Source organism: Miscanthus floridulus, chromosome 7 (genome assembly GCF_019320115.1).
Source record: "Miscanthus floridulus cultivar M001 chromosome 7, ASM1932011v1, whole genome shotgun sequence".
NCBI lineage: Eukaryota > Viridiplantae > Streptophyta > Magnoliopsida > Poales > Poaceae > Miscanthus > Miscanthus floridulus.
The window spans coordinates 125,880,124-126,003,063 of NC_089586.1; the positions used below are offsets into that span (position 1 = coordinate 125,880,124).

At 46.5% G+C, this 122,940-nt stretch overlaps 5 protein-coding genes and 3 pseudogenes across 6 annotated transcripts; 5 read left to right on the top strand and 3 right to left on the bottom strand.

Annotated features, from left to right (window-relative positions):
• Nucleotides 1-8,979: 8,979 nt before the first annotated feature.
• LOC136464648 (probable lysophospholipase BODYGUARD 4) lies at nt 8,980-10,581 on the top strand (annotated as a pseudogene).
• A 14,445-nt stretch (nt 10,582-25,026) lies between these two features.
• LOC136466216 (uncharacterized) lies at nt 25,027-28,412 on the bottom strand. The gene is made up of 4 exons (XM_066464640.1): nt 28,045-28,412; nt 27,044-27,149; nt 25,952-26,032; nt 25,027-25,611 (listed from the first exon to the last, which is right to left on the bottom strand). Exons 1-4 carry the CDS (start codon nt 28,410-28,412, stop codon nt 25,027-25,029), a joined length of 1,140 nt encoding a protein of 379 aa, XP_066320737.1.
• An 11,673-nt stretch (nt 28,413-40,085) lies between these two features.
• Nucleotides 40,086-41,859, top strand: LOC136466217 (probable lysophospholipase BODYGUARD 4; annotated as a pseudogene).
• Nucleotides 41,860-44,341: 2,482 nt separating this feature from the next.
• On the bottom strand, nt 44,342-60,323 carry LOC136466218 (uncharacterized). The gene is given in 7 exon segments (XM_066464641.1): nt 44,342-44,557; nt 52,376-52,467; nt 57,633-57,887; nt 57,990-58,315; nt 58,317-58,519; nt 58,826-59,343; nt 60,308-60,323. Coding segments are annotated over 7 exon segments (1,626 nt in total).
• Nucleotides 53,633-54,638, top strand: LOC136464649 (uncharacterized). Its single transcript, XM_066463609.1, has 2 exons — nt 53,633-54,343; nt 54,595-54,638. The coding sequence occupies exons 1-2, from the start codon at nt 53,650-53,652 to the stop codon at nt 54,636-54,638; spliced, it is 738 nt and encodes a 245-aa protein (XP_066319706.1). The 5' UTR covers nt 53,633-53,649.
• On the top strand, nt 60,313-62,855 carry LOC136464650 (probable serine/threonine-protein kinase At1g54610; annotated as a pseudogene).
• A 9,114-nt stretch (nt 62,856-71,969) lies between these two features.
• LOC136464651 (uncharacterized) lies at nt 71,970-77,785 on the bottom strand. Of its 2 annotated transcripts, none has more exons than XM_066463611.1 (4): nt 76,907-77,785; nt 72,770-74,117; nt 72,473-72,556; nt 71,970-72,366 (listed from the first exon to the last, which is right to left on the bottom strand). In XM_066463611.1, exons 1-4 carry the CDS (start codon nt 77,345-77,347, stop codon nt 72,317-72,319), a joined length of 1,923 nt encoding a protein of 640 aa, XP_066319708.1. In that variant the 5' UTR covers nt 77,348-77,785; the 3' UTR covers nt 71,970-72,316. The 2 variants fall into 2 exon arrangements, with proteins under 2 accessions (XP_066319708.1, XP_066319707.1); XM_066463610.1 differs by having other exon boundaries at nt 72,473-72,559.
• Nucleotides 77,786-106,655: 28,870 nt separating this feature from the next.
• LOC136464652 (uncharacterized) lies at nt 106,656-110,863 on the top strand. The gene is made up of 8 exons (XM_066463612.1): nt 106,656-107,100; nt 108,548-108,695; nt 108,777-108,927; nt 109,230-109,355; nt 109,425-109,505; nt 109,590-109,782; nt 110,060-110,342; nt 110,425-110,863. Exons 1-8 carry the CDS (start codon nt 106,855-106,857, stop codon nt 110,664-110,666), a joined length of 1,470 nt encoding a protein of 489 aa, XP_066319709.1. The 5' UTR covers nt 106,656-106,854; the 3' UTR covers nt 110,667-110,863.
• Nucleotides 110,864-122,940: the final 12,077 nt, after the last annotated feature.

The following is a 122,940-nucleotide window of genomic DNA, read 5'->3' on the forward strand; positions in this document are numbered from 1 at the left end:
TAAAAAAAGCCCACTAGCCGGCCCGCCGTGGCCTTATCCTAAACCTAACCGGCCACCACCCCCACCCGCGCCCCACACCACGCGTGCCCCTGCTGCCTCCCCACGCCTGCACCCGCGCCGCCAGGAGGCTCTTCGCCGCCACACCCGACCAGCTGCCGCTGCGCACCCCCCACCGCCGGCATGAACAGGCCACAGCGCGCCCCCGCCCCTGCCTCCCGACCACGCGCGCCCCCGACCCCGGGCCCCGCGGCGGCCTCTGCCCCCTGCTCCCCCGGACCCGCCGCCGCCGCAGCAATCCCCCCCATGCCGGAGCCGCCGACGGCCCGCGCCACGCCGCGGCCTCCGCGTCTCCCACGCCTCCCCTCCTTCTGCGGCTGCGGCCTCCCCCTCCTCCGCGGCAACGCTCCCCGCAAGCAGCACGACGACGCGACGAGCCACGTCCCCGAGCCGTCCAGCCCCGATCTGTCGCAGCGAGCCACGTCCCCTAGCCGTCCCGCCCCGACTCCGACTCCGGCGAGCCCCGACGCCGTCCGCCCCCCAGTTCGCCTCCAGCAGCCCCGCGGCGTTGTCCTCGTTCGTTCGTGTGCTACGAAGGTTTTTTCCTATGTAACTGTACTAGAACGCTTCAGATTTTCTAAAATTTCATTGCCTTGTCAATTTTAGTTTACTTATATTGCCTGGAGGTGTGCTAGATGTCAATCTTACTTATATTCTGAATACTACAATCGCTGTTTGATAGATGCCCCTCTGGACATTAACATGTTCCCCAATTTAAACCTTTCACCATCATTTTGTACCAAATATATTTTCTGAAATAGTTTCATGACAAATAGGAAAATAGTTTCTACAACCAGTCTTAATATGTTGTCTATATTATCAGCAGAAGCTAAATGTTTATTGCAGTTACATAGAACTTTGAAAAGGAGGTAGTATACTTCCAGCCACATATTAAACAATTTCTTTCATTGCGAAAAGTTGGAATTCATATCTGAACTCAGTGACAACATGTACACGGCTATGGTAAAACACTGTTACGTGTCTTTTGGGAATAAAACACTGTTAAACTAATTTTCCTAACAGCCTATGTTTTCTTTTCAGGATTGTGCATCAAGAATACTTTTTGTCAAGGAGTTCACTTGTTGTCATTCTTGCATTAGCAGAGATCTGGTAAACGGTCCATCGGATTCAGCAAAAACAGCATTGCTAGTGAGGTTTTATTCGAGATAATTGTTTATTTGATTGTACCTCGCATTGATGAGGATTCCTGCAATAACCAGTACCACTCAGAAAATTGAGTAACCCATAGCTTCTGGTTATTCATATGCGTGTTCACGTGCCGGTTAAATTCTACTATTATTATTTAGATTGATCGGGTTACAACATTCATTTGTCCTTTTCAAATATACAATGCTTGATTATGATAATGAATAAGGCATCATAGCTTATTGACTTTTCTGATAACAATTGTTTCCTTCTTTGCCAAAGTAACTGTTGTTTTTCAAGTGATATGTATGACATAAATAGTATGGTAAAGGCATCAATAATTGTTGTTCTTCGAGTGAGATGGCATATATAGTATGGTAAATGCATTCAAAATTTGTTTTTGCTCTTTGCAGCAGCTAAATCCTTAATTGTATCCTCCTATGATTGTGTCTGATGGATGCTTGTTATTTGAGATTTAAGATATTGGTTGGTTAGGTAAATTTGTTAGCGCTCTTTATTGCAATATATACTTACTGCTTCAGTACACAGGTTTTTGCGAGCTTTGACTTGGATATGTTACTGTGATGCAAAGAACATGAATTGGCTCATTTATCTGCAAAACTGTGACTTTTCCATGCTATAATTTGAGTGTTTTTTAAACAAGTATTTTTCTAACAGTGTTGATCGATTTGGTTTCAATAAAAATGACAGGTTAATTTTAATTCTAACTTTCTGGAGTATGTACTGCAATCTATTTATCTTCTTTTACAGCTTGCCTTTATCTTTTGCCTGTGAAGTTTTCCCACTTTATGGAAAGCTTGTCCTGCAAAATTATATGTGTATGCTTGTTTCACATATAGCATCATTCAGATAACATGGAATGTCAGTTAACTAACATACTAACATGAAGTGTAGTATGATCTCAAGAAGTTAATCAGTTTTTTACGTGGTTTTTCCAGAGCAATAGGACTTGTTTGGATTAAATAAATTACTATGCATTGGAACAAGTTTTTGTATATGAACATGTAACTGCTGTCACACATACAGTGTGGGCTGCTCTAACTTATAAAGTAGTATTTTTTTAAAAAAGGAAAGAACATCAAGTTCTGGCTTGCTAGTTGGGAACTGGACATGGTTGAGTATTGGCGTGGCTTCACTCCGTGAAGATTTGAGGCCAAACTAATGCTTTAGAAAATTAAGCACTTGGCCTGCTTGGAGACAATTGTATTTTTCTTTTATATTTCTGAATTTTCATGTATTAGGAAAATCCTTTATGCTATCTCTTGGTACCTGCTGCACATAGGGCTACATAGATGTATGTACTAGTGACCATTTACAATGATTTGTATATGTACCTGTGACCATTTTCTTTCAAAATTGCACTAAATTTCCTAAGTCTGGCAACGTGAACATGTTATGCAATGCATATTGTGAATTTATCATAATTGGCCCATTGAGTAATTTTATAGTTTGGGTACCTTGCTCTTCTGCTATTGTAATCTTTTTCAAGTTATCTTAGATCCAAAAATTGTGGCTGTACTAAGAAACGATTTTGTATTGTATATTGTGTTCATTTTGGTATTATAGCACTTCAGTGCAATAATACCCATTGGTGTGACCTACAGAGCATGTACTGTTACTACAATCAATAATATGCCATAATAGACATCTTTTTTTTAAAAAATAAGAAAACAGGCTTCCACGAGTGCCTGGGCTGCGGCACTCGGGGAAGAGGGTTTTTTTAAAAAAAAACAAATTTCTTTGCCGAGTGCCACAGCCCAGGCACTCGGGGAAGAGTTTTTTTTTTAAAAAACAAAATTTCTTTGCCGAGTGTCTGAGCTGCAGCACTCGGCAAAGAGTATTTAAAAAAAAATCAAAAATCTTTCCCGAGTGTTGCACTCGGGGAAGAAAATAGAAAAAAAAGAAAAAGAAAACGGCGTCGGCCGTCGGCCAACAGCGTGAAATCTTCCCCGAGTGCCAGCACGGCACTCGGCAAAGCCTTTCCCGAGTGCACGATTTTCGGCACTCGGGGAAGGCGCCTTTCCCGTGAGAGGATTAGCCGGAGGCTCTTCCCCGAGTGTTGCACTCGGGGAAGGCTTCCCCGAGTGCAACTGGGCCTTCCCCGAGTGCAGCTGGCACTCGGGGAAGCCAGCAGTTCCTGTAGTGATCAAAGTTATTTTTTAACCGTACAATGAGATATTAGCCTTTTTTCTATATATAACTGTGAAGGTGGATAATTTTTTAAAAACCAAAATAGATCTAACGTTTAAGGATAGTTGGAGTCTTTCGACTAATGATTAGATGTTTCTGATTGATGTGGGAATTTCTAATATTTATCTTTTTTTCTAGCGTTTCTGGTGAGGATTAACGTGGAGGCTCTGTTGGTACCTCTAAAGTCTGAACTGGCCGCGGCCTGCTGGGCTGTCCATGCTACGCACAGACCCACCGTATGGCACGGGGATGGCGAGCAGATGCCAAATCTACACAACACACTGAATTACCAGACTGACATTGCAGTAGACACATAACACATTAAAACAAGATTTTGAATAATGAGAAAAAAAATTGATAACAATTTGGTTCCAAAAGGAATAGTTTCTAACAATCAGCGCACAGAAATTAGAGTTTCACTGTCGAATTTCAAGTGACGTCGTTGAGGTATGAGGATATGATGAAATTGTGAGGGGCTATAATCAACATCCCTACCAAAGAAAATATGCTCTTTAACATACCAACTCAAGAAGCCAAAACAAATAGTTCCCAGAAAAATATAGAAGCTTAAAGTGTCTTTAGCTAGGAAAATGTTTCTCTCGAGTCTCGATGACTCAACCACAGCACTGTGATCAGAAATTATTTTCAAAGAAGAATTTAGATAATGTACCTGCAATAATCCAATAGCATCATTCGAACACATCAAGAATATAGAACAAAGTACTTCCAGAAGCTTCGAAGAGAAAGCACGTATCGCTTTCAAGTTTTTCTCTGCCAGATTTTGAGTATAATGTCCCTTTGCTCTTCTTTCAGATTTGCTTATTTCATCATCAGCGAGAATGTCCTCTTCCCTAGAAACCGACAGAGCTTCTTTGTTTTGTTTGATTAAAACCTACAAAGAACACAAGATAAATATAGAAGACATTCAGAAGGGCAAACAATTTGTGGAACAGAAATGAGACCGTGAGAAACACCTGAATACTGGAGCAAACAATGCCACGCAAGTCAGGTTGGTTCTGGAGAGTGTCACATAACACATCTTGTAAAGCTCTAAAATTGCTTGACGTGTCACATGAGTAGTTGCAACAAGATGGTAACAAAGACCACAGAGAATACACATAACCTCCAGCTCTCTTGGCAGAGAAAAGTTTGTCATTCTTCAAAAGCTGCTCAGTTGATATATTCAAAACATAGTGAGAGTGCACACAGTAAGAGCTCAGTCCAAAATCAAGTCATTCTTGTAAAGCAGAGAATTTTCAATGAATACCAAATACCTTAGGAATGCTTTTCTCGATGGCTCTAACCATACCCAGAGTATCTCTTAAGAAAAATTGTAAACTGGCACCAACAATGTGCTTCTCCATAATAGGGAGAATCCATACATTTTCATCACATATTGACTGAATCTGGAGAATTTCAAGAACATTCTTTGGCCCCATTGCTGCAATCGCTGAACCAAGACATGCATCAAACTGCAGAATGGAAGGAAGAGATTCACTAATCAAAGACCAAATAAATTATTGCAGTATGAAGGCCATGAAAGTGCACACTGCACAGCATTATCTGCCATCCATTCCCTTACGAATATATTTTAACCACAACAAGATAGCACTAGTGCACAACAGCCATGATTCATTGATTCCCCTAAGCAACATTTAGACAAACCCCATATCCTTTATCGGCCATCGGTGAGCCGACAAGTGACCTTACGAGCCACGGTGGTACTGTGCGGTCCTGTCGGCCATCGGTAGGCCGATAGGACCTGTCGGCCAGCGGTGAGCCGACAAGTGCCTGCTGCACGCCGCACATCATCTGTGCTACTGTACGTTGCCGGTGTACGTATTTTATGCTGCATGTGTGTCCGTCCACTGGCCGCTATCTATCTACTGTGTAGACTTTTCATGTGCCCGTACGTTATCTGCTATGTATCGTATATATTGCCTTGTGCCCGTACGCTATCTTACTGTACATACTACCGTATGCCCGTATAGCATCCCGCCCCACGCCGAATGTGTCCAAACTGTTCGTCGCTTATATACCTACTTCTATATATATATATATATATTTAATTCTCATTAGCATTCTATCTTGTCATACAGGTTGTTTACATCAGCAACCACTGACACATACACCTTCGTTCAAGCTATTTGCATTAGCAAACCACATTATTCACTAACATATATTTAGTTGTCCACGTTAGAGTGCTAAAATCATCCACTAACATATACTACGATAGTTATTCATTCATATTTAAGTAAATATACAAGTAGTATAATTTTATCTACAATTCTCACAACAACGCGATGTATTCTTTTAGTATTATATATTGGTGAATCTTACTTCCTTCCTTCTATATATATGCATAGGCATACCGCATAGGCGGCATAGCCAGTCGAGAGGGCCAAAGGTCGAGCAAACATGGCCGTCTTCATCAGCTCCTCCGGCATGTACGGCTCGCCAAGGCGCGCTACGGCGACGACCACGACGACGCTCCTGCATGCACTAGCCGCCGGCGGCGGCCTCCTCCAGGCGCCGGTCGCGGCACGCGGGTCACCCGAGCACGAGAAGCAGCATCATGAGGACGACCGCATCTTGGGGCTGCCGGGCCAGCCCAACGGCGTGGCGTTCGGCGGCTACGTGACCATCGACGACCACAACGGCCGCGCGCTCTACTACTGGTTCCAAGAGGCCGACGTCGCCGAGCCGGCGGGCGCGCCGCTCGTCCTCTGGCTCAACGGCGGGCCCGGGTGCTCCTCCATCGGCCTAGGCGCCATGCAGGAGCTCGGCGCGTTCCGCGTCCACATCAGCAAGTACGCATGGAACAAAGGTAGCTAGCTAGCTAGCATGCATGGAACAAAGGCTGCATGCACTAATAGATGCCGCGTGCATGCGTGCATGTGGCGGTGAACCTCGGTCGTATCACACGTAGTATATGTCACCGTACGTTGGTTCACGCATGCAGCCGTGAACATACTCTTCGTAGAGTCGCCGCCCGGTGTGGGATTCTCTTACAGCAACACCAGCTCTGACCTATCTATGGGCGACGACAGAATGGGTAGGTGAAAACCATATGACAAATATTAATTACCCATTTATTTGTACACTCCGTCTCAAAATGAACATCATTCTTACTTGTCAAGAAATCAAACGTTATCAAATTTTGACAAAAAAAAAAACATCATGTTTGCCGGCAGTGAATCGTCAAGAAATCAAACATTGTCAAATTTCGTCAAGAAATCAAACATCATTCTTACTTGTCAAGAAATCAAACATCATCCAAATGTAAGTCCCTGATCGCCAGCAGTGAATTGACATGTTTGCGACATTTTATCTTCCAAATCTGTATAGCAGCTCAATTTGATACCTTACTACGAGTTTGACTACTCTCTGAGGAGATGACGACAGAACAAGTCTCGTCAAGTTTGGACTTAGCCACGGTAGAAAACCAGACTTAGCCATGGTCGTAAATTCTAGACTTTTAGTCATATTTCCACGTGCTCACAGGTCATGACGTGCTTACATGTCATGAGGTGTGTTGCATCCGTGCTTGGATGCCTGCACATGCACGTCATGAGCCCCATTCGAGAGCACTGGCGACGTGCGGTCAAAGCCCCATTGGAGACTGCCTGCCCCGTTGTATTGTTATGAAAAAAATTGCTGCCCACATCCAATCGCCCCCTCCTTCAGCCAGACACGCGCCAATAAATACCACGGCCATGCAGGCAACATAATGGCTCATACATGGGGACAAGGAGAGAGAGCGAGCGAGACTGCGACAAGGGATCAATCAATGAAACATGTTTATCACCACGGGCTGGCCAGCAGGCTAGTATAGATTTTCTAGAGGTCGACGCCGTAGCAATTGACGTCGAGCTCATGTCACGTCCACGCCACGTAGACAGCCACATCAACGACATGCAGAAAATGACCCTGGACCTCGGCGCCAAAGCAATTGGCGCCGAGACGTGTAAGCTCGTCGGTTGCGGAAGAGGAGCTCGTCGGTCGTAACTCAAAGTGGCTACAGAATAAGTTATTTTGTAGCCGGCTACAAGGTAGTAGTTCTATATAATTGCTACGTTAATTTACGAGATTATAGTAACTCCTTACTAAGTGGTTTACTATAATGTTATGGTAAATATCCTCATGAGTTATAGTAACCCAACTATCGTAAATATGTGTTGACATTATCGTAAATTAGTATATAAAATTATCGTAAATGGAGGTGGCTACAAAATAACTTATTTTGTAGCTGGCTACTGAATATACTCTCCCTATATATATATATATATATATATTTTAATTCTCATTAGCATTCTATCTTGTCATACAGTGCTTTTTCCTAACGCCAACCGTAGTTTTTATCGTTATCTGCTGGCGCTATTATAAAGAGAGTCGATTCCAGTACTGCATTCGAATCAGCTGATACCGACCTTTATGCAATCGATTGCTTGATGACACGATCTTGGGAGCTTTCGAATAAATTCAAAGGGTAGAATAGTACTTTCACGTGGCTGCTAAACCCAGCTCTCAATTACCCATTCTTCACCGTCCCCAATTTAATCCAAAGCCACACGTATCCAAATCCAAGGGATAATAGTAACCCAGTGGATAATCGAAACAGACAAGGATGAACACACGGACATTACTGGGAGCAAAATCTCGTCGCCATTTGGGTGCCAAACTGCCGACCTGAAAGATTGACGAGCTGGAAACGAAGCGACTGCAGCAGCCAGCGCAGCGTCTGTCCGTCCCTGCTCGACCGCCGTCATCACAGATTGTGCAGCAGGTTGGACCCCATGGGCGTCAGCTTATTGTCCTCCTCAAACCAGCCACGGGTCTATCGGAGCTCCTCGTGCTCGTGCCGTCAGAGGCGGCGGCCCGCCGCCGATGCCTCGCGTGGTTATATGGTCTGTCATGGTCGCGCACTGGCCCTGCTAAGACGACGCTCGCGGCTGCGGCGATTCTGCTGCTCCGCCCATGCCAGGCCCAGGAGTGGCGACAAGACGATGCCCACGAAATAGATCTTGCGAACCACGGAGCAGGTCGTGGAATCGGGGTTAGGGAGTTGAGAATCTGTATATATTAGGAAAAGCACTGAACTACCCTTAATTATAATTGAGTAAAATACACCGGAGGTCCATTAACTTTCGGTGAAGTGTCATCTAGGTCCATCAACTTTGAAACTGCATTTTTTGGTCCATTAACTTTCGTTTTGTGTCATCTAGGTCCATCAGCTTTGACTCTTGCATTTTTTGTCCATGAACTTTTAAAATGGTTCACTGCAGGTCCACGCATGCATGCACGCACGTCGGCTTTTTGCGTCGGTGGAGCCATGCCTGCACTCGCCGCCGTCGCTCGTCTACCGGGCATGCATGTGTGTTTTCCTGCTCGAATCATGACAGGGTTAGTGCATTTCGGCCTGGCTAACTGGCTAAGCGGCCCTGTGGTGTCGCGCCACCCTGCTGCTGCTCCTGTCGCTGGCTCTCCGCGGCGCGGCGTACCTGCAGCAGCGGAAGAACTTCATGGCCACGGAGGTCCCTCCCGTCCCTTCTGGCACCACCTACCATGCGAACGTTCCCGAGCTCCGGCCGGTGGTCCACCTCCACCACATGGCCACGGAGGGCCACCGGCGCGGCGTCCACGGCGCTGGCCAGCGCCGTTTTCGCGGTCCTGGACGTCGCCGACGTGATCCTCTGCTTCGTGTACGCCCTCCTCGACGGCGTCCTCGAGGACAGCCTCGTGCGCTGCTACTGCCATAGGAGCTACGACGACGGCGACGACGGCATCAGCGAGGCAACCGCTGCAGCAGTGGACGGCGGTGACCACGAGGAGGTCTCAGACACGCTGTACGCGCACGGTCGGAGGAGCGCCGTCAGGGACGCGCTTTTGAAGCTCCAGGGACTCGTCGTCGGGAGGAGGGGAGCGGCGCCGCTGGATGAGCCGATGCCCCCTGCAAGTGGCGCAGCCCCAGGTGGTCTGACTGCGCGTGCAAGTCGTGCGTCGCATGGCGAGGCGCCGGCGAGGGCGAAGCCGGCGGCCGGCTGCACGTCGTCGTCAAAGAGCCGGATCGGAAAGCCGCCGGCGGCGGCCGGTTTGCAGATGAAGCAGCAGGAGCACGCACGCCCGACCGCGAGAACGCCATCTTTGTGCACGGTTTCACGTCGTCGTCGTCCTTCTGGGCGGAGACGGCCGGTGTTCCGGGAGTCCTCCTTCATCCTCGATGACTGCCGGCTGTTCGCGGTGGATCTCCTCGGCTTCGGCCGGAGCCCCAAGCCTGCAAACTGCATGTACAGAGTGAGAGACCACGTGGAGGCGATCGAGAGGTGCCTCATCGAGCCGCATGGCCTGATGAGCGGCAGCGCTTCCTTCCACCTGGTCAACCACTCCATGGGCTGCATCATTGCCCTCGCCTTGGCTGCCAAGCACCCGACCCGCGTGAAATCCATCACGCTGGTTGCACCGGTGAGTAGAGTACACGCACACACCAGTAGGCAGGCAGCTCCTTTGGCGCTCACCATCAGTCAGTGACGACTGACCGTGTTCGTTGGTTGCACTTGCAACATGCAGCCGTACTTCCTGCCGTGCGAGCAGAGGGCGAGCCAGGTGGCGCTAAACAGGCTGGCCGAGAAGAAGCTGTGGCCGCCGCTGCTGTTCGGCTCCGCGGTGATGTCGTGGTACGAGCAGGACCGTCTGCTTCCTCGTCTGCAAGAACCACCTGCTCTGGGAGTGGCTCTTCAGCCTCTTCACAGGAAACACGTACGTACATACACTTCGTAGGCACGGTTCAGAGTCTCAGACACGCTGAACAGTGCTGAAACTATCTCTTTTCTCTAGAAAAAACAGTTGCATGCAATGCAATGCAGGGACGTGGATTCAGGGTGAGGGATCTGACGAAGCACACCCACCACTCGGTGTGGCACACCATGCACAACGTCATCTGCGGCGGGGCGAGGCTACAGGACGCGAACCTGGAGGCCGTCGTGGCGGCCGGCATCCCTGGTGCAGGTGGTCCACGGCGCCGACGACCAGGTGGTTCCGGTCGAGTGCAGCCGCCATCTCAAGGTTAAGCTCCCGCGCGCCAAGCTCAGTGTCATGGACAGGCGTGACCACTCGACGGTGGTTCTGGGCAGGGAGAGGGACTTCGCCGAGGAGCTCAAGGCGTTCTGATGGTCAGCTGCTTCAAGGTCCCGGTTCACGTCCAGGATGCGGACGTTCAGCGACGATACTGATGTGCCTGAGGGTGGTAACGTGTACACGTTTGTACTTGCGAACAGAGCCAGCGACAGGAGCAGCAGCAGGGTGGCGCGACACCACAGGGCCGCTTAGCCGGTTAGCCGGGCCGAAATGCACTAACCATGTCATGATTCAAGCAGGAAAACACACATGCATGCACCGACGCAAAAAGCCGATGTGCGTGCATGCATGCGTGGACCTGCAGTGAACCATTTTAAAAGTTCATGGACCAAAAATGCAAGAGTCAAAGCTGATGGACCTAGATGACACAAAACGAAAGTTAATGGACCCAAAAATACAGTTTCAAAGTTGATGAACCTAGATGACACTTCACCGAAATTAATGGACCTCCGGTGTATTTTACTCATTATAATTCGTAATTAACACCTGTTGCAAATGATTTTAACGAGAGGAACCACCGATTCCTCCCAAAAACCGTAACAAAGCTCTTAATTAATAGATTAACCTTCCATTTGATTTTTGGTTTTTGATTTTTAATTAATAGATTATCTAACGTGGATGTGGTGGGCATTGTTGGCCTGATATTTTATTAATATCTAATCAATCATATATTGGTTTTTTAATCAACCGTAGTACATGAGATTTATTCCCATATGTTTTTAATTTCTTGAAGAATATTTTTCTGTACATATATTTGACCTAAGATATTAGTTTTTCAATCAACTTTAAACGTGAGTACAGGAGATTTGTTCCCGTACGTTTTTAGTTTCTTGATGAATATTTTTTTTACGTTGAAGATGTGGAGATTTTTTCCAGTACATTTTTCTTGAAGGATTTTTTCTGGTACATCAAAGTTGTCTTTAGCCGTACAATGAGATATTGGCCTCACTGGTACATAAAACGTTTTCACAGGCGGTGGTAGAGGCATTTATACAGGCGGCTAAGTCCACCGCCTGTACTAGGGGTCAGTACTAATCGGCCCACAGGCGAGCTGTGAGCCGCCTGTGAAAAAAGGGTTTTCACAGGCGGCTCACTTTGTCAGCCGCCTGTGTAAATAGTTATTTACACAGGCGGCTCACTTTGTCAGCCGCCTATGAAAACCTATTTTTCACAGGCGGCTCACTCTATGTGCCGCCTGTGTAATTATGTTTTTTTTATTTCAAATTTTAATATTTGCCTCCACACTGTACTATATTTGTCACATATATATATATATATATATATATATATATATATATATATATATATATATATATATATAAAAGATATGCAAACATGAACCATAAAATTGCATCATACATACAACACATAAATATTACAGATGTGTACACATGAAATCAAACATCAAGCATAAAATTACATATAATACACGTCATTTCATGTTATGAGTTCAACCATTTGGTGTTTACATGTCATTCGTTTCAAGTTTAGACTTGCTAGGTCTGTCAGCGCTCTAAATCTTTCACTTGCTAAATCACCGGCTTCATAAAAATATGATCCGGTACTTGGAATTATTTCTCTCATAATAAAACCGCACAAGTCTGCTACTATATCTTCCATAGTTTTTGGAGTGAATGGCACGTCCTTTCCTTTGCTTCTCGGCTGGAAACAAAGTTTAAAAGCATCATTGACACATGTCCAATATTAATATTTCCAACTTTAATGAGAAAACTTCATACATAGATATTTTTTACCATATTTTTGTCCCTGACGTATCGTCCCCGCTGCCTTATGAACTCACACACATAGTATCCACACTAGACCGATCCAGGTGGTTGCTTGTGGCACTATGTAATTAATGAGCAAAAGATTAAACTAAAATTGTCATGCCTTGTGTATTATTTATATGATGATATGTGTTCGGACAACTTACCGGATAATGGTGTTGTATCGTCAATGGCACACTAGGATCTGAGCGGGCGGCGTCGACCGGTCCTTTTTGCTTCTTATAAAACCGCCATGCCCTGTAGATATCGAATATAAAACACTATAGTTATTTAGAAACTCTAATTCATATAAGTACGGATGTGGTTGCATGTTGGCTCACCTTTCTAAATGAATCAGGAATGTTTGATTCGACTGAGGAGGATAATGTAAGGAGTCTAGGACAAGCACCTTCCCTTCGAATGGATAAATATAAAAAACAATCCAATGGTCACTGCATGAATAAACGAGTGAGCGACACATGTACTTAGGGTTAACACGATAATTTGAAGTACGTATACGAGGTCACGCTTACCCAAAGTTGTAGGGTGCCAATATAAAATCCCTGTACTTATATCTCAGCATTGCTCTACCGAGATAGAGGGCATATTTGTCCTCGTATTTTCGTTGCAATTCCTTTACAGCTTCTGCAACTTGTTCTGGTGTTTTGTCCTTCTCTATCTTTGCTCTATCTTCATTTGTAAGTACAAATTTGTGCATATTTTCTTGTAACCTGATTGGACTCAGGTAACCGACCATCGATCCTGTAGTTAACGATCTCTGCTCGTGGTCTTGCAAACTACATACAACATCCACATATTAGAGTTTATCACATTCCAAATTTAATAATAACAATGTGTGTGCATGAGTGATACTTACAGGCACCAGATTATAATGAGTTGGACATCAAGTTTCCTATAGTTCAACAGCAGGTGCATGTCCTCGAAGGTAACAAATGCCCCGCTTTTATCCTTGCCAGTAGCAAACACGTCTGCTGGTATGTCAACACTAACTGCATGCAGGCCAGCATTCACTGCTCTCATGTACCAGTCATGAAACCTTTTTATCGTCCATGGACCCTTTTCAAGCACCGTCCATTGCAGCATAGGCCTTCCGGGCACATAGTTACTGGGGACATTGACATAATCATCAACCGTTGGCTTTCTTATATCCTTAAGGGTCAATGGTGTATTTGATGGCGGTTCGACATGTACATCGCCACTTGGGGCTTCCTTTGTTGGTGGCACGGCTTCAGTTGCTTGGCCGGCGGCTTCCTTATTCTGTGACGGTTCGAGCTCAACGACTCGTGCCGTCCGCTGCTTTCCAAGCCCTTTTAGAAATAGAACTGTGCCTGCTGCTTTCCCCTTTTTTGGCTCATAGGGAGAAACCAATTTTGGAATTGGAAATTTATAGTGTATTAAAAAATGAGTATAGAGAGTAGATGGCAACTGCTTCCGGGTCCTCGGCCTCTCATGGGTTTCCAAAGCGACTTAGGCCGGGCCTCCCTCTCATTTCATGCGGCAAGTGTCGTGATGAGACAAAGATTGTGATGGAGTACCAAGTGAAGAAGGAGGGTCCCAACAAGGATCGTATCTTCTACAAGTGTCCGGATCGCAATGTGAGTTATTTTATCGTATTTAATGATTATGGTTAGTTTATACCTATTTTCATGATGGTTGTGATTAAAGTTCTAATTTTTTGTTTTAATTTCAGTGGGATGGCAGTGGACGATGTTCAGGCTTCTACTGGGAGGAAGAGTATGTTGGACTCGTGCAAAAATATCTTGCACAACAGGCAGATACGACGGCTAATGAGGCAGTGATCCAGCCGAAGAAGCCCAAAGATGTTGCACAATCGGGGGATCTGTCTATTTTAGTTGAGATTGGTCGTGAAATCCTACTGCTACTGAAATGTATTTTAGCTTTAGTTCTTTTAGTGGTAGTTGGGATTGTCTACATTGTAGCGATGCTTTCATAAATTTGTATCTTTTGTGGTGGCACGCATGTTGTATAAATAATTAATTATGATCTAGGTTTTAATATGGTATTTATGTCATGTAATGTAGATGAGCCGTCATTGGATGTATAATGTTGATCGCCGCTCCCAAGAGTTCATTGACGGCGTGCATTCTTTGTTACGTGGGGCCGAGGCAAACAAACGCGATGGTTTCATGTGCTGCCCATGTGCCATATGTAAGAATACGGTGGAATATCCTTGCTCAAGGACTCTTCATTCACACTTGTTCAAGTCGGGTTTCATGCCAAACTATATTTGTTGGACAAAGCACGGAGAAACCGGTGTTGTAATGGAAGAAGGTGAAGAAGAACAATGGGACGACAATGATATTATTCCCGATGGTGCGTGCTTCAATGATACTGCAATGGGAGAAGCTGAAGAAGAGGTAGCCGCAGAAGATGAGCCGGCTGATGATCTTTCTCAGGTCATTCGTGACGCACAAAGAGAATGTGAAAGTGAAAAGAGAATGTCAAAGTCGTCTTTGGAAAAGGACATGGAAGCCAACCTATTCCAAAAGACGCTAACGGTCACGCACCCATGTGGAAGAAGAAGTCCATATTTTGGGACCTACCCTATTGGCAAGTCCTGGAGGTCCGTAGCTCGATCGACGTGATGCACCTGACGAAGAATCTTTGTGTGAACCTGCTAGGCTTTATGGGTGTGTATGGAAAGCCTAAGGACACATTTGAAGCACGACAGGACCTGCGTTGTTTGAGAGAAAGAGACAACCTGCATCCAGAGAAGACAGATGATGGACGCCATTACTTATGTCCTGCTAGCTACACTCTAAGCAAAGAGGAGAAGGAAATCATGTTTGAATGCTTAAACAACATCAAGGTACCATCTGGATTCTCCTCGAATATAAAGGGTATTATAAATGTGCCAGAGAAGAAATTCTGTAACTTAAAGTCCCATGACTGTCACGTTCTCATGACGCAATTACTTCCAGTTACATTAAGAGGAATTCTACCTCCAAATATACGTCTAGCCACCGTGAAGCTATGTGCATTCCTCAATGCAATTTCTCAAAAGGCAATTGATTCAACTGATCTAGCTAAACTACAGAATGATGTGGTTCAATGTCTTGTCAGCTTTGAGTTGGTGTTCCCTCCTTCCTTCTTTGATATTATGACACACCTCCTAGTTCACCTAGTCAAGGAGATTTTCACTCTCGGTCCTGTGTTCCTACACAACATGTTCCCTTTAGAGAGATTCATGGGAATCCTGAAGAAATATGTTCACAACCGTGCTCACCCAGAAGGAAGCATCGCCAAGGGCTATGGAACAGAAGAGGTCATTGAGTTCTGTGTTGACTTTATTCCTGACCTTGACTCGATTGGTGTTCCTGAATCGAGACATGAGGGGAGACTAAGCGGAAAGGGGACACTAGGGAGGAAAACATATATTGGTACGGATGATGATTATTTCAATAAAGCGCACTACACAGTTCTACAGAACTCCTCTTTGGTAGATCCGTATATTGAGACACACAAGGATCTCTTACGATTCGAGTTTCTAGGGAAGACTGAAGCTTGGATTACGCATAAGCACATGGAAACTTTCGGCGGTTGGTTGCGAAAAAAATGTCAAGGTGATGAGAGCATCCATGAGCAACTATATTTATTGGCTATGCAACCATCATGGCATATCGTCACATACAAAGGGTACGAGATAAATGGGAACATATTCTACACAGTAGCCCAAGATAAAAGGAGTACCAACCAAAACAGTGGTGTCCGCATAGATGCCACAGACCCGAATGGGAATAAGCAGACATATTATGGACGCATAGATGAAATATGGGAACTAGAATATGCACCTACTTTGAAGATCCCATTGTTCAAGTGCCAATGGGTCAAGGTGACCAGAGGCGGGGTAACAGTAGACAACGAGTATGGAATGACAACAGTAGACCTTAGTAATATTGGGTACAAAGACGAACCATTCGTCCTTGCCAAGGATGTGAATCAGGTGTTCTATGTCAATGATATGTCTACCAAACCAAAAAGAGGGAAAAACGATAATGACTCAACCAAAGAGCCAAAGCGCCATATAGTTCTTTCAGGGAAAAGAGTCATCGTGGGAATTGAGGACAAGTCGGACATGTCAGAAGAATATGAAAAGGATGACCGAATTCCGCCCTTCAAAGTGAACAAAGACCCTAGCATCTTTGTAAATAATGAGGACACTCCATGGTTACGAAGCGATCATAACCAAGGGACATACGTAAAGAAGAAGTTCACTGCTGTGCCCACTTGATGATATAGTGATTTAATATAGTGTGTGTTTGAGATATTATGTAATAATTGTGAATTCAGATGTTTATTATGTCATGTTTCAAATTAAATCAATGTTTGATTTGGTGGGATTTCTCTCTCAAAAAGGTAAATTAGGATACCGAGTGATGAAAAATTAAAATATTAACGTTAAAATGACGTGAAAACAAATTTTCTGTCCAAAATCAATAGTTTTAATAATTTTAATTAAACACTACATTTTTGCATTAATGACATAATAAATATTAGTCATATTATGTTTTATAATTCTAACAAAAAATAAAAAAAGTTAGGTTATAGATTTTTCCTATGTGCAATAAACAAAAAGAAAATTCATATTTTTAACAAAATAATTTTATGCCTTTTATTTAATTTACTATGTATTTAACAAAAACTATTGCATTTCTATTGTATTTAACAAGACTATTGCTTAAAACAGGCGGGAAACGAAACTGCAGCCCACCTTTACTCCCGGGTGGGAATCCCACCCGGGAGTAAAGGTGGGCTGCAGTTTCGTGGCCCACCAAAAAAAACCCTTTACTCCCAGTGCGTGTTACCAACCGGGAGTAAAGGTACCTTTACTCCCGGTTGGTAACACGCACCGGGAGTAAAGAGACCTTTACTCCCGGTTGGTAATACGCACCGGGAGTAAAGGGTTTTTACTCCCGGTTGGTGGCTGGCACCGGGAGTAATTCTCTCTGATATATAACCTCCAGCGCCTGGCGCAGATTGATCCACTCGTCTTCTTCCTCGTCGAACACCGCCGCCCTTCTTCCTCGCGCCGCCTCCACCGCGTCCGTTCGCCTTCCGTGACACCGGCGCCGCCCTCTTCTTCCTTGTGCGGCCTCCACTGCGCACGCCCGTGCCCCTCCTCCGCGCGACCCATGGCCCTCCACCGCGCCCTCCTCCGCGCCCGAGGCCCCTCCACCGCGCCCGTGGCCCCACCGTGCCTTCCGTGACACCGGCGCCGCCCTCTTCTTCCTCGTGCGGGCTCCACTGCGCCCTCCTCCGCGACCCGTGGCCCTCCACCGCGCCCTCCTCCGCGACCCGTGGCCCTCCACCGCGCCCTCCTCCGCGCCCGAGGCCCCTCCACCGCGCTCGAGGCCCTCCACTACCGAGCTCGAGGTGATATGTTCGTCGATGTCTTTGTACATTCGCCCGAGCCCTCCACTGCCGAATCATAGATCACGTCGAAAACTACGTAAAACTTTGGTGGAAGTCATGTCAACGCTCGAGGTCGATTGAAAATTCCAAATTTTGAATCACAAAATCCAGGAACTGAAAATGAATATTTGGAACTGTATATATATGCAGCGAGCGAGGAACTCTATATATTTGGAACTCTATATATGCAGCGAGCGAGGAACTGAAAATGAATATTTGAATCACAAAATCATGACAAGTTTAATTAAGGACCACCAATATGAAATTACTTTAGAAATTAATTAGATCGATGTAAATCCATGGCTTGTATAATAAACACGCTATATATTATTTGGTTTATAAAAATTAAGCGTTTTTTAGTTTATAAAAAATATCACATGTGATGATGTAAGCAGTTTTGGTTGGACTTGCATGCATGGCTACAGACAAATGAAGGAAAACTTCAACGTTTCTTCATTTGTGAACTTTGAATATACAGATATAATATATTAATGTTGCTAAAGTAATATGATGAATGACACATATACTTACATTTCATAATGACTTATACGTTTCTCATATGATGAATGACTACATGGTTCACATGGTACATAGGATCACAACATCACGCACCGACACCGCCCCGGCTCGCCTCACGTCGTCGTCGTCGTCAGCACGCCGGCCCACCTCACGTCGTCGTCGTCAGCACACCGGCCACCGCGCCGACACGTATATATACGTCATTTGTATTCATATGCATGTATATATACGTCGCGGAGCACCGCCACCCTCGTTCGTCCATGCGTTTCTATGTATATGGCGGAGCACCGCCGCCCTCGTTCACCCATGTGTACAGACATATATACGGCAGAGTGGAGCACCACCACTCTTGTCACACCGCCCTTTCTCGTGGCCTAGTTGATCAACATTCGTATTATCGTTATCGTTAATGCTAAACAATCACACCAGGGCGAACCGCGCTGTTGATGTACTATATATTGGTTTTGTTTTTTGAAGCTAGATGGCCGACCCGAGAAACATGGATGAGGAGGAGTTGATGATGAATTTGATCAACACTGGCACTCAAGTTGCCGGCGATGATGGTGCTAAAAATAACGTGCAAGAGGATGTAGATGATGGGAGTCAGTACTTAGCTCTTGAACAAAATGAGCAACAACAGATTGGCCAAGTATATATTTTTTATTATTAGCTATATATATTATCATATGTCTTTATGTGTGCTCATGACATTAAAAATAATGTTTATGTTTTGTAGCCCTCTGGATCGACATCAACAACTACAACAAAGAGTAAAAATGTTCGAGGTCCCAAAAAGCCATTGGAGGGCCGCTTCATCATCTCGGAGTTCAATGTGGATACAGGAGAACTAGGGGGGCCGAATAAAATGAAATTTGTGCACCACTGTGGTTACCTTGTATGGGACCGGCTCCCGATTAGTACCCGTGAATGGAAGAAGAAGACCAATGATCCTCATATCAGTTTTGTCTCCGATCGTGACAAGGCGTTAATTTGGAATGATGTCTTGGTACATTTCACGCTCCAAACAGATGGTTATGATGATATAATAGATGGTGATGAATTGAAGGAGCGAGTTAGGGATTGGGCAATGAAGAAGATGGCCACCCAGTTTCAGACTTGGAAGAAACACCTATACATGACGTATGTCAAGAAGAACATAGCACCAGATTTTACTGTCCCAGGCCCGATCTCAAAGCAGAGGCCCTATTGGGATGAGTTTGTACAGTACAAGACTTCGGAAGAGGGTGTGAGTCGGGTGATAAAGAACCAACGTAATGCCCAACAGAAGACATACCACCATACCTTGGGATCAGGTGGCTACCCAACTGCCATTAAGAAGTGGAACAAAATGGAAGCAGACCTTCTTGCCAAGGGTATCAGACCAGAATCACTCGAGTGGGGAGAACATGCAAAGAATTGATTTTTCGGTCATGGGGGAACACTAGACCAGAAGACAGGGAAGTGCGTTTATGGCGCAAGACTGCAAGAAGCAGCAGAAAGATTGTTTTATGCTCAGAGAGCTACTGCTAGTGGTGCGTTCAGGCCCAACAGAGAGAAGGATGAGCTAACATACGCCATCGGGACTGTTGAACATGGTGGCCGAACTAGAGGCAAAGGAAGTGTCTCGTGGGAGCATGGATTCCCTCAGGACAGACCTTCTTACAGAAGTCGCCAGAGAAAGAAGGAAGAAGAGGCAGAGCGGCTCCAGAGATTGGAGGAAGCGGTGCGTGAAGCACAGGAGCGGGAAAAAAACCTTGAAGCGAGAATGCAGGAGGAAATCAGAAGGCAAGTGCAAATAGCAGTGAGTGCAAGTAAGCAGGCATCAGAGCCAGAAATCAACATTAGCCAATCTGTTCAGTTGAAAAGCAGCTGCGCTTCCACGGAGATACCAAATCAAGGGGACACAGGACTACGCTTCCCTGTGGATGACGTCACTGAACCTTGTACAACGTGTGAGCTACACATTCCGAAGGAGAATTCTACAATCAAGGTGGCTATCGGTCTTGTTAATCCTATCGACCGAACCAAGACACCAAGGATTCATGGGAATATAATCCAAGAAGGATATGCTACCATCTCGGTAGATAAAGCTGAAAAAGGTTTTAGTGATTTGCCTCTTGACATTCCTGGAGGTGATGGCGAGAAGACTCTAGGAGAAGCGGAGAAGACATTCATTCTATGGCGCAAGCGCTACATCATCATTCCAGGGATGTCGGCTCCACCTCCTCCTGAACTACCTCACCATAGGTACGTGCGGATGAAAACACTACATCATTAATTTGTATTGGCTTAAATAATTAACAATCTGCTCATAATAATATGTCATTCCTTTTTTTTAGCAGATCCTCCCCCAACCTAAATCCAATTGTTCAATCGCCAGATCATCATAGTGCTCAGTACGATGACATTATGTTGGAAGACGAGGCTGCATCTACACCATCTCCAAGGAGGTCTCCAACGCCGCAGCCGCCACCTCCAAGGAGGTCTCCAACGCCGCTGCCAACACCTCCAAGGAGGTCTCCAACGCCTCCCCCGCCCCCGCCTACCAAGAAGCCTAGCAAGAGGCCAACCCCTCAAACGAAGAACCAGTCCTCGCCTGCAAAGAAAGCCACCGTGCAACCAAGGGCTATTCCCAAAATAATATCTGAAGAGAAGGAAGAAGGAACTGATGCATATAAAAAAGACATGTCTAGATTCTATGACAAACTTAAAATGAATCAAGAAGCAAGGAGAAACCCGGAGAAACCGTACTTCTTCGTAGCTCCAGATATTCTAAGAAAAAAGGTGACTTCTTACCAGCAACAACAGCGGGAATCTCGTAAGCCGTCCAAATCAACGTTATCAGACTATGATCGCACTCTCACCAAGTCAATTGAGGCGGCACAGAAAAAGAAGCGGGCAGGAAAAGGCATTGCCCAACTCGGACAACAAGCGCACCAATCAATCCCCCCGCTAGTTGTTGGTAATGAATATGGTTCGAATTTAGGATTAATGCATCAGGCAAACATACCTCCGGATGTCGATTTAGATCACCTTGGTAAATTTCTTGATGAGACTGGTCTCGACCTTTACCAGATGTTTGGTGATGGAAACATTGAGAGTGCGGCGGAGGTTGATATTTGGAAGAAAAAAATTTGTACTAGGCCAGAGTCTATACAACCCTCAAGCCTTATCTGATCTGGGGACGCAAATGTACCTGCTAAACAAGTGGTACATGCAGGCGTCTACCAGTGGAGACTTCTGCGTTGGTGTCAGAATTAGAGACGAACATTGGTTCCGTGGCGATGATGTTATGTATGTTGACTTTGCAGAATTTCATCAACTATGCCACCTGACCTCTCTGGACAAAGTTATCATTAGCTGCTATTGCCTGTAAGTAATAATTCTTTCGATCTATTATTAAACTCATCATATGTGTGTATATGCATATAAATTATCCTAACAAGTACTATATATATGCAGATTTACAATGACAGAGCTCAGAAAGGAAGGCTGCAATGAAATTGGTTTTGTTGATCCCCATATAGTATTCGAAGACCCAATTACTCCAAAGACTAATTGGAAGTCTGAGTCAGAGAGTAACCTCATGAACTAGTGAACCAACGCCACAAGAAGGATATACTCTTTCCCTATAACTTCAAGTGAGTGTTAATCATGTCGATCATATCCTTAATGGCTCATATGTTGATTCTAGTTAATTAATGAGTGTTATGCGTTATATCCTATAAACACATGCAGCAATCACTGGATATTGATGGACATCGATCTGGTGAAAAGTCACTTGATAATCTATGACTCGATGAGAAAACCACAACAAGACTACCAAGATATGATAGATATTATCCAGAGGTAATTTCGGGATCTCTAGCAACTATATATACACACAAACATGATGGTTAACTATATCTGATGACGTGGCAAATTTTTTATTGGGCAGTGTTTGGAAAACCTTTATTGAGAAGCAACACATGGAAAAATGCAAAGCGCCACTGAATGTAATCCCTTTGAAAGTAAGTCCCCTGAATCGCATCATCTTTATTAATTAAACATATAGCTTTCACCGGATCACCAGATTGGAATTTCAAATTTTTTTCTCGTAAAGTGGTGTCTAAGGCAGGAACAGGGGAACAACTACTGTGGTTACTATGTTTGCAAGTTTATCAAGGTGCTCTCCCAAAGAACTCCTACAGAGAGACTCAAAGTACGTTAAAAATACACTATATATTCATTTAATTATTATTATTGATTGTGTTACTATGTCTTTATATATATATATGTACATATATTAATTTATTTTCCTTTAATTCAAACCTGTAGACTCGATGGTTGGAGGAAAAGGTCATACGGCAAGACCAAATCAAAGCAATTCAAGAGTCTATAGCTGGATTTTTTAATGAGCAAGTCATCGATTCCAAGGGCGAGTTCTACTTCGACCCAACACTGCCATTGAAGCCAAGCTAGAGGATGAGAGGAAACTTGTTATGTCACAACAACTGTAATGCAATCTTTTGTAATATATGCACATGAAATAATATAATGTAAAATACACATATGCATGCATGCATGTAAATATATATATGATGCATGCATTCATATATATATATATATATATATATATATATATATATATATATATATATATATATATATATATTTCTATGCTTGAATTGTGTGATTTAATACGTTCATTGTGCTTGAACCGAAACATACTATATGCGCGTATAAATGTATAATTAGCAGCGTACAATACGATTTCGAAAACCTATTTTGAAAAGAAAACAAAAAATGAAAAGAAAAGAAAAAAGAAAAAAACCTTTAGTCCCGGTTCGTATTATCAACCGGGACTAAAGGTGCCGGCCATCGTGGCATGTCAGGAGGCACCTTTAGTCCCGGTTGGTGTTACCCACCGGGACTAAAGGTCCTCCTTTAGTCCCGGTTCCTGACCCGGGACTAAAGGACCCCCCCTTTAGTCCTGGATGCTTGCTCCCGGGTGGGGAACCGGGACTAGAGGGGGTTCCCCACCGGGAGTAAAGCTCGGTTCTCTACTAGTGTTCGTTTCAAGTTTAGACCTGCTAGGTCTGTCAGCGCTCTAAATCTTTCACTTGCTAAATCACCGGCTTCATAAAAATATGATCCGGTACATGGAATTATTTCTCTCATAATAAAACCGCACAAGTCTACTACTATATCTTCCATAGTTTTTGGAGTGAATGGCACGTCCTTTCCTTTGCTTCTCAGCTGGAAACAAAGTTTAAAAGCATCATTGACACATGTCCAATATTAATATTTCCAACTTTAATGAGAAAACTTCATACATAGATATTTTTTACCATATTTTTGTCCCTGACGTATCGTCCCCGCTGCCTTATGAACTCACACACATAGTATCCACAGTAGACCGATCCAGGTGGTTGCTTGTGGCACTATGTAATTAATGAGCAAAAGATTAAACTAAAATTGTCATGCCTTGTGTATTATTTATATGATGATATGTGTTCGGACAACTTACCGGATAATGGTGTTGTATCGTCAATGGCACACTAGGATCTGAGCGGGCGGCGTCGACCGGTCCTTTTTGCTTCTTATAAAACCGCCATGCCCTGTAGATATCGAATATAAAACACTATAGTTATTTAGAAACTCTAATTCATATAAGTACGGATGTGGTTGCATGTTGGCTCACCTTTCTAAATGAATCAGGAATGTTTGATACGACTGAGGAGGATAATGTAAGGAGTCTAGGACAAGCACCTTCCCTTCGAATGGATAAATATAAAAAACAATCCAATGGTCACTGCATGAATAAACGAGTGAGCGACACATGTACTTAGGGTTAACATGATAATTTGAAGTACGTATACGAGGTCACGCTTACCCAAAGTTGTAGGGTGCCAATATAAAATCCCTGTACTTATATCTCAGCATTGCTCTACCAAGATAGAGGGCATATTTGTCCTCGTATTTTCGTTGCAATTCCTTTACAGCTTCTGCAACTTGTTCTGGTGTTTTGTCCTTCTCTATCTTTGCTCTATCTTCATTTGTAAGTACAAATTTGTGCATATTTTCTTATAACCTGATTGGACTCAGGTAACCGACCATCGATCCTGTAGTTAACGATCTCTGCTCGTGGTCTTGCAAACTACATACAACATCCACATATTAGAGTTTATCACATTCCAAATTTAATAATAACAATGTGTGTGCATGAGTGATACTTACAGGCACCAGATTGTAATGAGTTGGACGTCAAGTTTCCTATAGTTCAACAGCAGGTGCATGTCCTCGAAGGTAACAAATGCCCCGCTTTTATCCTTGCCAGTAGCAAACACGTCTGCTGGTATGTCAACACTAACTGCATGCAGGCCAGCATTCACTGCTCTCATGTACCAGTCATGAAACCTTTTTATCGTCCATGGACCCTTTTCAAGCACCGTCCATTGCAGCATAGGCCTTCCGGGCACATAGTTACTAGGGACATTGACATAATCATCAACCGTTGGCTTTCTTATATCCTTAAGGGTCAATGGTGTATTTGATGGCGGTTCGACATGTACATCGCCACTTGGGGCTTCCTTTGTTGGTGGCACGGCTTCAGTTGCTTGGCCGGCGGCTTCCTTATTCTGTGACGGTTCGAGCTCAACGACTCGTGCCGTCCACTGCTTTCCAAGCCCTTTCAGAAATAGAACTGTGCCTGCTGCTTTCCCCTTTTTTGGCTCATAGGGAGAAACCAATTTTGGAATTAGAAATTTCTTTGCCTTCTTGGAGGCCGGTGCTTGTGGGGGAGTTGCTCTGCTTCCTTATGCTTTGGTGGTGGCGGGGGAGTTTGCTCATCTTCATTCTGCTTTGGTGGTGGCGGGGGAGTTTGCTCTACCTCCTTCTCTGGTGTTGTGTCCTTCTTGGCTGGCGGAGTCTGCTGCTCAGGCATGTTCTTGGCTGGCCCCTCGAGCTCATCCAGCGAGAATGACATATCATGTATTGGGGATGACGACGGTGGCTCATAAATATACGGGGATGCTGGGGCATGCATTGACGATGCTGGCTGTTGACTTGTTTCGGCCTCTTGGGATGCTTGATGCACTGGTGGAGAGGGTGTCATTGGTGGATCAATCAACCTTACGTACCGTCTCGGCCATTGTATGAAGTTCTTGATTGCTTGTCCAAGCTTCTCTATACCCTCAGAGGTCGGGATGTCGATGAAGTCGTCTTCATATCCACTCTCGACCGTCAACACTTCCACCCTGCAGTATGCATCTTGCATCTCGACACCATGGAACCTACGTCCAGGGTGGCATTGCCTGTGGCCACTTGCTTTGTATGCTGATTCCTAAGGCCATATCCAATTAACAATGAGCAAGGCCAAGGTTTATCAATATCGTCAACTGGATAATGGTCCTGATTTGATGTTGACGCTATACTGCTTGGAAAGGGCATAGATTGTGTGGCCATCTCCTGGCTACCCAAGGGTTGAGCTGGGACATGCTGCATATATGAAGGAGCTTGTGATGATATCTGTTGAGCAGACACTGCTCCCGCCAACCGCTTCATCACTTCAGGATCAGGGTTTTTAACGAAGTCTTCCATCAAATCCCTAAATTTTTTGGCAGTCTGCTGCTCAAAAAAATCCTTCATGTGCTCCTTATGTCGTTCTCTTTTCTTATACATGCCTTTCCACTCTTCACCAAACCCTTCTTTCCAGGTGGTTCTGGATGAGACGCCCCGTACACGACCTGGATGCTCGGGGTTACCTACAACATGATATTTAATGTCAGTGTCGATTTCTATTTTACTCGAACAAAATGGAAAATATAATTTTGTTACCTAGAGCATGGGAAAGGCTGTCCCTCTCCCTCTGTGACTTGAAGGCACCTGTCTTTTCTAGGTTTGTTGCTTCCAAAACCTTCTCGGCAACTGGCTTGATCTCATCGGGACAGGAGATCTCATCGCTCTTAGTGTTTGCCTTCCGAGCGCGAAGCCAATTCGCACTTCATTCTGGCACTATATCTGTCAATGCCAACTTGCCCTCTCTCCTCTTTGCTTCGTCTTCTGCCCTCCATTTAGGAATCTTGGTCTTGTAACCGCCAGTGCCGAGGTGGTCGTGGTACTTGTTCTTCTTCGCAAGTCTTGAGGTGGCTTGGCTCTTAGCCTTGGAGTCGTCGGAGTTTTTTATGACACTAAAACATGCCCACTGTTCTGCTGTGATAGGGTACCGCTTCGTTGGGTCCCGCCCCTTCTGCAGCCACTTTTTATTCATATCGTGCCTATAGCCCCGGAATGATATTGCTAACTGCTTCATGACATGACCCTTGACCAAACCTTCTGTTCCCTCTGGGAAAATAAACTTAGTGCACAATCGAGTCCAACAATTCTTCCTCTTTTCTTTCTGGCACCATACTCCAATCACTCTAGGTGATATCAAATTCTTCCTTTACTAACCATCCAATGGCGGCCCTAAATTTGGGTAGCGCCTCTAGAGGTGCTAAGGGCTCTCCGCTCGGGCTAATCTCTGTAATCCTATAAACTTCTTCTGGAAATCTATTCCTTCCTCTATCTCCTCGTGCCCGATCACTCTTTTTCTTTGTACTTCTTCGCTCGGATGATGTCCCGGTCGTTTGAGGTGCCGTGTCCTTATGAACATCTTGTGACTCTACCTCCATTTCGGCAACAACTTGAGAGAACACCTCCTGTCAATTCAATTGTTAGGTACATACATACACATGCATTATTCTCTCGTATAGACAATCTACGAGCATATATACCTCATCATCATTTGGCTCATCTTCAGGCTCGTAATTAGGGTCACGTTCCAACTCAAGACGGGCCTTCTTAGCTCTAGGAGATTCACGTGGTGATACGCTCGGGCTCCTATAAGGTTCGGATCCAGAGGAGTCAGATCCCGGTGTACCTATCTGGGCATCGGCCTGCTCAGCATTTGATGGAGTACTCATCTGCATGAAATATAAGTATAACCACGGAATATAAGTATAAACATGGAATACAAGTATTAACATGGATTACATAGCCTAATCAATTAGCGAACCTATTATTAACAAACCTAATTAACTAACACTAATTTGCAAACCCTAAATAATGAATATTAAATAGGAAACCCTATTTAACAAACTAATTATTATTTCACAAACCCTAATTATGCATGAAATATAAGTATTAACATGGAAAAAACATAGCTAAATTATGGAAAAAACCCTAACAAAAAACATAGTACATACCATTAATTACTAACTAAACTAATTCACAAACCCTAAATAAAGGAAATAAATAACCGTTAATTACTTACTAAATTAACTAACAAACCTATTATTAATAAACACTAACTAAATTAACTAACTAAATTAACTAATTACTAAATAAACCCTAACAAAAAATATTACTAACTATTAATAAAAAACCATAACAAAAAACATTCCTAAATTTTGCAAACAAACCCTAACTAAATTAACTAACTAAATTAACTAATTACTAACTAACTAAATTACTAACTAACTAAAGTACTAACTAAATTAGCTAATTACTAACAAAATTACCTAACAAACACTAATAAAACATTACTAATTAATTAAAAAAAAGGCAAGGCGGCCTGCCAGGCCCAGCAGGCCCAGCAAGGGCCTGCCAGGCCCAGCAGGCAACGCCGCAGGCGCTCGGAGGGGCGCGCGCGCGGCGGCGCACATGGCAGCCGCCGCCGCACCGATCGGAGCCGCCTCGGAGCGGAGCTTGGCGGTGGCGGGTGTGCACGGCCTACCTCTCGGCGTTCCAGCGAGGTCGCGGCGGCGGCGCATAGGCGGATTCCCGGCGCGGCGCGGCAGCAGCTGGCGGCGGTGGCTCGCTGCGGCGGAGCGGAGGTCCCTCGGCGGTGGCGTGGAGGCGTGCCGGTGGAGTGGAGGTCCCTCGGCGGCGTGGCGGCGGCAGCTCACGACGGTGGCAGTCCGGCGAGCGGTGGAGGAGCGGCGACGGATTTCGGCAGCCTGACGGCGTCCAATTTCTGAACTCGCGCCTCCGGGACTTAGAAATTTTCGCGGGCCACGCGCGGGAACTTATATTGGAGCACATTAGTACAGGCGGGCCATATTGACCACCGCCTGTAAAAATCTTTTCACAGGCGGGCGTCATTGACCGCCGCCTGTACTAATATATTAGTACAGGCGGTTGTTAATGAGGGCCGCCTGTACTAATACATTAGTACAGGCGGCCCTCATCAATAGTCGTCTGTACTAATGTTTTTTTTTCATTTTCCACAGGAATTCAGGTTATTTATTCCCTTTATTTAGGGCCAGCGTTGCCTGCTGGGCCCGCCTTGCCTGCTGGGCCTGCTAGGCCAGCGTTGCCTGCTGGGCCCGTTGGTAGTAATTTAGTTAGTTAGTAATTAGTTAATTTAGTTAGTTAATTTAGTTAGTGTTTATTAATAATAGGTTTGTTAGTTAATTTAGTAAGTAATTAAAGGTTATTTATTCCCTTTATTTAGGGTTTGTGAATTAGTTTAGTTAGTAATTAATGGTATGTTAATTAGGGTTAGTTATTATTTCATGTACTTAATTAGGGTTTGTGGATTAATTTAGTTAGTAAATAATGGTTTGTTAATTAGGGTTATTTATTATTTCATGTACTTAGTGGATTAATTTAGTTAGTAATTAAAGGCTAGTTTAATAGGGTTAGTTATTATTTCATGTACCTAGGGTTCGTGAATTAATTAAGTTTTTAATCAAAGGTTTGTTAATTAGGGTTAGTTAATATTTCATGTACCTAGGGTTAGTAAATAATATAGAATCCAAAGGTATACAAGAAGGGGAAAGAGGTTTTAATTAAGATTTGTTTAATTAAGTTAGAAAATAATATCATAGTCCAAAGGTATACAACAAGGGGAAATGTAAACATCTTGCTTAATAAGAAAGAGTAGCATTAGGTACAAATGATAAGTGATACATTAGTTACATGATAAACAATCTAGCGTGCTACAGTCCTTCCTTGTCCATCATGGCGCACCTAGGGCAAAGAGGTTTGCGGGATACTTTTCTCCACATTTTTTATCTTTTCTTCAAAGTTTGTAAAAAGAGACATCTCGCTGAACTGGTTAACATCCTCTAAATCCATTACACCATCAACTCCTACAATTTGTTGCTTTCCAGGGATTGCTACGTGCTTTGGCTTTTGGGTACTTTTCTTTTCATTCGTAGATAGAATTTGTTCCACATAGAACACCTGTGCAGCACGGTTAGCAAGGATCCACAGATCATCTTTGTAACCTACTTTACTTAGATCAAGAACTCTTTGGCCATAGTTATCCACAGTGACATGTTTATCTTGAACCCATCGACATCGGAACACTGGAATCTGCAGGCGTGGACCATATTCAACCTCCCATATGTCATCAATGAATCCAAAGTATGTAGTTTCTTCACCAGTTGTATCATCTACAGCCTCACATCGAACGCCACTATTCTGTGCCATGCGCTTGGTGTCCCTAAAACTGGTGGAAAATGAGAAGCCACTAATGTCATAGCTCTACCATGATATGACCTGGCTTGATGGTCCAGATGCTAAAATCTTGATGGTTTCTGATTCATCTATCATGTCCAAATTCTTTAGCCATGCGGTGAACCGACGCTTGTGTTCCTTGTGTACCCAATCATTTGTGCATCCTGGATTCTCCTCACGAAGCTCTTTCATGTGCTGCTTGGTGAATGGGTCCATTATTGTGAGTTGTTGTAGTATGCTGTAATGTACCTCTAGGACTATGTTGTAATCTGGCGGGATGAATGATTTCTGTCCCATCCTCCCTCGTCCACCAAGCCTTCCCTCATGTCGCAACGGAGGCAAACCAATTGATACCTGGTCTTTTAGGAGATTATTACATAATGGTCCTCCAGACTCAATGGCCTCTTCTGTAGTGTATGCCTCTATCATGGAACCCTCCGGATGAGCACGATTTGACATATAGCCATTCAATATTGACATGAAACGCTCATACGTCCACATTTCATGGAAATACATGGGGCCCAATGCCTCAATTTGAGGCACCAAATGAACAATAAGGTGTACCATGATATCAAAGAATGATGGGGGAAAGCACATCTCCAACTGGCTCAATGTCTCTGCAGCAAATTTCTGTAGGGACTCTAACTCATCACGGATAATTACCTTCTCAGATATCTTATTGAAGAAGTAGCACAACCGTGTGATTGCCATCTTTAAGAACACTAGATTTATAGCCCTGATGGCAATAGGAAGAAAAGTGGTCAGCATTACATGACAATCATGTGAGTTGTAGTTGGTGAGTGTAAGGTCTTTCATCGAAACAAGACTCCTTATGTTGGAGCAGAAACCAGATGGAACTTTTAAATTCTTCAACCACACACACATTGCATGTTTCTCCTCTCTGTTCAGGTTATAGCTTGCTGCCGGTAGATGGTACTTCCCATTCTCTAGGAGTACAGGGTGAAGTTCTTTTCTGATCTTTAAATGTTGCATGTCCAAACGTGAATTGAGACCTTCCTTTGTCTTGCTCTTTATGTCTAGCAAAGTTCCAACTACGTTGTCAAACACATTCTTCTGAACATGCATACCATCGATCGCATGTCGTACGTCTAAGTCTTTCCAGTACGATAAGTACTTAAAGAAAATAGACTTCTTCTTGAATGTGTCCCACTCATTTGCCTTCACAACCTTTCTTGGTTTCCCATCTTTGGTCTTTTTTCCAAACACAAACTTGACATTCTCAACTATCTTATACACTCTGTGCCCTTTACTATAACCTGATGGAGCAGTAGATTTTGATTCATCCATATTGTCAAAGTACTTATTCATCTTTTGTAAGCGGTACTTATGGCCTGCCGGTAGCCACCTCCTATGCCTCATGTACACTATCTTGTTAGATGGAGGAAGAGACACGTGCCATGTTCCATCTATGCACTCTACACAACCAACCTTTCCCTTGAACTGGCCTGATAATGAGAAGAGAGCAGGATAATCATTAATTGTGACAATAATAATTGCTCTCAGTGTGAATGTCTCTTTGCGGAACGCGTCGATCATTTTCACACCCACTTCCCATAGTATTTGCATCTCTTGCATTAAGGGCTCTAGAAATACATCCATATCAACTCCAGGTTGTGTAGGTCCAGAAATAAGAATGGTTAGCAAAAGATATTTTCTTTTTTGACACAACCATGAAGGAAGGTTGTATATTGTCATGATCACTGGCCATGTGCTGTGCGTGCTGCTCCTCTCGGCAAATGGATTCATTCCATCAGTACTCAGAGCAAACCTTACATTTCGTGGATCCTCGGCAAAGTCTGGATATTTCTTATCGAATTCTTGCCATTGCTTTGCATCGGCTGGATGTCGTAACTTTCCATCATCTTTCCTTTCATCAGAAGCATGCCAGGTCATAAGTTCCGCATCATCAGGGTTTGCAAACAAACACCTCAAACGATCAACCACAGGGAGATACCATATCACCAATGCAGGAATTCTTCTCAACGCATAATAGTCCACTTCGATATTGCTAGTGGGCTTTGAACGTTTGTCTTGTTGAGTCTTTGTTTGTGTCTTCTTTCGCTTCCTCCCTGAAGAAACAGAGGCTGCATTCTCTTCCTCTCGATAATCTTTATTCGTCTTGTACCTACTAGCACCACAGTTTGGACAACTGTCTAAGTCTTTATACTGATCACCCCGATATAGAATACAATGATTTCTACATGCGTGGATCTTCTCAACACCCATCATAAGTGGAGTGACTAGCTTCTTTGCATAGTACGTGTTAGCAGGCACTTTGTTCTCCTTAGGAAGAAGGTCTCCAAGTACACGCAATAAATCATTGAAACTAGCATCGGACCAACCATATCTAGCCTTAATTGTCAAAAACTGAAGAACAGCCCGTAGTGTCGACCACTCTTTGGTACAACCTTTCGACTCGTCGTACAAAGGCTCTTCTGCTGCCTTCTTCAAGGCTTCCATTCGCTTCATGAAGAATATTGATGGATCCGCACAATGGTTCATTATTGCCTCTAAGAAATCTGCATCTTCAATGACATCAGTGTTAACATGCTGAGTTTCATTAACATCGGACGTAGAATTATGAGTTTGATTGACATCTGGCATAGCATGATGGATTTCATTGATATCTGGCATAGCATCACATTCATTGAGATATGTCATTGGACCCTCCACATTGATGTTACTTGCAGTGTTGTCAGTTGTCCGCATATAAGGTGTAGAACTACCCTCACCATGTTTTGTCCAAATCAAGTAGTCCTCCACAAATCCTCTGCAAACCAGATGAGAAGTGATTGCTTCCACATTGTCAAATACCACAATATTTTTACAGTTTGCGCATGGACAACATATGTGCTTCGCCTTTGTTCTCTGAGCATGTATCTTCACGGCATCAATAAATTTTTGGACCTCCACTACATAAGATGGGTCTAATCTTGATAAGTTGTACATCCATAATGACCTCTCCATATTTATCTGTAATTAGTTAGGAAAATATTGTATGTCACTCTAAAAACAAAACGAAAATAACCCCTCATAACTAAGATTCTATCCTCCATCAATTAAATAGATATGAAAACCTACCTCTTACAGAATTTACAAAATAAAAAATTTAAATAATTATTTAAACTCATTTTTATAATTATAAGAATTAATTAAACGGAGATGGCATCTTGATTAACAAACCCTAAGTATAAGCAAAAATAACAAACCCTAATTAACAAACCCTAAGTACATAAAATACTAACTAACCCTAATTAATAAACCATTAATTACTAACTAAATTAATTAACTAACCCTAAGTACATGAAATATCTAACCCTAAATAATAAACCATCAATTACTAACAAAAATTATTGAAAAACCTAAGGTACATGAAATAATAACTAACCCTATTTAACAAACACTAAGTATAGACAATAATAACTAACCCTAATTAACAAAACATTAACTACTAAATTAATTCATAAACCCTAAGTACGTAGATTAAAAAACTAAATTAATTCACAGTTTATAATTACAGGAAATAAGTATAACAATTGACAAGACTTTATAAAGTGTTAATCATTATTCTATTACATAGATCTACTCACAAGAATTCTAAAAAGTATTTATTTTCTATAATCCGAGCAAGATACAATTTACTATGAATTTACAAAAAAAATAGCTAAAACTCTCTCTCTTGCCCTAGCTATGAACCCTAACCCTAACCCTAGATTTAGAGCACCTCCAATACAAGAATTGAACCAAAGAATCACTAAAAAAAATGGCGGCAACGACACTAACTAACCTTTTGGAAGTTTCTCACCAAAGAAATGAAGTTCAAAACCTCCCCCCCCTTGGAATCGCCACTTCTCTGTCCGCCACTGTGCACACAGCACGCGAGTAACTGTTCTTGTCCGGAGGTGGACGAAGGGAATTTATAGCAGCATTAACACAGGCGGTTGGTAAGGAGGACCGCCTGTGTAAAACAATTTACACAGGCGGCTCTCCTATCTCTACCGCCTGTGTAAATACCTGTATTTACACAGGCGGTTTATAATGTCAGCCGCCTGTGTAAATGGTATTTACACAGGCGGTTGTCATTGTAAACCGCCTGTGTAAATACACGTATTTACACAGGCGGTAGAGATAGGAGAGCCGCCTGTGTAAATTGTTTTACACAGGCGGTTCTCTTGCTGGGCCCACCCTATTTTTTGTACTGGCGTCATGAAATTGTGAACCGCCTGTGAAAAAAAAACAACGTGCCAGCAAAAATGATTTCTGTAGTAGTGCCTTTTTCTATATATAATTGTGAAGGTGGACAATTTTTTAAAAACCAAAATAGATCTGACGGTTAAGAATAGTTGGAGTCTTTCGACTAATGGTTAGAAGTTTCTGATTAATGTGGGAATTTCTAGCATTTATCTTTTTTTTAGCGCTTCTGGTGAGGATTAAAGTGGAGGCTATGTTTTTTAATTTCTTGAATAATATTTTTCTGAACATATATCTGACTAATAAGATATTAGTTTTTTAATCAACTTTGAACGTGAATACAGGAGATTTGTGCCCGTTCCCGTATGTTTTTTTAGTTTCTTGATGAATATTTTTCTGTACGTTGAAGTTGTGGAGATTTTTTCCAGTACATCTTTTCTTGAAGGGTTTTTTCTGGTACATCAAAGTTATTTTTTAACCGTACAATGAGATATTAGCCTTTTTTCTATATATAACTGTGAAGGTGGATAATTTTTTAAAAACCAAAATAGATCTAACGTTTAAGGATAGTTGGAGTCTTTCGACTAATGATTAGATGTTTCTGATTGATGTGGGAATTTCTAATATTTATCTTTTTTCTAGCGTTTCTGGTGAGGATTAACGTGGAGGCTCCGTTGGTACCTCTAAAGTCTGAACTGGCCGCGGCCTGCTGGGCTGTCCATGCTACGCACAGACCCACCGTATGGCACGGGGATGGCGAGCAGACGCCAAATCTACACAACACACTGAATTACCAGACTGACATAGCAGTAGACACATAACACATTAAAACAAGATTTTGAATAATGAGAAAAAAAAATTGATAACAATTTGGTTCCAAAAGGAATAGTTTCTAACAATCAGCGCACAGAAATTAGAGTTTCACTGTCGAATTTCAAGTGACGTCGTTGAGGTATGAGGATATGATGAAATTGTGAGGGGCTATAATCAACATCCCCACCAAAGAAAATATGCTCTTTAACATACCAACTCAAGAAGCCAAAACAAATAGTTCCCAGAAAAATATAGAAGCTTAAAGTGTCTTTAGCTAGGAAAATGTTTCTCTCGAGTCTCGATGACTCAACCACAGCACTATGATCAGAAATTATTTTCAAAGAAGAAATTAGATAATGTACCTGCAATAATCCAATAGCATCATTCGAACACATCAAGAATATAGAACAAAGTACTTCCAGAAGCTTCGAAGAGAAAGCACGTATCGCTTTCAAGTTTTTCTCTGCCAGATTTTGAGTATAATGTCCCTTTGCTCTTCTTTCAGATTTGCTTATTTCATCATCAGCGAGAATGTCCTCTTCCCTAGAAACCGACAGAGCTTCTTTGTTTTGTTTGATTAAAACCTACAAAGAACACAAGATAAATATAGAAGACATTCAGAAGGGCAAACAATTTGTGGAACAGAAATGAGACCGTGAGAAACACAATGCCACGCAAGTCAGGTTGGTTCTGGAGAGTGTCACATAACACATCTTGTAAAGCTCTAAAATTGCTTGACGTGTCACATGAGTAGTTGCAACAAGATGGTAACAAAGACCACAGAGAATACACATAACCTCCAGCTCTCTTGGCAGAGAAAAGTTTGTCATTCTTCAAAAGCTGCTCAGTTGATATATTCAAAACATAGTGAGAGTGCACACAGTAAGAGCTCAGTCCAAAATCAAGTCATTCTTGTAAAGCAGAGAATTTTCAATGAATACCAAATACCTTAGGAATGCTTTTCTCGATGGCTCTAACCATACCCAGAATATCTCTTAAGAAAAATTGTAAACAGGCACCAACAATGTGCTTCTCCATAATAGGGAGAATCCATACATTTTCATCACATATTGACTGAATCTGGAGAATTTCAAGAACATTCTTTGGCCCCATTGCTGCAATCGCTGAACCAAGACATGCATCAAACTGCAGAATGGAAGAGATTCACTAATCAAAGACCAAATAAATTATTGCAGTATGAAGGCCATGAAAGTGCACACTGCACAGCATTATCTGCCATCCATTCCCTTAGGAATATATTTTAACCACAACAAGATAGCACTAGTGCACAACAGCCATGATTCATTGATTCCCCTAAGCAACATTTTGACAAACCCCATATCCTTTATCGGTCATCGGTGAGCCGACAAGTGGCCTTACGAGCCACGGTGCTACTGTGCGGTCCCGTCGGCCATCGGTAGGCCGATAGGACCTGTCGGCCAGCGGTGAGCCGACAAGTGCCTGCACGCCGCACATCATCTGTGCTACTATACGTTGCCGGTGTACGTATTTTATGCTGCATGTGTGTCCGTCCACTGGCTGCTATATATCTACTGTCTAGACTTTTCATGTGCCCGTACGTTATCTGCTATGTACCGTATATACTGCCATGTGCCCGTACGCTATCTTACTGTACATACTACCGTATGCCCGTATAGCATCCCGCCCCACGCCGAATGTGTCCAAACTGTTCGTCGCTTATATACCTATATATATATATATATATATATATTTTAATTCTCATTAGCATTCTATCTTGTCATACAGGTTGTTTACATCAGCAACCACTGACACATACGCCTTCGTTCAAGCTATTTGCATTAGCAAACCACATTATTCACTAACATATATTTAGTTGTCCACGTTAGAGTGCTAAAATCATCCACTAACATATACTACGATAGTTATTCATTCATATTTAAGTAAATATTCAAGTAGTATAATTTTATCTACAATTCTCACAGCAACACGATGTATACTTTTAATATTATATATTGGTGAATCTTACTTCCTTCCTTCTATATATATGCATAGGCATACCGCATAGGCGGCATAGCCAGTCGAGAGGGCCAAAGATCGAGCAAACATGGCCGTCTTCATCAGCTCCTCCGGCATGTACGGCTCGCCAAGGCGCGCTACGGCGACGACCACGACGACGCTCCTACACGCACTAGCCGCCGGCGGCGGCCTCCTCCAGGCGCCGGTCGCGGCACGCGGGTCACCCGAGCACGAGAAGCAGCAGCATGAGGACGACCGCATCTTGGGGCTGCCGGGCCAGCCCAACGGCGTGGCGTTCGGCGGCTACGTGACCATCGACGACCACAACGGCCGCGCGCTCTACTACTGGTTCCAAGAGGCCGACGCCGCCGAGCCGGCGGGCGCGCCGCTCGTCCTCTGGCTCAACGGTGGGCCCGGGTGCTCCTCCATCGGCCTAGGCGCCATGCAGGAGCTCGGCGCGTTCCATGTCCACATCAACGAGTACGCATGGAACAAAGGTAGCTAGCTAGCTAGCATGCATGGAACAAAGGCTGCATGCACTAATAGATGCCGCATGCATGCGTGCATGTGGCGGTGAACCTCGGTCGTATCACACGTAGTATATGTCACCGTACGTTGGTTCACGCATGCAGCCGCGAACATACTCTTCGTAGAGTCGCCGGCCGATGTGGGATTCTCTTACAGCAACACCAGCTCCGACCTATCTATGGGCGACGACAGAATGGGTAGGTGAAAACCATATGACAAATATTAATTACCCATTTATTTGTACACTCCGTCTCAAAATGAACATCATTCTTACTTGTCAAGAAATCAAACATTATCAAATTTTGACAAAAAAAACATCATGTTTGCCGTCAGTGAATTGTCAAGAAATCAAACATTGTCAAATTTCGTCAAGAAATCAAACATCATTCTTACTTGTCAAGAAATCAAACATCATCCAAATGTAAGTCCCTGATCGCCAGCAGTGAATTGACATGTTTGCGGCATTTTATCTTCCAAATCTGTATAGCAACTCAATTTGATACCTTACTACGAGTTTGACTACTCTCTGAGGAGATGACGACAGAACAAGTCTCGTCAAGTTTGGACTTAGCCACGGTAGAAAACCAGACTTAGCCATGGTCGTAAATTCTAGACTTTTAGTCATATTTCCACGTGCTCACACGTCATGACGTGCTTACATGTCATGAGGTGTGTTGCATCCGTGCTTGGATGCCTGCACATGCACGTCATGAGCCCCATTCGAGAGCACTGGCGACGTGCGGTCAAAGCCCCATTGGAGACAGCCTGCCCCGTTGTATTGTTGTGAAAAAATTGCTGCCCACATCCCATCGCCCCCACCTTCAGCCAGACACGCGCCAATAAATACCACGGCCATGCAGGCAACATAATGGCTCATACATGGGGACAAGGAGAGAGAGCGAGCGAGACTGCGACAAGGGATCAATCAATGAAACATGTTTATCACCACGGGCCGGCCAGCAGGCTAGTATAGATTTTCTAGAGGTCGACGCCGTAGCAATTGACGTCGAGCTCATGTCACGTCCACGCCACGTAGACAGCCACATCAACGACATGCAGAAAATGACCCTGGACCTCGGCGCCAAAGCAATTGGCGCCGAGACGTGTAAGCTCGTCGGTTGAGGAAGAGGAGCTCGTCGGTCGTAACTTAAAGTGGCTACAGAATAAGTTATTTTGTAGCCGGCTACAAGGTAGTAGTTCTATATAATTGCTACGTTAATTTACGAGATTATAGTAACTCCTTACTAAGTGGTTTACTATAATGTTATGGTAAATATCCTCATGAGTTATAGTAACCCAACTATCGTAAATATGTGTTGACATTATCGTAAATTAGTATATAAAATTATCGTAAATGGAGGTGGCTACAAAATAACTTATTTTGTAGCTGGCTACTGAATATACTCTCCCTATATATATATATATATATATATATATATATATATATATTCTCATTAGCATTCTATCTTGTCATACAGTGCTTTTTCCTGACGCCAACCATAGTTTTTATCGTTATCTGCTGGCGCTATTATGAAGAGAGTCGATTCCAGTACTGCATTCGAATCAGCTGATACCGACCTTTATGCAATCGATTGCTTGATGACACGATCTTGGGAGCTTTCGAGTTCATGCAATTCTTCTTCCCAAATCTTGGTGTAAACAATTTCCAAAATAAATTCAAAGGGTAGAATAGTACTTTCACGTGGCTGCTAAACCCAGCTCTCAATTACCCATTCTTCACCGTCCCCAATTTAATCCAAAGCCACACGTATCCAAATCCAAGGGATAATAGTAACCCAGTGGATAATCGAAACAGACAAGGATGAACACACGGACATTACTGGGAGCAAAATCTCGTCGCCATTTGGGTGCCAAACTGCCGACCTGAAAGATTGACGAGCTGGAAACGAAGCGACTGCAGCAGCCAGCGCAGCGTCTGTCCGTCCCTGCTCGGCCGCCGTCATCACAGATTGTGCAGCAGGTTGGACCCCATGGGCGTCAGCTTATTGTCCTCCTCAAACCAGCCACGGGTCTATCGGAGCTCCTCGTGCTCGTGCCGTCAGAGGCGGCGGCCCGCCGCCGATGCCTCGCGTGGTTATATGGTCTGTCATGGTCGCGCACTGGCCCTGCTAAGACGACGCTCGCGGCTGCGGCGATTCTGCTGCTCCGCCCATGCCAGGCCCAGGAGTGGCGACAAGACGATGCCCACGAAATAGATCTTGCGAACCACGGAGCAGGTCGTGGAATCGGGGTTAGGGAGTTGAGAATCTGTATATATTAGGAAAAGTACTGAACTACCCTTAATTATAATTGAGTAAAATACACCGGAGGTCCATTAACTTTCGGTGAAGTGTCATCTAGGTCCATCAACTTTGAAACTGCATTTTTTGGTCCATTAACTTTCGTTTTGTGTCATCTAGGTCCATCAGCTTTGACTCTTGCATTTTTTGTCCATGAACTTTTAAAATGGTTCACTGCAGGTCCACGCATGCATGCACGCACGTCGGCTTTTTGCGTCGGTGGAGCCATGCCTGCACTCGCCGCCGTCGCTCGTCTACCGGGCATGCATGTGTGTTTTCCTGCTCGAATCATGATAGGGTTAGTGCATTTCGGCCTGGCTAACTGGCTAAGCGGCCCTGTGGTGTCGCGCCACCCTGCTGCTGCTCCTGTCGCTGGCTCTCCACGGCGCGGCGTACCTGCAGCAGCGGAAGAACTTCATGGCCACGGAGGTCCCTCCCGTCCCTTCTGGCACCACCTACCATGCGAACGTTCCCGAGCTCCGGCCGGTGGTCCACCTCCACCACATGGCCACGGAGGGCCGCCGGCGCGGCGTCCACGGCGCTGGCCAGCGCCGTTTTCGCGGTCCTGGACGTCGCCGACGTGATCCTCTGCTTCGTGTACGCCCTCCTCGACGGCGTCCTCGAGGACAGCCTCGTGCGCTGCTACTGCCACATGAGCTACGACGACGACGACGGCGGCATCAGTGAGGCAACCGCTGCAGCAGTGGATGGCGGTGACCACGAGGTCTCAGACACGCTGTACGCGTACGGTCGGAGGAGCGCCGTCAGGGACGCGCTTTTGGAGCTCCAGGGACTCGTCGTCGGGAGGAGGGGAGCGGCGCCGCTGGATGAGCCGATGGCCCCCTGCAAGTGGCGCAGCCCCAGGTGGTCTGACTGCGCGTGCAAGTCGTGCGTCGCATGGCGAGGCGCCGGCGAGGGCGAAGCCGGCGGCCGGCTGCACGTCGTCGTCAAAGAGCCGGATCGGAAAGCCGCCGGCGGCGGCCGGTTTGCAGATGAAGCAGCAGGAGCACGCACGCCCGACCGCGAGAACGCCATCTTTGTGCACGGTTTCACGTCGTCGTCGTCCTTCTGGGCGGAGACGGCCGGTGTTCCGGGAGTCCTCCTTCATCCTCGATGACTGCCGGCTGTTCGCGGTGGATCTCCTCGGCTTCGGCCGGAGCCCCAAGCCTGCAAACTGCATGTACAGAGTGAGAGACCACGTGGAGGCGATCGAGAGGTGCCTCATCGAGCCGCATGGCCTGATGAGCGGCAGCGCTTCCTTCCACCTGGTCAACCACTCCATGGGCTGCATCATTGCCCTCGCCTTGGCTGCCAAGCACCCGACCCGCGTGAAATCCATCACGCTGGTTGCACCGGTGAGTAGAGTGCACGCACACACCAGTAGGCAGGCAGCTCCTTTGGCGCTCACCATCAGTCAGTGACGACTGACCGTGTTCGTTGGTTGCACTTGCAACATGCAGCCGTACTTCCTGCCGTGCGAGCAGAGGGCGAGCCAGGTGGCGCTAAACAGGCTGGCCGAGAAGAAGCTGTGGCCGCCGCTGCTGTTCGGCTCCGCGGTGATGTCGTGGTACGAGCAGTCGAGCACATCGGGAGGACCGTCTGCTTCCTCGTCTGCAAGAACCACCTGCTCTGGGAGTGGCTCTTCAGCCTCTTCACGGGAAACACGTACGTACATACACTTCGTAGGCACGGTTCAGAGTCTCAGACACGCTGAACAGTGCTGAAACTATCTCTTTTCTCTAGAAAAAACAGTTGCATGCAATGCAATGCAGGGACGTGGATTCAGGGTGAGGGATCTGACGAAGCACACCCACCACTCGGTGTGGCACACCATGCACAACGTCATCTGCGGCGGGGCGAGGCTACAGGACGCGAACCTGGAGGCCGTCGTGGCGGCCGGCATCCTGGTGCAGGTGGTCCACGGCGCCAACGACCAAGTGGTTCCGGTCGAGTGCAGCCACCATCTCAAGGCTAAGCTCCCGCGCGCCAAGCTCAGTGTCATGGACAGGCGTGACCACTCGACGGTGGTTCTGGGCAGGGAGAGGGACTTCGCCGAGGAGCTCAAGGCGTTCTGGTGGTCAACTGCTTCAAGGTCCCGGTTCACGTCCAGGATGCGGACGTTCAGCGACGATACTGATGTGCCTGAGGGTGGTAACGTGTACACGTTTGTACTTGCGAACAGAGCCAGCGACAGGAGCAGCAACAGGGTGGCGCGACACCACAGGGCCGCTTAGCCGGTTAGCCGGGCCGAAATGCACTAACCCTGTCATGATTCAAGCAGGAAAACACACATGCATGCCCGGCAGACGAGCGACGGCAGCGAGTGCAGCCATGGCTCCACCGACGCAAAAAGGCGACGTGCGTGCATGCATGCGTGGACCTGCAGTGAACCATTTTAAAAGTTTATGGACCAAAAATGCAAGAGTCAAAGCTGATGGACCTAGATGACACAAAACGAAAGTTAATTGACCCAAAAATGCAGTTTCAAAGTTGATGGACCTAGATAACACTTCACCGAAAGTTAATGGACCTCCGCTGTATTTTACTCATTATAATTCGTAATTAACACCTGTTGCAAATGATTTTAACGAGAGGAACCACCGATTCCTCCCAAAAACCGTAACAAAGCTCTTAATTAATAGATTAACCTTCCATTTGATTTTTGGTTTTTGATTTTTAATTAATAGATTATCTAACGTGGATGTGGTGGGCATTGTTGGCCTGATATTTTATTAATATCTAATCAATCATATATTGGTTTTTTAATCAACCGTAAATGTGAGTACATGAGATTTATTCCCATATGTTTTTAATTTCTCGAAGAACATTTTTTCTGTACATATATTTGACCTAAGATATTAGTTTTTCAATCAACTTTAAACGTGAGTACAGGAGATTTGTTCCCGTACGTTTTTAGTTTCTTGATGAATATTTTTTTTTATGTTGAAGATGTGGAGATTTTTTCCAGTACATTTTTCTTGAAGGATTTTTTCTGGTACATCAAAGTTGTCTTTAGCCGTACAATGAGATATTAGCCTTTTTTCTATATATAATTGTGAAGGTGGACAATTTTTTAAAAACCAAAATAGATCTGACGGTTAAGAATAGTTGGAGTCTTTCGACTAATGGTTAGAAGTTTCTGATTAATGTGGGAATTTCTAGCATTTATCTTTTTTCTAGCGCTTCTGGTGAGGATTAACGTGGAGGCTATGTTTTTTAATTTCTTGAATAATATTTTTCTGAACATATATCTGACTAATAAGATATTAGTTTTTTAATCAACTTTGAACGTGAATACAGGAGATTTGTGCCCGTTCCCGTATGTTTTTTTAGTTTCTTGATGAATATTTTTCTGTACGTTGAAGTTGTGGAGATTTTTTCCAGTACATCTTTTCTTGAAGGGTTTTTTCTGGTACATCAAAGTTGTTTTTTAACCGTACAATGAGATATTAGCCTTTTTTCTATATATAACTGTGAAGGAGGATAATTTTTTAAAAACCAAAATAGATCTAACGTTTAAGGATAGTTGGAGTCTTTCGACTAATGATTAGATGTTTCTGATTGATGTGAAAATTTCTAATATTTATCTTTTTTCTAGCGTTTCTGGTGAGGATTAACGTGTAGGCTCCGTTGGTACCTCTAAAGTCTGAACTGGCCGCGGCCTGCTGGGCTGTCCATGCTACGCACAGACCCACCGTATGGCACGGGGATGGCGAGCAGACGCCAAATCTACACAACACACTGAATTACCAGACTGACATTGCAGTAGACACATAACACATTAAAACAAGATTTTGAATAATGAGAAAAAAAATTGATAACAATTTGGTTCCAAAAGGAATAGTTTCTAACAATCAGCGCACAGAAATTAGAGTTTCACTGTCGAATTTCAAGTGACGTCGTTGAGGTATGAGGATATGATGAAATTGTGAGGGGCTATAATCAGCATCCCTACCAAAGAAAATATGCTCTTTAACATACCAACTCAAGAAGCCAAAACAAATAGTTCCCAGAAAAATATAGAAGCTTAAAGTGTCTTTAGCTAGGAAAATGTTTCTCTCCAGTCTCGATGACTCAACCACAGCAATATGATCAGAAATTATTTTCAAAGAAGAAATTAGATAATGTACCTGCAATAATCCAATAGCATCATTCGAACACATCAAGAATATAGAACAAAGTACTTCCAGAAGCTTCGAAGAGAAAGCACGTATCGCTTTCAAGTTTTTCTCTGCCAGATTTTGAGTATAATGTCCCTTTGCTCTTCTTTCAGATTTGCTTATTTCATCATCAGCGAGAATGTCCTCTTCCCTAGAAACCGACAGAGCTTCTTTGTTTTGTTTGATTAAAACCTACAAAGAACACAAGATAAATATAGAAGACATTCAGAAGGGCAAACAATTTGTGGAACAGAAATGAGACCGTGAGAAACACCTGAATACTGGAGCAAACAATGCCACGCAAGTCAGGTTGGTTCTGGAGAGTGTCACATAACACATCTTGTAAAGCTCTAAAATTGCTTGACGTGTCACATGAGTAGTTGCAACAAGATGGTAACAAAGACCACAGAGAATACACATAACCTCCAGCTCTCTTGGCAGAGAAAAGTTTGTCATTCTTCAAAAGCTGCTCAGTTGATATATTCAAAACATAGTGAGAGTGCACACAGTAAGAGCTCAGTCCAAAATCAAGTCATTCTTGTAAAGCAGAGAATTTTCAATGAATACCAAATACCTTAGGAATGCTTTTCTCGATGGCTCTAACCATACCCAGAGTATCTCTTAAGAAAAATTGTAAACTGGCACCAACAATGTGCTTCTCCATAATAGGGAGAATCCATACATTTTCATCACATATTGACTGAATCTGGAGAATTTCAAGAACATTCTTTGGCCCCATTGCTGCAATCGCTGAACCAAGACATGCATCAAACTGCAGAATGGAAGGAAGAGATTCACTAATCAAAGACCAAATAAATTATTGCAGTATGAAGGCCATGAAAGTGCACACTGCACAGCATTATCTGCCATCCATTCCCTTAGGAATATATTTTAACCACAACAAGATAGCACTAGTGCACAACAGCCATGATTCATTGATTCCCCTAAGCAACATTTTGACAAACCCCATATCCTTTACCAGCAAACATACTCCCTCCAGTCACAATAAGTCAAAATTTGGACAATGGGGCCATGGGGGAGATTTCCAAAACACGACTTTGAGTTATAAATTTTTGTAACATATTTATAGTGTTAGATATGTATGTGCCGTGTGCGTGTGTATGGGCCTCCTGTGGCTATGCGCCAAGCCCAGGCCGGCTTCCTGCCGTGCCTAGATAGATTAGGATAGGCAGGTTATCCCTTGATTGGTTCTGTTTCTATAAACCTCTCCCAAGGGCTGCCTATATATTTGTATACCTTGTATACCCTAATCAATCTACTATTCAGGGCACTTGTGGCGCCTGCTGCCCCAGGTAGGGCACCTGCTGCCCCAGGTAGGGCACCTGCTGCCCCAGAAGGGGCGTCTGGAGGCTCTGCAGTTGCGCCTGCTGCTGCTGCTGAGCGTACAGCGCCTGCTGCTGAAGGTGCCCCCCTTGTCAATGGTACTGATTTTCGAAGCCTCACTGGTGCTCTCCAGTATCTCACCTTCACTCGCCCAGATATTGCTTATGCTGTTCAGCAGGTCTGTCTCCACATGCATGATCCTCGAGAGCCGCATCTTGCTGCTTTGAAGCGCATTCTGCGGTATATTCGTGGCACTCTTCACTTGGGTTTGCTTCTACGGCCCTCTACTCAGTCAGATTTGCTGGTCTACTCCGACGCTGATTGGGCTAGCTGCCCAGACACCCGAAAGTCCACTTCCGGGTATGCGGTCTTCTTGGGCGATAACTTGGTCTCCTGGTCATCCAAGCGTCAGAATGCAGTCTCTCGCTCGAGTGCCAAGGCCGAGTATCGGGCGGTTGCCAATGCCGTTGCCAAGGTCTCTTGGTTGCGCCAACTCCTTGTTGAGCTGCACGTTCCTCTGCGTCGCACCGCCCTTGTTTACTGTGATAACATCAGCACTGTTTACATGTCTTTGAACCCCGTTCAGCATCAGCGCACCAAACACGTGGAGATTGATCTACACTTTGTTCGTGAGCGCGTTGCTACAGGTGATGTCCGCGTTCTTCACGTTCCGACGAGCTCTCAGTACGCCGACATCTTCACCAAAGGCATGCCTTCTTCGGTGTTCACGGAGTTCACGTCCAGTCTGAACGTTCAGGCTCCCGACGATCAGACTGCGGGGGAGTGTTAGATATGTATGTGCTGTGTGCGTGTGTATGGGCCTCCTGTGGCTGTGCGCCAGGCTCAGGCCGGCTTCCTGCCGTGCCTAGATAGATTATGATAGGCAGGTTATCCCTTGATTGGTTCTGTTTCTATAAACCTCTCTCAAGGGCTGCCTATATATTTGTATACCTTGTATACCCTAATCAATCTACTATTCAGGGCACCTGTGGCGCCTGCTGCCCCAGAACGGGCGTCTGGAGGCTCTGCAGCTGCGCCTGCTGCTGCTGAAGGTGCCCCCCTTGTCAATGGGACTGATTTTCGAAGCCTCACTGGTGCTCTCCAGTATCTCACCTTCACTCGCCCAGATATTGATTATGCTATTCAGCAGGTCTGTCTCCACATGCATTATCCTCGAGAGCCGCATCTTGCTGCTTTGAAGCGCATTCTGCAGTATATTCGTGGCACTCTTCACTTGGGTTTGCTTCTACGGCTCTCTACTCAGTCGGATTTGTTGGTCTACTCCGACGCTGATTGGGCTGGCTGCCCAGACACCCGAAAGTCCACTTCCGGGTATGCGGCCTTCTTGGGCGATAACTTGGTCTCCTGGTCATCCAAGCATCAGAATGCAGTCTCTCGCTCGAGTGCCGAGGCCGAGTATCGGGCGGTTGCCAATGTCGTTGCCGAGGTCTCTTGGTTGCGCCAACTCATTGTTGAGCTGCACGTTCCTCTGCGTCGCACCGCCCTTGTTTACTGTGATAACATCAGCACTGTTTACATGTCTTCGAACCCCGTTCAGCATCAGCGCACCAAACACGTGGAGATTGATCTACACTTTGTTCATGAGTGCGTTGCTACAGGTGATGTCCGCGTTCTTCACGTTCCGACGAGCTCTCAGTACACCAACATCTTCACCAAAGGCCTGCCTTCTTCGGTGTTCACGGAGTTCAGATCCAATCTGAACGTTCAGGCTCCCGACAATCAGACTGCGGGGGAGTGTTAGATATATATGTGCTGTGTGCGTGTGTATGGGCCTCCTGTGGCTGTGCGCCAGGCCCAGGCCGGCTTCCTGCCGTGCCTAGATAGATTAGGATAGGCAGGTTATCCCTTGATTGGTTCTGTTTCTATAAACCTCTCCCAAGGGCTGCCTATATATTTGTATACCTTGTATACCCTAATCAATCTACTATTCAGGGCACCTGTGGCGCCTACTGCCCTAGGTAGGGCGCCTGCTGCCCTAGAAGGGGTGTCTGGAGGCTCTGCAGCTGCATCTGCTGCTGATGCTGAGCGTACAGCGCCTGCTGCTGAAGGTGCCCCCCTTGTCAATGGGACTGATTTTCGAAGCCTCGCTGGTGCTCTCCAGTATCTCACCTTCACTCGCCTAGATATTGCTTATGCTGTTCAGCAGGTCTGTCTCCACATGCATGATCCTCGAGAGCCGCATCTTGCTGCTTTGAAGCGCATTCTGCGGTATATTCGTGGCACTCTTCACTTGGGTTTGCTTCTACGGCCCTCTACTCAGTCGGATTTGCTGGTCTACTCCGATGCTGATTGGGCTAGCTGCTTAGACACCCGAAAGTCCACTTCCGGGTATGCGGTCTTCTTGGGTGATAACTTGGTCTCCTGGTCATCCAAGCGTCAGAATGCAGTCTCTCGCTCGAGTGCCGAGGCCGAGTATCGGGCGGTTGCCAATGCCGTTGCCGAGGTCTCTTGGTTGCGCCAACTCCTTGTTGAGCTGCATGTTCCTCTGCGTCGCACCGCCCTTGTTTACTGTGATAACATCAGCACTGTTTACATGTCTTCGAACCCCGTTTAGCATGAGCGCACCAAACATGTGGAGATTGATCTACACATTGTTCATGAGCGCGTTGCTACAGGTGATGTCCGTGTTCTTCATGTTCTGACGAGCTCTCAGTACGCCGACATCTTCACCAAAGGCCTGCCTTCTTCGGTGTTCACAGAGTTCAGGTCCAGTCTGAACGTTCAGGCTCTCGACGATCAGACTACGGGGGAGTGTTAGATATGTATGTGCTGTGTGTGTATGGGCCTCCTGTGGCTGTGCGCCAGGCCCAGGCCGGCTTCCTGCCGTGCCTAGATAGATTATGATAGGCAGGTTATCCCTTGATTGGTTCTGTTTCTATAAACCTCTCCCAAGGGCTGCCTATATATTTGTATACCTTGTATACCCTAATCAATCTACTATTTAGGGCACCTGTGGCCCCTGCTGCCCCAGGTAGGGCGCCTGCTGCCCTAGAAGGGGCGTCTGGAGGCTCTGCAGCTGCGCCTGCTGCTGCTGCTGAGTGTACAGCGCCTGTTGCTGAAGGTGCCCCCCTTGTCAATGGGACTGATTTTCGAATCCTCACTGGTGCTCTCTAGTATCTTACCTTCACTCGCCCAGATATTGCTTATGATGTTCAACAGGTCTGTCTCCACATGCATGATCCTCGAGAGCCGCATCTTGCTGCTTTGAAGCGCATTCTGCGGTATATTCGTGGCACTCTTCACTTGGGTTTGCTTCTACGGCCCTCTACTCAGTCGGATTTGCTGGTCTACTCCGACGCTGATTGGGCTAGCTGCCCAGACACCCGAAAGTCCACTTCCGGGTATGCGGTCTTCTTGGGCGATAACTTGGTCTCCTGGTCATCCAAGCGTCAGAATGCAGTCTCTCGCTCGAGTGCCAAGGCCGAGTATCGGGCGGTTGCCAATGCCGTTGCCAAGGTCTCTTGGTTGCGCCAACTCCTTGTTGAGCTGCACGTTCCTCTGCGTCGCACCGCCCTTGTTTACTGTGATAACATCAGCACTGTTTACATGTCTTTGAACCCCGTTCAGCATCAGCGCACCAAACACGTGGAGATTGATCTACACTTTGTTCGTGAGCGCGTTGCTACAGGTGATGTCCGCGTTCTTCACGTTCCGACGAGCTCTCAGTACGCCGACATCTTCACCAAAGGCATGCCTTCTTCGGTGTTCACGGAGTTCACGTCCAGTCTGAACGTTCAGGCTCCCGACGATCAGACTGCGGGGGAGTGTTAGATATGTATGTGCTGTGTGCGTGTGTATGGGCCTCCTGTGGCTGTGCGCCAGGCTCAGGCCGGCTTCCTGCCGTGCCTAGATAGATTATGATAGGCAGGTTATCCCTTGATTGGTTCTGTTTCTATAAACCTCTCTCAAGGGCTGCCTATATATTTGTATACCTTGTATACCCTAATCAATCTACTATTCAGGGCACCTGTGGCGCCTGCTGCCCTAGAACGGGCGTCTGGAGGCTCTGCAGCTGCGCCTGCTGCTGCTGCTGAGCGTACAGCGCCTGCTGCTGAAGGTGCCCCCCTTGTCAATGGGACTGATTTTCGAAGCCTCACTGGTGCTCTCCAGTATCTCACCTTCACTCGCCCAGATATTGATTATGCTGTTCAGCAGGTCTGTCTCCACATGCATTATCCTCGAGAGCCGCATCTTGCTGCTTTGAAGCGCATTCTGCAGTATATTCGTGGCACTCTTCACTTGGGTTTGCTTCTACGGCTCTCTACTCAGTCGGATTTGCTGGTCTACTCCGACGCTGATTGGGCTGGCTGCCCAGACACCCGAAAGTCCACTTCCGGGTATGCGGCCTTCTTGGGCGATAACTTGGTCTCCTGGTCATCCAAGCATCAGAATGCAGTCTCTCGCTCGAGTGCCGAGGCCGAGTATCGGGCGGTTGCCAATGTCGTTGCCGAGGTCTCTTGGTTGCGCCAACTCATTGTTGAGCTGCACGTTCCTCTGCGTCGCACCGCCCTTGTTTACTGTGATAACATCAGCACTGTTTACATGTCTTCGAACCCCGTTCAGCATCAGCGCACCAAACACGTGGAGATTGATCTACACTTTGTTCATGAGTGCGTTGCTACAGGTGATGTCCGCGTTCTTCACGTTCCGACGAGCTCTCAGTACACCGACATCTTCACCAAAGGCCTGCCTTCTTCGGTGTTCACGGAGTTCAGATCCAATCTGAACGTTCAGGCTCCCGACAATCAGACTACGGGGGAGTGTTAGATATATATGTGCTGTGTGCATGTGTATGGGCCTCCTGTGGCTGTGCGCCAGGCCCAGGTCGGCTTCCTGCCGTGCCTAGATAGATTAGGATAGGCAAGTTATCCCTTGATTGGTTCTGTTTCTATAAACCTCTCCCAAGGGCTGCCTATTTATTTGTATACCTTGTATACCCTAATCAATCTACTATTCAGGGCACCTGTGGCGCCTGCTGCCCTAGGTAGGGCGCCTGCTGCCCTAGAAGGGGTGTCTGGAGGCTCTGCAGCTGCATCTGCTGCTGCTGCTGAGCATACAGCGCCTGCTGCTGAAGGTGCCCCCCTTGTCAATGGGACTGATTTTCGAAGCCTCACTGGTGCTCTCCAGTATCTCACCTTCACTCGCCTAGATATTGCTTATGCTGTTCAGCAGGTCTGTCTCCACATGCATGATCCTCGAGAGCCGCATCTTGCTGCTTTGAAGCGCATTCTGCGGTATATTCGTGGCACTCTTCACTTGGGTTTGCTTCTACGGCCCTCTACTCAATCGGATTTGCTGGTCTACTCCGATGCTGATTGGGCTAGCTGCTTAGACACCCGAAAGTCCACTTCCGGGTATGCGGTCTTCTTGGGCGATAACTTGGTCTCCTGGTCATCCAAGCGTCAGAATGCAGTCTCTCGCTCGAGTGCCGAGGCCGAGTATCGGGCGGTTGCCAATGCCGTTGCCGAGGTCTCTTGGTTGCGCCAACTCCTTGTTGAGCTGCATGTTCCTCTGCGTCGCACCGCCCTTGTTTACTGTGATAACATCAGCACTGTTTACATGTCTTCGAACCCCGTTTAGCATGAGCGCACCAAACATGTGGAGATTGATCTACACATTGTTCATGAGCGCGTTGCTACAGGTGATGTCTGTGTTCTTCATGTTCTGACGAGCTCTCAGTACGCCGACATCTTCACCAAAGGCCTGCCTTCTTCGGTGTTCACAGAGTTCAGGTCCAGTCTGAACGTTCAGGCTCTCGACGATCAGACTACGGGGGAGTGTTAGATATGTATGTGCTGTGTGTGTATGGGCCTCCTGTGGCTGTGCGCCAGGCCCAGGCCGGCTTCCTGCCGTGCCTAGATAGATTATGATAGGCAGGTTATCCCTTGATTGGTTCTGTTTCTATAAACCTCTCCCAAGGGCTGCCTATATATTTGTATACCTTGTATACCCTAATCAATCTACTATTTAGGGCACCTGTGGCCCCTGCTGCCCCAGGTAGGGCGCCTGCTGCCCTAGAAGGGGCGTCTGGAGGCTCTGCAGCTGCGCCTGCTGCTGCTGCTGAGTGTACAGCGCCTGTTGCTGAAGGTGCCCCCCTTGTCAATGGGACTGATTTTCGAATCCTCACTGGTGCTCTCTAGTATCTTACCTTCACTCGCCCAGATATTGCTTATGATGTTCAGCAGGTCTGTCTCCACATGCATGATCCTCGAGAGCCGCATCTTGCTGCTTTGAAGCGCATTCTGCGGTATATTCGTGGCACTCTTCACTTGGGTTTGCTTCTACGGCCCACTACTCAATCGGATTTGCTGGTCTACTCCGATGCTGATTGGGCAGACTGCCCAGACACCCGAAAGTCCACTTCCGGGTATGTGGTCTTCTTGGGCGATAACTTGGTCTCCTGGTCATCCAAGCGTCAGAATGCAGTCTCTCGCTCGAGTGCCGAGGCCGAGTATCGGGCGGTTGCCAATGCCGTTGCCGAGGTCTCTTGGTTGCGCCAACTCCTTGTTGAGCGCACGTTCCTCTGTGTCGCACCGCCCTTGTTTACTGTGATAACATCAGCACTGTTTACATGTCTTCGAACCCCGTTCAGCATTAGCGCACCAAACACGTGGAGATTGATCTACACTTTGTTCGTGAGCGCGTTGCTACAGGTGATGTCCGCGTTCTTCACGTTCCGACGAGCTCTCAGTACGCCGACATCTTCACCAAAGGCCTGCCTTCTTCGGTGTTCACGGAGTTCAGGTCCAGTCTGAACATTCAGGCTCCTGACGATCAGACTGCGGGGAAGTGTTAGATATGTATGTGCTGTGTACGTGTGTATGGGCCTCCTATGGCTGTGCACCAGGCCCAGGCCGGCTTCCTGCCGTGCCTAGATAGATTAGGATAGGCAGGTTATCGCTTGATTGGTTCTGTTTCTATAAACCTCTCCCAAGGGCTGCCTATATATTTGTATACCTTGTATACCCTAATCAATCTACTATTCCACACAATCTCCATTGCTTTCATATAGAACACAGGAAAATTATACTTTGTCAAACTATTTTCCAAGACAAACCTACTTGTGTCATTTTCAAAAAGTCCAAGTAAATACATTAAAAGTAATCTACTCAAAGTTTGGTTGACTACACTTATTTGTTACTGGAGGAAGTATATATTCTTATAGTTGGTAAGGTAACTAAGCAAGGAGGATTTAACTGTCTGTGTAGTTACGGGAAAAAGGTACCTGCTTCCGGAAGGAAAAGTCGTCATCTGACAAGTTTTGCATGTCGGCCAAGTTCCTGACTGCTTCCGGCAATAGGTCAGCTGAAAACTCACCTGTTTTTATATAAATGTCATAGATCTCAGCTCAGGAACTCATGGCCCCTATTAATAACAAGTATCTAACTAGCAGAAGTAAAAGAAATAAAATAATCAAATTTTCATCCAAAAAAATGGACATAGCAAGTTAGTTTAATTTTACAAATATCGGAGCCCAAGAATAAAAACATGGTGCCTTTGTGAGTTGTGACCAGATAAGACTAGGAACTCCAAATCTCCAATACAGCTAAGCTATGTTAAGTGTATATCAAGGCCCATCCTATAGGCCCATATAGCCCATGTGGCTCTATATATATATATATATATATATATATATATATATATATATATATATATATATATATATATGGCCATCTCCACTAATTGAGTGATCTTCTGTCATTTTCTAAGGTTAGTAACATGGTACCAGAGCCATGGATTAGGGCTGGGATTAGAGCTAATCAATTTTTTAATCCCCCCATGATCCAATCCCTATCAGGCCGCCGTCGCGGTCGTCTTTCATAATCACGGTCTATCGCTCCGCGCCGTCCGCGTGGCCCGTGCGACCGTCGCCGCACCGTACCTGCGCTTCCGTCCACCTGCGACGTTCGCGCCCGTGCGCGGTGCGCCCGTGAAGTCCCGCGGCCGTCCGCCAGCGAAGTCCGCGTGGTCCGCACGGTCGTCTGCCCGCGAAGTCCGCGCGGTCCGCACGGTCGTCCGCCTCTTCAGCGCACTCGTCCGTGTCCCATCCGACGCGCCGTCTGCGCGCATCACGTCGTCCGCTTCGTCTCTGTGGAATCAACGTCCAGGCCTGCACATCTGCACGGCTCTTCCTCGGCCCACCTGCTGCTGCACATCGTCCGATCTCCTCCGGATCGCACAGCAGAGGAAACAGAGGACTTCTGCTTCTGCAACGGTGGTGATTGATCCCTGCTTTAGTCTCCCTGTTGGTTCGCTGTCAGTCTCCCTGTTGGTTAGCGGTAAGTATCCTTTCCAACCATGTCAACATCACAGATCAATGCCATTGTTATCAACATCACTTTAGATGGTCAGAACTATCCAGAGTGGGCTTTTTGTGTTGAGACTGCATTAAGGGGTGTTGGTTTTTATTTTCATCTGACTGATGATCCGCCTGCTCGTAACCCTGATGGTAGCAATGCTGCTGCTATTAAAACCTGGGAAATCAATGATGGAAAAGTGATGGCAGCCATAGTCAATAGTGTTAAGCAAACTATGATCATGAGTCTTCGTAAGTTTAAAAGAGCGAAGCCCATGTGGTCTTATTTGAAGCAACGATATGTTCAAGATAGTGGTGCTCTTCAGCATACTCTTATGCAACAACTTCATGTCATTGAACAGAAAGATATGTCCATTGATGAGTACTACTCCGCTTTTGATCGTTTGATGGGTTCTTTGATCTCCATGGTACCTCAATGCACAGCTACAGAGAATTGTACAGCACTTACTTTCATTGAGCAGTTCCTTACATACAGATTTGTTATGGGAGTTCGGGCAGAATATGATTCCATTCGCACTCGATTGCTTCACAATTCCTCTAATCTCACTATGGCACAGGCCTTGGTTGATTTACTTGCAGAAGAAACACGTCTTCAGTCCCTGTCTGCTTCTTCTGTGTCTGTGCCTCATAGTGTGTTGGCAGCCTCGCAGAGGTCTGGTGCACCAAAAGGCACCTCTTCAGAGCCTTGCAAGCATTGTGGTAGGACTGGTCATCCTCTAGAAAATTGTTTTGTCCAGCACCCACAGAAATTGGCTGAGTTTCATGCCCGTCGTGCTGCCCGTGGTCGTGGTACGGGCTCCACTTCTAGAGGTTCAGTCTCTATTGCTGCAGCCTCACCTGTCAGTGCTTCCTCGACGTCTTGGGTTCTTGATTCAGGCGCTTCTTTCCATGTGACATCTGATCAGTCCCACTTGGTTGCTTGCAAGTCAGTCACGGATGGTGCTTCTGTTCAGACTGCCGATGGTACATCCTGTCACATCACTCACCAGGGTTCTCTTTGCATTTCTCATTTTTCTATACCTGATGTTTCTCTTGTACCTCAGTTGAACATGAATCTTCTATCAGTAGGCCAAATTACTGATCAAAATTGCTTTGTTGGATTTGATGACTCATCTTGTTTCATTCAGGATCGTCGAAGCGGGACTGTGATTGGGACTGGCCATCGCCGTAAAGGTGCTCCTAGCCTCTACGTTTTGGACACCTTGCGCCTTCCTTCTTCAGCCACATCCACGTCTCGTGTGTCATCTGCTGCATCTTCATCCTATAGGCCTTTTGATCTTATTCATTCAGATGTATGGGGTCCCGCACCTTTTGCTACAAAGGGTGGTCATAAATATTATGTTATTTTCATTGATGATCATTCCCGTTATACTTGAATTTATTTCATGAAACATCGCTCTCAACTGTGCTCTATTTATCAATCTTTTGCGTGCATGGTTCACACTCAGTTCTCTACTCCTATCAGAGTTTTTCGTTCTGACTCTGGTGGTGAGTATTTATCTGATATTTTCCGCCGTTTTTGACCTTCGAGGGCACCCTTGCTTAGCTCTCTTGTCCTGGCGCACATGCTCAAAATGGTGTTGCTGAACGCAAACACCGCCATCTCATAGAAACTGCCAGAACACTTCTCATTTCCTCATTTGTTCCATCACATTTCTGGGGCGAAGCTATTTCTACTGCTGTCTATCTCATCAATAGACAGCCCTCATCCAAACTGTTTGGCAAATGTCCTGGTGAAGTACTTTTTGGTACTCCTCCAAACTATGATCATCTCCGAGTCTTCGGATGTACATGCTATGTTTTGCTTCCCCCTCGTGAGCGGACCAAGTTGACCGCTCAATCTGTTGAGTGTGTCTTTCTGGGGTATAGTCCTGAGCATAAGGGTTATCGGTGTTATGATCCTACCTCTCGTCGTATACGTTTCTCCCGTGATGTGAATTTTGTTGAGGATCGCCCTTTCTTTTACAACCCATCTACTAAACCTTCATATTCCCCCACTGAGTCCACCTCCTTTCTTTGTTTTCCTACTAATTCATCTGGAGGTGATGTTCCTGCACCATCCTCCTCCATTCCACCTCATGTGATATCTACACATGAGAGTTCTCCACCTCCACCTCCATCTAAACCACCCATTAAACATGTCTTCACTCGTCGTCCCAAAGGTCCCACTGCTCCTTCATCTACCTCTACCACCCTAGCCAGTCCTGACGATCCCGTTGCTGATGTTTCTAATGTTGCTAATGAGTCACAAGCTTTATCTGATGAGTTATAGGTTGGTCCAAGATATAATCTTCGGGACCGTAGTACTATTGGGCCTGCTGACAAGTATGGTTTTCCATCTGTGAATGCTGTTGTTGATGAACCCTCCACGTATCAAGAAGCTTCCAGCATCCCTGAATGGCAGCTTGCAATGTGTGAGGAGCTTGCTGCCCTTGATCGTCAAGGGACCTGGGATCTTGTTCCATTACCATCACATGCAGTGCCAATCACATCTAAGTGGGTGTTCAAGATTAAGAGAAAATCTGATGGTTCTATAGAGAGATATAAAGCTAGACTTGTTGCAAGAGGTTTTCAGCAGGCTCAAGGCCGTGATTATGATGAGACATTTGCACCCGTTGCTCATATGACTACCGTTCGTACTCTGATTGCAGTGGCTGCCACTTCAAACTGGGCTATCTCTCAGATGGGTGTTAAGAATGCTTTTCTTCATGGTGACTTGAATGAAGAAGTTTACATGCAGCCACCTCCAGGTGTTGATGCTCCCTTAGGATATGTTTGTCGTCTTCGTCGTGCCCTATATGGTCTCAAACAGGCTCCTCGTGCTTGGTTTGAGAGATTTGTTTCTGTGATACGAACTGCTGGTTTTTCAGCTAGTGCTCATGATCCTGCTCTATTTATTCACCTCTCTCCACGTGGGCGTACTTTGCTCCTTCTATATGTTGATGACATTTTAATTACTGGAGATGATGTGGAACATATTTCCCATGTGAAGAAGCAACTTGGTGTGCAATTTCAAATGTCTGATTTGGGTCCTCTTAGTTATTTCTTGGGCATTGAGATTTCACATTCTGCCAATGGCTATTACCTCTCTCAGTCAAAATACATACATGACCTTATTGTTCGTTCGGGCATTACTGATAATCGCACGGCTGCCACACCTATGGATATGCACTTGCAACTTCGTGCTACTGATGGAATGCCTCTTTAGGATCCTTCTCGCTATCGGCATCTTGTGGGCAGCCTTGTTTATCTTACTGTTACTCGACCTGACATTGCTCATCATGTTCACATTCTAAGTCAGTTTGTGAGTGCTCCTACTTCTGTTCATTTTGGCCATTTGCTGCTTGTGCTACGTTATTTAAGGGGGACATCATCTCGATGCTTGTTTTATGCTTGCGATAGTCCACTTCAGTTTCATGCTTATTCAGACTCCACTTGGGCAAGTGACCCCATGGATCGCCGCTCTATCACAGGCTATTGCATTCTTCTTGGTTCTTCTCCTCTTGCATGGAAGTCCAAGAAACAAGCTGCTGTCCCTCGCTCTAGTACCGAAGCAGAACTTCGAGCACTGGCTACTACCACTGCAGAGATTGTATGGCTTCGATGGTTACTCGCTGATTTTGGTATATCTTGTGATGCACCCACACCTCTTTTGTGCGATAACACTGGAGCCATACAAATTGCCAATGACCCTGTCAAACATGAGCTTACTAAGCATATTGGTGTTGATGCATTTTTCACTCGTTCTCACTGTCATCAGAAGACAATTGATCTTCAGTATGTACCCTCTGAGCTGCAACTGGCTGATTTTTTCACGAAAGCCCAAACTCGAGAGCAACATCGGCTTCATTTGATCAAACTCAATGCTTCAGATCCTCCGCTTCCACCTTGAGTTTGAAGGGGGGGTGTTAAGTGTATATCAAGGCCCATATAGCCCATGTGGCTCTATATATATATATATATATATATATATATATATATATATGGCCATCTCCACTAATTGAGTGATCTTCTGTCATTTCTAAGGTTAGTAACAAGCTATAGATAACGAAAACGATGATCTATTGTCACCATCATAACAGAATCAATGACATGATGCAGAATGAAATGCATTAACAAAATAGTATGGATGTGGTAGGATATGCTAAGGTACTGAAACACATACCTAACTTGTCAAATGCCACTGAAATTACATGAAATGATCTGTCCCAGACGTCACTGTAGCGGAAATCTAGCAAGCCTTCTAGGATAGCACATATCTTCTCTATGATTGTGGGATCTGATTTCAAACCTTGATGTCTGGCCTTCATCTAAGCAATTCCCTGTGACACCAAGGTTTCATCGATGCAGTGATCTATTAAACCTTTAAAAGCCTCCACAGAAGAAAATCTCGCCTCTTCGAATTCACTTGATAATATATCTGACAAGCAATTAACAAAAAAAAAGTTAGGTAATGAACATGGCAATCTATGTAAGCATCATCGACCAATTAAGAAATGCTAAGTTTATGAGAAGAACCAACCTCCAAGTGAAGTAAATATCAATGGAAGCTTTACAACACAAATGTCCCTGTTTTGCTTGTAAATTTTTTTAGTACCAACATGTAAAAGTCGTGCAATCGAAGCCATTTCATCTCCTGATTTTCTTTCTGAAGACACTGACAGCCCCAACGAGCACAGAAGGTCCAATAGCACATCCGATTTTAGCTGTAGTGTTGGACTCTCAGCAACAGCATGCAGAATGTCCAACAGACTCCTTGTCAAAATTGGTTGATGCAAATCTAACAGTGGTTTAAAATATTTCAAGATGGTATTGGAAGGCTTCGACGCCATAAGCGGAAGGCAGCATCAAAGCATTCAAAATATACAGGACCTCCTTAGCCCCCTTGGGGCCTTCCTCTGCTGCACCTGTATTTACAGAACTAGACCCTCCAGAAAGCAGCAGAAACCGCTCAAAAGATCTTGTTATTGCTTCACTTGCTGGAACCAAAATTGGTTGCCTTTGAAAACTCAGGAGAACATCCCGCAAGCATGAATGAGATTGTTTCCGCACCTACAACCCACCAAAGTAAACCATGAATTACTGGCTTAATGTTAATGGACTACACATTTTGGGCATGACTCAACTTTTACAGAAGGCATGACGTATGATTTCAAACTTCTCACTGATACTGAATGATACTTTACAGAAGTAGTAATTGGCTGGCTGATTTGAGCCTCTAATCTGGCTAAATGAGAAACGGTAATACAATCAAGTTCCATACATTGGCAAACTCAGTGAGGAGTATCATTAGTTAGTTTGAACGGGAACGAAATTTGAATGAAAGCAGCAGTTGGAGAGTATCAGCTTTGTTCATACCTTTGGCCGGTGATCGGTACTGAGGCGCAGAATCACAGTGTATAACGCCTCCCAGTTCGCCCTGTCCCCCGCAGATATCAAATGCGCGAGGCACCTAAGCCCCGCCCTGACGCCTGAATCGGGCGTGGAAGGGAAATCGAGCACGCGCATCACATCGTCGGCGACCTCACGGCCACGGGCGCGCACCACGGCAGCCGGGAGGGCAGGCAGCGCCGCGGAGAGGAAGGCGAGGAGCGCTCCGGCGACGTGGCGGTCGGCGCCGGCGGCCCCCGCGCGAGCGAGCGGGGCGAGCGCCGCGGCGGACGCGGCGAAGTAGGCTACGGGGGTGGCGGGTACTCCCTGGTCGCTAACGGCCTGCGCCATGGCGGCGGCGGTGGCGCAGAGGTGCTGGAAGTCCTCCCGCGGCGAGCCGCCGAGGCGCGCGAGGATTGTCGCGGCGAGGTCGCCCTCTCCGCCCAGAAAGGAGAGGTCGTCGTCGCCGGCAGTGGAGCGCGGGGTCTCCATTTGGAGATTTGACACTGCACCCACGTTTATAGACACGGATATTTTATCATCCCCGAGTGTCAACGTGATCAAAGAGTCATATTTGGAGTCCCAACTATCCTATTTTCTCATGGGAAGACAATTGCAAAAATGAAACTTCGAAATATTGATCGTTTATAAATTTAACACTGAACCCATGTTTAATAGATAGCTCCATTTATCATCCATCCGAGTGTTCACGTGATCCAAGAGTCATCTTTGGAGTCCCAAATATCCTCTGTGGACGTCGCCCGGGGGGGGGGGCGTGTTGTTGGGAAGCCGCACGTACGTACCGGCCGAATGCACTGGGAGCTCGGAAACTATCGCTCTAGGGTTTTGGGGGAGATGATGGGCTCTCTCGCTACGTCGTTTTTGTTTCGTTGGCGCGCGGTTAAGGGCTTTTAGGTGGGCTGGACCGAATTAGTAAGACAGATGGATGGACCTGTCGGGCTAGTGTTTGTGGGAGCTTTTAAATTCCACTGGTGATCTAGTTATACAAATTGCAGTAACATCACGACACACCTACTAGGATACGCGCTGGATCTAGAATATATACTAATCTCTCGCAACTAAAAAGAGTAAAGAGTAGATACCGTTTTGGTATAACATTCCAACGTGGGTCCATGATTCTACCTGCTGCGATCTCGTATCCCTCACTCTACATCCGTCCCTTGCGACAAACCACGCTCACTTGATTTCAAAAGGTCGTGCTCTCTTCCCCTCCGGCTCGCGCAACATGCAAGGAAACCTATGGACAGCAAGGCAAGTCAAATCATCAATCACATAACAACTGGATGAGTAGTTCCACATGAAAAAAATCAATCACCCTAACAAACGGAGGAGCAGTTCCACGGCAAAAACTAACCCCGCGATCACCGCGCGCCGCCAGTTACGCTATCGCGCCTTGACCCGTGCCCTCGACGCCCTCGGTCCCTCGTCCATCGCCAGTCACAGCTCTACCTCGGTCCCTCGTCATCTCGCCGTGCTGACCGCATGCGCCACCACATCCTTGTTTTCAACGCGTCGTGACTCGTGAGCCGGCGTCGAACCCCGCCGTCCAACCTAGCGCGTTCATTCCTCGTGCGTCGCTGGCATCGATTTGGCGGGAACGCTCGCGACGGCCGGCGTCCGTCGGCGATGGGCGGCCTCTGCTCCAAGGGGGGCGTCGTGGACATCGGCGGGAACAACAACAGCGCGGCCGCAGACGGCGGCGGCGGCGCGCAGGCTCAGCAGGTGATCTCCAGCGTACCGCAGGGGTTCTCCGGCGAGCACGTCATCGCGGGATGGCCCTCCTGGCTGACGTCCGTCGCCGAAGAGATCGTCGAGGGTGGCTGCCCTGGCGTGCCGACACGTTCGAGCGGCTGGACAAGATCGGGCAGGGCACGTACACCAACGTGTACAAGGCGCGGGACCTGTAGAGCGGCAAGATTGTGGCGCTGAAGCCGGTGCGCTTCGTCGACATGGACCCGGAGAGCGTACGGTTCATGGCCCGGGACTGCGGGAGATCCACATCCTCCGGCGGCTGGACCACCCCAACGTGATCAAGCTGGAAGGCATCGTCACCTCGCGCCTCTCGCACAGCCTCTACCTCGTCTTCGAGTACATGGGGCACGACCTCGCCGGCCTCGCCGCGCTGTCCGGGCAGCGCTTCACGGAGCCGCAGGTCAAGTGCTTCATGCGCCAGATCCTCGAGGGCCTGCGCCACTGCCACGCGCGCAGAGTCCTGCGCCGGGACATCAAGGGCTCCAACCTCCTCATCGGCGACAACGGCGTGCTCCGGATCGCCGACTTCGGGTTCACCAGTCGACACCTTCTTCGACCCCGGCATGACACAGCCCATGACCAGCCGCGTCGTCACGCTATGGTACCGCCCGCCGGAGCTCCTGCTCGGCCCCACCGAGTACCGCGTCGCCGTGGACCTGAGGAGCACCGGCTGCATCCTCGCCGAGCTGCTCGCGGGCGAGCCCATCATGCCCAGCCAGACCGAGATCGAGCAGCTGCACAAGATCTTCAAGCTCTGCGGCTCGCTGTCCGAGGACTACTAGGCGAAGGCGAAGCTACCCGACGTGACGCTCTTCAAGCCGCAACGGCCGTACCGGCGCAAGATCGCCGAGACGTTCAAGGACTTTCCCCCCACTGCCCTGGCACTCCTGGACACGCTGCTCGCCATCGAGCCGTCGGCACGGGGCATGGTGGCCTCTGCTCTGGACAGCAAGGACCAAGCCGCTGGCGTGTGATCAGGCGAGCCTGCCCAAGTACCCGCCCTGCAAGGAGTACGACGCCAAGCTCCGAGGCCAGGAGGCCAGCAGGCAAAACACAGCGGGCATCGGAGGCAAGGGCTTTGTATCCGTCAATCCGGGAAGGGACGACTCCAAGGGCGCCGCGCTAGCTCAGGACCTCGTCATTGCGCGCCAACCAGAAGAGCACCAGCCACCACTACAGCTCGCTGGAAGACAGCGTGCCGGGCTTCCGCATCGAGCCGCCCGCCTTGGCCGTGCATAGGCCGACGACGCTGCACACCGGCGGCGGCTTCGGGCCAACGTGGTACAACACGAGCGACCAGCGGGCGGTCCCGCGCGTGTCCAGCTCCGTCAGGGCGTCCGCGTCGCACCTCACCTCGCAGTGGTCCTACGCGCAGTCCCGGGGCATCGACCTGCATCCGAGAGCTCGTCGGCCGCCACCAACGCCAACTCCAGGTACAACCGGCTAGACGTCGCGAAGCCGGCCAACGCCGTCAGCCACCCCGGCTCTCCCACCACCACAAGGACCTCGGCATGAGGGCCCACCATCCGACACGGACGCCGAGAAGGCCCTCGTGGCACACATCGTCACACACGCGACGTTGACGTCGCTGTTTGCGCCCGCGCCCGTGCCGTCGTCCTCGCCCCACGATCGCCCACGCCGCGGGCTCTCCCTCCCTGCCGTAAAGCCGAGTAAAAATGTTTTCAGTGTTTCTTTTGATCTTCTTATTCTGTTTGGTTTGAGTAGAGGTTTCTTTTCATCTTCGAATCTTTTTTTGGTTTCAGTGGATGACTCGCTGTGGGTGACGAAGCTCCACAAACCAACATTCAGGCCATCAAGGTATAATCAGTAAACCTGCCCTCGCATCTCCATTTTCTATGCAGCCAAAAAAATATCAAGCTTCTACAAACTGGTTTCTCAGAATGACACCGACAGACACTTGAGAGCACCTGACCAAGGAAAAATGATACGTTGATCATTAGGGCGTACGCCTCAGTGTTAGTTCTGCAACGTTCCTTCTTCATCCTTTGATACACTACTTCAACTGCATTTTCAGTACACCATCCAGGCATGCGTTATATATAGTTGTAGCTACAAGAGAGTTCTTGGTATGATTTTTTTTTTTTTGTTCCTTTCTTTGTTGTGTAAACATGTGCAGGAGAAAAGAAACCAGCACTCACATTGCTGTGTACTTTGCTTGATGCTTGAAACAAGCTATTTACTTGTTTATCTATGGTATACATTCATGTGTTATTCTGCTAGATGGATGGAAGAAACTATCTTTTTTTTTCCTAGAACAAGACTTCACGCGTATTTCGTTAAGAAAAGGAGTCGAAAGAACGGCATACACAGAGCAGCTACGGGAGAACCCAAAGTGCCAGTTATAGAACCACAGAGAAAGTGGTTAAGAACCTAACGACAACATAAACGAAAGAAAAGGCGTTAGGGAGAGTCCCTCTACCAAGAACCTAAACGACTAGACCTGCAAAGGAGAAACAAACATCAACGCATGGCTGCCAGCAAAAGAGATGAAGCTGCGGTGGCAAAGCATCCACCGAGAAGCGACGAGACTATGGCGGCCATGCACGCGGCAAAGTATCCGTGAAGGTAAAGTGGCCAACATGCCCTCAGCTGTAAGCATGAGGGGGCACACGAAAGCGACATAGACGGCAAAGTATCCGCCCGAGCAGTGACAGTGGCAAAGCATCTGCTGTGGAGAACGAATCGATGAGGGCAACACCAAGCAGGCTAGATAGACCAATGCGAAGACGAGCATGAAGTGCACAAAGGCCCAGCACAAAAAGCGACTCCGGCAAGAGCGACGAGAGATGGGCTGCAGTAGTGCTCCAACGATGCCTACAAGAAGGGCCTTGACATCCACAGACGCCAACAACGCCAATAGAAGTACACGAGTCGGTCTTTCGACCCGACCTAGCCTGCCCTGACGAACAGGAACTTCGACGACGCCTCAAGGAAGGTAGATGACAGGCTGCGCCACCGCCGCCGGCCCGAAGAAACCGAGCAGGGTTTTCACCCAAATACTGAATGTCCATAGGAGCAGGCCACCCACAGTAGCGGCACGAACCGCTTGTCAGCATCTCTGGCCGCCAGAGCTGGCCACCGCGCGCCGGCAGGTAACGCTCTGGTTGCCAGGCACCAGCTGTCAACAACCATGGGGGTTCGGCAAGGGGAGGCACGGACACGACAGGCGCTGGCCCACCACTGCCAGACGCATCCGCCGAAGCCGCCGCCACCGGCCGGCGAGGTGAGGCCGATGGCTCCTAACACGCTGCAGACAGGCGCAGATCCGGTGAGGGGGCGACGCGGGCCACCCCAGCCCGCTGCCGGCCGTCCCCGTCCAACAAAGGTCACCGAGCTTCACACCAGCCGCAACCACAGGCCAGGTTGAGGGGGCTGGAACCACCGACGCGTCCGGGCAGATCCGACGCGCCAGCTAGAGCAGCAGCCACGACCGATGCAGATACGGCGAGGGACAGGCAAGATCCGGCCCCGGGCAGCCCGAATCTGGCCCACCGGAGAAGCTCGCATAAGAGGTATGTTGGTAGAAGGGTGGAGTGAGAGATGGGGAAAGGAAGGGATGCTGCGATGGTGACCTTTTTCGGGCCACCGCAGGGCCGCCGTCGCCGCATGCCGGAGGGCGACGGCGGCGGCCGGAGAGGAGGCAAAAGGAGGAGCGGCACCAGTGAGCACCCTCGAGTCGCCCGTAGGAGACGCTCAGGGTTGGGGGTGTTTTTTTGAAGCTTTGGAAGAAACTATCATGAAAATTTGTGGTATATTGTGTTTGAATGATATGAGCTTTCCATGCCACATTTGATTCTCTCACTTAAAGGAGTGCCTTGACTGAGCTGATCTCTGCGCTTTTATTCTGTAGATCATTAGATTCTCAACTGTTGATGTTTCTTCTATAGATCATAAGTATGGGTATATTGATAGCCTAGCTGAAAAGAATTTTAGTTTCCTTTGTCCAAGTCATTCTGGGATCTAACTTTATTTGTTTTCATAATAATCTCTCACAACTAATATTTACATCTATTCTCGAACCTGTGTACAGAATGGTATAGAGATGCGGCGAAACTTATTCGTGGAATTATTGACGCACGAAAGAAATGGATATTGGAGATTTCTTCCTACCGATATAAAACATTATCTTAGCCGCATCATAGATAGTTCTATACAGTAGATTTTGTGAGCTTGTGACGCCGTGCTCTTCTTGAATGTGTTAATTTCACGAACTTTGCCTTTTGAATTAAATGTCACTTTATCGTCGGTATTTAATTTCACAGTATTGTTATCTTATCGTGCGATACGTGTGTTTTTAAAACAAAAATTTAGCTGTCCCGTAGCAACGCACGGACACAAACCTAGTCAGTTTCAAAAAAAGATATAATATATACTAATCTATAACACACGCCTACAAGATATTCACAGAGAACAAAGCTTCGCTAGTGATGGGGCTCGTCACCCTTAGGTTATCTCCAACAACAACACCTAAAATACAAGACATATTCGTACTTTGGGTAGCGGTACAGGTAAAAGGTTCAATACATATTCGGTATCTTCTCCAACAACAAAACCCAAAAGAGAATCATTTCTGCAAATGAGTTTTCAGGAGAGAGGATACCCATATTTGGGTTGTGTCTCTCAGACAACCCAAAATAGGTCTCCCGTATAGGTACTCTATTGGAGGTTGATTTTGGATCTCTCACTATCCATTCTGAGTTTGGGTCTCCTTATTAGGAGACAGTCTTATGGTCCATGTAGACGACTAAAGACCTACAACAAAAATGAGAAGAAAAAACTCAGGTGAGACACCAGCGTCGAGGATATCTAAGGCACTAGAGAGTTTTGGCAAAAGTCCAATAGAAAAGACACATGGGTATCCGATGAGTAGTAAAGCTAAACTAGTTTTATCTTCAACGCAAGACTAAACTTGAAATGGACTATAATTTTAAAACCGAAAATCCAACTCTTTTGCCCCCCTTATTAGTCTCAGGTTATCTCTGCTATCACAGACATTCATTTTTCAACTATTTGCATTGCCATACAACATATGAGTATATATATATAAGATTAAAATAATTTCAAAACGTTTGAAATTATATAAGATTAAAATATGTTCAAAACGTTTGAAAAGGTAAACAGTTGCAACCTTCTAAAAAGTTTGGTTTCAAGTTCCTTTGGCATAGACCAAAATAACCTGGATTGAAAATAGTTGTAAAAAATATTATTAGTTGAAAATAAACATTGTTTAAAATAAATGTTGCTCAAAACAAAAGACGCTCAAGTTTTGGCTTGCCAACAAGTTTTGAAATATCTTTAGAAAGAAAGACTTGGGTTGAGAGTTAGGAATCAAGATAAGAAGGAAAAGTAAGAGTTAGTTTGACTATGACCTACAAGCACGTATTTAAGCAAATTTTTTGAAAAAAAAAATTTGTACTACATAAAAATCAAGGATGTTACTAAACTGATTTTATCCCACGTGGTGGTGATTTTTAATTGAATTTTTACATGTGGATATGAGTCTCACGTGTCAGTCCATGTCTGAGCTAGGCAACCACTTCAATTTGACTATGACTGCAAAATGCCCATGGAAAAAACACCACAACCAAACTGGCTTGAGAAATTGAGAATCTGAAATGGTTCGAGGGCTATGTGCTATGTGTGATTCGTTACAACAAAACATACAGACGTCAAATTACTTGGGATTCGGCTGTAGAAGAGTGAAGACACTAGACAGGCAGACCATCGTAGCTCAAACCTAAGAGGCTAAGATGCCATATCTTTGAGCGAGCTTGATGTACGGCAGGTTGGTCTAGCTACGAAAAAGAGCATGCGGTCTATATAAACCTAAACTGCTACTTTCCATAAGCCCAACCGGACTGCACCAAAGCTCAGACTTCAGAGGCACCAAACCGAGCAGAACGGAACCCACCGTCCACCATATGGCCCCGTTCGCTCGGAGGAATTTGAAAGAATCTGAAGGAATGTGAAGAAATTTGTGAGAGAAAAACACTATTTCAGAGAAAAAAAAAAGAAACAGATCAAGCCGAGTTTTAAGACACACGAACGGAGCCTATGATGCACGCACAACGCACGCACAACGCACAACGCGGGGCGCCCTACATACCCTGTCCACGACAACCACCGTGCGCGCGTGCATTTCTTTAGCGCCGCCCGTCGCTGTCCCGCGCGCGCATGCCGTGCCCCTGCCCCCGCCCCCGGCCCCGGCCCCCGCCGCCTCTTGTCCGCACTCGCGTGCTCAGACGCATGCGCCACCACGAGCTCCGCTGCTGCCGCTCAACTGCTGGCTCATCGTCTCCGTCATCTGAATTAGTAATTCCTACGAGCAGTAATATACAATCAATTCAGATCTCACTTGAACACGCGGTGCACAGCAGCGACACACGGGCCACTGACGACACCGACGCGACGGGCGCTGCGCGTGCCCTTAATTGTTTAGCGGCAACTAACAACCGTTGCGCTAGCTTTTGCGCTCTCAATCAGCTAGCAGCTTTTTCTGTCTGCATCGCGTCGTCATCTTTCGCCGGCATTCCAATTTCCATCTGTTCGGTTCACTTGTCGTCACGAGTTGGCACGTACGTACGGGTGACGGGCGAGCACGCGTCTGATGAGTGGATGCACAACATCTCTTCTGGCCGGCGCCCGGCGGCAGGCAGAGGCATGCATGTGACAAGATAAGAGCTACAGGTAAGTGTGCCGATTAGAATTAGGTTAAGCACATGTGGTTGCGATAACGCCATCAAGATAAGCCGTGGTGTTTTCAACAGGCAGCGTGTTAACTTGCGCGGCGCCGCGGGACGGGATAGGACGGGGAGGGGGCCAAAACCGACGGTCCCCGTCGCAGGGCCGGGCCGACGGCCGGTTAAACTACCATTTGCGCCGCCGTCGTCACCTCTTTTTTTACTTGAACAAACGGGCAAGCGTCGTAAAATTTAAAGAAGCGGCCGAGAGAAGTAAACCTGCACTGGGTTTGGATGCGTCATCACGTTAAAGAACGCAGTTGGGACAGCGGACTAACTGCAACTGCAAGTCTCTGCAACCAGAGGCTTGTCTTAAACTAACCCCGGTTTAGCTTAGCTTAGATCCGGGAGGAAGAGGTGAGAGATGGCGGGCACGGATGGATGGAGATCCCAGGTTTGGTGGTCTGCCACTCCGTTTGTTCGTCTGTCGTCTCGTCCATGGAAAGCAACGCAAAGGCATCCGAGGCGGCGGCAGCCAGCAGGTCCGGCGGTCCGGCTCCGGCCTCCCTTTCACCAAAAAGCTTGGCGCTTTCGTCCTTTCGAGATAGATAGATAGCCATGCCAATATGGCAATATGCCATGCGCGCGCCCATGCCTAGCTTCCTACCACACACCACTACGCCCAATCTTGCTGCCTATATATACACGCCTGCCAGAGTGCCAGCAGGGCCACGATGCCCTGCGACCCATGGTCTAGCTCGTTGAGCAGGCGTTCCATCTTTTGCCTCGGCACGGCGAGCTTGCAGTGGCTCGATCGTGCATGCGGAGGGGCGAGCAAACCGTGCTGGAGAAGCAGGGCACGTGCTCGTCGACACGTCGGCGGCGCCCTTGGCCCTTGGGCCGCCGCCGCTGGTCTGGCTGCACTGCATGCTTGGTCGCCGCAGCACGTGCGCTCCTTCTCCAGCATGGCTTCTCGCCCCAATCATCGTCAGTTCACCGGCCGGCCGTGCGCAATGGGAGGGCTCATCGGCCACCGCCGGCGCGGAGGGCTGCTGGCCTGGTAAGAAATAAAACACGCAAGCTACTAGCTAGTTTTGCTCCCCCATTTCTCGGTTAGGCAGGACTTTTCAGTCGACAGCAGCTGGAAATTGAAGGTTGGTCAGTAGCAGTTTCTACTCTAGTGTCGATGATGGTGCTCGAATCCTTGACCTCTATATAGCAGACATATGTCATTGGAAAGTCATGGGAGTTCGTAGAAACTTGCATGAATTCTTTAGTTCTTCTGTGGTCATATAGGGCCTCTTTGGCATGGCTTATGCCGGCTTCGGTTTCATCTATTTTGCGCAAATCGAGGCACTGTAGCGTGAAGCCGTTTTGTAATCCGGCCGGGGTTAAAATGAACTAGAAGCCGAGAAAAGCCAGTTTTTCTGGCTTCACCGGCTTTGGCTTCACCGGTGAAGCCGTTTTGGATGAGCCATGCCAAAGTGGGCTAGTAATCTTTTTGCTGAACTTTTTTCATCGTCCAAAGTAACACGCTAATACGGCATCGATTTGAACTGGTTCACCTGAAATTGACCAGCTAGTAGGTATGTTGGCGGCTACAAACAAGACACCAACCTTTCTTTCCTGCCAAAGTTGAATTCATCACCACTTATTCTCCAACCTTCCTTCGTTTTCCATAGAGAAATTGGAAATAATGGTTATTCTTTATCTGCCTTTTTCCAGACCCCGTCTAATGCAAGGTTCACTCCATGGCAAATACAGTATGGTGTGAAGTACCTGGTCGTCGTAGGGAATAAGGTCTAGTAGGGTTGCCTGTTAGGTAGCCGTAGTTCTTCTAGTAGCAAGGTTCAGTATTTGGATATACGAGAAATAATTTTAAGTAAATGACATATTTATTAGTATATAGTATAAACACGAAAGTAATTTAGACATTGTTCGATTTGGTGAGGATTGGAGAGGGTAATCCCCTCGAATCCTCTTGAGGCCTTGTTTAATTGCATTTGTATTCAACTTATTCATATGTATTGGAGTGATATTGACACACCTCAATCCATACCAACACGTGTGGATTGTGATGGTAACTAGTGCGGTTAAATAAGACTTAACAGGAGATTAACCGATCAAGCTCAAGTGGAACGAAAACGTGGGGATGTCAGGTATGTTCTTCCCAGCCCAAATGCTGTTGGCCTATTGAAAGGCTGCATCTAGTCAAAAATATATAATCACGCGACAGTATGTACTCGAGATTGTTGATGCATGGCAGCCTGCCATGTTTCCTTCTAATTTTGCACACAGAGCGGTGTGAAGCCTACGCGTACGACAGTCGGCAGGCCTCTGGAGATGCTTCTATGTGCAAGCAGAAGATGCCGATCGACGACCAGTGTCCAGTGTCTCAGTACATTCCAGCTGGGTGGTGTCCATTCAATCCATCATCAGATATATTTGAAAGCCAACTGATAATAAGACACTGTTTTCCTTTTTTTTGCTCAAGCACGCCATGATCTCCGGTGGCCTAGGAATGGCGGACCTCTGTGTCGGTGGGCGTTCGCGTTGCCGCCATCGATAAGGGACGACGAGAGCGGAGGACGTCGACCTTGGTGCCCAGCGACGCCGCTGGACGCGGCCACGCTGCGATGCGCCTGGTGTTCGGGCCGTGGTCACCGCCTCACAGTTGGGCCGAGGCCGCCGCAGCACCGCCGTACGCGTAGCATTCCCTGCGCCGGCTGCGTGGGCTTCCCTGACGTGACATTCGCATGGCCTATACTCCCATGTGTTTATATACAGTGACCTGTATGTGGAAATATCGCGTTATCAAGGTGTAATGACATGTTTTTTAAATAGATCGATAATCAATGTTTATAGTAGTATGACTAATTAACCCATCTTTCTGTGAAATAATCACATATGTAGCTAATTTGGATGTAGGGTTACCTTAGGTTTTTTTATTAACAATAGTGGTGGAAAATTTAGATGCTAATCTATGTGATTACTTTTAGGGGACGTTTGGATCCTTTCATTTGGAGGAATTGAAATATACTTATTAATAAATTAAGCTATTCGGCTTAGAATTGGACATTCCACCACTTTCCAAAATTCACATATAAGCATATCTCAAATTCATAGAGTAGGAAATGGAAATTGATTATATAGATCATCATTCTATATTTCTACTTTGTAACTTATAGCACTCTCTTCAACTCGCTCCCCTACGGTAAAAATGCAACACATAAGTATTTCTCTTGTATAGTCAACAATAATATACAAATATATCCATATACAACCATATTAGCTTTATTAATATGTGTCTAAATTATGATTATTAAAATAAATTCAATTCCAAGGATCCAAACACGACCATATATATTTTTTATAATAATATTCATGCGTAAACATGCAAATTGTAAGGTTACTTTAGGTTATTTAATATAATGTCACAGGTAGATGATTTAGATCAACATCTAGCGTTACTTTAGACTATTTTATAATTTATAATATCAGGGTGGATAATTTTAGAAAATAAAACATGCACAATGACATTTATTATTAATGATGATTAGAGTCTACTGAATAGATGGCTAAGTGCTTGTAGTTTTGTGAAAGCTTTTAGGAAATCATGTTTTTTCCTAGTGTCTCATGTGAGAAGTAATGTGGACATTCAATTAAGACCTCTAATTAGTAATGCAAGATGATACATCACCTATCTCATGTTAGCTATAGCACGTTCTTCAAAAGGATACGGGTCCACATATAATGGAAATGTTAAGGGCACATCTGGCACAGTGCCTTCTCCGGCTCCTCGCGTCTCTTGCCATGGAGCCACTCCAATCGAATTAGGTCAGAGGGGCACAAAAGCAGCTAAAAAATGTGGCTCTCATCCACGCCACCATCATTTTTCATTGTTTTGGATATAGAAGTTTTCACAAACATGATAGAGATTATGACAAAACTACCATTATATTAAACCCATTTTTTGCCAAACATTTTTTTAAAAAAAATGCTTCTGCTCACCAAAAGAGAGAGAGCCGAAGCTATTTTAAGAAGAAATGAAGTCCTATCAAACTGGTTCTACGGCCTCGTTCGCTTCGCTGAAAAAACAAGCCGAAACACTGTTCCGGCTGATTTGTTGTGAGAGTAAAATACTGTTTCAGCTGAAAAAACAAGCTGAAAAAGACGGATTAGGATAAGCGAACAGGGCCGAGCATAGACTCTATTAACGGGCTTTTCTCTCCGCCCATTCAATTTGTCCATCCTTATAGCTAACTGTGTTGGCACTGTTTGAGGTACCACGGTGTCTTTTGCTTGGCTATTCTTAATATAGTCCGTACTTCATTTGTCTAAGAAAGAATGTGATTTTTGTTTTTGAAAAATCGAACCGGTTTTAAATTTGACTAAATCTATATTTAAATAAAACACTAATATTTATGGAACTGAATTAGTATTATTAGATTAAACATGGAATATATTTTTATAATATATCTATCTTAATTAGTCATAAATGTTAATGGTATTTTTCTCAAAACTTAGCTAAACTTATTTTAAATTCATAATTGCATCTTTTTAGACAGAAGGAGTAAGGTCATATCCAACAATGCAGGATGCTTCCTGCTTGTCAATCTTAACTGCATGAGTCACCCGTTTCGTGATTATTCCATGGCAACATTTTCCCTCCATTTGACCTTTCTTTCTCAATGGGTATACAAAATGTGTTTTCTTCTCTGTCATGGCGCTGCCACTGTCAAACAGATGACAAATTATGATTGCGACAATTCATGAATGAACTATGATAAGAGCACCGGAATAAACTGAAGAAGGTAAACACTTCACGCACGATATGGATCTATAGTATATGTAAACCTACTATTAATTTATACGCCAGGCTAGATGACAGATTACACAAATCATACAGACATCAGACACAAGGCAATAACACATCAAGCACAAAACCCCTCGTTTCTAGAATTTACAGTAACTACATTCCCAATGCATTGGATCAGCAGGGTCATCAGCCCCTACCGCAGTTGAGTGATCGGAACGAGAAGAACGATCGATGAACTGCAATAGCAAAATCATAAAGCATTGATGGAATGGACATTATGGAATAGCAAAATCAGATTGAACCACACGGCTTTATTTACAGGAAACACAAGCTGATATTTACCTTTTGGCGATTTTTCTTGTGGAACTATCTCAGCTAGTTCAGACTTTGCAGAAGAGGCAGCTACGAGGCTTTGCAGAGAGCAAGCTGCTGAAAGTATATCGAGCCGTTCAGTAGTTAGTGTCATAGGTTAAAGAGCACAGATTATGAACTAACAAGCCTGTAAAAAAATCTCGAAAACACAGAAGAATTGCTCCTCTTTGTATTAGTTGTATTGAAATTTTAGGATCACTTTCTTCTTTCTAGAAACACAAATAAGAATGTCAAATGGCACGAATGAATTTGAAAAGAAAGGAGTACCTTGTGGAGATACCGGATAGGCATGGTCCGCAGCATCTGAGGAGCCCATCCTGGGCTTGATGGACCCACCAGCGGCCTGCCACCTGCCGCTGTCGTCGTCGGCCGGCGAGGGCACGGACGGCGGCGTGCAGTCGATGACAGTGGCCTCCCTCCCTCTGTGCTTCTTCCCGAAGCTCAGGAACCTCTTGAATCCCCTCACCGTCGTCTCTCTCGGGGACCGCGCCGCGCCGGAGAACCTGCTGCCCGCGCTGCCCGGCGGCGTCCTCGGCGCCGGTGCTGCGTTCTTCTCGTCGCGCTCCTCGCGCTTCTTCCGCACGAGGACGGCGTCCGCCTCTAGCAGCCTCTCGATGGACTGGTCCCGCGAGCTGCACGACGGCCGCGCGCTCGGCCCTGACGACCTGACAGACAGAGATGACTCGTCGGAGCTCTCCCTTGCCGGCGCTTCTTCGGCGTTCGTCGTCGCGATCTCTGCTGCAGCCGCGGTGGCTTCGGCTGGTGCTGGCGCCGCCGGCATCTCCTCGCTTGCCTTCACGTCGGAATCTAGCGCGGCATCCACACCGGACAGTTTCGAAGGTTCAGAGAGCGCCGCCATGGCTTGCTCCTCGGCGGTGTCCTTGTTGATGTAGACGTAGCTCGGTTCGGGTTCCGAGTCACTAGTGACCTCCCCGTCGGCGTCGACCTTCTCTTCGCCGTGTTCCTCGACACCAGCGTTCTTCGCCTCAGGTTCGCCGCGTAGCACAGCTTCGTCCACCGCACCGCGATCTGGCTCCGGCGAGGTGGCTCGCGCGTTCTCCGCACCAGTGCCGACGCCACTGTCGTCGTCCCTGCCGGCAAACGACATCCTCGTCGGAGAAGTCCTGGGGGTTCCGCCAGGGGCAGTATACTCGGTCGAATGGCTCGGCACGGACGGCACAGCCGCATCGGCGCTCGCCTGAACCACCGCCGGCGCCACCACACCCCTACCGAGATCCTCGGGTCCGCCGGAGCTATCCCGTCGGGGCAGAGACCGCGGGAGCTTCGGCCCCGCCGCCGCCTGCTTCGCGGACCCGTGCCCTTTCACGGAGGAGTTCCTGCGCCGCAAAGACGTCCTCGGTCTCGTCGTAGCTGTGGTCGTTGCCGCCACGCCGCCGGGGCTTTCCTTGTTGGCTTCCCCGCTGGAGGCGTCCGGCTCTGACGGCGGCTGCGACAGCGACCGCCGCCTCCCGACGTCGGTGCGGTTCCTGCTCGTGCTGATGGACGACGAGAAGCTCCTGGTCCGCGCGTGCTTCTTTCCGGTGATCCTCCTCGGAGCAAGAACCGCGTCCGATGAGCTTCTCCTTCTGTCGTCGTCGTTCCGCTCAGTTTTCCTCTGCACGATTGCACAGAGTGATCCATACAGTAAAAACAGCGGTAAAAGAAAAAACCAACGTCACAAGTGACCAATTATATGAACGAAGTGAGCGACGATAGGATCGAATACCCAGCCCTCAACCACAAGTCAGCCTCCTGTCGGATCTCCAAACACAGTTCTCGGGCGTCCTTGGCTTCATTCTTGAACGTCCGTGTGTTGCGTTCCTTCCAAAGCACCCAGCAGGTTAGCATGATTAACGAATCGAAGCCCTTCCTGCTGCTTCGATGCACCCTACGCCTAGCCCAGGCCCACCCGCTGGACTTTGAAATGAGAATCCAAATAATCCAGTAAAATAATAATTTGTACTTCCCGTGTCTATGGACCAAACAAAGAAACAACAGGCCTCAAATCAATTCTACAAAATAGATATGAAAATGCCCTTTTCTATGGACAAAGACACTTGAGAAAAATGGATGAACCATTGATCTTCAGATTGACGGAGAAAATGACACGCAGGTTGTTTTAAGAGCAACTCCAAAAGGCTCCTTATATCGTTTTATATATAAATTTTGGTGAAAAAAAATCATCTAACAATTTCTTCAATAAGACCTCTAAATATTTTCATCTTCTATTCTTAGTTTCTCATCCACCAAAGACAGAGAACGGAGTTGGTTCTCCAAAACGCCGAACAAAATATAGAGAAATTGTTAGAAGGGTGAAAATATACATAGTGAGATTATTATAATGGCTCTATAAATGATGATTTAGAGAGCGGATATAAGAAAGACCCTCGGAGAATCTCTCTCGCTGCTTTTAACTAAAATTAGGGAATGCTATTGCTTTGGTCCTTTTTTTTTGTTTTTTTTCCACCTCTTTTATAAATTCAAAAGGTTACATACTACGCTCCTAAAATCATGTTTGGTCTGTTGATAGAATGGATACCATAGAACCCATGTTAACTGGATTTGACTCAGAATCTCTTATGGGTTTTTAATTAAAATTCCTCAAAGTTGGCTGCTTTAATTTGTAAACTATTTGAACTTTAGGTATCGATCTAATTATCAGAAATCAAGAGAAAAAAAATATATCAATCCATGCTAATTTGAATACCGATAAAACATAGACTGACAGGACATGAAGAGTAATATTTAGCTAATCTAGTGGAGTATGCTGAACAGCCTGAACTATGGAGTGAGAATCTCACAGAGCAGATAGTCAAATGCTGAACAGCCTGAACTATGGACGGTGGAATTTATATGTCTGCCCTGAGTTTTTCTTTTTAATTAGATGTCTGCCCGGATATGCACACTGAACTTCTCATGTATATACAACCAAAAAAAGAAAATGCACCGGTGAATAAGGTCCGGCCCATAAGAAAGCAGTCCGAAGCAAGCAAGCACTTGTTGATAGGCAAAAGTTTGCACGGGAAAGCAGTCCAAAGTTACTACTCCTACTTGACTGCTGTAATTACCGGTCAAATTAGTCGACCAAGACGACAGCGACGCAAGTCGCAACGTGTTTAATTGGGTACTATATCTCTTCAACTTTCGGCATCTGACACGGACGATGTCCCCAAAGAATGAATCATCGACTCTTCCGTTCCACGGACGAGCTGATAGCCGACGCGACTGAGAACTGCTCGCAACACGCAGGACGCCCGTTGGTACACTCTCTGTAGTCTGTAGTCTGTACCACGCACATTCATTAGCGTCGCGTACAAGGTCATGACTATAGTCTTTCTATAGGTTGCTGTCCAGAACGAATATGTGGACGTGACGCTTGCCTGGTTTCAAGGCCTCATTGACAGCACCGTGGCATGGAGATGCAGGTGTTCCCGAACAGGTTGCTAGTTTATAGAATATATATATATATAAAAAGAGAGTAAAATAGAGGAGCCACGCAAATTCTAAACTCCACCGAATCCAACTCCTACGTGCTACAGGCCTACAGTAACGAGGCCCCTGAGCAAGGAAGGAGAGGCCAGGGTACGCCTTCACAGTTCACACGGGGCACTTGAACAACACCAAGGAGAGCGTGACGTGCTTTACTGCCGCACGGAATCTCGATTTCGTCCTCTCTCTCTCTCTCTCTCTCTCTCTCTCTCTCTCTCTCTCTCTTGGTGCACGTGGATTCACTTCATTTCACTTCGATACATGTGGACGTGGATTGAGATGAATACATGCGCATCAAACAAGACCTTTATTGGAATTTCGGGAAACTGAAATACATAATTCTCAGAAATGTTATGCTTGTTTGCAACACTGACAGTGGCTGGGGAGAAAAAAGGGTGTGAACTGGAGCATCATCGATCCAATCTCTGGCAAGCAAGGAAGTGTACTTTTGCCGGATGTCAACAACGCACGAACGGCAATGACAGGAAGATGTGACGTCTATGTGTGTCGCCCATCCTAAGCTACGCTCATAGCAATAGCTTATAGCTTGGACGGTCATCGCAAGGATCAGCTGGAATCATTGAACACCAGCTGCATACGCCTCTGGGAAATCGACTTGGATAATTGGATTGGATGTAAGTAATATAGCAGGCGACCTGTGTTCAAACTAATTCCCACGGTGCCGCTCTCGCTAACAAAACCGTTTCTGGCTTTCGGTTTCGGCCCCTCCCTCCCATTCCCATTTCCAGTATCCCAGTTTCTTCTTCTAAAAACGAGACGAAACCGTTAAAAAAACGAACAGCCCAGGAAAAAAGCACATGGGAAATGTCAACGTGTCGTGACAACAACCGCAGGCCAAAGAAACGTGCACATAGCTAGCAGTAGCTTCGCGTGGCACGTAACGGAATTACCTACCTCATCATCTCCGTCCGTCGCGGTCGCCGTAGTCGTCGTCGGGTCACCGCCGGCGGGCGCCCTCTCCGCTGTGGCGCGGCCGGCGGCGAGCTCGAGCTGCGCCCAGAGCGCCTTGACCTCGGCCTCCTTGCGCTCCATGCGCGCGCGCCACCCGTCGCGCAGCCGCTCGTCCCTCCGCCGCACGTACGCCTCGTACATCCTGCCCCTCACGTCGCCGCCGTCGCAGCGGCCATCACCTCCCGCCTCATCATCATCCTCCTCCTCCTCCGCGCCGTCCCCGCCACCTTCGTCGTCGCCGGCGTCGTCGTGCTCGCGCGCGGTGGTGGCGGCCCCGGTCGCCGTCCGCTCGGCCAGGCGCTGCTTGTACCCCGCGAACTGCCGCTCCAGCTCTGCGGCCATCGCCCAGAGGTCCGCCGCGCCGGGGCCCGAGTCGAACGGCATGGTCGATCGGCCGTCGTAGAGGCCGGCGTGCGGGCGCGCTCGCGGCCTGCCTGGTGGTCTCGTCACGTCGATCGGCCACCACCTCCTGGCTCCTGCGCGCCGCGCGGTGCACGCGTGGGACGGGAAGAAAAATGAAATGGGACGTGCGCGTGGCGGAGGCTCCCGGTCCCGGGGCCGGATCGTTTTTGACTTTGTGGTGGGGAGGGCGGCCGGGGACGGGACGGGAGGCGAGGCCGTGTGGACTGTGGTGGCGTCGTGGGGCGCACGCGCGGGTTCCCTTGGTTTTTTCTGCCTCGGAGTCTCCGGGTCCGGGGCTGGACGGTTGGGCCGGCCGGCGCCGCGCGCGCAGACTTGGCGTGGGCCAGGAGGACCGATGGCGTCGGCGGTTAACTATGCTGGCTGTGGGCTGTGGACCGGTTGACATGTCCCGGCGGCGAACATGCAGGAGCAGGGCGCCTCCTCCTTCTGCTGCCAAGCGGCATGCATGCGCGCGGCTTTATTACCGCGTAAATACAGCGCAGCTAAATCACAGACATGAGACATTGCTGCGTGCGTCACACCGCCATCCGTGTAGTATAGGACAAGAACATATATACACCGAGAGGTGGCATCTCGCGAGGGCACGCACGCAACATGACGATTGACGCGCTGCCCGGCCGCCTCCGCGAGAGCAGCGGGCGGACACGGTAGCGTGCGCGGCGCAGGGCCCGAGCGGCGCGTCGTCGTGCCAACAAGAAACCCAGACAAGGATCCGGTTCTTTTGCATCGCGTACGTGACGACGGTGCGCTCTGCTCTGCTCTGTCCGAGAGAATGTGCCGGCGCAGCCGCAGGTACGGACGGGGATCCAAGGCCTGGCCGAGAACGCGCAGGGCCGGCGTCCGTTGCGCGCGCAGGCCTCTGCCCGCCTAAAATTAATAAGCTCATCTACACCGACCCGGGATGGATCGTATCAGTGGCACCCGATGCAGAAGGACTACTACACGCATGTACGTGCCGCATTTATGTTCGGTGCAGCAGCTAGCTCGCAGAGCCGCTGCGTCTCCGGCACAGCGACGCCGACGCCGGCCGGGCTGCTTCGGATACGCCTGCTGCCCAGGCGAGAGCCCGGCCGGGCTGCTTCGGATACGTCATGTGGCTGCCGGAAGCCTGGACTGTGGCAGCCGTACACGGCTCCGTGACTGGAGAGTTTATTCCCGGGGGCCGGGGCCGGGCTAGCCGCTGTGCCGATCATTCGTCCTGTGTAGCCTGTGGGGTGTGCACGGCTGGGGGCCATCGCTTTGATGCTCTAATCTTCGTTCGTTTACTAGCGTCACGGGAATCTAGTGGTACGGCTGGAATCCGCAGGCCGGCACGGACAAGTGTCAGCGCAGTTAAATCAAGCTAGTGGAGCGACCACGACGACCGTTCCATCTTCTACCTGTTGCATGGCATTGCATGTCGGTCGGACGCGCGTGGGACACCGTCTTTCTGTGCGGTCACCGGCGATTTTTTAACACTTTTTTAAATTAATTTTAAATCTAACACTGTTTTTTTTTAAACTAACACTTTTGGCCGCGCCTGTTTCCTGGCGCAGCGAAACACCTATATCGTGCCATGCATGGTGGCGCGGCGAGGAGGGTGACGTGACCACGACCGGAGCGCTGACCAGTGACGTGGCAGGTTCTGCCGCGCCACCGATCTTGGCGTGGCAGTGCCGCGCCATCCCTAACGGCACGGCAGGCCCAGGTAAATATCGCCCACGAGCTGCCCTCCCTCTGTCTGCCTGCCCGTCGTCGCGCACGCACGCCCGCCCGCCCACTCGCCGGCAGCGCCCGCCCGCCCGCCGCCGCGTCTGCCGCACCACGAACGCCGGCGCACCATGGCCGCTGGCCGCCCACTGCGCCTGCCGCGCCCGCACGCCGGCGCGCCACCCCCTCCGGTCGCCCGCCGTGCCCTCCGGCCACGCACATAGGTATTTGTAAAATTCATATAGGTATTTGTTAGGGATATCAACAGTCTCGTGTGCAATGAATTCTGCGTGTATGTTTCATTAAATTTCTTTTGTAAAATATATTTATCACCTTTCGTTTTAGAGCTAGCAAAGAAGCTTCTAGTATATATATTATTATCGTGGGGATATGGTTATCTTTCTATATTATCTGTATCTATTTTTATTTTAAAGTTAGCAAATAAACTTTTAGCATACTCAGAGGCACGAAATCATGGTTATGTTTTCCTAAATTGACCATAGATACATTCACCCGCTCATAGATACATTCATCCGTTTTCGTATAGCAGTTAGTAACGGAACCTCTAGCATACTCATTAGCGCGGTGCCGTGAATAGCTTCCCGTATTATCCGTATTCATTTTCATTCTAAAGTTGGCAAATAAGCTTTTAGCGTACTCGCTAGCGTGAAGCCGTGGCTTTAATTTGTCTTTTCAAGTTGGGCGTAAATGCTTAAATGTGGGGAGCGAATGGGAAAGGCCGTCGCTTCTAGTGGATGAAAACGAGCTATCATGAGAGGAAAGAAAGGAAAAGCTATATAGCAAATGCAGTTATGACATCTCCCCAATTATAGATTGTGTAAATTATATACTTTAAATCAACAGTGCAATGAAAAAGAAAGGAAAGCTATATAGCAAATGCAGTTATGACATCTTCTAGTTGTCTTGTGTCTAAATAGCTATACATAGAAGTTGTTTATTTTTCTAGTGAAGTTGTTTAATATGTCTGTAATATTACTTTGAATATATACATGTGCTTTCATATTGTGTTCGTATTGCATAGCAAGTAGTTCAAATTTTGAAATGCTACATAATGTTAATTTGAATATTGTTAATTTAAATACTCTAACCCTTTGTTTATCAATTTGTAACAGGATGGCCTCTCCCACACAGCACCCGTTGTATCCCCTTCTTAAGGTGGAGTACGACGAACCGCACCGAGCACACTTCTTGACTGACACCGACGCAGAGGTGCCTTTTCTCCTTTGAGGCCCCGCAGGCACACCAGGGCGCACCAGTGGGATGAGCGTTACGCGCCGTACATATGGCGTGCTGGCTTCCTCGAGCTTGTCCGTGTTGTCAACTACGGTCTTTTGCCCCTTGATCCAGCACTACTTACTACAGCTGTAGACTGGTGCGACTGCTTTCATTGTACGTAAATATTCTTATAATAAATTTAAGGTAATTAACAGCCATTCTATTCTTATAACAGGTGGAGGCCTGAGACCCACATGTTTCACCTACCTTGCGGCGAGATGACCTTGACCATGCAGGACATGAAGGCTATCTTTGGCCTTCAGTTGGGGAAACTTCCAGTGACAGGTATAGTTGACAACGATCACTAGAGGGAGCTGGTGGCTCAGTTCACTGGCTTTCTTCCACCGGACGACGAGGTTTCCAAGAAAAATAAGTGAGCAATTTAAGCCTATTTAATACTTGCATTGCTTTCCTGCGGCCATTGGTTCTCATTTTCTTTGGTGAATTTCAGGAAAAGTTCTGGTGTTTCGTTGTCGTGGATCACAGAGTGCTTTGATTACTTGAACCCACAGGTTGATGAGGCTCAGATCGATAGGTTCGCTAGAGTGTGGCTTTGACACTTCCTTGGTGCTTTCCTATTCCCAGACGCCTCGAGCAACACCATCAGTTGGATCTTTCTTGACATACTACGCCAGCCGTAGAATAACATAGCGGCGTACAGCTGGGGCAGCGCAGTCCTGGCATGGACGTATCGACAGCTATGTGTTGCCTACCATCGCACCTCAGGGTATGTGAATCTTGGGGGTTGCTCCTATCTACTCTAGGTTTGATGTTGGGAACGATGGCCCATTTGGAGGCCCCTTATTACTAGTTTACCGGTAAGTACTTTGATTCACTATATTCTTTGAGGCAGTTACATATGATAAAATTATTAATGGCTAATTCATTATCATGTTCAATGCAGCATTGGAACGAGCAGGATACACTCCCTACAGCTCTGTCAGTGGCGGAGCTACCTTAGGGCCATAGAGGGCCATGGCCCCCCTTGCCGTGCATCAAGTTCCATAGTTGTCATGTGCAAGTGCATGTATATTTTCCCACTGTCTACTGGCATAGCTGCATGCATAGTTGTTTTGTCTGTTACTACTGACTAAATGCCTGATGCATGCAAGCTTGTTAGCTATGGTGCCATGCTTGCCTATAGCAGTACGTTCTTGAGGCCTGTTTGGCCCTGCTTGCTTTGAGCACTAGCTCCACCACTAAGCTCTGTATATCTGGACACAAGCAGAGTTAGTTAGAGGGAATGCAAGGTGCAAGTACAAGGAGTACACGGACTGTCTCGATGTCCTGACACAGCACCAGATTACGCTCTCTTTACTATCATACATGTGTCTTGTTCGATGTACACTATATCACAACCTAACTCAATTATGAAATGTTCAGGTGCATTGGTGCCCTTGGGATGCTCTAGAGCGAGTCCTGTCACTAGGGATGAGTCAGACGAGTATCGCTGCAATGTTTATCTTATTTTCTTTCACATGGTCGAGATTCACTTGCCCATCAGGGTTTATAGGCAATTTGGAAGAATGACAAGCTACTCACCACCGCTTTACTCCACCAACCAAGAATTGTACGGGTGTGTTGTCGATTAATAAAAAAGCTAAGAACGTACGGACACCCGCTCGACTTTTTCTCGAACATGCACTGTAGCACGTATTTCATTAAAAGGAAGTAGAGAACATCCAAACAAACAATGGCAACGTCGACGTGAGGTAACCAAAGGTTGCCCTGTTGAATAGAAAAAAACAAAAAACAGAGCGGTAAAAGAAAAAACCAACGTCACAAGTGACCAATTATATGAACGAAGTGAGCGACGATAGGATCGAATACCCAGCCCTCAACCACAAGTCAGCCTCCTGTCGGATCTCCAAACACAGTTCTCGGGCGTCCTTGGCTTCATTCTTGAACGTCCGTGTGTTGCGTTCCTTCCAAAGCACCCAGCAGGTTAGCATGATTAACGAATCGAAGCCCTTCCTGCTGCTTCGATGCACCCTACGCCTAGCCCAGGCCCACCCGCTGGACTTTGAAATGAGAATCCAAATAATCCAGTAAAATAATAATTTGTACTTCCCGTGTCTATGGACCAAACAAAGAAACAACAGGCCTCAAATCAAATTCTACAAAATAGATATGAAAATGCCCTTTTCTATGGACAAAGACACTTGAGAAAAATGGATGAACCATTGATCTTCAGATTGACGGAGAAAATGACACGCAGGTTGTTTTAAGAGCAACTCCAAAAGGCTCCTTATATCGTTCCATATGTATAGAAATATAAATTTTGGTGAAAAAAAATCATCTAACAATTTCTTCAATAAGACCTCTAAATATTTTCACCTTCTATTCTTAGTTTCTCATCCACCAAAGACAGAGAACGGAGTTGGTTCTCCAAAATGCCGAACAAAATATAGAGAAATTGTTGAAGGATGAAAATATACATAGGGAGATTATTATAATGGCTCTATAAATGATGATTTAGAGAGCGGATATAAGAAAGACCCTTGGAGAATCTCTCTTGCTGCTTTTAACTAAAATTAGGGAATGCTATTGCTTTGGTCCTTTTTTTTTGTTTTTTTTTCCACCTCTTTTATAAATTCAAAAGGTTACATACTACGCTCCTGAAATCATGTTTGGTCTGTTGATAGAATGGATAGCATAGAACCCATGTTAACTGGATTTGACTCAGAATCTCTTATGGGTTTTTAATTAAAATTCCTCAAAGTTGGCTGCTTTAATTTGTAAACTATTTGAACTTTAGGTATCGATCTAATTATCAGAAATCAAGAGAAAAAAATATATCAATCCATGCTAATTTGAATACCGATAAAACATAGACTGACAGGACATGAAGAGTAATATTTAGCTAATCTAGTGGAGTATGCTGAACAGCCTGAACTATGGAGTGAGAATCTCAGAGAGCAGATATTCAAATGCTGAACAGCCTGAACTATGGACGGTGGAATTTATATGTCTGCCCTGAGTTTTTTTTTAATTAGATGTCTGCCCGGATATGCACACTGAAGTTCTCATGTATATACAACCAAAAAAAGAAAATGCACCGGTGAATAAGGTCCGGCCCATAAGAAAGCAGTCCGAAGCAAGCAAGCACTCGTTGATAGGCAAAAGTTTGCACGGGAAAACAGTCCAAAGTTACTACTCCTACTTGATTGCTGTAATTACCGGTCAAATTAGTCGACCAAGACGACAGCGACGCAAGTCGCAACGTGTTTAATTGGGTACTACATCTCTTCAACTTTCGACAGCCGACACGGACGGTGTCCCCAAAGAATGAATCATCGCAACACGCAGGACGCCCGTTGGTACACTCTCTGTAGTCTGTAGTCTGTACCGCGCACATTCATTAGCGTCGCGTACAAGGTCATGACTATAGTCTTCTATAGGTTGCTGTCCAGAACGAATATGTGGACGTGACGCTTGCCTGATTTCAAGGCCTCATTGACAGCACCGTGGCATGGAGATGCAGATGTTCTTCTCTTGTATGACCACTGACCAGAACGAACTAGTTTATACTACCTCCGTTTCGTTTACTTGTCACCGAATTTTTACTGTAGCAATTTGGACCATACGTTTTTTTTCTACAAAAGATTTCTAGATACATCAAGTTTTCACATATATGATTCTTTATTGAACATACTTCATTAGTGTTATATACATTAAAGTATCTAAGATTTTTTTAGAAGGAAAAACAGATGGTCAAATTTGCTACAGTAAAAAATTGCTGACAAGTAAACACAAACGGAGGGAATATATATATATATATATATATATATATATATATATATATATATATATATAAGAGAGAGTAAAATAGAGGAGCCACGCAGATTCTAAACTCCACCGAATCCAACTCCTACGTGCTACAGGCTACATTAACGAAGCCGGACACGAACTGCATCAAGGGGCCCCGAGTAAGGGACAAGGAAGGCCCCTGAGTAAGGGACAAGGAAGGAGAGGCCAGGGTACGCCTTCACAGTTCACACGGGGCACTTGAACAACACCAAGGAGAGCGTGACGTGCTTTACTGCCGCACGGAATCTCGATTTCGTCCTCTCTTTTTTGTTTTGGGGTGCACGTGGATTCACTTCATTCCACTCCAACAAATATGCATTGAGATGAATACATGCGCATCCAAACAAGACATTCATTGGAATTTCGGGAAACTGAAATACATAATTCTCAGAAATGTTATGCTTGTTTGCAACACTGACAGTGGCTGGGGAGAAAAAAGGGTGTGAACTGGAGCATCATCGATCCAATCTCTGGCAAGCAAGGAAGTGTACTTTTGCCGGATGTCAACAACGCACGAACGGCAATGACAGGAAGATGTGACGTCTATGGGTGTCGCCCATCCTAAGCTACGCTCATAGCAATAGCTTATAGCTTGGACGGTCATCGCAAGGATCAGCTGGAATCATTGAACACCAGCTGCATACGCCTCTGGGAAATCGACTTGGATAATTGGATTGGATGTAAGTAATCAAGCAGGCAACCTGTGTTCAAACTAATTCCCACGGTGCCGCTCTCGCTAACAAAACCGTTTCTGGCTTTCGGTTTCGGCCCCTCCCTCCCATTCCCATTTCCAGTATCCCAGTTTCTTCTTCTAAAAACGAGACGAAACCGTTAAAAAAACGAACAGCCCAGGAAAAAAGCACATGGGAAATGTCAACGTGTCGTGACAACAACCGCAGGCCAAAGAAATGTGCACATAGCTAGCAGTAGCTTCGCATGGCACGTAACGGAATTACCTACCTCATCATCTCCGTCCGTCGCGGTCGCCGTAGTCGTCGTCGGGTCACCGCCGGCGGGCGCCCTCTCCGCTGTGGCGCGGCCGGCGGCGAGCTCGAGCTGCGCCCAGAGCGCCTTGACCTCGGCCTCCTTGCGCTCCATGCGCGCGCGCCACCCGTCGCGCAGCCGCTCGTCCCTCCGCCGCACGTACGCCTCGTACATCCTGCCCCTCACGTCGCCGCCGTCGCAGCGGCCATCACCTCCCGCCTCATCATCATCCTCCTCCTCCTCCGCGCCGTCCCCGCCACCTTCGTCGTCGCCGGCGTCGTCGTGCTCGCGCGCGGTGGTGGCGGCCCCGGTCGCCGTCCGCTCGGCCAGGCGCTGCTTGTACCCCGCGAACTGCCGATCCAGCTCTGCGGCCATCGCCCAGAGGTCCGCCGCGCCGGGGCCCGAGTCGCACGGCATGGTCGATCGGCCGTCGTAGAGGCCGGCGTGCGGGCGCGCTCGCGGCCTGCCTGGTGGTCTCGTCACGTCGATCGGCCACCACCTCCTGGCTCCTGCGCGCCGCGCGGTGCACGCGTGGGACGGGAAGAAAAATGAAATGGGACGTGCGCGTGGCGGAGGCTCCCGGTCCCGGGGCCGGATCGTTTTTGACTTTGTGGTGGGGAGGGCGGCCGGGGACGGGACGGGAGGCGAGGCCGTGTGGACTGTGGTGGCGTCGTGGGGCGCACGCGCGGGTTCCCTTGGTTTTTTCTGCCTCGGAGTCTCCGGGTCCGGGGCTGGACGGTTGGGCCGGCCGGCGCCGCGCGCGCAGACTTGGCGTGGGCCAGGAGGACCGATGGCGTCGGCGGTTAACTATGCTGGCTGTGGGCTGTGGACCGGTTGACATGTCCCGGCGGCGAACATGCAGGAGGAGGGCGCCTCCTCCCTCTGCTGCCAAGCGGCATGCATGCGCGCGGCTTTATTACCGCGTAAATACAGCGCAGCTAAATCACAGACATGAGACATTGCTGCGTGCGTCACACCGCCATCCGTGTAGAGAGGTGGCATCTCGCAAGGGCACGCACGCAACATGACGATTGACGCGCTGCCCGGCCGCCTCCGCGAGAGCAGCGGGCGGACACGGTAGCGTGCGCGGCGCAGGGCCCGAGCGGCGCGTCGTCGTGCCAACAAGAAACCCAGACAAGGATCCGGTTCTTTTGCATCGCGTACGTGACGACGGTGCGCTCTGCTCTGCTCTGTCCGAGAGAATGTGCCGGCGCAGCCGCAGGTACGGACGGGGATCCAAGGCCTGGCCGAGAACGCGCAGGGCCGGCGTCCGTTGCGCGCGCAGGCCTCTGCCCGCCTGAAATTAATAAGCTCATTTACACCGACCCGGGATGGATCGTGTCAGTGGCACCCGATGCAGAAGGACTACTACACGCATGGACGTGCCGCATTTATGTTCGGTGCAGCAGCTAGCTCGCAGAGCCGCTGCGTCTCAGGCACAGCGACGCCGACGCCGGCCGGGCTGCTTCGGATACGCCTGCTGCCCAGGCGAGAGCCCGGCCGGGCTGCTTCGGATACGTCATGTGGCTGCTGGAAGCCTGGACTGTGGCAGCCGTACACGGCTCCGTGACTGGAGAGTTTATTCCCGGTGTGCCGATCATTCGTCCTGTGTAGCCTGTGGGGTGTGCACGGCTGGGGGCCATCGCTTTGATGCTGCTAATTCAGGGTGGGCGTTCGGTTCTCGGTTCGGTTTCGGTTCGGTTCCTTCGGTTATCGAAGAAATTCGGTTCCTAGAAAACGGGAACCGATCGGTTCCAAAAGTTTTTAGGAACCGAGCATTTCGGTTCTCGGTTATTTCGGTTCGGTTCCGGTTCTAACCGAACTAACCGAATTTTTTCAGAAGACCTCAAGATAATAATAAATATACTTGTTCTAAGACAAATTTATGCAACACTATATTCATTTTTAATAATAATAATATATAAGAAAACAATAGCAATATAGTAACACAAATATATAGCAGTTCAAATATAAAACACTACACATAATCCTACAAAATACAAGTAAGTGAAGTATAATTCATGTAATTCGGTTCTTTCGGTTAATTCGGTTAACCGAGAGTAGGAACCGAATTTTCTTCGGTTATTTCGGTTCTTCAATATCAGGAACCGAATAAGGAACCGAAATTTTCGGTTCCGGTTCTTTCGGTTTCGGTTCCGGTTCTTTTGGTTCGGTTCTCGGTTCTCGGTTATTTTTGCCCAGCCTAATGCTAATCTTCGTTCGTTTACTAGCGTCACGGGAATCTAGTGGTACGGCTGGAATCCGCAGGCCGGCACGGACAAGTGTCAGCGCAGTTAAATCAAGCTAGTGGAGCGACCACGACCGCGTGGGACACCGTCTTTCTGTGCGGTCACCGGCGATTTTTTTTAACACTTTTTTAAATTAATTTTAAATCTAACACTGTATTTTTTTCTTCAAAACTAACACTTTTGGCCGCGCCTGTTTCCCTGGCGCAGCGAAACACCTATATCGTGCCATGCATGGTGGCGCGACAAGAAGGGTGACGTGACCACGACCGGAGCGCTGACCGGTGACGTGGCAGGTTCTACCGCGCCACCGATCTTGGCGTGGCAGTGCCGCGCCATCCCTAACGGCGCGGCAGGCCCAGGTAAATATCGCCCGCGAGCTGCCCTCCCTCTGTCTGCCTGCCCGTCGTCGCGCACGCACGCCCGCCCGCCCACTCGCCGGCAGCGCCCGCCCGCCCGCCGCCGCGTCTGCCGCGCCACAAACGCCGACGCACCATGGCCGCCGGCCGCCCACTGCGCCTGCCGCGCCCGCACGCCAGCGCGCCACCCCCTCCGGTCGCCCGCCGTGCCCTCCGGCCATGCATATAGGTATTTGTAAAATTCATATAGGTATTTGGTAGGGATATCAACAGTCTCGTGTGCAATGAACTCTGCATGTATGTTTCGTTAAATTTCTTTTGTAAAATATATTTATCACCTTTCGTTTTAGAGCTAGCAATGAAGCTTCTAGTATATATATTATTATCGTGGGGATATGGTTATCTTTCTATATTATCTGTATCTATTTTTATTTTAAAGTTAGCAAATAAACTTTTAGCATATTCAGAGGCACGAAATCATGGTTATGTTTTCCTAAATTGACCATAGATACATTCACCCGCTCATAGATACATTCATCCGTTTTCGTATAGCAGTTAGTAACGGAACCTCTAGCATACTCATTAGCGCGGTGCTGTGAATAGCTTCCCGTATTATCCATATTCGTTTTCATTCTAAAGTTGGCAAATAAGCTTTTAGTGTACTCGCTAGCGCGAAGCCGTGACTTTAATTTGTCTTTTCAAGTTGGGCGTAAATGCTTAAATGTGGGGAGCGAATGGGGAAAGGCCGTCGCTTCTAGTGGATGAAAACGAGCTATCATGAGAGGAAAGAAAGGAAAGCTATATAGCAAATGCAGTTATGACATCTCCCCAATTATAGATTGTGTAAATTATATACTTTAAATCAACACTGCAATGAAAAAGAAAGGAAAGCTATATAGCAAATGCAGTTATGGCATCTTCTAGTTGTCTTGTGTCTGAATAGCTATACATAGAAGTTGTTTATTTTTCTAGTGAAGTTGTTTAATATGTCTGTTAATGTTACTTTGAATATATACATGTGCTTTCATATTGTGTTCGTATTGCATAGCAAGTAGTTCAAATTTTGAAATGCTACATAATGTTAATTTGAATATTGTTAATTTAAATACTCTAACCCTTTGTTTATCAATTTGTAACAGGATGGCCCCTCCCACGCAGCACTCGTTGTATCCCCTTCTTGAGGTGGAGTACGACGAACCGCACCGAGCACACTTCTTGACTGACACCGACGCAGAGGTGCCCTTTTCTCCTTTGAGGCCCCGCAGGCACACCAGGGCGCACCAATAGGACGAGCGTTACGCGCCGTACATACGGCGCGCTGGCTTCCTCGAGCTTGTCTGTGTTGTCAACTATGGTCTTCTGCCCCTTGACCCAGCACTACTTACTGCAGCTGTAGACAGGTGCGACTGCCTTCATTGTACGTAAATATTCTTATAACAAATTTGAGGTAATTAATAGTCGTTCTATTCTTATAACAGGTGGAGGCCTGAGACCCACATGTTCCACCTACCTTGCGGCGAGATGACCTTGACCATGCAGGACATGAAGGCTATCTTTGGCCTTTAGTTGGGGAAACTTCCAGTGACAGGTATAGTTGACAACGATCACTGGAGGGAGCTGGTGGCTCAGTTCACTGGCTTTCTTCCACCGGATGACGAGGTTTTCAAGAAAAATAAGTGAGCAATTCAAGCCTATTTAATACTTGCATTGCTTTCCTGCAGCCATTGGTTCTCATTTTCTTTGGTGAATTTTAGGAAAAGTTCTGGTGTTTCGTCGTCGTGGATCACAGAGTGCTTTGATTACTTGAACCCACAGGTTGATGAGGCTCAGATCGATAGGTTCGCTAGAGTGTGGCTTTGACACTTCCTTGGTGCTTTCCTATTCCTAGACGCCTCGAGCAACACCATCAGTTGGATCTTTCTTGACATACTACACCAGCCGTAGAATAACATAGCGGCATACAGCTGGGGCAGCGCAGTCCTGGCATGGACGTATCGACAGCTATGTGTTGCCTACCATCGCACCTCAGGGTATGTGAATCTTGGGGGTTGCTCCTACCTACTCTAGGTTTGATGTTGGGAACGATGGCCCATTTGGAGGCCCCTTATTACTAGTTTACCGGTAAGTACTTCGGTTCACTATATTCTTTGAGGCAGTTACATATGATAAAATTGTTAATGGCTAATTCATTATCATGTTCAATGCAGCATTGGAACGAGCAGGATACACTCCCTACAACTCTGTCAGTGGCGGAGCTACCTTAGGGCCATAGAGGGCCATGGCCCCCCCTTGCCGTGCATCAAGTTCCATAGTTGTCATGTGCAAGTGCATGTATATTTTCCCACTGTCTACTGGCATAGCTGCATGCATAGTTGTTTTGTCTGTTACTACTGACTAGATGCCTGATGCATGCAAGCTTGTTAGCTATGGTGCCATGCTTGCCTGTAGCAGTACGTTCTTGAGGCCTGTTTGGCCCTGCTTGCTTTGAGCACTAGCTCCGCCACTAAGCTCTGTATATCTGGACACAAGCAGAGTTAGTTAGAGGGAATGCGAGGTGCAAGTACAGGGAGTACACGGACTGTCTCGATGTCCTGACACAGCACCAGATTACGCTCTCTTTACTATCATACATGTGTCTTGTTCGATGTACACTATATCACAACCTAACTCAATTATGAAATGTTCAGGTGCATTGGTGCCCTTGGGATGCTCTAGAGCTCCAGTACTATCTGAGTCCTGTCACTAGGGATGAGTCAGACGAGTATCGCTGCAACGTTTCTCTTATTTTCTTTCACATGGTCGAGATTCACTTGCCCATCAGGGTTTGCAGGCAGTTTGGAAGAATGACAGGCTACCCACCACCGCTTTACTCCACCAACCAAGAATTGCACGGGTGTGTTATCGATTAATAAAAAAGCTACAATTCAGAGTTGTGTATGGTACAACTAACAATCGTTTTGTTGTAGGTATGACCGTAGGAAGAGGTACAAGACCAAGGATTGGCGCGTGACACATAATGCGTACATCTAGTTGTGGCAGAATAGGGACCGGTAGCCGGTCGATGCGGGTCCCCACACGATCAGCACACCTTCGACGAGTACCTATGGTGGCTTCATAGGTCTACGAGGACACATATCAAGCCTCCATACACTGAGGAGACGATTGACGAGGACGATAAGAAAGATGTGATTGAAGATGTGTACGACGTTGCCACTAGGGACGACACACAACTACATAGAGCCCCACTTCAAAGATACGTGGTAAGATACTCGAATGGTACAATTTATTATTCATTTGGTATTAAGTATGTGTACTAAGACTGTCCAACCGTGTTTCTGTACCCAGGCGACACAATTGTCAAGGCTATCCAACGAAGCAGGGTTTCAGCTTCACGAGTCTAGAGGGCAGGGGCCAGGCATTCTCGAGGCTTTTGTGGAGGTAAACATAAACTTGTCTGTTCTAAAAATATTTCTTTAGTGTATATGCATTTGGGAAATGCACTAACTTTAATGTCTATTCATACAGAAGGTGAAGCGGAGCTGCAGGAAGCTATCTCAGAAGTTGAGCTGCATGGACACTCCTTGGGTGGAACCCGATTACCCGGCGCGGTCGGGTGGCACGTCTTCTGGCTCTTTGAAGACATCAGCTGGCTCTTCTTAGCCGGTGACAGGTGCCGCTTCCGTAGTGCATACACCACCACATCATAGCGCTAGGAAGGACCCTGCAAATGAGAACGACAAGGACAACAATGACGGCGACAACGACGATGACCCCCCAAGCTTCCGCATACATCACCACCAGTGGAACGATTGGTAGTAGGATGAGATCGGCATGTCTTAGCTAGGTGGTGCTCCGTTTGGTACCCAAGGAGCCTCACAGATAGTAACAAAGGTAGTTTCTTTAAACGCGTAGGCTCCATGAACTAATAATCATAAAGATTATAAGTAATCATGCATATCATATACTTGCAGGGTACGAGCCGTACGCACCGGCAACGTGACCACACCGACATTGGCTATACTCCCAATGTGTTGCTTACAAATCTGAAGAGACAGAGGCGTCCGAGGGATCTTTACACTCCTAGGACTTAGTTGGTTATGTCGAACTTATGTCGAACGAATATTGTCGTCTGAAACTTGCAAATTTAGTTGGTTATATGCTTAGCCAAATATCGTTGAACTGATATCAGACGAATATTGTCGTCCGAACTTATGTCAGACGAATATTGTCGAACTTATGTCGAACCAATGAAAATGTCATGTGGCAACTTGTTAACTTGCGCATGGACTCCATTTATGTGCTTCATATTCATTTCAATGCATCGCGGCACTTGTAATTGTTTAGCTCCCGTTCAATTGCAATTGAGGCTGGTCGGCTTCTGTCTATGTCCAGGTCCTGCCGCGCCGTGCGCTATGGCGTGTCAATGCCACGCCAAGATCGGTGGCATGGTAGAACCTACCATGTCACCGATCAGTGTCCGGGTCATCACCACGTCATCCCCTCGCTGCGCCACCATGCATGGTGCGACACAAGTGTTTCGCCGCGCCAGGTAAATATGTGCGGCCAAAAGTGTTAGTTTTGGAAAAATATTAAAACAGTGTTAGATTTAAAATTAGTTTACAAAAAGTGTTAAAAAATTCTGACCGGCCAGCCCCGCACATGATTTCTAGCTAGCTTGGGTTCGGGTTACCCGGCGGCACACAGCTGCAGAAGCTCGCTCATCGCTTTGGCCTTCGGGGATGCAGCAATGGCGCCTTAATTCCTCCTAAGCATCAACACGGATGGCCAAGTGGAACACATATGTCAAAATGTCAACAGGGAATTCCCCGTCGGGGGTTACTGCCCCATCCCCGTCCCTATGGGGGCAAATTTCCTCCGTCCCCGTCCTCGTCCCTGTGAAGGCTCATGGGGAGCACTTCTTCCCCATCCCCATCCCCGCTCGGGGATTTAATCCCCATGGGGATCCCCATCCCTGCATCAGTCTAGAGGTTCTCGGCGGCGATGATGGTGAGGTTGGAGTTGAAGGTGAGCTCTCGGAGCGTGGTCCGGTACTGGCCGAGCAGCTCATCGACCAGCGCTTGCTCGGCGGCGCTAGCGGTGCCATTAGAGGAAGCGGCGGTGGCGTAAGATCTAGGGTCCCACGGTGGCGGTGGCTACGTGAGGCGTGGCTTCTTGGCGCCACCGGGGTCGGGGCCCGCGGTGGATCTGCGGGCGGAGGCGGAGGCGGAGGCGGAGGCTTCCATGGGACCGTGGAGGCAGAGGCGCGCATGACCAGTGGGTGGACCATGGGCGGGCGGCAAGCTAGGGTTTGGGGCGCATGGGAGAGGGAGAGAGCGGGAGAGCTAGGGTTTACGAGGCGGGTCGCATAATCGAAGCGGCTGGGGTCTGGGGATTGGGGGGAATGGATTGGGGCATCAGCGAGGGAGAGGGCAAGTGACAAGTGAGGAGGAGGAGGCAGAAGCGGCGGCTTGGCTCGGCTGATGGCCAGGCCACGCGCATCAGCTACGCCCCCACGCCGTGCAAGCCACTGGCCTAGCTCTACGGCTATGATGGGCTGGCCCAGCTATGCGCTCAGCAGACAGCTAGCCCAGCTAGCTTAAGCACCAGTGCACATTTTGGGTCCCCACGGTGAACGGGGACAAGGGCATGCATACCGTCCCCATCCCTGTCATCCCCGATGGGGATGATTTTTCCCCATTTAATTCCCCATGGGAAGAAAATTTGTACCATCCCCGTCCCCTAATGGGTGAATTCCCCGTGGGGAATTGGGGAACGGGGCTCCATTGACATCTTTACACATATGTCACACTACATTGCTGGTACTGATGATACAATTTTTTACAGGATAATGCATGCATCTCTGTCGACCTATTGCTCATCGTCGGCATGGCACCAGAGTTGCCGACGAGTTGGGCTTCGGTGCTTCCTCTTCTTCTTCCCCGGTACCCACGAAGGAACACCCAACACGGGCCGATCATCACACACGCCATTTAGGCCCAGTTACGCGTACCTTGGGCTTCGTGGCCTGATTCAATTTACTCTGCAGCGGCCCTAGAACATCTTGTCTTCACCACCAGCTTCGAGTGAAACGTTTCTCACCTGACTCCTAGGTTTCAGTCCTCTGATTTAGAGTACTAAATATAGATTAATTACAAAACTAATTGTATAGATAGAGACTAATTTACGAGATAAATCTATTAAACCTCATTAGTTAATGATTTGACAATGTGTGGCTATAGTAAACATATGCTAATGATGAATTAGTTAGGCTTAATAAATTCGTCTCACAAATTAGTCTTCATTTGTGCCATTAGTTTTATAATTAGCCCTTGTTTAGTGTTCCGAATTAGCATCCGAATGTTCGATGTGACTAGGACTAAACTTTAGTCCCTAGATCCAAATACCCGAGTGAGACCCGTTTGACAATGATCCACGGTGCCAATGGTACCAACATTTGCTAGTCAAGTCGGGACAATGTAGACGCCCACAACATGCACGCACACTCACCCCTATGAACGCACGTACGTAAATCCTACCCCTGTGAACAACTTCAAAGGACTGAGCCAGACATATCTCGAGATTCATGAAGCAGTAATCATAGACATCTCGCTGTTAACGAGGGTGTCGCCTACCACTAAAAGCATAGCGCCGTTAATCCGGATAGACAGGTTCTTCCACAACAAACCCACACCATGTTAGCTTCTTAATATCTCTCTTTCCTTGCATGAATGTCCATGATTTGTTTATCCTCTTGATTAGTTTCCTTACATCATTAATGGATTTTATTCGTTGCTAGCCTTAACAATGAGCGAGTGCAATAAAAGTCCCATTCAATGTACATTAAGAATTGACTGCCAATAGACTATAAATTATCTATTTATAGATATCACATAGGTAGGTTTATTTTGAAAACCATTTTCGTGCACTTTACAACTGTACACTATTGCCCTAAATGTTTGTTGAAAATAGTAGTCAAAATAATTTCAAATCAAAGTCGGTAAAAAGTTAGGCCCCGTTTGGCATAGCTCAGCTTCAACATGTAAGCTTTTTTTTTGCAAAATAGCTTCATGAGCAACTTTTTGTTGAAGCTGAGTTATTTTTGGAACAAGTGTTTGACAAAACAGCTTCACATGATGGAACAATGAATATAATAACTATAATATGGAAGATAAAGTTGGGATAAGCTATTTTGCAAACAGAGTGTTTAGTAAAAAAACCCATGGAGCTGTTGTGAACTATGCCAAACGCGCCCTTAGCACATCAGACTCGAAGACATTTGAGCCTTTTACCTGTGTGCCATTATAAAAGATGGTCGTGGCCTACATGTGTAGGGTCGAGATGGCGACTAGAGGGGGGTGAATAGTCATTTCTAAAACTTAATCGCACCGGCTAACTGAAACAAGTGCGGAATTAAAACTATCAGTCTAGCCAAGACTACACCCCTCTATCTATGTTCTCTAGCACCTTACAAATATCCTAATTAAGCAACAAAGGTACCGGGCTAGCTAGAGCTCACCTAACTAATTCTAGGAGCAAGGTCACACAAACCTATACCACTAGTACTTCAAGCAATGAGGGAGCTCCTATACATGCTAGTAAGCAAAAACACAAAGCCAACTAAGCTCACTAGCAATGCTCAATAATAAGGCAACCAATGCCAAATTAGAGTGCGCAAATACTTAGCTACACAAACTAAGCAATGTGACTAACAAGGTTACACAAATCAAATTAGCCACGCAAGGGAGCTACTTCTATGCTACACAAGCAAGAAGGTAACTAGTGAGCTACACAAGCTAACTAATTATAAGAGCAACTACACAAGCACAATGTATATAAAAGTAATCACAAGCTTGTGTAAGGGGATTGTAAACCAATAGGAAGAACAAGGTTGACACAAAGAGTTTCTCTCGAGGTTCACGTGCTTATCAACACGCTACGTCCCTGTTGTGTCGACTGCTCACTTGATGGTTCGGCAGCTAATTGGTATCACCCGCCAAGCCCGCACGTCGGGCACCGCAAGAACCTACCCCGAAAGTGAGGGTAGCTCAATGACATGCTCAACTAGAGTTGCTCTTCGCGGCTCCTGCGGGGCGAGCACAATACTCCTCACAAAGCTCTTCTCCAGAGCACCACACAAGCTTCTTGCGGGCTTCGACGGAGACCACCACCAAGCCATCTAGGAGGTGGCAACCTCCAAGAGTAACAAGCACCACCGGCTTGCAACTTGATTATCTAGTGCCACTCGATGCAACCTCACGATGCAATCGTACTAGAATCGCTCTCTCACACAATCGGATGATCACTATCAAGTATATGTGAGATGGAGGACTCCCAAGCACTCTCAAGCATGGACACAAAGTCCCCCAAGGTGCTCAACACGAGTCATGGCTAAGACCACCTTCTATTTATAACCCCATGGGCTAAACTAGTCGTTGCCCCTTCACTAGACAAGTTTTGGGACGACAGGACGCTCTAGTCAAATCGATTGGATGCACCCTACCAGAGTTTGGTCGCTCTACGCCATCCACGTGTCGCTCTATGTTCAATCAGAGCCACCCGATCTCAATGGTTAAGTTGCGACCGGACGCTGCATAATGAATGACCAGATGCTGCTACGTCTGAGTCCGGTCATTACAGAGAGCTCCTCGAGCCTCTATTTTGCGACTGGACGTGTCCGGTGCACCATGATCAGACGCAGACCAGTGTCCAATCAATTCTGTGCCCGCATGCCTAACTCCAGCGCCGCCTACATCATCATACGTCAGCACTGACCAGATGCAGACCCTGAGCATCCAGTCACAAGACTGAGACCACACGCTCACTGCTGCCACTGATCGGACATAGGACCCCAGCGTCCGGTCACTGCGTGACCAGCGTCCAGTGCACACTATGAAACCCTGTCTTTTCTAAATAGGGCACCGGTGGAGTTTCGAACCTTTCTCGCCTCTGTTTTATTGCCGAGTTGATCCACATCAACTCCAGCTTCATCTCCTCTGTAAATGTGCCAACACCACCACATGTACACCACCATGTGTATGTGTGTTAGCATTTTCATAATCATTTTCCAAAGGATTAGCCCCTCCACTTGCCACGCCACTAAATCCTAGCGACGATGCAAAGTTAGATCACTTGAGTGGCACTAGATGACCGATATGCAAACAAGTTTGCCCCTCTTGATAGTACGGCCATCTATCCTAAACCCAGTCATAAACTTCTCTACACACCTATGACCGGTGAAATGAAATGCCCTAGGTTATACCTTTGCTTTGTGCATTCTATTCCATCTCCTCTAATGTTGATGCAACACATGCACCAACATGATCAACAATGATATGATCCACTTCATATCATCACGTGATCATATTGGTTTATCAATCTTGACTTCACTTGCTTTTCACCGTTGCCTTCGTCCATCGGCGCAAAGTCTTGCTTAAGCTTCACCACCACACGGTTCATTGCTCCAAAGCCTCCAACTTGCCCTTCATGCTTGCAACCAGTGCATCAAGCTAAGTCATGTTTTGATCTTCTCCACCTTGATCACATGACTCAATGTCATGTCTCATTTGCAATAAGCTCCTTCATCGTCACATGTGTGAGCTTTGCAACATCTCCAAACCATTTCACCTTCATGGCATATGTTGCTCACACACATGTACTTGTGGACTAATCACTTGTGTATCTCACATAAACACAATTAGTCCACCTAGGTTGTCACTCAATTACCAAAACCACACAAAGACCTTTCAATCTCTACTTTTTTGGTAATTGATGACAACTCTACAAAGATATGGAAATTGAGCTCTTTTGGATTCATGTTGCTTGCCCAAGCAATTTTACCATGTGTAAATGATTTTGGACAAGTACCACAAACCCAAAATGGTAGTATTAGCTCCCCCTACATATGTTCTAGAGTGTTTGTTTTCACATATGCATAGATTGAAATTGTGGAAGAGTAATTACTACTAAATGATGCTAAGGTGTATAAAGTAAACCTTTGAAGCATGATACCAATCGAAGTTGTACCTTCAAGTTCATCCTTAGTACCATGGTTAGCTAGATATCACTTGGAAATGAAAATCACTAGATACCTCGTGAGATCAACATTAAAACCAAGGTACTAGCATTACTTGAAAAGCATACCAAGTGTCTAGCTATCATCCTATGCATGCTAGTTTTCATTTCATCAATTAAATTCTACAACTAGCATACCTCACACAAGCATGCATATTGAATTTAAGAACTTATGCAATGCAAGCAAGCACATGAATATGCACATATCAAATGCAATCAATCAAAGTTCATGAGCTTGCTCCCTCTATTTGTGTGCTTCTTTTGTCCAAAATTTTTGATCCATCTCTTTTCTTTAATGTTGCTCCCTCTTTGTCCATGTCCATGTCCAACCTCTACTTCTATCAACCTCTACTTCTTTGTTTCAATTTCTCCCAAAGCTTTTATATTTTATCTCTCCCCCTTGTACAATCTCAATTTTAAAGCTTTCATATCTTTGTACAATCTCTCCCCCTTTGTCATCAATTTCCATAAAAGGTGTGCTTCTCATTGATGCAAAGGTATGCATTTGGGTAGATGGTTGAGACTTGAATCTTGCATTTTTATGGACATCACTTGATTGTTGGAATGACACCACTTGTAGATACCACTTGTAACTTGTACCACTTGTATATTGTGTAGGGCTTCTTGAGATACCACACATAGGATCTTTGATCTTGATATCAATTTATGTGACACCTCCCCCGATGTGATAGCATGGGTCATCCATTTGATACACGTGAGCTCTTGTAGGTGAGGGATACATTCTTCATTTGATGATCACTTAAAGTTGAGGATCACTTGTGGAACCATCGTCTTGCATGATTGATACCATGTGTAGATGTGATACCACTTGAAAGAATCTTCTAGTATGGAACCACTTGCTGGATTTATTAATAAAAACCATTTTTTGAACATTTGCTATCTTCATGAGTACCACTTATAGGATATCACTTATGAGTTGATCTAGACATCACTTGTAGATTCTTGATGAAATACTTGAGTCTAGATACCACTTGTAACAAACAAGCTAGATATCCATTTACATTATTGTTTTGTGCTTGTACTCTTATCACTATCATGAGCTTCTATGGTTGACTTGAACTAAATTGATTTGCCTAAGCTTTCAAGTCCGGTTTGAACCAATGACAAGCTTCTTCACACCTTTTAAAAGGGTTATCTTGCCAATATTGTACTTGTCACTTGTTGGCAATCCAAATTAAATCAAGTACTTAGGTTTACTTAGCTCATGAACAAATTCATATACTAACCACTAGATCAATTAATCATTCAAGCAATAGTGGTAGGCTATGAATGTAAACGTTTTATTTGTTATGTATGATTCAATGAAGTATGTACTATATGCACTAACCGCATACTAGTAAGGGATAAAATGATCATGCATATTACAATGATACATTTGCTATGTTGGAGTAGAGTATAGTCACATAGATTTCAATTCATTACTCCAATAGCAATGTGAAGTCCAATTATAAGCTTGGTGAAGACCAATAGACATCTTTTTAAATTCCACTCTTCACCCATATGGAATGAATACCACTTATGATCAAGTGTACTTTCTTGTTGTGGTTGACTTGCTTCATCTTTTGATCTTTGCTTGTATGAGAGAACTATTTGGAATACCACATGAAATATCATGACTAGCTCTTTTTTTGGTGTTGCTTGCTTTTCTTGATCAATTCTTTTGATTTTTTCAACTAAGCATCTCAAATGTCCCTTGGATCACCACTTTTATATTAGCCTTCCAAGTACCACACTTGGTTTACCTATACATAGGTGGCAAGCCCCTACAATAGGGAGAAATGACCTCTCTCCAAGAACCATTCTTGATACTCACTTGAAATAACTTGATTGATTGATCCAGGTGATGGACTTAACTTGATGAGTAACCTTGATTCATTCTTTAAGTCCTTTTCTTTATACTTGTTTAAGTCCTTTTCTTTCTACCAAATGATTTCCAATAGTCACTAGAACTTAAACTTCATCTTCATCTTGAGTTTGATCTTGATCTTTCAATTTGAGTACCGAATGTGTGCAAAGTACACTCCACAATCAAATAGCCTTGTAATCTTTACTTGTCATACTTAAAGATCATCTTAATACCAAACTTAGGTGCCTCAATTACTTATAAATATGTTTCTAACTTGAGGACCTTTCAATCAAAGTGACTCTAGATCAATCCAACATTTGTCACTTTTCTGGCAGCTTTTGTACTCTTCAAAGAAAAATGCATATCTCCTAAAATACAAATACAAATACCATGAAATTTGGTGGAGATGTGATTAACTAAGTTATCTAGCAGCTATAAAAATTTAAGATTCATTTGACTTCTAGATTGCTACCAGATTTTAATTCTTCCACCACTGCTATATGCTGAAAACTGCTGCACTATTGCTGACAAGATTCACTCCAAAACTGAAGCATCTCTTATCCAATTCTCATGAAATTTGTACATCATCTTATACCATAAGTCTAGAGCATGTACACCAATTCTCATACCAATCCAATAAGTTTTGATCACTCAAACATGGCTAAGATCACAGCTAGCTCAGATTTTGCAATATAGGATATATTTCAATAATTGAGCTATACTTCATCAAATATGAATCAAACTTAAAACTCACTTGTTCGAATACTTTCACAAGACATAAGTCCATTCAATCCATTTACTAAATGTCATCTTATGAACTTATCCAACACAAATCAACCTAAACTTGACTACTAATCAATTATCCATTCAACCATCTTATAGCAAGCAACATTGTACATTTATCCAATTCAATCAACTCATATGCACCTAAATAAAATGATCAACAAGAGATATACCTTGGTTAGCTCTTGATCATTCAACTAGCAAGCTTCAACTCAAATATTTGCAAGCCATCTAATATATCTAATGAATCACCAACAGCTTGAATTTGACACTTGTATGTTGATAGCATTTATACTTCACTCAAATATCATGGCATTGGGTTTGGATGTGCACTAGGCTTCATATCTTGATTCAACGTATGATGATAAATATGAAATCAATTGAATCAAGCCTCCAATGCCGATGGTACTTACAATCATTCCTCCACTTTTTGATAGTACCCAAACTAGTTTGGGTCCTCTCAAGTTAGGAGCAATATACTTAGGCATAGCCTTAGTATGAGTAGCGGGGTGTTTTGCAATGGCAACTATAGAGGTACCATTACCATCATTCCTAAACATAGAATCATCATCAATTGAGATAGGCTTAGGAGTGTTACCTAGGGGACATGAATGTGCCATGTGTCTCCTTTCCTGACATGAGTAGCACTTTCTCTTTAATTGAGCCTTCCCTTCCTTGCTCATGCGGTGCTTCCCATTGCCTTACCTCTTATGGATTGCTTGAGCCTTCTTCTCAAGCTTGGTAGGACACTTAGAGGCAAAGTGCCCCGTATTTCCACACTTGAAGTATTTAATGTGAGCATAATCTTTCTTCTTATCTTCATTCTTGCTCATCATCTTGGCATCTTGAATTTGCATTGGATGCCTTGCCTTTCTACCCCTTCTTGTTTTCTTCTTCTTTATCATCAAATCACTACCATCATGGTTGATCTTGATTTGCTCTTGGAGTGCCTTCTCTTGCTCAACTTATGGCTTTGGTTGAGGTTCTTCTAGTTGCTTCACCAATTGCTTGGTTGGGCACATTGAGGTAAGATGACTCCAAGTGCGGCACTTGAAGCACTTCACATGCTTGAGCCTCTCTTCTTCTTTTATCTTCTTGAGCTTCTCAATGTTAGGGCAACTATTTGCAAGGTGTCCCGCTTCATGACACCGGTAGCACATGGTATGAGAGAGCTTTTTTTGTTGTAGGTTCTTCATCTTTCTTTCTCTCTTTCTTTCGTCCTTTGTCATCTTCTTCTTGAAGCCAAGGCTACACTTGTCATCATAGTTTTTTTGAGTCTTCAACATGTGCTCAAAGGTGATTTTTGAGTTGTAGCACCTCTCTAACTTGTTGCTCAAATTCTTTACTTTATTTTTGAGCTCATTGTTCTCCTTTAAAAGGTTAGTCTCACAAGACATAGGGGTAGAACAAACATCTATTTGTGAAGAATATGGCATATCTAATAAATCATCACAAGAGGTGGATACATGCTTCTTGCCTACATCACAAGGATTAGCAACATTTTGTAATTTATCATTTGATCCATGTGATGAGCTCTCATTATTTTTAAGTTTCTTTGTAAACACTTTAATGAGAGAAGCATGTTGTTTTAATAATTCTTCATGAGATGCAAGTAGTGTCTCGTGATCCAATTTTAGAACATCAAGTAATTTCTTATGTCCTTCACAATAGTTCTTTAGAAATGAGTTCTCATTTTCCAATTTCAATGTTTTAGATTTCTCATTTTCTAAAGACATGGTTATGCTAGCAAGTCTACTAACAAGCTCATCATATGAATCAACATGATCAACCATACTATCATTTGATACCTTGGTGTCACCTTGTGATATAAAGCAATGTGGTGTAGTTGGAGAGCTTGATGTAGCATCACAATCATGGCTCGAGCATGAACCATCATTACCATCAAGTGTGCATGGGGTAGGATCATCATGTGCATCACTTGGGGCATCATCAATCTTGTCAAGTGAACTTGTAGTAGATCGATCATCATCATCACTTGACCATGAGGTGGAGCAATTTTCCACAATCACCAAGTTGTGATCATGCTCAACATCCTCATGCGCCACTGTCTTGGGCTCATCCTCCTTGAACTTGCCATCATCCCATGTGGAGGAATCACCGAAGGTGCGCTTGATGGACTCCCATATCTCACGAGCGGTTCCCGTGATGTTTACTTGTTTCATCAAATTAAAACTCAAAGCATCCATTAGAAAACAACAAGCATGTGCATCAAGTTCATAGAGAACTCTTTGAGCTTTGGTGAGATTTCTATGATCCAATACATGGGTGAGACCACTAGTGACAATCCACCAAAACTTAGGTCCCTTTGCGCGAAAATGATCAAGCATGTGATTTTTCCAAAGTGCAAAGTTTGTGCCATAAAAAATGTGTGTCTCACAAACATCTAGCCCACTAGACGCCATCCTCTCGGGCCGGTGAAGACAATAAATGAGAGACCTAGCTTTGATACCACTTATAGGGTCGAGATGACGACTAGAGGGGGGGTGAATAGTCGTTTCTAAAACTTAATCGCGTCGGCTAACCAAAACAAGTACGAAATTAAAACTATCGGTCTAGCCAAGACTACACCCCTCTATCTATGTTTTCTAGCATCTTGCAAAGATCCTAATTAAGCAACAAAGGTGCCGGGCTAGCTAGAGCTCACCTAACTAATTCTAGGAGCAAGGTCACATAAACCTATGCCACTAGTACTTCAAGCAATGAGGGAGCTCATACACATGCTAGTAAGCAAAAGCACAAAGCCAACTAAGCTCACTAGCAATGCTCAATAATAAGGCAACCAATGCCAAATTAGAGAGCACAAATACTTAGCTACATAAACTAAGCAATGTGACTAACAAGGTTACACAAACCAAATTAGCCATGCAAGGGAGCTACTTCTATGCTACACAAGGAAGAAGGTAACTAGTGAGCTACACAAGCTAACTAATTACAAGAGCAACTACACAAGCACAATGTATATAAAAGTAATCACAAGCTTGTGTAAGGAGATTGCAAACCAACAGGAAGAACAAGGTTGACACGGTGATTTTCTCCCAAGGTTCACATGCTTGCCAACACACTATGCCCCCGTTGTGTCGACCGCTCACTTGGTGGTTCGGCGACTAATTGGCATCACCCACCAAGCCCGCACATCGGGCACCGCAAGAACCTATCCTAAAAGTGAGGGTAGCTCAATAACACGCTCAACTAGAGTTGCTCTTTGCGGCTCCCGAGGGGCGAGCACAATGCCCCTCACAAAGCTCTTCTCTAGAGCACCGCTTGCGAGCTTCAACGGAGACCACCACCAAGCCGTCTAGGAGGTGGCAACCTCCAAGAGTAACAAGCATCATCAGCTTGCAACTCGATCATCTAGTGCCATTCGATGCAACCTCACGATGCAATCGCACTAGAATCGCTCTCTCACACAATCGGATGATCACTATCAAGTATATGTGAGATGGAGGGCTCCTAAGCACTCTCAAGCATGGACACAAAGTCCCCCAAGGTGCTCAGCACGAGCCATGGCTGAGACCACCTTCTATTTATAGTCCCATTGGCTAAACTAGCCGTTACCCCTTTATTGAGCAAATTTTGGAACGACTGGACGCTCCGGTCAAATCGACCGGACGCACCCTACCAGCGTCCGGTCGCTCTACGCCGTCCATGTGTCGCTCAACGTTCAACCAAAGCCACCTGATCTCAATGGTTAAGTTGCGACCGGACGCTGCATAGTGAATGACCGGACACTGCCGCGCCTGAGTCCGGTCGTTTCCAGAGAGCTCCCCGAGCCTCTGTTTTGCGACCGGACGCGTCCGGTCCACCATGACCGGACGTAGACTAGCGTCCGATCAGTTCTATGTCCACGCGCCTAACTTTAGCGCCGCCTACATCACCATACGTCAGCACTGACAAGACGCAGACCCTGAGCATCCGATCACTCTTCGTGCCAGCGTCCGATCACAAGACTAAGACCGCGCGCTCACTACTGTCACTGATCGGACGTAGGACCCCAGCGTCCGGTTACTGCGTGACCAGCGTCCGATGCACACTATGAAACCCTATCTTTTCTAAATAGGGCGCCGATGGAGTTTCGAACCTTTCTCACCTCCGTTTCATTGCCGAGTTTATCCACATCAACTCCAACTTCATCTCCTCTGTAAATGTGCCAACACCACCACATGTACACCATCATGTGTATGTGTGTTAGCATTTTCACAATCATTTTCTAAAGGATTAGCCCCTCAACTTGCCACGCCACTAAATCCTAGCGACGATGCAAAGTTAGATCACTCGAGTGGCACTAGATGACCAATATGCAAATAAGTTTGCCCCTCTTGATAGTACGGCCATCTATCCTAAACCCAGTTATAAACTTCTCTACACACCTATGACTAGTGAAATGAAATACCCTAGGTTATACCTTTGCCTTGCGCATTCTATTCCATCTCCTCCAATATTGATGCAACACATGCACCAACATGATCAATAATGATATGATCCACTTCATATCATCACGTGATCATATTGGTTCATCGATCTTGACTTCACTTGCTTCTCACTGTTGCCTTTGTCCATCGGCGCAAAGTCTTGCTTAAGCTTCACCGCCACGCGGTCCATTGCTCCAAAGCCTCCAACTTGCCCTTCATGCTTGCAACCGGTGCATCAAGCCAAGTCATGTTTTGATCTTCTCCACCTTGATCACATGACTCAATGTCATGTCTCATTTGCAATAAGCTCCTTCATCATCACATGTGTGAGCTTTGCAACATCTCCAAACCATTTTTACCTTCATGGCATATGTTGCTCACACACATGTACTTGTGGACTAATCACCTATGTATCTCACATAAACATAATTAGTCCACCTAGGTTGTCACTCAATTACCAAAACCACACAAAGACCTTTCAATGTGCCACTAAAAAGTTCGAACGCACCTATGTGCCATGATACTTTACTTTTTTTGCCTCCCAAGCCATTCCGTCCACTTTTCCATCTAACGGTGTCAATCTGCGTTCGAAAAAGTCCCAAATACCCTCACGTTGCTTCTCGACCATGCCCTTCTTCGTTTCCGCCGCCGGTCGTCTTCATCTCGTCCTCCCCGCGTGCGCCAGGGCAAGGGGTGGAGCCAGCCACGTGAGCGTCGGGGCCGGAGGCGGAGCCAGCTGCGTGGGCACCGGGGCAGGGGCATAGTCGGCCTCACAGACGTCAGGGTCGGGCAGAGCCTAGCTGCTCGCTGCCTCAAGCCTCCATCGCCGACGCGCCCACCAACGGCACATAGCGATTCCACCGACCCGGCCACCGCGATCGACGCGCGTGCCCCTACGCGGGCCGCGTCGCCGCACCGCCGGCCGTGAGCTCCCTGCCCACCTGAACTCGTCAGACCCAGCCCAGGCCTGCGCGCGCCAAGGCTGCCTCAAACCGAGGACTCGCTGCCTCGACCCTGCGCGCCTCCTAGGTCTGGCTGCTTGGGGGGAGCTCGCGCGGCCTGGCTGCTTGGGGGAAGCTCGGCCCTAGATCGCCGGAGCCACGTTGCACGAGATGCGACCTGCGAGTGAGGCCTCGATCGCGCACCGTCTTCTTAGGGCCCGGCAGCGCGTCGGGGTAGGCGCCGAACGCTGGCCTCATGGACGCCGGCGCATCGGGGCTGGGCCGGCGCATCACGGACGCCGACACATCGGGTCGCAGCCAGCGCATCGCGGATGTGAGAGGGAGAGGGGAGCCGAGCTCGCCGGAGTCGAGAGGGGCTCACCGGAGTTGGGAGGAGGCTCGCGCGGAGTCGGGATGGGGGTCGCCGGAGTCGAGAGGCCGACGCATCGCGGAGAGGGCCGCGCGGTCGGAAGAAGATGTCGATGGGGAAAAGATATAGAGAGCAGTTTACGCCTTGACATGAGAGCATTTTGGATGTTTTTACTGACTAGGCCCACGTGTCAGGTCTGATAAATGGCAAAAATCAAACACAAGGTGAATGTAATGGCTTGGAAAGAAAAAAAGTAAAGTGTCATGATTGGTAAGTGTGTTTGAATTTTTTAGTGGCACCTAGACCATGACAATCTTTTATAACGGGAGGCCGGGGAAAAGGCTCAAGACATTTGACCGGAGATATGTCTGCCAAATGAAAAGAGCTCGTACTGTACATTATGCACAGCTGTGGACACTGACCCTGTCGATTTTCTGTCGTCGCCGTCCGTAACCCCCATCGCCCATCGTCCTCCCTCAACACACTTCTGCTCCGTGCTCCCCACACCTCCCATGGCGCTTCCGCTCCCAAAGCCCTAGCCCCCTGAATCCTCCCCTCCCTCCCGCCCGCCCGCCCGCCGCCACCAGCTCCCACCTCGCCCGGCGAGAGCCAGGGCGAGGCCATGGAACACCACCACAAGCCCGGCCTGCGCGTGCGCCTCCGCATCACCGCCGCGCGGCGCCGCGCGTGGCTCTCCGCCGGCCTGCGCTCCACCTGCCGCAAGCCTTCGCGCCGCGACCCCTCGGACTCCGTCCACAAGGTCGCGCGCCGCGAGATCGGCGGCGGCCACCGACGCCCGCCGCGGCCCGCGGCGTCCTCCTCGTCCGCATTCTCGTGCCCCGAGAAATTCCGCAACTTCCAGCTCCAGGTCTGTCCTCCGCGCGGCCCCTCGTAGCTGTAGTAGGCTGTCCGAGAATCTAGTGACGACGCCGGCTGAGACAGGAATAACTGATAGTTCGGTAACCCTTATATAGGCTGTTAGGAATGTCCTGTTCGATTTGATCCTTGTTATGAAATGGCGGTACTTGTGTAGATGTTAGCATAACGTTTATAAAATGAATAACTGATACTTCGGTGAACTGGGGTTGCTTGTGACAGGGTGTGGGTAGAGGCTCTGGGTCTGGCTAGATCTGGGAGTACCGACTGTGAGGAATATTTATTCCTAATGTCCTACCCTGTTCGGACTGCATGTTTTTGACTGAATCAGCTTGTAGCTTGATACTATGTAGGCTTCTGGTTTTTTTTTTGACATGGATTCTGCATAACACAAATTCAATAGACAGTCTTCCATTACATGCTATTGTCAGTTTGCAAGGCAAAATGCGCTGAAAATGAACATACCTTAGGATTTTGAAATCTACATTACTCTTTTTTTTTCCAGTTTCGGAGATGGGCGGGCCTGGTGCAAGCGGTAGAGTCTTACCGCCTGTGACCGGAAGGTCCTGGGTTCGAGTCAGCGGTCTCCTCGCATTGCACAGGCGAGGGTAAGGCTTGCCACTGACACCCTTCCCCAGACCCCGCACAGAGCGGGAGCTCTCTGCACTGGGTACCCCCTTTTCTCAGTTTCGGAACATTCAAACGCTCCTAACTTTGTGTACATTTATCCACACAATGTATGAAGACTGTTTGTGAGGATTCTGGAAGGCTATTAAATGTCAGTAAAACTGCAACTTGTGGGTTTTCATCCTGGTCTTGGTGGATTTTTTCTCTCAGAAAACCAAGTCAGTCCATTGTTGGTAATATCGAGATTTTTATATCATTTAAAGGATTTTGCAATAACCAAACTACCACTGTACCACATTTGTGAGCATGAGCTTGCCAACACCAACATGTGAGCGATAGTAATTCTGACATATGTTGCATTTCATTTCTGTGGTTACCATACCAGAGTATTAAATTCTTGTATGATATGTATTTTGTTTACTGTCCAAATGGCTGTGGTTGACTGAGTTGGAGGGGCACGGAGAAGAAACTGAGTGTAGTGTGCTGACTTAGAACTTAGAAGCGTTGCTTTTTCCCTCTTCTGTTTCAAATTTGAGTTAATATTGTTTGCTACTCTGGATAGACGGTACCGAGAAGAAACACAATTTTCAGTTTGGAATCTTTTCATATATGAATGTTCTTATATTTGTCATCCAAAATGGCGGAATCTATAGTACGGAAATTTTCAAGTGGGGAGTACATGTGCACAAGCCAATGTTAAAACTATTGTGATATGTAAATGAAAAGGACTTCATTGTGTACTATCTGCTGTGTTGCAATGTATGGTTTAGATATTCTATAATTTACACGTTTGATTGAAATTGACTGTGCAGGAAGAATATGACACCTATGATGATGAGGTCCATTTTCTTGTCCAGTTGCCATTTTTGTGGACTAGAACAAAAATTATTGAAATTGTTGCAGCAAAGGATGTTATATTTGCACTTTCACAATCAGGTCTATGCGCTGCATTTAATCGAAGTAAGTCTCATGCTTTGCGTAATTTCTCTAATGATTCCCCTCTGTTTATGTTCCTGATAAACCTTCTTATTGTGTTGACAGCAACAAACAAACGCATATGCTATTTGAATATAAGTCCTGATGAAGTTATTAGGAGCTTGTTTTACAACAAGAACAACGAGTCGCTTATCACCGTTTCAGTTTATGAATCAGACCATTTCAGTTCATTGAAGTGCAGAACAACACCTATAGAGTAAGATACCTCATCCATTTCTTCTTGAAGTACTCAAAAGTATTTTGAATTTATTATTGCTAACCTGTTGATGTTCCGGTGTTTGCAAAATTATTTGCGCTAGTATTTATATGCTCCTTTTATTCATAATTGATGTGTTCTAAAAAAATATCAGTAGGGACATCATGTATTTGTATGCTGGTATAATTTTTTAGTTGCTACTTTTTTTTGTAAGACATGATCTGATCGTTAGTAATTTTTAAATCAGCAGTTCCTTTAATTCATTTAAACTAATTTGTCTTCTCTGGTTGCAAATTTTTTAGGTACATCAGAAGAGGTCAACTGAATGATGGATTTCCTTTATTTGAAACTGAATCACTAAAATATCCTGGCTTTGTTGAGTTTGATGATGTTAATGGCAAAGTATTGACCTTTTCGGCCCAGGATAGGTGAGTGACATTTTTGCTCAACAGTATGACAACAAGCATGTGCATTGTTTAATTGCTTCTTCTTTGCAGTACTTACAAAGTTTTTGATCTAAAGAACTACAACTTTCTGTATTCCATATGCGACAAGAATATCCAGGAGATAAAGATAAGGTTTGCTGTCACTGATCACTGATAAATCCATTTTTGATTTAGGTAGTTCATATCACGTTTCTTACCCATATTCTTTTCCATCAGTCCTGGAATCATGCTCGTGATTTATCAGAAGACAAACTGTCATGTTCCACTGACTATATTGTCAATTGAGGATGGAACTCCACTGAAAACCATCAATCAGCTGCTGCATCGAAATAGAAAGGTTGATTTCATCGAGCAGTTCAATGAAAAGCTTCTCGTGAAGCAAGACAAGGAAAATCTCCAGATTATCGATGTAGGCCACCATTAGTTTTTTCTTGTTAATTCTTTCTTTCATTGAAGGGCGGGCCTGGTGCAAGCGGTAGAGTCTTACCGCCTGTGACCGGAAGGTCCCTGGGTTCGAGTCGCGGTCTCCTCGCATTGCACAGGCGAGGGTAAGGCTTGCCACTAACTCCCTTCCCCAGACCCCGCACAGAGCGGGAGCTCTCTGCATTGGGTACGCCCTTTCTTTCTTTCATTGTGGGAGCAGCAATTTACATTTCATTTTCGAACTGACTCGAGTTCCTGTCCAGGTTAGGCACTCCGATCTAATTGAAGTCAACAAAACCGAGTTCATGACTCCCTCAGCATTCATCTTTCTCTATGAAAACAATCTATTCCTGACATTCTGCAATAGGACAGTTGCAGCCTGGAATTTTCGTGGAGAGCTAGTTACATCATTTGAGGACCATGAGTTGTGGCATCCTAACTGCAATACAAACAATATATACATCACTGCTGACCAGGACTTGATTATCTCATATTGCAAAGTTTCAAAGCAGAGCACAGATTGTGCTGACAGTGAAGCTGGAGAAGGTATAGCTAAATTCCACTCTAAATTGTGATTTCTTGATTATACTTCCTCTAGTCATCAAAATAAACCTGCTGAATTTTTCAGTTTCGTCCATGGGATCAATTAACATGAGCAACATCTTTACTGGAAAGTGCGTAGCCAAGATCTCCCCCAGTGACCCTACTCTCACAATTGCTCCTCGAAAGAGAGGCGACAACAGCAGATCTACCATCCGCAGCACTGTTCCGGAAGCTCTTGAGGACATCACTGCTCTCTTCTACGATGAGGACCGCAATGAAATCTACACCGGAAATAGCAAAGGCCTGGTGCATGTCTGGTCAAATTAACCTTGACATCCACCCCCTACCTTGTACATACCTCTTGCGCCTGCACTCGTTTTTCCTTTGTTTTTCCTTATAGAACAAAGATGTAATTCCTGTTTGATTATAGGGGGAATGTAACTTCCTAGTCATTATATCATCGGTAGAAGAATCTCATGTAGAATATGTTTTTGTGTAATGAATGGCAGAACCGCCTCATCTAATGTCTCTTAGGAGTACTTGTCTTTCATTAGACACTAAGTATTTAGAAGAGGACATTAAACTACGTAGTTACGTCGAGCATATCCCAAGGGAGAACTTGAAAATTCATATTTTTTCATCATGATCATAAATGGGAGAATAAAACTTATAATATTTTTAAGTTATTTCTTACATCACTTTATTACAGTAACATGATGTTACCTCAATTAATTATAATAGCGAAATATAACATTGTTATTAGAGTTACATAGGAAGTAAATATTAATTTAATGATATAGTGGAGCATTAATATTGTAGACATTTTATATAAGAGATGCTAATAGATTTTATACCTTTTCTTATAAAATCTTTAGTAAGGATTATAAGTAAATACCATAGTCGTAGCGTGAAAGGAATCATCTCTGAGCCCACCAGGAGGTTTCAACACACAAGGGTCAACTCTATATATCCTTCGATCACCTGCAACAGGGGAATAAAACCATGAGTACTTGATTGTACTCAGCAAGACTTACCCGACAGTAGAAAAATAAAAGACTTCAAGGATATGCAAGGCTTATTTGGCTTGTGGGTTATTGCATCTGCGGAAGTATTACTAAACGTGCGTCCTTATATTCAATTTTTATTAGCAGTCATCGCTAGTTTATTAACTAACCTATTCTATGTAAGCATATATGCTACTTTTAAGCAGGTGATAAGCAATTAGAACCATTTTATCACCTTTTAAGTTTCAGTTCTTACTACGGTGCTAGACCCTAGCCAAGTCAGTACCAGTCTCACAGAAACGATGATTCGCGAATCAATGTATCCTAGCTGGGTACCCCGAAACACACGCCCGTTTGTACACCAGGCACAAACAAGATCAACTCATTCCACTCCTGTCACGGGGTCTAGATCTTCGTCCAAACTTGGACTCCAAGCCCCTACACTTGAGACCCGATCTCATTATGGTGCTTAGACCTCTATCTTTTTCCGCCTTCAATCAGTCAGTATCTTTCCTATCTCTCGCGAGTGACAAGTAATCACTCGACTTCTACCGGATCCTATAGCATAGCAATCTACACGATCCTGACATACTAGTAGGACTCATAAGATAAGGATATATATATATGTAAGTGGTTTTCATTCAACTCCTTAAAACTTAATGCACAAGCATAAAATAAAGTGCAGAATAATAGGGGTTATACACCGGGGCTTGTCTGGGCAAGATATAACCAAAGGTTAGCATTCCATTGGTGACACGATCATCAAGGCACCATATTTTCCGCTACTTCGGTCGACTCCATGATCCATCGCTGTTCCTATTATGATATACGTGGATGCAACGCAGAGACATAAATACTCAACGGCAACTACAACTTTAAAATACGATTACGCTTCTTAAGCTAACGAGCTAAATTTTAATGACTAACGTACTAGTCTACGTATCCACGTCGTTAAGTAAGGCTTTGTCTCTAGAAAAATGTTTTAGTCCTACAATCCCAAAGGTGTTCCGGCATTTTAGGAATTAAATATATATTTTTTGACTAGGGCTCATTTAGCTACCTTAGCAAACTAATCATTATGGAGCTACAAAACTTACAGTGAGCACCTAATAATGTGAGGAATTTACTGTGAAAGTTTCAGAGCCAACACTACCACCAATTTATCATAAAAATTCCTATAAGTTTATATCTTACAATATTAAGCATCTCAAATTAATTAGATAACTCCTGAAAATATTATAAAACTATGTGAACAAAATATACTAGTAGATAGATCATGATTTTAGGAACCTAATGAAATTGATTTAATAATTTTCGGTTACTTACACAATTTTATATTGAACTTACAAGTTTACCTTAGAAACTAAATTAGAAAATGCTTTAGAAAACAAAAAGGGCCGGTGACAAGCATTCGGCCCAGCAGCCCAGCGCGTCGCAACGGCCCAAGGCCGGGGAGCCCACGCGCGACGACGGTTTTGCAAAGAAGCCCCCGAGCTTCGAGGTAATAGTACGACTACCATTTGTACTGTTTCTATCGGCAGTGGCTTTGCGACCAAGCCATCGATTGTTTTCGTCCTCACCACGGGCAGGTCCTTGGAATCCCCGCGTGCGCCGGCGTGGCGGCAGATGGCATAAGGAGGTTACGCCGAGCAACCTAGGCATGCTACGACGGGGGTAAGGGGCCGACCACCATATACAGCTAAACGCGCAAGGATGGGTGGCGGTTAGGGACTCGAAGGCACACTGTCACGGGCTACAGCGGCGAGCGGCTATCCACGGCGGCGACGCGACTGTTCCGGAGACCTAAGGTTCTATCGGGGTGGTAGGGATAGCGGGTAAGCACCAATAGCTCACCAGAATTCGTGCTACGGTGATGGTTGAGGCGGAGGGGTGCCGAGGTGGCCTGGCCATGTGCGAGCGGCGGAGGCGGCAACATACCGAGATGGACATGGTCGCGTCAGCTCACCTCCGGCGGGACCTTCAACGAAGATAGGGCGAGCACCGACACCAGGGGGTTAAGATGAGTCTACAACTGACTTGAATTGAACTAAGACCAAGCGTATAGACTTACCCCCAAAACGTGCCATACTATGGCGGCAAGATGACCGGCGACGGCAAAACACCGAATTGGTCGACAACAAGGCTCGTGTGCGCCTTGGTGCGGGTCGGCTATGAGCGAGCCTCCAATCCTAGCTGCTAGAGCACTGAATTGAGGTGGGGTATCACGAACCGCGCGTATAAGCTTGCGAAGCGGCGCGACTCCATTTGGCGGCAAGGCAGATGAGGCAGCGGCTTCAAGGTTCGAACAACCTCGACCAAGGCTGTGTTAAATGAGTGGGAGCATCCTGTGGTAGAACCACCTAATCTAATGCCTCCCATGAGTGCTTGTCTTCCATTAGACACTAGCACCCAAAGGAAAACACTAAATTATTCGGTTCCGTCGGGCACACCCCGTGGGAGAACCCAAAAATCCACATTTTTGCCATCAGGATCACAAATGAGAGAATAAGGCTTACATCATTCTGAACCATTTCTTACATCACTTTTAATACAATATCAGAGTATAATATTTATTTACTATAACAGCGGAATGTAATTATATTATCAGAGTTATGAATAACTGAATGTAACAGCGGAATATAAACATGTTAATAGAGTTATGACAATTTAAGTTAACAGCGGAATGTACACATGTGATCGAGATTATAGCAGAAATAAATATCTATTCATGACATGTTGAAGTATTGATATATAACAACTATGACAACAAATTATAAACTTTCATTTATAAAAATATTTGGTGAGAGTTGTAAATAACAACTACGATCGCAGCGTAACGGAATCCTCGCTGAGCCCACCAGGAGGTATCCACACACAAGGGTTAGCTTTATCATCCACCTATCACCTACAACAGGGGGAATAAAACCCTGAGTACTCAATTGTACTCAGCAAGACTTACCTGACAGGAGGAAAGAAAAGACTTTAAGGATATGCAAGGCTATTTGGCTTGTGGGTTTATTGTATTTGCAGGAAGCAATACTAAGCGTGCGTCCTTGTATTCTATTTTTATTGATAGCCGCATTGGTTCATTAACTAACCATCCTATGTAAGCACCTGTACAACTTTCAAGCAGGTGGTAAGCAATCAGATTTTCTTTTTCCAGCTTTCATCTTTCAGTTCTTACTACGATGCTAAACCGTAGACAAACCATACCGGATTTCCCGGTGACTCGCGAATCAATGCCCCCAGCTGGGTACCCCAAAAACACACGCCCCGCTTGTACCCCAGGCACAATCAGGACCAACCCATCACTTTCTTATCCCGGGTGTCCAGGGCCCCGTCCAAACTAGGACTCCAAGCCCCCGCCCCTGAGTCCTACACTTAGTGCGGTGCAAGGTCCTCCTTCACCAAAATAAAACCCTAACAGTCGGTCTGGAAAGAGCCAGATCCACGACAAGAGAGCAACAAGTCTTCTAAGCGCTCATACACAAGTATGTGCTCAGGATAATAAGTCTGTGACCTGCCTAGAGTCTTATGCAATGATCGGTCCTTAACCGACCAGACAGCGAAAAACGGTGTAACCAAGCTATGACCCGCATCCGCGGCGACACAACTTCTTACACCCACCAATACCCAAACCATATCCTAGCCCGGTCATCATTTTTCTTTCCACCATTTATATTTTTCCAAGTGATGATAATCCAATAATATATCTCCTATCTCTCGCGAGTGACAGGCAATTAGTCGACTTCTACCGGAGTCCTATAGCATAGCATTCTACACGATCCTGTCATACTAGTAAGACTCATAGGATAAAGATAGGTATATGCAAGTGGGTTTCACTCAACTCCTTAAAACTTAATGCACAATTATAATTTAAACTGCAGAAAGTAGTGGTTATGCACCAAGGCTTGCCTAGGTAAAATATAATCATAAGTTAGCTTTCCATCATGGCGACATGATCTCCAAAAGCATCATTTCTCCAGCAACTCCCAATGACTCCGTGATCCACCGACATCCCTATTATGATATGCAATGTAATGCAATGCAAAGATATAATTAATTGACTGCAATCGTGACTCATATAAATACGCTTTACATCTCTCAAGTTAACGAGCTAGTTCTAATGACGATCGTACTTAGGCTACATATTCATGTTGTCAGATAAGACGCTATTTCCCCAACAATTATTTTCGTTACATAAACCCAAGTTGTTGCTTTATTTTATTTTATCAATTTAACCTTTATTCGAAATGGACATCATTATCTATCTAGCAATCAACTATTCTGGAGCTATAAAATTTACAGTGAGTACCTAATATTGCTAGGAGCCTACTGTACAAATTTTAGATTCAACAATATTACCAATTTAGCATGGAAATTCATACAAGTTTATATTCTGCAACATTAAGTACCTTAAATTAATTATATAGCTTCCAAGAATAATATCACACTATGTGAACCAACTATACTAGCAGGTAGATCATGATTTTAGAAGACTAACAAAACTGGTTTCACCATTTTTGGATCCCTATGCTATTTTATATTTATTTTACAAGTTTACTTCCCAAACTAAATTATCAAGTGCTTTAGAAAAAACAAAAGGGGCCAGCTGTCACCAAAACAGCCCACAGCAGGCGCGGCCTCAGCGTGGCCCGCTTCCGGCGCGTGTGGCTCGGCCCGGCAGTGTGGCGCGGCCCACAGGGGCACGCACGGCCAATGGCCCAGTGAGCAGGCAGCTGCCCAGGCGCGGGGACAGGGCGCGCGGCGAGCAGGCCAGCCCACAGGCGCGACTGATCAGCGGCCTAGGTGGCAAGCAGCTGCGCGCGGCCTAGTGTGGCGTGCAGGTGGCCCAGACGCGGCGCGAGCGGCCCAAGCAAGCTGGCCCACACGGCCATGAACCAGAGAGGGTGGGTACATTTTGCAGAAATGACCCTATAGTTCTACAAAACCGCTCCGCAGCCCAGTATACCCTTTTTCGCGTTTTGATCCAAAGAAAAACTCTATTCCCGTTCCTCACCTTATCTTCTTCTTTCGATACAGAGCAGAGGCAGAGGAACTGAGGAGGCCAGCCGCCGGCCTCAGAAACAGTTGATCGACGGTTACACTATTGCGGGTCGGCGCGTGGGGCAGCGAGGGCACCAGCCACACCTGAGGGCATAGGCGTCACGGCCAGGGACAGCCCAAGTCGGTCCAGCCATGAGCACAGGTGACCGGTAGGGGTGCACAGAGGCAGAGGGCAGCGGCGGAGACGCTGCGGGTCGTAGCGAGCCAGGATGGCATTTTCGAGTGGCGCGCGGGCCATGACGAGGTGGTGGTGCGGAGCACGCAGGGCTCGGGCGTGCTATGGGAGGTGCTGCGGCTCGTGTGGCGGGAGCTCATAGGTCACGACTGGCGAGGCAAGTTGAGAAGGGGGGTGGCACCATGGATCAACAGAAACGGCGCGACAGTGGGGGCTCACGCGCTTGCGCATGGTGGTAGGGGCGAACTGGCTCAGCAGCGGGATGCTCTGGAGCGTGGCATGGAGGTGGAGACGCGCGAGGCGCCGTTGGGCTGTGGCACGCAAGGACAGCGAGGGCGCCTTAGGTCTGGCGTAGGACGCCGCTCCAGGCGCAGCGTGGAGCTCACGCGGAGGTGGGGGCGACACGGATGGCTCCAGGACGGCATGGCGAGGATGATGTGGAGCCGCGCACGGACGTCAGTGGGGCGACCTAGTGTAGCGGCACTCATGCGCGGTCACACGAGGGAGGGGCGCGGACGCTGGCGAGGCGTAGAGGCTCAGCAGGGTAAGGCACCGGGGTGCCGAGTGAACACAGCTTGGTGGTGGCGTGGGAGTGATGCGCAGCTGCGCGGGGAGGGCGTCGCGGTGGTGGGAGGCGCAACCATGGCGAGCTCGGTTGCGCCTGCGCACGTGGGGAAAAAAAGAGACGCGCCGGTGGCGTGGGTGGACGGCATAGCCTAGAGGAGGGAGCGCGGGCGTCGAGGAGACGGAGGTCCGGCGTGGCCATGGGCACGCGTGCTCGTGCACACACGCAACGGTGAAGGAAGGCACGGCAATGGCGTGGTGCGCGGCAGCAGCGCGGCCTGGCGCACGAAAGGCAGCGCGGGAGGAGAAGCGAGGAGGGCGCTGGTGCGGCATGCGGTGGAGCTACGGAGGAGCAGAGGGAAAAAGAAAGCAAGAGCTGGGGCTGCATCCAGCATGGGGAACAGAGGAGGCGCAAGCACGAGGGGAAAATGGAAGAAACGACAGGCGGGCGGTACCGGCCGTGGCCCAGCAGCCATGGCGTGTTGCGGGACAGCGATGTGATGTTGCGATCCAGAGCGGAGAAGGATGGGGAGGATTTGGCTTGGCCCAAGGTGGCCGACAGAGCATGTCGGTTGGCACGGACAGCTCCAAAGAAGTGCGCCTACGCGTGGTCAACTACAACAGCGATGCGGCCGGCAATGCGACGACATCGAGAACAGGCGAGGTAGGCGGGTCGAGTAGCAAGGATGAGCTCCACAGCGACCAAGGTGACAAGATGGCTAGGACATTGACCTCTGTCGATACGCAAAAGCAGCGCCACCTGGGTTCGTCACACAGCGCGCCGATTCGCGAACAGAGCACCGAACGTAGTTCTTCGTGTGTTCTAAGAGCTTGGGCAACTTTTGGGATAACCCCGCTACGCTAGACCATTCTACGAACCACTCCACGTCAAAGTACTCACCTTGATGCAACTAGCGATATAAGAATATAAAGTTAGTGTTTAAGAAATTTTGCTAGAATTTAAATGCTAACACGTCATCGTCTATCGTTCCCGACTTAGAAATTATAACTTTTAGTTTTTAACTACACCCAAGAACTACTCAACTAGTTAATTCAATATAACTCTCCACGAGTGATTCCTTTAAATATAAGTCAAATTCCAAAATCCAAGAAAATCATTTTTAGAAATTTTCTCAGGCCTAAAACACGGTGCTAAATAAGCTCGTAACACCAGGGGTGTTACAACCAACCCCCCTTAAAAAGAATCTCGTCTTGAGATTTGAAGCTAGAATCAGAAAGGAAAAACGTGATTACATTTCGTAGATCAGGGATTACACGAAAGATTACACGACTTTGAATACTAAACCACATGGGATCTAGGGATACATGGTTCAGAACAACTTAGTACAACCGAGACCTACTCTAGAAGTCGAGATAGACGAGGACAATGGAAAAACAACAAGAAGATGAATATCCGAAACATAGCGTAGCACCAACAGATCTAGAAACAGTCGACTGAGAAGTAAAACATCGTGAACCCTAAGATTGACTACCCAAAATGGGAACTTGAACTTCTTCGATGAACCAGATCCTTTCTTCTCCTCAGATTACGCCATCACCTCAGACTGACAAATCTCGCTTCACAATGGCGACTGGATCTCGTAGCTCTACTCCGAATGAGAGGGGAAATGGGGATGAAGGAGAAGAGCAAGGACCAAGGGCATTTTATAGAGGTGAACAGAGGTGGGGCGCACACACTAGAAGCAGAGGCGGCGGGGATGGGATACAAAGACGGTTCATGCTATGGGGATAAGCATGGCCCTGGTGCGCTCCCTATGCGAGCAACGGAGGGGAAAATGAAGGAGAGAAGAGGGGGTCCGCTCGACGAGGCAGGCGTGCGGCGGTCGTGTCACCAAAAGAAGAAAGAAAGGGAAGGGGAAATGGGGGGGGTCCGGTATGGGGAACGATGATGTGGGGTAGAGAGCCGATCGGACGCCAGGAAAAGGAAAAGCACACAGTGCACAAGGACGGTGAGTGCAGCACGATGCTACGGCCACACGAAAACGGGGAGCTAAGGACCCAATACAGACAGCGTTCGTAGGGCACGCAGCGAAATGGCCCAACATGCGTAGCGCGGTCAACTAAACACAGGGCTTGGGACATGACGTTCACTCAGGCTTTTCAATTACTCCTGACTATTCACTGCTAACTTTCCTTACTACTCTTCTTTTGCTTTCCTTCCATGACCACATCCGTCTTTTCTGTAACCCAGATCGTGTCATACTTCGTTCCTCCAAAACTATCTCTTATTTACCTTGAGAGAACACTAGGTCATCAACCTGTCATGGATTTCCCGTTTGAACACCTGAACACTTCCAAGGAAATTATTTGTAGCAAAAGTGGTATGGCGGTGTAACTTGGTAAAGGTACTTGGTCAACAACCTCGATACCAGCGCGTGCCGAGCAGCGTCACATGTGGCAGCTGTTCCATAGAGAGCCCTCGGTTTCATCATGGCACCATAAGCTATTAACCAAGCAACTATTACCAATTTACATGCCATGAAGGCAGTGGGGTCATAGACCACAGAATAAGGGAAGTATTGCAAGGAAAAATTCAAACAACAAGGGTTCCCTTCACAACAAGGGGCAAGGAATTCAAATCCAACGGCGGATTTGTTTTAAAACGATTCAAGTGTTCTGCTGGGACATCCACAATTAGTCGATACAGTGTCCAATATTCTCCAATCATGGCTGGTTTGCTGATATCTGAATGGCAACTTCTCTTGTAATCCACCTAACATCGCCCTTCAAACTTTATTCACGTCTAAAGAAACTTAAGGTAGATGAATGCAATAAACACAGCGAAATAAACCAAATGCATATTCCAATGGTCTTATATGGGTACAACATATAGGCATTCCATCTCCCCTTCATGGTACATCATTCACCTACGGTCGAACGATCTCAACAACTATGGACCCACAACACGGCAAGAATACAATATCGGAGGACAGCAATGAAAAACACTACTACTACGGGTACATCATCCCAAGGCAACTAATCTACATCTTCTCGTGGCAATGGCTGAGTGAGAGGAATCAAGGGCTCGACTTCTGACACTTCCATGGGTGGAAGTGCTGGTGGTGCTGTAACACCAGTTCTTCTTCTTTCTGGCGGGTGGATAGGGATCCCTTCAAAGATTGGGGCATCCTGCCTTTCAGCAACCAACGTCCTCCGCTCGGCCCTGGTGACAAGATAGGCCACCCATAGCTGATGGACATGTCGATCTTCAGCCTCCTTCAGGGCTTCCGACATGGCAGTCTCCTAGCTCTCAGCAGCTGCAGCACTGGCATGCGCTTCGGCGAGCTGCACCTAGAGCATCCGGTTGAAGATCTCGGCTTCCTCGGCATGCCAAAGGCACGCCCCTAGTTCCAAGGCTTGATGGTCATACTGCTCATCCAAAGTGAGTAGGTATGTGGTCAAGTGCACCATGGTGGGACTGTTCTCTTGCGCATCCCGCCCTTGCAAAGCCTCCATGCGAGCCCTCCATGCCCGCCGATTCTTATCCAAAGGAGGAAAGAACCGCATGGATGTACGGGCGATGGGCTCCTCATAGATCTAGCAGAGGTACCGCAAGGCTTTATGGGCCACAACCTGGTAGGTGTCGACGAAGCAAAACCCGGTTGCGGTCACACTCTAGGCTTCAGTGAGGTCAGGGAACTCTTCACTCTTCCTGATGTAGACGGTAACCTCACACCGCTCGGTGCCATACTCCTCATACTCACAGCCCTCATACTTAGGATGATCTTTAACTCCAAGCTTTTGTAGGGTGGCGTGCAGGATTTTGGGAAAACCCTCAACGTTCAGGCAGTAGGTACTAACCCAGGCTCCTGCCATCTCTGGCGGTGGTTGCGAGGAAGGCTAAGCGAAAAGCTAGCTCAAAGGAAAAGCTAAGCGAGCTAAAGTGTGCTGAGTGGTGATGCCAATGGCTAAGCCAGGCTCTACTTATAAAGGCGAAGCGCTCAGTGGTCCTGGCACGGTCCACCAGGGTTCCTGCGTGGGATCACTATGACGAATCGACCAAATTCCGCCCGTTTGAGGCGAGCGACGTTCGAGGCCATTACTGACTAGTACGACTGCAGGGCCAAGGTCTAACAAGAGCATAGAAAAGGGGTATAGGGAGACATGGGTCATGACAGGCGTGAACCACGGTGAACGCGAAACACGAAGCCACTGTGCAGACCTAACTCTAGAATAGGAATGAGTCAGTAGTGCACAATACGACACGTGGGACACCTATGAATAACGTATCTACAAACAATATGGCTACTACAATGCACCAATAGGATATGCATGAATGCACGTCCTATACGTCCATTCACTGTTGCCAACATATAGGGCAACCGTTCTCAGAGTTTTGGCACATCGTTCTCTCTCTGTAACTAGTCGATACTATCGGACTATGCTCGAGTCAGTGTACATGCAAAAACTTGATTAATCCTATCTAAGTCAGCAGAGTGCCATCTATCCTAGATACATAACCATAGTAATAGGGCTACTTATATAACTTCGCATACAAACGTCCTAACTTTTTGCAAAAATGGGTTGTCAAATTTTAGTTTAGAAAAGGTTTTCAAAGCCTTATTTCCTCATTTGTGCTCTCATACCACCTATGGCAGAACTGCCTAATCTAATGCCTCCCAGGAGTGCTTGTCTTCCATTAGACACTAGCACCCAAAGGAAAACACTAAATTATTCGGTTCCGTCGGGCACACCCCGTGGGAGAACTCGAAAATCCATATTTTTGCCATCAGGATCACAAATGAGAGAATAAGGCTTACATCATACTGAACCATTTCTTACATCACTTTTAATACAACATCAGAGTAAAATATTTATTTACTATAACAGCGGAATGTAATTATATTATTAGAGTTATGAATAACTGAATGTAACAGCGGAATATAAACATGTTAATAGAGTTATGACAATTTAAGTTAACGGCGGAATGTACACATGTGATCGAGATTACAGTGGAAATAAATATCTATTCATGACATGTTGAATTATTGATATATAACAACTATGACAACAAATTATAAACTTTCATTTATAAAAATATTTGGTGAGAGTTGTAAATAACAACTATGATCGCAGCGTAACGGAATCCTCGCTGAGCCCACCAGGAGGTATCCACACACAAGGGTCAGCTTTAGCATCCACCTGTCACCTGCAACAGGGGGAATAAAACCCTGAGTACTCAATTGTACTTAGCAAGACTTACCCGACAGGAGGAAAGAAAAGACTTCAAGGATATGCAAGGCTATTTGGCTTGTGGGTTTATTGTATTTGCAGGAAGCATTACTAAGCGTGCGTCCTTATATTCGATTTTTATTGATAGCCACATTGGTTCATTAACTAACCATCCTATGTAAGCACCTGTACTACTTTCAAGCAGGTGGTAAGCAATCAGATTTCCTTTTTCCAGCTTTCATCTTTCAGTTCTTACTACGATGCTAAACCGTAGACAAACCGTACCGGATTTCCCGATGATTCGTGAATCAATGCCCCTAGCTAGGTACCCCAAAAACACACGCCCCGCTTATATCCTAGGCACAAGCAGGACCAACCCATCACTCTCCTGTCCCGGGTGTCTAGGTCCCCATCCAAACTAGGACTCCAAGCCCCCGCCCCTGAGTCTTGGACTCAGTGCGGTGCAAGGACCTCCTCCACCAAAATAAAACCCTAACAGTCGGTCCAGAAAGAGCCAGATCCACGACAAGAGAGCAATAAGTCTTCCAAGCGCCCATACATAAGTATGTGCTCGGGATAATAAGTCTGTGATCTGCCT

Coding starts and splice junctions, on each gene's coding strand:
- LOC136464649 (XM_066463609.1), top strand. CDS start 53,650: ATGGCAGCCATAGTCAATAGTGTTAAGCAAACTATGATCATGAGTCTT. Junction 54,344..54,594: donor GTCTTGGGTTCTTGATTCAG/GCGCTTCTTTCC, acceptor TGTTTCATTCAG/GATCGTCGAAGCGGGACTGT.
- LOC136464652 (XM_066463612.1), top strand. CDS start 106,855: ATGGAACACCACCACAAGCCCGGCCTGCGCGTGCGCCTCCGCATCACC. Junction 108,696..108,776: donor ATGCGCTGCATTTAATCGAA/GTAAGTCTCATG, acceptor TTGTGTTGACAG/CAACAAACAAACGCATATGC. Junction 108,928..109,229: donor TGCAGAACAACACCTATAGA/GTAAGATACCTC, acceptor CAAATTTTTTAG/GTACATCAGAAGAGGTCAAC.
- LOC136464651 (XM_066463610.1), bottom strand. CDS start 77,347: ATGCCGTTCGACTCGGGCCCCGGCGCGGCGGACCTCTGGGCGATGGCC. Junction 74,118..76,906: donor CGACGGACGGAGATGATGAG/GTAGGTAATTCC, acceptor GCAATCGTGCAG/AGGAAAACTGAGCGGAACGA. Junction 72,367..72,472: donor ACAAGAAAAATCGCCAAAAG/GTAAATATCAGC, acceptor TTGCTATTGCAG/TTCATCGATCGTTCTTCTCG.
- LOC136466216 (XM_066464640.1), bottom strand. CDS start 28,412: ATGACGCCCGCCTGTGAAAAGATTTTTACAGGCGGTGGTCAATATGGC. Junction 27,150..28,044: donor CCTCGCTGGAACGCCGAGAG/GTAGGCCGTGCA, acceptor CGAACCTTATAG/GAGCCCGAGCGTATCACCAC. Junction 25,612..25,951: donor GTTTGGTGAAGAGTGGAAAG/GCATGTATAAGA, acceptor ATATGGCCTTAG/GAATCAGCATACAAAGCAAG.